Source organism: Sceloporus undulatus, chromosome 4 (genome assembly GCF_019175285.1).
Source record: "Sceloporus undulatus isolate JIND9_A2432 ecotype Alabama chromosome 4, SceUnd_v1.1, whole genome shotgun sequence".
Lineage (NCBI taxonomy): Eukaryota > Metazoa > Chordata > Lepidosauria > Squamata > Phrynosomatidae > Sceloporus > Sceloporus undulatus.
The window spans coordinates 250,588,332-250,727,900 of NC_056525.1; the positions used below are offsets into that span (position 1 = coordinate 250,588,332).

Sequence of the window (139,569 nt, forward strand, 5' to 3'; positions counted from 1 at the left end):
GGGTCTGGATCTGGGAAATTGCAATGAAGTTTAACTTTGTGCAAAATGTGTGAATGTGCAAATAAGAATCGCAAGAAGCAGCAACGGTCAAGAGAAGCCAATGAACCGATCTTAACAAGAATTTGGGACTGGATGAAATAAATGCAGGAAATCAAGCTTGACCCAAGTGAGCCTGGAATCTCTGTGCGCTGCGTCTCACTCTGCAATGAAGTCCATGAGCCTTGCTCCCTCCTCCTCCTCCTCTTCCTCCTCCAGAGGCGCCAGACTTTGGATCAAACGTTGATCAGAGTGGAGACTGCAGTCAGGAAACCAGAAGACTAGGAATGGGAGGGCAGCCATGAAAGAACTGGATAAGATCCTAAAATGTAAAGATATACAGCTGAAAACTAAAGTTACAGTCCTCCAAGGCATTGTGTTCCCAGTCGCCACGTTCGGATGCGGGAGCTGGACAGCGAGGAAAGCAGAGAGGAAGAAATCACCTCATTGGAGACAAGTTGATGCTATACCAATGGCATATATATATATGTCTGGATCTGGCTTCACTCCACCAAATGCAATCTGAGGAAGGAGACTGAAGTCTGTGAAAGCTCATGCTGCCCTTTTCTTGCTTTCGTTGAGTCTCAAAGGTGCTCCAAGATCTCTCTATGGATTCATTGGAGATGTGTTGCTGGAGAATAGTGCTCAGGATCCTATGGATGGCCAAAAAGACAAAACAAATGGGTCTTTGAACAGATCAAACCAGAAATACCACTAGAAGCCAAGATGATGGAACTGAGTCTGTCGTATTTCAGCCCCATCATGAGAAGGCAATAATGCTAGGAAAGGTGGAGGGAAGTCGAAAGAGAGGGAGGCCACAGGCCAGATGGAGGACAGACTCCGAGAAGGAGGTCACAGGTACGAATTTGCAAGACCTGAGCAGAGCAGTGGAGGACAGAGGACTTTGGCGACATCCTATTAGCTACAAACAGCAACAAACCTCCTGCTCCCATGTCTTCCCAACTTTAATTCTTCTCCAGCATTGAAAGCAGACACTCCCTTCCAAAATGCCACGCAGATGACATCCCTGCTGTGAACACTTCCAGAGCAGGCACAAAACATCTACTTTGCTAGTGCCGCACATGCGCAAACATGCACACACCTTCCTTTTGCCCATCTCAGCATCAGACAAATGACCTGTTCCAACAGTTGAATGTAGAGGAACTGTATTCCCCACATCTGTGTATGACACTGTCTGAAACGGGTGGATCACAGGCCCATGCTTCTCTGGCCTCTGCAGCCCCCCAAATTATTTTTCAACCCTCTAAAAGCATTTTTGTGAAGCAAAAGAGGAGGAACACAGACCTTTGACAGAAGAAGGCTCTGCTTCCTGCTCCACCCCGTTGTTTGGCAGTTGCACAACCCTTTGGGTGCAAAGGCCTTTTGTTGTTCTTGCAAAGCACCATGCACACTCATGGCACTAAGGAAACAAAGTGTTAATACTAGTGCACTATTTCTTTAAAGTGGACTTCCTTTTAGCAAACCTAAAGAGCATTTACTGGATAGAGTGTCCTGTGTTGGTTCGGCTTAATCCGCATTGCTCTTGCTACCGTTTGTCACTGTGTGTGTCAAATAATAAACCGGTTCCAGCTGTGAGGCTGCTTGATGGAGTCCATATGGGCAAGATGCTTCGTGGCCTGAAGTGACCGTTGACTCAAATCCAGAACTTCAGCGAGAGATTTATTGGGCTAGGAAGGACAAGGAAGGGGCTTCTGCTCCAAAGCTCACAGGACAGGACCCCTGAGATTCTGTAGCTTGCATCCATTGCTCCATTCTCTGGAGCAGCAGAAAACAAGCTTGCTCCCTCCTCCATGTGACTTCAAATATTTAAGCAAGGCGATCATATCACCTGTTAACCATCTCTTCTCCAGCCTAAACATCGCCAGCATCTCACTAAGTCCTTCCTCGTAAGGTTTCATGGTTTCCAGGGCCATCACTGTTTTGTTGGTCCTCCTTTTGCGGGGTTTTGCAGGGGGGTTTTCCCTGGGTTTTAAATCCCGTTTCTTCACGGGATTTGGGCAGTTTGCCTCTGTGTGATAAACTCCTATATCTTTGTATAGAATCCTAATAAATAAATAATAAAACTTTTATTTGTATCCCGCTTTTCTGTGACTAGATAATCAAAGCGGCTCAGAACCCATTAAAATATCCCCATTTACAACAATTGTGTCCCAAATTCCCCCCTTAAAACAGGATTAAACATGTTACAATTAAAATATCTATTAAAACAGAATTATATAAAACAAAGACAGAGCGGTGAGCTAATAATCCATGATGTGAAGGCAGTCATTTTCTGGCCGGGCGCTTTATTCAGGAAGGCCTGCCGGAAGAGATCCATCTTGATAGCGTCTTTAAAGCTGTCTAAGCTGGTGATTTGGCGGATCTCGTCCGTCCGTCCCATAGTCTGGGAGCCATTGCAGAGAAGGCCCTCTGGGAAGGAGCAGTTAGTCTGGTCTTTAAAGGCTGCCATAGATTCCTCCCAGAGGACCGGAGGGTGCAGCGGGGCAGATTATATGGGAGCAGGCGATCCCTCAAATAGGTTGGGCCCAAGCCATGGAGGGCTTTAAAGGTGATAACCAAAATCTTGTTCTGTGCCCGGAAACTAATAGGCAACCAGTGAAGAGATTTTAGGACGGGTGTTATTCGGTCACTCCTAGTTTTTCCGGTGACCAGCCTGGCTGCCATATTTTGCACTAGTTGAGGTTTCCAGACTAGGCACAAGGGTAGCCCCATGTAGAGCGCATTGCAGAAATCAAGTCGTGAAGTTACCAGCGAATGTACAAGTTTCTAGGTCCTTTACATCCAGGAAAAGGCGCAGCTGGCATATCAGCCAGAGCGGATAACAGGTGCTCGTGATCATCGCATTCACTTGGTTCGTCATGTGAAGAGATGGATCTAGGAGCACCCCCAGACTGCGAACACAGTCCTTTGTGGAGAGCGTGAGCCGATCTGGGACTGGAGGTTGCAATTCTATACCTGGTTTGGGGGCCCCTACTGTAAGTACCTCCGTTTGGTCTGGATTCAGCCTGAGTTTGTTTTTCCTCATCCAGCCCATTACCGCTTCAAGACACTGATGGAGAGGAGAAATGCCATCTGTTGTCATAGCTGCTGATCGGGACATGGAGAAATATATTTGGGTGTCATCAGTGACACTGTACCCCATGTCTGCGAATGATTTCCCCCAGTGGCTTCATATAAATGTTGATAGCATTGGGGACAGTACGGCGCCTTGAGGGACACCACATTTAAGCTCCGTTTTCGAGGAGCGACTGTCCCCGAGCATCACCTTCCGGAATCTACCCGAGAGGAAGGACTGGAACCACTGGAGTGCAGTGCCACCGGTTCCTAACTCTCCCAGGTGTTCCAAGAAGATGTCGTGATCTATTGTGTCGGAGGCCGCTGAGAGGCCTAGAAGCACCAACAGGGTCACGCTTCCTCTGTCAATGCCTAGACGAGGGTCTTCAGCCAGAGCAACCATGGCAGTCTCCATCCCAAATCCTGTCCTGAAGCCGGTTTGAAATGGGTCTAGATAATCGGTTTCATCCAAGATGACTTGGAGTTGAAGGGAGACAGCCCTCTTGATCATCTTTCTCAAAAAGGGTAGATGGGAGACAGGCCTGTAGTTCTTCATATCCAGGGGGTCCAGAGAAGGTTTTTTCAGGAGCGGTCTAACAACCGTCTCTTCCTAGAGTTGGAAGAGACCCCCAGGGGCCATCCAACCCAACCCTCTTCTTCTGCCATGCAGGAATTCACAATCAAAGCAGCCCTGACAGATGGCTATCTAGCCTCTGTTTAAAAACCTCAACCGCCATTCTTTGGTCCCTGCCCCATCTTTAGTATTTAATGGCTGTATACCTGCAAACAACTCTTCAGGGCAGATTAGAGCCAAGCCATGATGAAGTGGATGGGGAGGCAGGGAAGAAAAGGGGAGGGGGCCCAGACAGCAAAAAAACCCCATTGTCAAGGCTGGAATTAAGTTCTTTAGTGTCCCTTTGGAAAAATGAGAGCCGTTTCTTCAATTTCAGTTTTAATAATAATGCTTATTAATGAAACCTTTGCATTGAACAACACCTTTGAAAACAAGCTGCAAACAGGCAGAGGTGGATCCCAGCAAACCAGGATTAATAAGACGCTGACTGCTGATCCGGCACAAAAGGCTCCTCAAGAGGCAGCCCATCCACCAATGCAGGAGGCTGGAATCTCTCACAATAAAGTAGCTCAACAATACCCTCCAATAGTGCAAATTATATTGTTTTATAAAGCAAAACAAAAGTGCAGAAGCCTAGACTTGAAGGCAAGGTGGCTGCTGGACACACGGCTCAGGAGAGGAAGCTCCTAGTGCTCTAGAAAAGAGAAAGGTTTTGTTTTAAAGGGAGCGCAGAGAGTGTGGCAGGAAACAGAAGAGAAACGTCAGATCTACCAAAACCAACCACCCAGGAGGAATCGCTGCTGAATCCAGGGCTACATACAGCAAGCGATCTGTTCAAAGTGTATTATAGCTAAGCAGGGAAAAGCCGATTACTGGGAACCCATCTAATGGTCCGTAGCCAGTATCAAGGGGTTTAGTCCGCTTTCAGGATGTAAAAGCAAAAACCAGACAGAGGGAGAAGCAAAAGAGGACAGGACCATGTGCAGCTGCTTTCTGACACCACAAAATCTCAGGAAAATGTTTTGCTCCTTCTCTGAAAATGCCCTTCCTTCCTTCCACCAGAAGAGAGCAAGCTAAGGAGCTCTCCATCATGAGATACACAATCTGCTCTCCTGCTTCAGTTCTCACAGCCAAACAAGGACAAGGCAACCAGGACCAGCAAACTAGCAAGGGCTCAAGTCGTGCATTCTGCAAAAAGACCCACCTGTGGGTTTTGAGCAACTACTTCAAAACAACCCAGGCGGCACATGGCAGGGCCCAGAGCCATTCATTCCCACTTGTTAAGACTCTCAATCAGCAATATTGAGAGTTAGGTTGAAGGGAATCATTCACTCCTACTTTACAAAGTCCTGGGGAAAAGCAGCATTAAGAGCTCTCAATAAAACAGAGGAATTGCCTCAGAGAATGCCTTGGTCAAGAGGAGTCCTCAGGGCTGTCACAGAATTAGAACTGGAGATACCCGCAGGGACCTCCAGTCCAACCCGATTCTGCCATGCACAAAGACCCAGCCAAAGCAGATGGCCATCCAGCCATGTTGAAAAACCTTCAAAGAAGGAGACTTGGCCACACTCCCAGGCTCTCTCTCAAATGTGCCTCTGGCAGAAGAAGAGCCAGCCCCATGTCCCTGCCTTGCCAATATCACATTCTTCGTGGCGCAGGGTCAAGAGCAAAGCAAAAACTACACCTTCCCTGCTGCCGGGGCCAGTGTGCGGCAAAGAGGAAAGCAGGGCCTTGTAGCTTTCCCACAAATTACAATGGTCACTTCAGCCCAGGAAGGCCTGGGATGCAGAGGCAAAGTAAAGCTTAGCAAAGGCCTTTCCACTCAGCATGCAGAGTCCAAAAGCAAAGTCCTCCTGAAGGTTCCCTTCAAAAAAATTTGGAGGGGAGCACTGCATCTTTCCTACGCCAAGAAATGAGGCTCCACACGGACAGGTGCAGAAGCCAAAGGGAGATCTCAGTGGGTCATCCAGGAGTGATCAGGTGAACACATCTCTCTGCCCGAGTCCATCTTCTCAGACTTCATTCTCCGCTTCTCCTCCATGTTTGGATTTGAAGGCGATCCCCAAATTCCCTCTACAGCTCCAACACAGAGGACGCCTGTCATTTCTGGGAAGAGAAGAAGAACATCAGATTTACTACAGGTGGAATGCTGTGGGTGACCAGTGTGTGTAGTTATGCAAGCTGAGGTTACACAAGTGCATGTCTTTTTTGATATTCTGCAGAGGTATCTGGTGCCTTCCTGGTGCAATTTCCAAACATCCCCTTTCCCCATCGCTGCCAGAGCTGTTTTCTGCCTGGGCACAGGTGAGAGGAAAGAGGGAGCAAGCAGGCAGCAAACAGTACCAGTTCTGCAGCCCGAAGAGAGCTGGGAGAACCGAGGCTGTCCTCCCAGATCTCCAGACAGTCACCTCCTCTGTAATGGGCAGCACTAAGCACCAGGCCCTGACGATCTGGAAGGAAACTTCATTTCTTCTTCTGCAGGTGCAAAACTGCAGCCTGGTCACCTCCCCACTCTCTGCCTGGGGAGAGTCAAAGGCTGCCTCCTTGAACTGGAAACAGCATGGAGCTGTGTGCATGGAACATTATGCTCCATTTGCCTTGACGTGATAAGGTAGGCACCAAACTTTCAAGAGCCAAAGGCCTACCAAAGAACATCAGCAGCTTTTAACTCCTTGGAGCACATTCTCCTCAACCTGCTCCACCATCCCGCCCTCAGTCAGCTTGGCAAGGAAAAGGAGGATCACAAAGGTGGTGCTAAGCATGCCTCCTTCTCCAGGTAGCCTCCAGGCTGCTTCACGTACAAAGGCCCTTTGGATTAGCCAGTCTCAACCTCATGCTCAAGTACGGATTAGCATGCGGAGGATCAGGAATCCACCACACAACCACTTGGCTCTGCTTAAGTTAAAGGTGGGGAATGTACCCCTGGGACCCATGTGAGTCCCCCCCCCCCCCGCCATTTCTGTGGCTCTTGACCCTTCCAAATTGCCCTGTTGTTGGCCAAACTGCCTCTCCTGGAAGCCTCAGCAGCTCCTCACCTTTTAAACAGGTTGCTGCGGAGAAAGACTCTGCACTGCTTAACATTAAAAAATGCCAGCGTTGCCAGATGGACATGGACTACAAATTTTGGGGACATTTGGGAGGCAGGAAACTGGGCCTGGGATGTTCTCTTCTTTGGTGGAGCAGGGAGCTCCACCAAAGCCCAACCATTGCATTGTCCAAGAAGGAGCGACTGCCTACAAAAAGAAGGCTCTGAGAGAAGTGAGATCCTGTCTGGGAAGATTTCCAGGGAGCTCTACCTGGCTTCTCTTTTCTGTTTGTCATTCACATAATTGTTAAAAAAATCCTTATTGCAAATATCATTTGCTAAAGTAATGGAATTAGTGGTGAGCTGCTATAACTGATGTTCTCTCTTATTTAGGCTTCCCTTTTGTCTTCTTTTCTTTCTCACTACACATATGAGGAAGAGCCAGAAGCCAACAATCCAGCCGCCACATTAGGCTTGTCCCATCAATCTGCCTCTTTTGGCTGCTCTGTCCATCCCCACCACTCCAAGCCACCTTTTTGGGCAGCCAGAACTAATGGCACCTCTGTGCCGGTAGCCACTGGTCACCAGTCTGGCCTCTTCAAGAGGAATATTCAAGAGCCCACAATTGAAGAGGGATGTTGACAAGAGGAGTATAACCAAAATGGTGAAAGCTCTAGAAACCATGAAGCCCTCTGAGGAAAGACTTAGGGATCTGGGGATGTTTAGCCTGGAGAAGAGACAGTTAAGAGGTGCTATGAGAGCCCTGTTTAAGTCTTTGGAGTTATGAGGATGGAGCAAGCTTGTTTTGTGCTGCTCCAGAGAATAGGACACAAAGGAGCAATGGATGCTATTTGTGTTCTTTTTTGTTGCCTGTTTTACTGAACCATTTCCTGTATTGCTATGTATTTTATAAGTATTACCCTATTATTTCTTAGGCTGTACGCCAGAGCCAGGCTTACTCTTTTTCTCTTTTATATTTATTGTTTGTATGTACAGCGCTGTGCAAATCTACAGCGCTATAAATAAATAAATAAATAAATAAATAAATAAAGCGCCAGGAAAAGAGATTCCACCTAAACATGAGGAGAAACTTCCTGATAGTAAAAGCTGTTTGGCAGCGGAAGATACTGCTGCCTCAGAGAGCGGTGGAGTCTCCTTCTTTGGAGCTCTTTCAACAGCAGCAGAATGGCCACAGGAAGTGTTTTGACGGTGTCTTCCTGCCTGGCAAATGGGGTTCCAATGGTAAAATTCTATGTTTCTGTTCCAGGGCCTTCTGGTTGTGGGCTATGCAGACTTACTGACCACTAGACTGTCCCTTTCTTGTGTCCTTACCTGAAGACCCAGGAATGGCCAAACCTTCCACCTTCATGGCCACCTGAAAAAATATTAAGCAAGAAGCAGAAGACTGTTGAGTGATATCAAATGACGGACCGTTCCTGTCTTCCTTCCACTGTGACCCTAGCTGGCTCAAAACAAAGATTAATTTAGGCGGGGTACAGACTGTCCAAAAGGACGGCCTCCCTGCCAAACTGCGGCTTCCCGCTGGCAGAAAAAGAACCCGCCAAAAGTGGGTTCTTTTTGCATCACGCTTGTGACGCCCAAGTGCCTCAATGGCACACTCATGACATCATAAGCACGGTGTGGCGTGCGGTAGGTGTCCGTCAGGTCATAATTGCGGCACCCGTGTAGACAGGATACCACCATTTGGGTGCCGCCAGTACATACTAGGGTTAGGGAGCATGTACATGGTGCGCGCTCCCTAGCCCTACTGACAACGCCACCATGCCACATTTTGCCTGTCTGTATGGGGCCTATATTTAATTTGATCTATATCCCACCTTTCTCCAGCAAAGGACTCGTAGCAGCTTACAACAAAATAAAACCATATACATTTTTTTAAAAACCCCCACAGCAATCCTATTAAAACTCTTTGCCATGAACAGGGAGCTCTCTGCCCAGCTGCCTGGTCTAAGGGTGAAGAATGGCAAAGAGAGATGATTATTTGGTGGAGGAGTTTACACAACAGCTATCTTTGAACACCTGATGGGCTTCTGTCGTACGGAAAATGGAGCAAGCTTGTTTTTTTGCTATTCCAGAGAGTAGAACACATATATGTGAGTAACAAGAGAGAGAGTCCAGTTAACATCAGAGCTTCCGGACAATAAAAGTTGCCTTAGACTCCTCTATTGGCCTCCCCAGCTCCACAGTTCGATGATTTTAGGATTCCATAACAAACTGGGAAGGTGTGCTTCTATCCCTTTAAAGAAACTTTAACAGGTCAATGACACAATCCCATAGATGATGCCTCACCAAAGAGCACTGCAGGGCCCTCACAGGTATCCAATACTTACATGGGTCTGAGGCGGGCCTGGAATCACGCTTGCCTTCTGCCTGCAGTCCTCTGGGGCTGGCGCTTGGCTTGTAGTGGGCAGCAAAGGGGAGGTAAAGTCTTGGAAACTGGGTTCTGGTTTGACTTGTGTCATCCCACTGTAGCTGGACAAAGACAGGGAGAGATACAGCAGCTGCTGCAAGTGATCCATCCCCCGAAAAACAGCCATGCTCTGACTGCACCCCACTTTCTGCTCCCCTTTCAAATTCTGCCCTCAGCACCAGCCAGACCCCTCCTATCAGTCTCCTCCACTGAAATACTTCATAAACATGGAAGGAAGAGGCTTCAACTCTCCCTTTCTATATTAGGATTGGCATAGGACCCTGTGGTATAGTGGTTTGAGTGTTGGATTACGATTCTGGAGACCAGGATCTGATTCCCAGTTCAGCCATGAAACCCACTGGGTGACCTTGGGCAAGGCACACTCTCTCAGCCTTGGGAAGACAATGGCAAACCTCCTCTGAAGAAACCTTGCTAAGAAAGCCCCATGATAAGTTCGCTTTAGAGTCACCATAAGTTGGAAATGACTTGAAGGCACACAATAACCAATGAGAACCTGTCCAGGGCAAGTGCCAGGAGCACCTGATCTGTAGGCCATGCTTGCAGCTAGAGGAATGGATCTGATCATCGCCTGGATGCCAGGCCCAGGACCCCAGTGGGACAAATGCTGTCTTAGACAGAGAGGCACTGAATGGCCCAGGAACCATGGAACCAAAGGCAACCCACAGCCTCCATCACAAGCCACTGAGGGCAAGCAGCTGAGGAAGTGTCTTGTCTCGCTGTGGCTCCACTCTTTCCAGCAATGCATCTTCAAAGCACCCCTTGAGGAACGTTAGCAGGGCCAGCTCTGCATGAGGAAGAAAAAGCCAAAGGTCCCTCCGCTCACAGCAGCAGCAGGACTGGGAGGCAGGTCACCCCATTGCTCTGGTCCGCTTGACCCTGAGTCCTTGGGAAATGGCTACCAGCCACAGACTGACAGAAGTACTGCTGGCCAGGGAAGTGATCTTTTCTTCTCTGGCCAGCAGCAGCTTGACAGACCAGTGGGTCAGTGATCTAGCATAAGGGCAGCAGCATCTTGTTATCACCCCACACTCCCTTCCCATGATTTTTCAGAGGAGTGCAACAAGATGACTCCAAACCCTGGAGGGCCCTTCTTTCTATGATGTCTGCATTCAGAGGTGGAACTTGTCTCTTGCCCTTGCCAGGAGGAAGAATCCCCACCTTCCCCAAGTAAGACCCCTCCAGCTGCTGCCTGCCTGGGCCCAAAACGCTAGAGGAGTGACAGGGACTTACTGCAGCAAAGGCTGTCCGGTCAGGTCGCCTCCTTCCCCAGGGACTGTGCCTTGGCCCTTGTGCCTCTTCTCCAGCTCTGGCTGGGGAGTCTCTCCAGCCCTCTTTTTGCCTCCTGGGTGCAAAGGAACCGGAGGATGCTGAGGCTGCTGCTGTGTGGCAGCGGAGGCTTTGAGGAGGTGCAGAGAAGCAGGAAAGTTGGAAGCACTGCACACAGATGGCTGCAGGGAAAGAAAAATATTGACTTATTCTGTTCACTGGGAGACGGACTTCCAACAGCAAGGAAAACGTCCTGCAGGGCTTAAGGTGGAGAATGTGTTCCTAGCATCACAACTGAGCTTGACAGATCGGTCTGCACTGAAACACCCTCCCAACCTCCACTGTAAGGCTCAGGAATCCCCTCTGAGGAGAGACTTAGGGAGCTGGGTATCTTTTAGCCTAGAGAAGAGACACTTAAGAGGTGATATGATATCCCTGTTTAAATATTTGAAGGGATGTCATATTACGGAGGGAGCAAGCTTGTTTTCTGCTGCTGCAGAGAACAGGACACATTGGGTGCAAAGTACAGGAAAAGAGATTCCACCTAAACGTTAGGAGGAACCTCCCGACAGTGAGAGCTGTTCGACAGTGGAAGACACTGCATAGCAGAGGGATAGACTACATGGCCCTTGGGGTCCCTTCCAACTCTAACACCTATGGATGTTATGATCATCCGACATGGGATGAAGAGGCATCTTTCAAAAAGCTGTGCCTTCTTCTCCCTTTCCGCCATGACTCTTCTCCCCTCTCCCACCTCGTCTGAAGGTTACTTACTATACCTGGATGGCTGTAAGGTTGGGAAGAGTGGCTGATCCTGTGTAGATGTCCGCACTCATTGCCCCACAGTTCATGGGATCCTGTGCCTGCACCAGTTCCTCTTCCATGCCAGGGGATCTGTCCGCTGCCAGCACAGGGCAAGGGAGGATATAATCTACACAAGAGCGCCTGCAGAGTTTGTCCACTTTGGCACAGATGGTCATTAATTCTGGGGAGGAAGGGAAAATACACCCAAAAAGCCAGTGGGACTTCCTTCTTGAAAGGTTCCACAGAACAGGATGCTGCTCCTGTTGCTACTCAGACATGGTCATGCCAGCCTTGCCTCTGTCAAGCTTCCCTGGGCTTCCTCCAGATTTTCTTGTTATGGCCTTGCAAATAAGGGCTCCCCAGGACTAAGAAAAACACAGCTTCCAAGACAGGCTGAGTCTCCCTTATACAAAATGTTTGGGACCAGAAGTGTTTTGGATTTTGAAATACTTGTATTTAAAGATGCATAGATAACAAGATATCTCAGAGATGGGATCCAAGTCTAAACACAAAATTCATGTATGTTTCATGTATACCTTAGACACATAGCTTGAAGGTAATTTTATACACACAATCCACATGCTTACCATCCTCGGATTCGAGTATTATTATTATATTATTATTATTACCCCAGTTTCTCCCCAAAATTGGGATTCAAAGCAGCTTGCCGTCTAAAAGCACAATACAATTAAAAACTTACAAAAATGACAGTTAAAAGGGAATTAAACTACACTCATTCCTCCACATTTGTGGCTTTGATTATTCACAGATTTTATTAATATCATAATAATAATAATAATAATAATAATAATAATAATAATATTTATTTCAATACCGCTTTTCCGCAGTGATCAAAGTGGTGTACATAGTAAAATTATTAAAACAACATAAAATTAAAACCACATTACATTAATTACAATATACAAATAAATTCCAGTTCATCGGTGTATGTAAGTGAGAGGGAGAAAAGGGGATTGAACATAACTTCAGAGTACATGGGGGAATGCTTGGTTAAAGAGAAAGGTTTTAAGTCTCTTTTTAAACAGTTCAAGGGAGGTAATGAGACGGAGTTCCTCAGGAAGACTATTCCAACGCTTGGGGGCCGTTACTGAAAAGGTCCTCTGAGAAGTAGTAACATATCTTGAAGTAGGGACTTTGAGCAAGTTCTTCCCGGTTGTTCTGAGAGTGTGGGGCAGATTATATGTTCTCTCTAGGAATCTCTAGGTCCTCCAGTGCAACTCTATGGTCAACTTTAACCAAAAGTTGCACTGGAGAACCTAAAGATGCCTAGAAAGAACACTCTGCTAGGCATTTATAGCTCCTCCAGCGCAATTCTTGTCAGGATGTGCAAGTCAATACACACCCCAACAATTCTATGGTCAATGTCTGTCAGACGCTGACCACAGAGTTGCTTTGGAGGAGCTAGAGATTCCTAGAGAGGTGTTCTCTCAGGTAAAAGAAATAAGTATTTTCGTTATTTGAGGTTTTTCCAAACTCACGGGGGTCCTGCGCCCCTCATCCCAGCAAATGTGGTACTACAATAATATTGAGGTACTGCAATATTAAAACAGATCATTTGTTAAGAATACAATTAAAAAAGATAAAAGCACATATCTGTAGGCAGCAAATCCTGTTGTCCCAAATGGCGGAGTGTGCACATAGCTGAGCTAGCGCATTTTGCGCCACCATTAGGGCCAGTGGGACTTGAGGTCCTGCATGTTTTTATATCTGCAGTGGAGAGAGGTCCAGAACAGATTCCCCCACGGATCTGGAGGTCCAACTGGACTTTCAATAATTTTGTCCGCGAAACAAAGTTTGTGTACCATCAGAAAGCAAAGATGTTGCTGTGTCAGCCACCCAAGAGAAAAGCTTTGGGTTTTGGAATAGTTCAGATGTTGGACTTCTGGATAAGGGAGACTCAACCTGTAATATGCGCATGTGTTTTCAGGGTCAAGCAGAAGGTTATCCAGTAAGTGCCAGGCCTGTTGCACCAAGAGCTTTCAGATCCTTTTCATTCACAGAACATGACTGTATTCAGAACACACTGGATCCTCAAAAGATACCAGCTCTCACCCAAAACTCCCACTCGCCGCTCTCAGAAAAAAACAATCACGCACATGGCAGCTGGCTGCCAGACCCCAATCCTCTCTAGCTTTTTGCCCAACCATAGAGCTGCCCTCCCGCCTCTCCCCTTGGCATAGTGGGCACCAGCAGCCCACGTCTTGCAGGCAAAGGCTCCCTCCTCACCTGGAATGATCTTCCCATTCTTCTGGATAGGCTTCAGGATGGGCTCAAACTGCATCTTTAGGGACCTGGTCAGCTCCCGGACCAAGCTCTGGAATTTCTCTTGGATGCATTGCTAGAACAAAAGGTTGTTAAGGCGAGTGTGACTTTGCACTTTCCTTTTTTCCAGCTCTAGTGACCAGAGGAAGGGACTCAAGGGCCCCAAAAGACCATCAGGTGCAGAGAGAGCAACCCAGAGGGCCGGCTTCTCCCCTCAACTCCAGGGACTATGCATCAATTCAGCCACAGGCCACTCAAGCAATTCCTGCCCCACAGCCTCCTCCACTGAATGGACTTGCTCCCTTATGCCTGGATTTGCCATTTAGACTTCTCCCTCCCAATCCTTCTGTGCCACGTCTTGTGGACTGCGGTCCTGAGGAACTTGCTTATTTTGGGTACTTTTTTGCTGCTCTGGGAGCCCTTTGAAGTGAGGAGCAGGATAAAAAGGTAGTGATTAATAATAATAATAATAATAATAATAATATTTATTTGTATCTCGCCTCCCTGCATTGGATTGAGGCGGGTAACAGCAAACAAGAACAATAAAATCAAACATGACTATCAATAGATAAAAGCATAACAGGACATATTAGATCCTAGTCCCCCTATCTCCCTCCCACCCTAAAATACCATTAAAAACAATTCCCAATAGAATGGTTAATAAAACAGACCAAGATCAAAGTCCGGAGGATAGAGCTAAACAAATGGAGAGTGAAAATTCTGAGGAGATCAGTTTGGGAAGCCCTGCCAGAAGAGATCTGTTTTTATTGCCTTCTTAAAGGCCTCCAAAGATGTTAGATGGCGGATCAAATAAGCAAAGCCGTGCACTGAGCTGGTCCGCCTTTGTCCCAGGAGCAGTGGACCTCTCTCCCATCTCTCCCTCTCCAGCATCACAACTTGTGGCCTCGCAGCCCAGGCGCCTACAACCTACAAGCCCAAAAGAAAACTATATATGGGATGCTGAGTTGTTTTTCTGGACCTGTGCGTGAGCTCACCTGCAGCTGGCCAAGTTGTTCCAGCAGCTTCTCTACGGCAGAATCAAAGATGGCCTCCTTCTCTCGGTGGGTGTAGCTCTCCATCTTTTCCTTCATTAGCTGGAAGTAGCCACGGCCAGACATCTGGCTACAAGCTGCGGCATAATAGTATATGTCAGCCCATAGCGCTGGCACCTCCTGGCCCTGCTTCTCCGCTATGCACCAGCCATCCTTTCCAGGGGGAAAGGCTTCTTTGCCTAATCCAACTGGGTAGTTTCGCAAAGCCAAGTCTTGTCCTTTCACACTTTTCACACACAGACACACACGGCACCCCACAAGCTGAAAGCCAGTCTCGCAGCTTTTTCAGCAGGGTCTCAATGACCCAAACATAGCTGCCAACCGAAATGTTACCTTAGGATGAACTTTCACAGAAGACCCCATTTATTTATTGCTTTACTTTAAGTCCCACAAGGCCTCAGACTAAAAGCAGGACACAAATGGGAAAGATCCAGAGCAGATGCTGGAACTGAGGCCAAGCTCCTCTCTGCTTCCCTTGTACAGCAAAAACCCTTTGAAAATCAGGGATCCTCCTGGGGATCTTTTGAGGATTTTGCCAAATGCAATGATGGGAGCATGGGCATTTGCCACGATGACCCAAACATTGTTCTCTGCCTGTACTCAACTCAGCCTTACATAAGTACTACATCTTAGCAAACAAACAAACAAAGCAGTGTCCAAGAAATAAAAACAAAGGGCCATTCCCAGCCAACTTTGTGCCCCCTCCTTTTCCCAACTCATGGCCACCAAATTACAGACAGTCTGCTGGTCTGGTTCTGGGAGAATACATTTTTTAAAAGCCAGACTCCACTCCAACGCTGGGTCTAATCTCATCTTCACTGGCATCGCCAGGGCATTGATTTCAATGGCCAAAAAGAACGATGGAAAGGAAGGGAGAAGAGTCAATCAATAATGTGGAACTAAAACTTCCCCAGATGCCAAGTTCTGCCTCTGCCAACGGTGCCTAAGAAACAGGAACAGCATGTTTCCATACATCAGGGGTAGGCAACCTGTGGCCTGCGGGCCAGATGTGGCCCGGCGAGGCCTTGGGACCGGCCCCAGCCCAGTCCTGCCACCAATTGCCACTGGAGCCTTTGGCCTATCAGGAGGAGGCGGGGAAGGGGGGAAGCAAAGGGCAAGCGGGGGCAAAGGGGGGCAATTTTCTATAGAAGCCTCAGAAACATGCATTTATATTAACATTTTTTAAAAATCAGCAAATTTATTCGTGTGTACTTCATTTTTTTAAAAAGTGTCCTCCCTTTGAAAATTTTGTCCTACATTTGACCCGGTTTATTTATTTATATAATTTTTAAAATATATATTTAATATATTTTTTTGGCTTCGGCCCCCCAGTTGTCTGGGGGACAGCAACCCGGCCCCCGGCTCAAAAAGGTTGCCTACCCCTGCCATACATTAACACACTTGATGCTCCTAGACAGGTTACTTGTGGATTTTAATTCTGATATTTCTGGTTCTCAGCTGCTCAACATCTCCATGTAATAAAGCAATATGGCAACAAGCCTATGCAATAAGGCTGCTCTGGACATGACAGTTGTGGATTGTAATTCCAGGGTTTAAGGTCCTCAACTTCTTAACCTCTCCATGCATGATGGCCTACACAATAAGGCTGTTCCTGGGTTTGCAGACTTACACTACCCTGTTTTAAGCAATACCATAAATCCCACACAGAAGTAACTGGGGTCCATTTCTGCTTCTGAAAAACTGAACTGTTGGGTAGTTTTTCGGAAGGCAGGGGAAGGGTCCCTGTGACCTATTGAAAAGGTGAACTCTGCTCTTGGAGGCTTGCAGAAGAGGCAGCTCATCCTTTTTTTTGGCCAAAAGAAGAAGCAAGGAGTCTTGGGGGGGAGGGGGTTTGAAGGCCATGGAAACAACCTGGGGAGGGGGCACACTTTGCTTCGCCCTGTACAAAGGGATGCCAGGAAAGGAAGGATGCTGTGCCTTCCTTGCTCCAGTTCCACAGAGGACAAGACACAATGCACTGCTGCCCTTCAGGCAGTCATGAAAGCATCTGTGTATGGGCTCTTCCTCACCTGCATAGGCTGGTTCCATGCGACCCTTGATTTCTGGCACCAGGAGCCGGGAGATCTCACGCTGCCTGCGGGTGACGTAACCCATCAGATCCAGAGTGAAGTTGATTAACTATAAGGGGGGGGGGAGAGGAAGAGAGAGAGAGAGACATTGACTCATGGGGGGAGGATCATAGAATCCTCAAGTTGGAAGAGATCCCAAGAAGGCCCTGATCCAGTCCAACCCCTTTATTCTGCCATGCAGGAACTCTCAATCAAAGCATCCCTGACAGATAGATGGTCATCCAGCCTCTGCTTAAAGACCTCCAAAGAAGGAGACTTCACCACACTCCAAGGGTCAGCACAGGTGATCCCCCACCTGACGCACACCTTCTAAAAGGACAATGTCTAGGCAAAGTTCACAGTATCTCCCACAAGGGAACACAGAGGGCATGCCAGGCAGACATGAAACTGCCCTCCGAAGCCCACAAAGCCATCACTCCAGCCCAGGCTCACCTTCGCTCGAGTGGCTTCCATCTGTTGCCAGAAGATGCCATGCACTGCCTCCGCGATTCTGCTGTGCTCCTTCAGCCTCCCCTCAAGGTCTCTGAAGATGGACTGCATCACCGCCAAGACAGCTTCATTAAAGCACTTGACAGACTCCAACAGTTTCATGCTGCAAAATTGTTGTTGTTGTTATTATTATTATTATGTTCATTTATATCCCATCTTCCTCCCAGTACAGGGACCCAAGGTGGCTAACTAATTTAAAACAGTAAGTTAAAAGAGTGGAAAACATTACAAATACAAAGTTTAAGAAAATTAATTAATTTAAAACATTACATTATTTAAAATTTTAAAATTTCAAACTCTTTATAAAGCAAAACAGCATCTATGCCAATAGAAACCTTCTCTTCTCCAGGCTAAACAGACCCAGCATTTCCCTAATAAGTCTCTCCTCATGGGACTTTTGGGTTTCCAGACTTTGAGGTTGAATCTCTTTTCCTGGAGCTTGCCTCCATTGCTCCATTGTGCCCTATTCTCTGGAGCAGCAGAAATGCTCCATCTTCAATATGACATCCCTTCAAATACTTAAACAGGGCTCTCCTATCACCTCTTCAGCGTCTCTTCTCCAGACTCAACATACCCATCTCCCTAAGTCTCTCCTCACAAGACATGGTTTCCATACTATGCCCTATGAGGAGTGACTTAGGGATCTGAAGACGATGGGGCCAGCTTGCTTTCTGCTGTTCCAGAGACCAGAATGTGAGCCAATGGACTCAAATTACAAGAAAAGAGATGCTCCCTAAACTCTAGAAAGGCCTTTTTTTACTCTAAGAGTTGTTTGGCAGTGGAACACGATGCCTTGGAGGGTGATGCGCTCTCCTCCACTGGAGGTCTTTAAGGTGAGGCTGGCTCTTCCAGGAGTGCTGTAGTTGTGGGCTCCAGGGGTTGTAGTAGAGTCTATGAGTCTACATTACTATTGACAGACAGGGCCTCCTGTGCGCCTGGCCTTCCCAATCCCTGGGGGCCATCCAGCATGTCGCACTGGACCTTTTGAGTCCTGGCACTGCTGTAAAACAGGACCTACCTGAAGACCTCATTCCAAGTTACAGACACAGCCTCTTGGATTGGATGCGCAAGGTCTCTGTTGAAATCCACAGAACCGTACATTGGAGAGGTGTAGACACCGTGGCGACAGCACACTGCGTGGTATGTGGCATGTGGCAAGCCATTACACTGTGAGGGAGAAGAGAGATACAATCCGTCTTGAGACCGCTTGAACTGCCCTGGCTCAGTGCTAGGGAACCTGGGGGAATGTCACTTATTGCGGGCCCAGAGATCTCTCTGGCAGAGAAGGCAAAATGCCTCCCAAAACTACAGTTCCCAGGCTTCCCTAGCTTTGAGCCAGGACAGTTAAAGCAGCCTCAACCTGGATTATTTCTGCAGTGTGTTTGGGACCGTAGTCACTGAAAAATGCAGGCCAGATTATTATTATTATTATTATTATTATTATTATTATTATTATTTGTATCCTGCTTCTCCAAAAAGATTGAAGCAGCTAATAATCATAAAACATCCATAAAATAGAGTAATCACGCAATGTCTCATTGTATCCCAAACCCTCCCAGCCTCCCCACCCACAATAAAATGCAATTCAATGATTAACAATTCTTAAAACAATTAGGAGAAGCAGGGCAGAGGCAGCGGGCGGCTGCTAAAGAATTCGTTAAATTGACAGGGGGTTGTCAGAATGTTAAGCTGGAAAGCTAGAGTTGGGAGAGACCCCGAGAAGGGCCCTGATCCAGCCCCAGCCATGCAGGAACTCTCAGTCAAAGCATCCCCAACCGATGGACATCCAGCCTCTGCTTAAAGCCACCAAAGGAGACTCCATCACAATCTTTCACTATCAGCTCTTACTCTCAGGAAGTTATTCCTCATGATTACTGAATATACTCATGTATAAGTCTGGAAATTTGGATCAAAAATTGGCCCCAAAAACCTGAGTCGACATCCATGGGTCAATGTCTGTCAATACTGTGTCTTAACTCTTACTTAAGAGACGGAGCCATCCCTTGATGATAAGCAAGAGCACAGTCTGTCCTGGGAGCCCTGACCCCATTACTCTCTCATCCATCCAGCCTTAAGAATAAGCACAAAGGGTTATTAGGTCTGCTGGAATTTTGTGAGTTCTTTGACATTGTTTTGCTTTGCTCCATCCTTTAGCTCCTTTGCTATATGACCCGAAGTTTTACCCTTGACTTATCCACAAGTCTTAGCAAAATCCTTCATTTTGGTTCAAAACGTGCCCAAGATTTATATGTGAGGTTGACTTATAGTTGAGTATATACTGTAGGTTTAATCTCTTTTCCTGTAGCTTGCATCCATTGCTCCATTGTGTCCTATTCACTGGAGCAGCAGAATCATAGAGTTGGAAGAGACCCCAAGAAGGGCCCTGATCCAGTCCAGCCCCATTCTGCCATGCAGGAACTCTCAATCAAAGCGTCCCTGACAGGTGGCCAGAAAACAAGCTTGCTCCCTCCTCAACGTGACATCTCTTCAAATACTTAAACAGGGCTATCATCATGTCACCCCTTAACTGTCTCTTCTCAAGGCTAAACAGCCCCAGCTCCCTAAGTCTCTTCTCATAGGGTTTCCAACCTTCTGCCATTTTGGTCACCCTCCTCTGGACACGGTCCACATCCCTTTTGAACCGTGGAGCCCAGGACTGGAGACAGGATTATTCCAGGTGAGGTCTGACCAAAGCAGAACAGAGTGGGACTATTCCCTCCCTTGATCTTGAGCAGCTAAGAATCTGCAATTCAGGTGGAAGGGGCTTCTGCACCAACCCCATGGAAAAGAAGAGCAACGTACTGTCGTTCATATACACCAGGAGATACAATCAAATTCCTCCCTGTTTCCTCCTCGTGGTGGATTATGTCCTTTGTTAAACACGATGCTTTTTGAGACTGGGATTAAGGGAGCCAGAGTTTTCCTTTTCACCTTGCTTTTGCTATTTGTGTGGACTGCTGGAACATGAAAGGGGTTTGAATAGAGTAGACTGCCTTTTGAGGTCCCTTTCGTAGGTGAGGATTCCTATTCAGCTGTTAAACTTTAACACAATCAAAGGAACCATGACTGGATTTATTTTTCAAAGGGTCTAATTAATCCCAGTCTCAGAAACTGGGTCTAAGGTTTCAAAATATACAGGGTTTTATTTGTAAAGCTGAAGGTTTCATGGCCGGCATCCATCATTTTTTGTGGGTTTTTTGGGCTCTGTGGCCATGTTCTAGCAGAGTTTCTTTCTGACGTTTCGCCAGCATCTGTGCCAATTCACTATGGAAAAAGAAAAGGAAGGAACACTGCCATTTTTGGATGTCCTTGTCACCCGCAAACCGAACCAACGCTTGGGTCACACAGTATACCAAAAACCCACACATACAGACAGATACCTGCACAAGACTTCAACCATCACCCAGAACAAAAAAGAAGCACAATCCAAACACTGGTAGACCGGGCAAAACACATCTATGAACTGAAGCACTTGGACTGGGCTCTACAGGCCAATGGTTATTCCAGCTCAGACCTCAGAAGGACTGCCAGGCCCAGGAAAAGCCAGAGGAGGGAAGACAAGCAGCCCCCCAAAAGGAAGGTATTCTTACCACACATCAAAGGAGTCACAGACAGAACAGGCAAAGTGGTGAGGAAGCACAACCTGCAAATGGTTTACAAACCGACAAAGAAAATCCAGCAAATGCTTCACTCAGCCAAGGACCAGAGAGACTTTCTCACAGCCGCAGGAAGAGTTTAGCGCATGCCATGCAGCTGCGGACAAGTCTCCATAGGGACCCCCAAACGCAGTGTGCAAACAAGGATCAAGGAACACGAGAGACGCTGCAGACTGGGCCAGCCAGAAAAACCAGCCGTAGCAGAACATGCCACTAACCATCCTGGGCATAAAACATGTCAGGATGCACAGGGAAGCCATTGAGATCCACAAACACCTGGACAATTTCAACAGGAAAGAGGAAACCCTGAAAGTGAACAAGGTTTGGCTACTATCCCTGAGGAATAGCAAAATGAGGACCCAGCAAATGCAAATGGGAAACCACTCAGAGTCAGGGGCTTCCCAGCAGATCATGATCCCCAATTAGCAGACACTCCTCCTGCTTTGCATTAGCCTCCCAGCCTGAGGCCGGCCTTCAGCACAGAACAAGACACAGGCAAATCCCTCTGCATTCCCAGCCTCACACAGGATATATATAGACCCACTTTTTCCAGGCAAGCGTTCTCTGAAGATGCTGCTGTCGAAACGTCAGGAGGAAACTCTTCTAGAACATGCCACAGAGCCCCCCAAAAAACCCACAAAAAACTAGGGGTTTATTTATTTCATTTATATGCCACCTTTCTCCTGGAATGCGATCCAAAGTGGCTATAATTTATAATTTAAATAGTTTAAAATTTAACAATACTACTACTACTACTTGTTGTTGTTATTTCTTTCCCACCTCCCCTCAAGGTTCAAGGTGGGGTACAGCATGTTAAAAAAACAACCCATGGTTAAAAACACATAAATCCACAGTTAAAACACCACACTATAAAACCACCAGAATGCACCCATGAGCCCATATACATATTAACATTCACGATTTAAAATTATTTAATACATGCCATGAATGAAATGGCTGGAGCTTCAAGGACCCATAAGAAGGAAGCCTGCCTGCCCTTTGTGCCGCCCAGACCCTCAGGAAATTGCGTCTTCCATTGCTGGAGCCTCTGAGGCAGTGGTTCCCAAGCGGTGGGTTGCGGCCCCTTTGGGGGTTGAACGGCCCTTTCACAGGTCGCCTAGGACCACTGGAAAACACATATTTCTGATGGTCTTAGGAACCAAGACACTGCTCCTCTATCTGTTGGGGGGGGGGTCACCACAACATGAGGAACTGTATTAAAGGGTCGCAGCATTAGGAAGGTTGACAACCACTGTGTAGTGGTCTGCAAAAACTTACATACACCTTGAAATGATTCTAGACTTTTACTACCTTCTTGGGATCTGCTGGAACTTTTGTAGCTTCTGTTTGTAAGGTCATGTTGGAATTAAATTTTTCAGTATGAGAAGATAAGATCAACCATCTCAGAACTGTTCATCGCTCCTTGCCCTGGCAGCACCCTTTTGGAGGCTGTCATGGATCAGCACCCCAAAGCAGAGCTGGATGTCATGGAAGCTGCACTCCACAGGGATCCCTTAGAATCTAAGGGATCCCTTTTTCTGTGGGCTTTCCAGACTGGCTTTGAGGGTCTGGGCTACATGATCCTTGGGGATCCCGTCCAACTCTAGTATTTTACATTCCACTAAGAATGGCACACACGGGTCCGTCCCTCTTTCTTCAGAACTCCAAACACTACCGATCGGCAGGATTCCCATCTATTTGGACACTGCCCAATGCCAGTTAATTTCCTCCCTCCTAGTTTCCACCTCCTTCCATGCATTTCCTGTAGTGCAAAGGGAAACTGGGCAGCAGGCAGAAGGTAGGGCAGTGGGCATGAGAAACCTGTGTGGGCACACATAGATGAAGCGTCAGCCCACCTGCTTTTTGCCAAGAGAAAGAGAAAGCGCTTACAGGGGATCCCCAGCTCCTGACAATGGCCTGGCACCGCTCCTTGGCCCTGGCGGCACCCTTCTGGAGGCTGTTGCAGATCAACCCCCCAAAGCAGTGCTGGACATCACGGACGCTGCGCTCTACGGGGTCCTGGAGATGGAAAGGAACGTCCCGCAAGAACCTCTGCACAATCTCCTGGATCTGGGCCTGGTGAGAGTGGTCCTGGAGAGTGAAAAGGCAAGAGGACTTTAGAAACGGGGAGCCTTATCGCATTAAAAACAAACCCAGCAGGCGTTGATAACCCAGCATTTATCTTTGCGTCTCCACATGACATCAAAGTACTTTTGTTCTTCTCTATGGTAAATGTGTGGGAGATGGTTGCAAAAGTGTTCCTTTTCCCAAGCTGGAAAAATCTGTTTGGCAAACGGACTGTAGTCTTTTAATGAACTGTAATGTTTTCACTTTATAAACTGTTAAATGGCTTTTTAAATAACTCTTCAATTTATACTATTATTGATAATATTGTACAGTTTTTAATCTCTCTTGTTCACAGCCCTGAGTCAAATTCTTGGGAGAAAATAAATTAAATATAAATAAATAAATAAATAAAATACAATTGAACTCTCCACAGGATTATAACCATTTAAAGGAGCCCTATTAAAAAGACAGAAGTCAGGAAAACTGCACACGATTCAAAGCCTTGCAGTTTGTTCCTAACAGCTTCTTGGAATATCTCCTTCCTGCCGCCTCTCCTGGGACCTTTGCACTTATAGTCAGCCCTTGACATTTGCGGCTTTGTTTTTTTGTGGATCTGATTATTCACAGATTTGATTAATTTGTTCTCTCTAGGAATCTCTAGGCGCACCAGCCTGACTCTATGATCAACCTCTGCCAGAAGTTAACCACAAATGACCAAGGAATTCCTACTGAGCATGGTTTTCTAGGCATTTGTGAGCTCTCCCGCATGACTCTAAGGAGTTGTGCTGAAGGACCTAGAGATTCCTAGAGATGTGTTCTCTCAAGTTACAAAGATATTTCCCCATAACCCCAGTGAATGTGGCGGGCCGACAGTAAATTGTAGAGACAGGTAAGTGTGTGTCCTTGTCCCCACTCTGTCTCCTCCAACTCTCAACCCTCCACCATTAAATGTTCCCAAACAGACAGAGGGAAGGGACAGGTGGCTTACCTGTAACTAGTTCTTCGAGCGGTCATCTGTGGATTCACACAAGTGGGTTTATCGGCACAGACGCAGAACAACCCATTTGGGTGAATTCACAGAAACCACGACAATGAAGATTATAAATTCTACTGACTGCCAAATTTTAAACCACTGAACTACTGTCTGCTGTGATGGATCTGTTGGTCCCACCCTCTCTACTGACCTCCGCTCTTTGGCTGGTCAGATAATTGACCATCTGGCTCAGGACACGGGCCACGTCCCTGATGACCTTCTCCGTGGCTTCCATGCTGTGCTTCAAAGCTGTGTCAATGGCAAATTTCTTCAAAGCTGGGATTTCTGAATACAAAAGGAAACAGTCAGGGTTGGGTGGGGCGGAAATATATATTAGAGTATAATTCCACAGGGGATGCAGTGGCTCAGTGGTCAAGATGCTGACTCTGATGATCGCAAGGTTAGCAGTCCAAGGCCCGAGTGCCACAGGATGGAGTGACCTCCCATCTCGAGTCCCAGCTTCTGCCAGCCTAGCAGTTAGAAAGCATGTAAAAGTGCAAGTAGATAAATAGGGACCACTTCGGTGGGAAGGTAACAGTCTCCTGTGTAGTTATGTCAGTGATGGTGAACCTTTTAGAGGCTGAGTGCCCAAACTGCAACCCAAAACCCAGTTATTTATTGCAAAGTGCCATGTCCCTCTGGCTTTCTAGTAACAAACTCTGTCAAACTCTGTGCTGGGGCAACAGCACATGTGCCCACAGAGAGGGCTCTGAGTGCCACCTCTGACACGCATGCCATAGGTTCACCATCACTGAGTTATGTGGTTCAGCTGTCTACATCAATGGTTCTCAACCTCTGACCCTCCAAATATTTTGGATTTCAACTCCCAGAAGTCCCAGTTAGCACACCCGATAGCCAGGAATGATGGGAATTAAAGTCCAGCACATCTGGCAAGGCCAAAGGTGGAGAGGGCCACTGGTTTGCATGATCTGCACATACCTGTGTCCTTGGTGTCATGGAAGACTTGAGGCTGGCCATCTCGAAGCAGTTTCCCACAAAGTTTGAGATACTCCGTGGAGCTGACCGTGAAAACCTGAAGCTTCTTGGGCTGGGATTCTGCTTCTCCAAGGCCAGGTGAGTCTGAGCCGGCAGCATCTCCCTCCTCCATCTCTTCATCACTGTCCTCTTCACATTCTGGATCCAGTGCCTTCCTTGTCATCTCCTGAGAAAAGAAAACCAGCATCCAGAGTTCACTTCTTAAGAGTAAGTCACCATTTCCCAATGGCAAGGAAGAATCCCTGCTGGGCAGCAGGTTGCCTAAATTGACCATGTCACAGAGGTATATGCAGGCAGATGGGCTGACAAGTTCCATTTACTCTTCTGTAGAGCTGCTGCTGTTGGTCTGAACTCCACTGATTAGTCTCAATTACAATGGTTGAACGGTAAATAGGTCTACTCTGCCAAACAGTCCAAAGGGCTCTACTCTAACCCAGAAGACTGAAGCCAGTGGCTGTTTGCCCTCAAAGAAAGATATTGCTTTATTAGCTGCAGAAGGTTTCTTTTGAAGGGCAAGCTGAGTTGTCCGCAGCTGAAATGTTAACTAGGGACAGGGCTGCATAGCAGCTGCCAGGTGCTGCGGAGTAGCCAGGGGCAAGTCCGAAAAGCAATCCCTCTGCCCCTTGCTATCAGCTACCAATTCACATGGAAGCTCTGATTACCGATCATACCTAGAAGACCCATCCTCTCCTCCTCCTCCTCCATGAGGTTATCTGGTCTCCTTTGAAAGCAGCTTCCACTACTACAAACCTCTGCCAATATATTCTGCAATTCAACTATGCCTTCTCAAGGAGGACTCTTGTCTCGTTCCTCCCAATTTCACTGGTGCTAATATCCCAGAAGAAGGGGAAAGGTTTTTCTCTCTACTTACCTACCTACCTCTACCTTTTTTGCACCAGGCACAGTGGTACAAACATTTATTACCGTGTCCTCCATTGGTCATTTTCCTAATCTAAGCAGCACCAAGTGCTTTGGCCTTTCCTCAAAGGGAGAGATTCTGCCCCCAGATAACCTTGGTGGCCCTCCCCTGGACCTTTTGCAAACCCTGTGGACTACAGTGGGTTTAAGCATCCCCAAAGACCATCTCCAAACACACCTATGTGGAGCTCAAGCAGACAGAGCCTTGCTCCAATCTCTGGTTCCCTATTCTGAGAACACAAGGAGCATCACTGATGCCGTCAACACGAAAGGAAACAAGAAGAAAAAGGAGAGGTGTGGGTCATTGGATTGACTGAGACAAGAGAACATTCTTCACAATGATAAGCAGGAAGGCTTGAGAAGCAAAGCTCTTGGGGGAATTAACCTTACTGCAGCCATGGGCAAACTGTGGCCCCAAGGTGGTTTTTGAGACCTCAAGATCCCCCAGACTATCCTTTCTATGGCCCAAAAGTGGGGGGTGGAGAGGAGGGGTTGCCGCTTCTCAAAGCTTTCAAGAGGAGAAATTAATCTTTTAAAATGCAGTTTTTCAAATCTAGAAGTGGACTTCCGGCCATTTCTGGCAGCCTTTATGGGCCCCATTGGGAGCAGGAAAGTGGCTTCTAGACCTGATGCAGCAGTCAGCTCCTTCCGATGCCTAGGCCTTTCTCATGTGTGTGTCTGTGTGGAGACATAAGGGGAACTGAGGGGCCAGGGTCCTTTCTCCTTGCATATGGCACTACAAAGCTGTGGCTAATGCCACCTGCCAGGCGAGGCCTGTGCCAACAGGTAGCCCCTCCTTGCTCCAAAAGGTCAACTTGTGCAAGGCACACACGCTTACCTCCAGGCCAGCGTTGAAATCTGTCAAAATCTGCTGCTTGGAAAACTTATTTCGGGCCAGAACACAGATGAGACTAATGGCACGCAGCTTTGCCTCTTTCTGTCTCTGTAAGTCGCTGATCTAAGAAGGGGAAAAAGTCAGACACTTGAGAACTGAGGGGCAAAAGGCAGAAAACACAAGAACAAACTGGCACCCCAAGCGAGGTCCAACTAACAGAACAGGAAAAGAGAGAAGAGACTTACTCTGAATTCCTTCACCAAGATATCGTGTTCTCTCTGGAGCCAGGCTGAGTCTGCACCATCGCCTGGTTGTCTCTGCTCCTGTTCGGTGACACACACAACACCATAATTTCCAGCTTAGAGCAGCAAGGAAGCAGAAAAGCACCACTGCGCCCACAGAGGGGCTTCCTCCATGGAATCATAGAATCACAGAGTTGGAACAGACCGCAAGGGCCATCCAGTCCAACCTCATTCTGCCATGCAGGAAATCACAGTCAAAGCATCCCTGACAGATGCTTGTATTTTCTGCACAACACTGTCTCCCTGAGGCTCTGACCCCTTTGCCAACCAAAGAACTCGTGCCACAGAAAGCCAGTTTGTCTCTAGTTATTGTTCAACATGGAGGCTACCAGTTTGGGGGCAAAAGCACTAGGTCATCGGGCTTTTACCCCAACCTTGTTAGCATACCTTGCATACCCCCACATTATTTGGTGGTACAAATATTTTGACATATTTTGTTATAATAGCAGTTACAGAGAGAGGCCAAAAGCATGAATCTGCAAAGGTCATGATGCCTTTTAAGTGAACTTCTGATGACCGGTCCCATAGACCTCAAGGCATGTGGAAAGGACCCCTGTAACTTAATGGCTGTGAATATTGCTGCTTCCAAACCCCTGCCATGTGCATTTCCTCTTGGAGGTCACAGACAAAGAAGTCTTTCAGTCCAAAGAGGCTTGCAGGAGCGTGTTTAACCCAGCCTCTGCAAACCAGCCAATTTCTACTGGCAATTTTTGCCACATAATGCCACATACAGCCCAATTGAAGGACTGAAAAGTGGCCCAAACCTGACATAGAGTGCCAGCATGGTGCTGTGGTTTGAGCATTGGACTATGACTTTGGAGACCAGGGTTTGCATCCTGGCTCAGTCATATAATCCCACTGGGTGCCCTTGATCAAGTCATAGTCGCTCAGCCTCAGAGGATGGCCATGGCAAACCTCCTCTGAAGAAACTTGCCAAGAGAACCCCATGACAGGTCCCTGCCTTTCGGTTGCCATGTGGGAAAGCCACTTGAAGGCACACAACATCAAAAAACAAAACAACTGACCTAGAGTAATGGAATTTCTTACTCAAAACAAAAAACAAGTGAGGCCCAATTAAGATGCAACACATTCACCAGAAAGACAAAGCATGCATCCAAACAATATGGAGTAACTCCACTTTGCAGCCGGAGGGAAGAAGAATTCATGCTTGCGCTGAGTCTGTGGGAGGAGTACAGACCTCTCGCTGCAGATACTCATAAAGGCTCCTCTTCTCCGCCTCGGCTTGCATCCTCTGGTTTTCCAACTCTCTCAGCTCATCTTCTACACACTGAATCTCATCTTGTAACTTCAGGTCCCTGCAAGATTCAGGCCTCTTGAGTATTCTTAGTATATATATATGTTTCCATTGACAGACATTGACCAGAGAAATGCACTGGAGGAGCTACAAAGGCCTCGTAGAGTGTTCTCTCTAGGAATCTCTAGGTCATTCACTGAAACCTTTGGTTAAAGTTGACCATAGAGTTGCACTGGAATATGTAGATATTCCTAGAGAGAACATATTAATAAAACCCATGAATAATCAAATCCGCAAAAGTCAAAACCACAAACGTGGAGAGACGAGTGCACTGCTAATTTTTTACAAGAGAATCCCAGACTACCAAACAGGGTGTGTTTCTAAAGTCAGAAGGATGAACCCCTGGCGCTGGGGTCCAAAATCTCTCTGCTGGGAAGAATCCTGGAAGTCTGCACCAATTCATATTCAAAACAGACTCCAGGTCCACAGCTAAGTTTAAATTGTCAGTTGGCTTTTGGCCACTTTCAGATTCATTTGTCTGTTGAGGCATTTGTGGCAGTCTGCGCAGTCCTGGAGGGTTCCAGTGGCAGAAAAGCAGCCCCCAAACCAGCTGCAGTTGCCTCCTCCTTCTCTACTAGGCCAGTGGAAGCGAAAGGCTCAGCCCCACTCCATCAGACACTAGCCACAACCAACCTCCTTATTTTCCAAGCCAAAAGCCTCATCACATGAGAAAAGAATGTACTTGCTAAAAGCTGAAACAAAGGTGGACGGCAGCAGCTTTCTCCGTGTCTCTCTATATGCTGTTGTAGTAGTTCTGTTCTTTTCACAAAAGAGACGGTCGTAAAAGCGATCCGTAGGGAGAGGTGGAAATATAAATAAACCATTATAATGATTATTATCGAACGGATTTTGCAGTACAACAAAAAGCACGCTTTTATGACCATCTCCCTCAGGAAATATAGAAAGGAGGTGCTAAGACATCATGCAGAGAGGCTCAGAGAAAGCCGCTTCTCTCCTGCTCCATTTCTGCTTTCTTTTTTCATGTAATAAGGCTCCAAATGACCAGTGCTAGTCTCACGGCTGAGCTTTACATTGATGTGAGATCTTGTTACCAGCCTACATGTGCAATATGGAAACTGAGGGGAAGGTTCAAAGTCGCATTTATGATGGTTTTCACTTTTGCACGAACACCAGGTTTGCATTCGAGTTACCTGACAATATCTGTGATGTTAAAGCTGTCTGTCTTGGTGCAAACAAAAGCCAGGCTCCCGTACCGACCATCCATGAGGAGCTGCCTGCGCAGACTTGCACTCAGCATCTCCTTAGCTGTTTTGTCATCCACCGCCCGGGTGATGCTCGCCACAACCCAAACGGCGTTGCAGTCTTTCAGGTACTGGAAAAGAAAACTTGTGCTAAAGTGAAAACAGTTTTGTTGGCATAGAAAAACCATGTATAAAAATAAAAGGCCTATGACTAGGGAAAGCCTAAGTAGAGTGCAAATGGAAGCCCCAACCCAGCAACCAGAGAACCTGTCCCACCTCTTTGGCGGCTTCGTCCCTGGCAGCATTGGAGTCCCGGGTCCCTGGCAAATCCACCAGCACGGCCCCCGTTTTCAACACCTCCGAGTTGGCAACACGGATCTTAACGCATTTCACAATCGGCCAAAACTCTCCGCCTTTCATTTCACGCAGATTATCAGTTCGAGAATCAATGAATTTCTCAATGCTCGAGCGGAAGACTGTTGCCTAGAAGGTAGAAAAACAATCATCATCACCACCATCACTTCCAAGGTACAGTTTAACAATCTTACTGGGTATGTTTAGCCTGGAAAAGAGATGGTTAAGAGGTGATATGATAGCCCTGTAAGTATTTGAAGGAATGTCTTATTTCAAAAAGGACATTGAGAAACTGGAGCCATGCGTCCAAAGGAGGGAGACTAAAATGGTGAAGGGTCTGGAATCCACAAAGCCCTATGAGGAGAGACTTAGGGAGCTGAGGAAGTTTAGCCTGGAGAAGAGAAGGTTTTTATGATAGCCTTGTTTAAATACTTGAAGGGATGTCATATTGAGGAGGGAGCAACTTGTTTTCTGCTCCCCCAGAGAACAGGAACCAGAGGAATGGATTCAAGCTAGAGGAAAAGGGATTCCACCTCAACATTAGTAAGAACCTCTAGGTCTGGAAACCATGAATCCTTATCAGGAGGAGCTGGGATGTTTAGCCTGGAGATGAGAAGGTTAAGGGGTGATATGAGAGCCCTGTTGAAATACTTGAAGGGATGTCATATTGAGGAGGGAGCAAGCTTGTTTTCTGCTGCTCCAGAGAAAAGGACCCAATGGAGCAATGGATGCAAGCTGCAGGAAAAGAGATTCCAGCTCAACATTCGGAGGAACTTCCTGACAGTAAGGGCTGTTCGACAATGGAACAAACTCTTTCCTCTGAGATTTTGGTGCAGTCTCCTTCCTTGGAGGTCTTTAAACAGAGGCTGGATGGCCATCTGTCAATGGGGATGCTTTGATTGAGAGTTCCTGCATGGCAGAATGGGTTTGGGCTGGATCAGGGCCCTTGGGGACTCTTCCAACCCTATGGTTCTAAGTTTCTGGACCTAACACTCCATCAAGTGAATTATTTTCCATACTCCTGTAGAATGTCAACTTGTCAGGGCCAATGTCAAAGAATGGCAGTAACAGATGTCTTTTAAGGCCCCACAAACCAAGTGGGTGGTGGACAAAAGCAGGCACCACAGAATTGCCACCAAAAAACCTCTAAAATTATGTTTTATTGCACAGAGCTACGGAGGCTGCTACTGAAAAGGAGGAAATTAAGCTGACCTCATGCCAACTTCAAACATCCCTATTAGGCTGTGCTTCTAGAACAGCAATTTTTACAGAAAAATGCTAAACCAGCAGCCTATCAAGCTCCTTCTCCAGAATGCCAGTTCCACTTTAAGAGACAGATAATGGTCTTCACGGCTGCCCAGCCTCAGCCCCAGCCAGCTGCCAGGGGTCACTTGCCGTCTCTGCCGAGAGATGTTTCACGGTGCCCAGGTACTGAGTCACTTCCTGCATCTGCTCCAGCTTCTCCAGCTCCTCTATCCTTCCATAGACAGCCTTCACCCGGCAGTAGGCGGCCCCGGCTTCCGTCTTGCGGTCTGGGCACCGTCTCTTCAGGTTGCCCGACTTGTCCTTCATGTCCTCCAGCAGGGCCCTCAGCTCCTTGTACCATTCCTGAAGTGGGGAGGAAGCAATGCAGAGACCAGTTAGGGAGGTGGAGACCTATTAGATATTATATTATACATTGTTATGTATACAATACAATATAATACATAATATACAGCCATCCCTCCATTTGTGCTGAAGAGGGGCAACCAACCTCTCGAGAGAGGAATTCCACCTCAGCTTCGTAGGGGCTTCCCCCAGCGGCCCTGGAGACCTCCACCACCACCGCCGTGCAGGCCCTCATGTCCGAGGTGGGCAGCACAGCTTCTTCGTCCAGCAAAGCGTTCAGCAAGCAGCTCTTCCCGGCCCCCGTGTTCCCCACCACCGCAATGAAGGTCTGGGGCATTTTGGTGGCCTTCTGGAGAAGGGCGATCTGGTCCCTTGTGCAGGAGAGAGAGACAACAGAAAAAACAAAGTCAGACTGTAAAGTTAGGTGTTCAGCATCACTTACTTCCATTTCCTGAAAGGCCTGGCTTGATCAACCCATCAACTCGGAAGGGTGCCCCATTTCTGTGGCCAAAACACATGGCAGGAGCAGGCAACAGGAAGAAGACTTTGCACCAGGTTGCTGCCTCCTCTCCCCACCTCAGTATAGATAATCCCAAGGGCTCTGCAGAAAAGATGGGGGTCTGTGGATGCACTAAGACGCCTCCACTCCAGAGCCTTCTAAGAAACAAAACGTATTGTTAAAGTTTTTGTGGGGTTTTCGGGTTATGTGGCCATGTTCTAGAAGAGTTTGTTCCTGACGTTTCGCCAGTGTTTGTGGTTGGCACCTTCAGAGAATGCTGGCATGGAAGATGGCATGGAAGATCTCTGAAGATGCCAGCCATAGATGCTGTTGAAACGTCAGGAACAAACTCTTCTAGAATATGACCACATAACCCAAAAAACCCTCAAAACATTATGGATGCCAACCATGAATGCCCTCGACTTCACAAAATTTTGAACAGGGGTGTATCTGTGGCTGTGGCACCTCCATCGATGGAAAACTCTTCCAGTAGCCACACTGAGAACTTGAGAAGTTCATTGAGAACGTTTCGCTATTTGAATACGGACGTTGGCTCTGTTGGCAACGTTGGTAAGTTACTCTGACTTACACTTTGGCTGCTTTTCATCTCTCCTAACCTTCTTGCTCTACGATTTCGCTATATTTTGTATGCTGCCATGAAAACAGAAACATTGAAGAATGGAGTATGAATAATATCAATAATTTAAACAGTAATATCTGTATAAATAAATCATGAAGAGCCAAGTGTGGTGCAATGGTTTGAGTGGTGGACTATGACTCCGGAGACCAGGGTTTGATTCCCAGTTCAGCCTCAGAAACCCACTGGGCAAGTCACATTCTCTCAGCCTCAGAGGAAGGCCAGGGCAACCCACTTCTGAACAAATCTTGCCAAGAAAATCCCATGATAGGGTCCCCTTACAGTTTTCCTACATTAGAAACTACTTGAGGGAACACAACAATAATAAACAGTCGCCCCTCCATTTTCACAGACTTAGAACCCGCACCCCTCGCCCATTCGCAGGCGGCAAATGGAGGGAGACAAAATGGGGTGCGCAGTTGCAGTGTCATTCAAGCCAGTGGGGCTTGAATATTGGCAATTTTTTATTTTTGTGAGAGGGTCCAGAACGGATCCCCTGCGGAAATGGAGGAGCAACTGTAAATCCAAGCTGCTCTTTGTCAATTTGTCATCATATCGTGCCAAAACGGCTGGATGGATTTTAATCAGATTTAGAGAGTATGTTTGGGATGGCCTGACTTCAGAGGCTGGACAGCCATCTGTTGGGGATGCTTTGATGGAGGGTTCCTGCATGGCAGATTGGGGTTGGACTGCATAGCCCTTTGTGGTCTCTTCCAACTCTACTATTCTATATGATTCTATGACTTAAAATGCAGGCTACATAGCATACCTAAAATGCACTTTGTGAAGGTACTGGGGCACCCCAATTATTTTTCCTTTCATCCACAGCAGTGCATTTGGCAGCTGGTTGGAAGAGCCTACTCTTTGAAGACTAATGGAGGCTGATGTGCAATGTGGGGAAGTGTGTATAGCCAAGAGAGAGCTATACATCCTCAGAGTTGTTCAACTGAGTGATCATTAATGATGGTTAAGTACAGAATCACAGAATGATTCCCCTGAGCAAGCCCTGGGTACCATAGGTGCAGTAGAGACAGCTGAAAAACGGTGGCCTGCTGACGCCTGTTTTTACTCCAGAGGAATGGCGCAGCCCCCAAATCGCGTGCCGTCGCTCTGCAGTAAAAAACACTTGGAAAAACTAGGTTCTTTTTGCACCGGCATAGTTATGTTGCGAGTGCACCAATGGCGCACTCGTGACGTAACTGGCACAGCCAGTATACACGGAGCACTGCCATTATAGTGCCACCAGTACGTGCCAGGGTTAGGGACCGTGCAGTTGCCGCACAATTCCTAACCCTAGTTGCGCCGCCGCCACGCCACAAAGAGCCCATCTGTCCTGGGTCACAGTTATCTAGCACAATATTGTTGGTGGGTGAAAGACACAGGGCCATGGAGTTGATAGGCCAAAGCTTCAATTCCAGCTCCCCCATTTTTCTACTATCTTGACTCCTACCCCTTCATAAATGACAAATGAAAATTAGTAAAATACCAAATTATAATAAAATGGCAGCAAAAGGCATTTCATCATCACCACTCAGGCTGCTTAAATAAAATTGTTGTTGTATGCCTTTCAAGTCATTTCCAACTCATGGCAACCCTAAGGTGAACCTATCATAGAGTTTTCTTGGCAAGTTTCTTTGCCATCCTCTGAGGCTGAGAGAGTGTGACTTGGCCAAGGTCACCCATTGGGTTTCCATTGCCAAGCTGGGATTCGAACCCTGGCTCCCCAGGGTCTTGGTCCAACACTCAAACCATCCCACCACGCTGACCTTAGGTTGATGGAATATAAATTATATTTATTTGATTTTCCTCAATTCCTACAAAAGTAAATAGCAACAGATGATGAATTCAATATTCCAAGTTTTTATTTTGAAGCTGGAGTCAGGGTCAAGGCATTTCTACTGACTCCATACCTACCCAAATTTGGTTCTGACTTCACAGCCTTGGAAGCACAGCAGCCAAGCCACCAGAATGCAGACATGAGGCTGAAGGCCATAACCTGGGAGCCTCTTACATGGCTGCCATAATGAACAGCCCCTCCTTAGCCCTTTCCCCACAGGAGAGAAAGGTTTTACCTCCACTTCTCCAGGTGCGTGTCATCGATCCCTTCCACCCCGCTGAGGGACTTTGAGATCTCTGCCAGGACAGACTGGCACTCCTGCAGCTGGAACTGAATGTCTTGCTCAGAGGAGGCCCAGCCTTTGAAAGTGCTGCCCTCTGATCCATTTGCACCAAGCCAAGGATTGCTCTGGGCCTGAGTAATGGATGCAGCATGGGGGCAGCTACTTGATGTGGACGATTCTCCTTCCTCTGAGCCCAGAGACACTGGGCCAGCCTCACACTCATTGTCAGAGTTCACATGCTCAGACTCTAACTCAGGCTCTTCCAAATGATAGGGAAGTCTGTCTCCACTTCCTAAGTCCGCAGGACTTCCAGAACTTTCTGGCTGGCTGGCTGCTGAGGGATCAGGTATGTGGGGTTTAGGCAAGACTGAGATGACCGGAGAACAAGCCACAGGATACGGTGTGCCAGGGCCGGAGCTGGTGCGTTGGTCTTGGGGATCACACAGGTCCCTCTCTTCCTTGAAGACCTGAGAAGCAGAAGGGACAAGTGCCAGGTGCCCCTTCTTCAGAAGCGGCACACCTTCTTTAGATTGCATGGAGCTGCAAGAAAGCACCTGGTTGTCGAAGGCACCAATGCCTGGCAAGGTCCCCGTTTCCCCTGGAATTGCTTGAGAGGCACTCGCAGAGTCCATCTGTCCAGGTAATCTTGCCACTTTCCCATGTCTGGACACATCTTTTCCTAGGTGATCACCAATATCTCTTTCCTTCACATTTGGGGCAATGCCAAGAGGACTGCTGGCCTCAGAAGAGGGCAGAAGAGAGAAGGGAGACCTTCCATTCCTGCTCCATATTCTTCCACTTGCTCCATCAAAATTGTCATTGCTTCCATCAGCCTCCACAAATCCATCCCTCATGGCAGAGGAGCTGAGCAAACATGGTCCATTCTGCAAAAAGGTGAGCTTGGTTTGAGTCGAGACGGGGCAAATGACCGAAGAGCTCTCTGGCGGGGAAACCTCCTCCTTTATGCCAACCACAATGGGGCAGCTTTCTTGCTTAAAAGCAGCAGCAACAGGCACAATTTGAAAGAGAGATGGAGACTCCTGTCCACTGTCATTCTGGCAGCCATGATCTTCATTGGACGGCTCCCTCTTTAACGGCGCATGAGGACAGTCAAGAGGCATAGAGATGGACTCCCATGGAGAAGAGGCAGAAGGAGGTGGGTTGATGGCCGGCTCACACTCCCGATCTGCAGGGGAAATGTGGCATTATTAATATATTTGCTGAAATTTAAAAAAAATTCCCAACTAGAATTTTTTTAAGAAATTGGCAAAGGTTTTTTTCCTCCTAAACTGTTAAGGCGATGTCTCTTCCCCAACTGAGACTGGGCCCCCTTTTTGGCCCATGAACGAAGTGCAAAGTGCTGAGACATTTCTCCCAGCAACTACACAATCTCAGTTTATGAGTTGCTTTTTAAGAAAAGGATAATGGGTTGGTTGCAGAGGTGGAGCTATTCTTGGGAATGCGCCCGCTGCAATCAATAGGACTTAAGAAAGAGATGCCTGAAATGCAAATGCAGCAGCAAGACCCGGGTATTGCACAGACAATGCATAAAACTGGTCTTGAAGGGGCTGAAATGGCTCCAACTCACTTCCACTGCTGCCCTAAATGGCCCGGGACTTTCAATATGCAAAGGAGAGCCTGATAAAAAGGTGGGATGAAAATATTTCAGTAATATATCAATAAAATCTCATTGGCTTCAGTAGGCATACTCTGAAGAGGACTAAAGCTGGAAACCACCCTACGATTAAAGAAAACACTCCCAAGCCAAACTTCCTTCAGGGAAGAATTATCTCCCTCCACTTCTAAATCAGATGTGAATTCTTAATTTCTTCAAGACCAGGTGAACTGGGACAAGCAATTGATTCCTGGGAGCCAGCATGGCATATTGGTTTGAGTATTGGACTATGACTCTGGAGATCAGGGTTTGAATGTCCCCTGCTTATTCATGGAAACATACTGGGTCGCCTTGGCAAGCTGCACTCTCTCAGATTCAGGCAAAGGTACTCCCCACAAATAAATCTTGCCAAGAAAACCCTGTCATACGTTTGCCTTAGGAACGCCATTAAGTCGGAAAAGACTTGAAGGCGCACAACAAGAAGAGGAAGTTGATTTCTGTTTCTAAGGGTTGGCACGTTTCCTTAACGAAAACTAGCCTAATCTTCCTGGATTTTATTAGGACAGAAAAAGTGGATCTTTACCTGCGCAAGAGAAGTCCATGTGGCTTCTTTGGGAAAAGGAGACCTCTTCAGTTTGCATCCCACGAGGGCCACCAGCCTCTTCCTCTTGACCAGTTGTGGGACTTGCTGGTGGTGGTTCACTCCGTTCGAAGCCCCCTGTGCTGGAAGCCTCACCTCCGCCATCTGAATCAGACATGGCCTCTGCTTCCTGATGGCACAGAGCATCACTCTTCTCAGAGGCAACAGTGACATCAGGGTGGGTCCCTTCCTGGGATGATGCATCCGATGGTGTCCCTGGATCTTCATAATCCCAGTCTTCATTGGAGGTCTCACAGTAAAACTCAAACGCTGTGTTTATCTCAGCGGCTTCAACAGCCATGTCAGAAGCCCCTTCAGGGAATCTATCCTTTCTTACCCCAGAGGGACCCCTTCCATGTGGTTTGACTGAAGGCTTGCAGAGATCAGGCTCAACTGAAGTATTGGAGATGTCAGAGAAGAAAAAGTCCAAGTCCTTCTCACCAGGCACTGGTTCTGCATTATGGGACTGAACAGGAGACTCAGGAGAAGGATTATTTAACTGTGAACAAACCTGAAACTGGAAGTCTTCCTCTTCAGAGAAACAGGCTTCCCAAATGCTTTCTGAGTCCTGGTCCTCTTCTTGAACGGGGGAGCTTGACCCGCTGGACACGGTGCCAGAAGTCCCATTCTGGCTTTCAGGGGAAGAGGCCTGGGAGAGGATGCTCTTTGCCTGCTCCTCAGGTGACATGGGCTCATCATCTCTTCTGCTTTCCCCAGCCTCTAATACGAGGAGAGATCCACAGTCCATGTCTTTGGCAACTTCAGCTGACAGCTGAGACATTCCCTCATCCTCATTTTCAGTTGCTGGCTTCCAGGAGCTGTTTTTGAAGTAATTTCTCACAATCTGGGCAACACGGTCTCTGTTCCTCTTTCTCGCTTCTTCAGAATGCAGAGTTACGTGGCTGCTGTACTGGTCAAGAAACGTTGCTATAGTTTTACCCACCTGGTTGTGATGCCCCTCTTTACGTGGAGGAGAAAGTACTGCCATGGTTGGAAGAGGTTGATCCAGTCGGGGGCCCTGGATTAAAAGAGAAGCCAGAGGACACGGCCTCTTTTCAGAGAAGGAACCACCTTCTGACCCTGACCGCCCAAATGACTGCTCCTGGTCTTCTTCCAAGTGTCGTTTTCTGGAAGAACTGCCTTTTGACTCCTCTTCCTTCTGCAAAAATGTCCTCTGGTATTCCGAGCAACACAAGTTCTCACCAAACCCTACAGAGGAAACCAGGCTCTTGTCCAGCTGGCCTTTATGTCCATGACACAGGAGCGTTTTGGCTTCTCCATGCTGCTCTAGCAGTGTCTTGACTCCATTCTTCTGGGCACATTCCTCTTCTTGTGAACAGAGACTGGCTGAAACATCACTTCCCGAGTGTTCCTTAACTGTTTCTCCATCTTCAAGAGGTCCAGCTAAAATCTTCTCTTCTGGGTGGCTAGAAAGACAGTCATTGTGGTCAAGAACCAAACCAGCGTCTTCTGCCAGCCCAGCAGCACTATCCGGGGCTTGCTCCTCTGTGACAAGGTTGACATCATTTTCTGACAAGCAAGAAGGGTCTACAATGATACTAGATGGGTTTGCAGGCACAAGGTTCACTCTTTTGATATCCCAACCTTCCTGTTCTTCTCCCAGCAATTCATTTTTCACCAAAGGAAGCAATTTTCTACCCACATTATCTGGGTAACTGTTTGACTCACAGTGGAAACTGTTTTGCTGTTCCAAACCCACATGTGACACCTTTGCACCTTCCCAGGACCCAATGTTGGCTTTTTGGACAGCTGTATCAGATGAACCTAAATCAGGAGATCCAAAAATTAGTTTTTCACGTACTTCACTGTTCTTATGAGCAACACTGACTAAACCCACAGCAGGATTTGAAAGGAAATCTGCCCTTCCTGGCTGAAGACTGGCGGTAGCAGTGGCAATGGACACCTCGGCATCCTCATTCACTTCCTCTTCAGCGTCAAAGTCAGAGGAATGCACATGGAGTTCATCATCCCTGAACATCTCTGGGACCTTAGAAGAGCCAGAGTCACTTGGGACAAGCCCAGTCTCAGCATCTCCAGGCTTCTCAGTGTCAGTGCCAGGAGCATCTGATACAAGGAGACTGCCTTTTCCCTCGTTGCATGGAGACCTTTCAAGAGCTTGGCCAAATTCCTCCTCCACAGAAAGGGTGGTTTCTTTATCATCCCCTTCTGGCCCAAGGGGGGTTAAATGCCCAACAACCACATCTGGCTCCCAAGTGTTGTCTTCCATCAGAGAGTCCTCAGGTTTCCCAGCACTGCTTTCTTCACATGCCTTCACTGCCATTCCATGTTCCAAACCTTCAGCCCTGTGAGCATTTCCCTCCTGTGGGTCAGAAGAAACAGGAGACTCCTGCTGGTGCACCAGACTGGCGCAACTGTCAGAACATGTTCTAAGATGCATACGGCCATTGTTCAGTAGTTCCACCGCTTGTGTGTTATTCTGTTTACAATCCACCTTTGTTTGATCTATGGAAACACCTGCTAGGGTCCTTTCACAGGCACTGTGGCCTTTAACCTCCATCATGCTTTTGACATTAAGGCTTGTGGCCCTTTCATCCTCAGTGCCACCCTGACAGGGCAAACAGTAGTTGCTTTCAGGTGCCAGCCTCTCTCCTATTTTCTTTTTGTCTGCTTCTGAAGGCAATTCCAGGATCCCTTCCACTTCAATGTCAGGGAAAGGAGAATGCTCCCTTGGCTTCCTACCTGCTGAGTCTTCAGAGGGCTGTGGGGCATCCTCTTCTAGGCCTCTTGCAAGGGAACCTTCAGAAAGGGCAGAGCCAGCCCTCTCCTGGCAGCCATCCTCTGGCGCTTCCAGAGCTTTCTCCAGGCCACTTTCTTCTGCTGTTTCTTGCTGACTGTCCCCATCTTTGCCACCGGCTGCCAAGGTGCTGCTTATCCCTTTCTTTATTGCTGATCCCCCTTCCCCATAGTTATCTGGTTCCTCTTGACATTTCCACTCACTATCACTATCAGAACCGGGCTCTTCTCCTCTGGGCAATCCCTCTACCAATGCACAAGCTGTGCCCAGTAAAGGGCAGTCATTTCCACACACCTCTTTTTCATCTTCTTGCATGGGTTCAGCAATAAACTTCTGTAGGGATTTGCCAGCTTTGGCAGGCCTGGGGCTTGCTTCTTCCAGTTTTCTTTCGGCCAGTGCTGCTTCTTCCTCTTTTCTGTCAGAGGGAGTCTCGCTGCTTTGGGACAAGGATTCATCATAAAACTTTACATGTATTATTTTTTTTTCAGGAACTGGATCTTCAAGAGACTCTTCAGGAACTGTCTCTTTCAGCACAGCAGAGGCAGCTGGAGAAGATGCAGCTACAAGAGCTTCCTCCTCTTCAGAAGCTTCCAGTAGATCTTCTGGAATCACATTTTCTTGTGCTGCCCTCTCTCCTTCTCTAGAGGACTCACCACTGAGATGTCCATCAGCCAGGAAACCTATTGGTGAAGTGCTGAATGACGCCATGCTTGTCTTTAATTCATCATGGTCAAGAATACCTGGTGATCTGTTTGCATCCTCATCTTCTGTTGGCCCTGCAGTCATCATATCCATCTCTACTTCCTTGGCAAATCCCATTGGAGTCTCCACATTTGCACAGGAAGTTTCTGAAAAACTGACATCCATGGCCTCTGAGTTTGCAGTGCTAACCCCTGGCTCAGGGCAGCCAGCCTCTCCTGTCCCAAAATGGCCATTGTGCAGGGTTAACAAACTGGCATTTGTATGGGGTTGCGTTTCCATGTCCCTTCCACTATCAGTGCTCAGATCATGGTCATCACCACCACTTTGGAAACCACAGGGCAGACTCCTTGGAAGTGAAGCAGCACTTGCATCCTCTGGCTCCAATGCATCCTGTCCCACCAACTCTGTACAAGAGTCACTCTCTGGCTCTTTCCCTGAAGAAAAGTCACCAGAAGTTTTGTTTGCTGAATCAAGACAGTCATTTCCAGATTTAGCAAAAGGTGACACATGCATCCTCACAGAGAGATTGCTTCCCATGTTTCCTGCTCCATCTGTTTCTAGCAGGGAAGCTCCACGTAAGGATATCTCTGGGGAGTTCTCCTCTTCTTCCTCAACAAAGTCTTCCTCTTCCATTCGTTCAGCTGATCTCCTCTTAGCAGAACTCACAGCCTCTCGCTGTTCTTCTTTTACCTGCATCATGACCTGATGCCCACAATCAGCTATTTCTTCAGTGCTTTGACAAATACTCTGCTCCAGGGTTTCTTCCGCACGGTCAGAGCTATCAGTATCTAACACTTCTGTGTTGGAAACAGATCGACTGAAATCTGGACTGTCTCTGTCCTCTGCCTGAAAGAAGTGCAGAGCCGGTTGGATGTCCTTATCTGAGTTAACTGCTCTTTCACTTTGGAAATAGTCATGATCAGATGCTCTACTGCCTGAACAAGTAGGAGATAGTAGTGATGGTTGTGCAAAGGCAGGAATAGTTGCATCAAGGCAACATGGTCCCAGAGTGCTCTTGCCATTCGCATCCTGAAGTGGCTTGTTTGAATTTGGCTTGCATCCTGAAGCAGACTGACTCCTGTCACTCAGCAACTCAGAACCATCGGATTCTGAACTTCCCTGGAGTGAAAGATTATCTGTTACCTCCAGGGTTGTTTGAGGAGAAGAATCAGAAGAAACAAGGGAGCTCTCCCCAAGAACTGTGTAGTCTGGTGAAGTGGAACGCAGAAGGCGAGAAGCTGGCCTACAGACATCTTCTCGTGAGGAAAAGGTTGATGCAGGTGGCCCAATCTGACCGGGCTCTTTTGGTAAACCTGAAGTCATATTAAAAGAATTTGTGGGTGCTGAAGACACAGTTGCAACTGCAGACGTCAGTGGTGCAGTCAATGTAATGATGTCAGGATGCTGGGGACCATGGTGGGCCTCGGTGGCACAGCTGAGTGATATGTGTGCCACAAGTCCCAAACTCGTGTTGGCTGGGAGAGACGTCCCAACAGATGCCAATGCAGGACACTACAGGAAAGAAAATATCAAGCGTCAGTCAGCGCCTAATAACACTCAGCACCTTCTATGAAGCTAAACCTTGTCAATAGTGGCTAAAAACCAACTGTTCCCCGCCTTTCTGAATTTTGCAGAGGGAGGAATGGAATGATGCACTGACCAAAGTCCAGAGCAGAGGAAGCAATGTTTTCCAAACCCTGTCACTCTATCACAGAGGCTTTCCAGGCTGGGAAACACAGAAAACCCCCATCTTGAAGGAGCACAGATCCTGGCATGTCCCCTAAGACTGCTAGGCAGAGATGGGGAGCCCCTTCCCATTTCTGGAGAGGAAGAAGGTGTCTTAGGCCTCCAGAGTGGGCCTAGAAATACCCAAAGGTGCAAGAGGACACAAAAAATGGCCTCCTGTGGCCCTCCTTGTCTCCTGCAAGGATTAGGAAAAATCCATGATAGAAATGGGTTGTGGGCATTATTGAAGGCCTCCAGGAGAAGCAGTTTTAGCATTTGATCAGGCTGGGCAGTGTCCCAAGCCAAACTTCCTACACCATGGGAAAAAAGCAGAAGCAAATGTCTGTTGACTTCCAGCATTTGGTCTCCCTATTCTTTGGGTGGGGTTTTTGTATGGTTTGGTTTTTTTTACTGATCTGGGGCCTGGTCTAGCTCAGGAGGGAATCGGGGTAGAAATCCGATCACCAGCCCCACCGAAGTTGCTTCTCCGTACCTCATTTGGTAAAATCCTCTTGTTGTCACATAGGCATTGCATTTGACTAGCACTGCAATGGCAGCGCTCAAACTGGAAAAGAAACAGAGGGCATTCATGTTATGGCTTAATTTCTAGAGTGAAAAGATTTGCCTTGCTTGCAATTTTGCAATTTGCCTTGGTTTTCAATTTTAATATCACTCCAAAAGCGCATGGCCCAAGACTCAGCATTAAGCAGTGTTATGGCCACATGACACATTGACAGTCGTTCAGCCCAAACGCACATGCCAAGGAAGGAAAGAGTCTTACCAGGAAGTAGAAGGGAGAGTTTGGCTGTCGGACTCGGGCTCCCGCCTTTATCTTCCTCCCTTCTGGATGGCCAAAAGTAACAGTGTCCCCTTCTTGCAAGTCTATTCTGTCTGCACACAAACAAGAATTTAAAGACTCTTAGTAACTTCTATTGCTATACAAGTAATAGGGTCTGATTGTCACACCACAACCAACACTCTGGCAGCCACATTTTCGATCAGGTGCCATTTGCAAGCTGTCTTCATGACCCACAAACAGTGCATCACACTAGTCTAGCTTTGACTAAGAGACTAGATTCGACTGCAACTTCCAGCATCCCCCCGGCCAGGACAAATCATCCATCTTGTCAGGATTTACTCTTTAGGCTGACCTCGACAAGGGTATCTGAGAAGGTCCTACCTTTGTCTTTGGGGAATGGAAAATAAAAAATTGCAAGCGACAGAAGAGGAAACAGCTTTCAATCAAGTCGCCAATAAATGCCTTATCTACCAGCCACATCTGCTCCAAGCCCCTTGACCCATTCGGACTTCATCCCTTGGAGGGACAGTGGCCCCACTCACCGCAGATCCGGAGGTCATTGACATAGACCCCGGTCAGGCTGCTGTCCACCAGCACGAACTTGTCAGCATTTCGAATCACACGGGCGTGGATCCGGGAGATATATTGTCTTCCGCATGCGACTGTGGCGCTGAAGAAATAGTTCACGACGCCTCTGTCTCGGCCGATCAGCGTTACAGGATTACCAAAACTTGGAAAGAAGAAAAGATGTAGGTTCAGGGTTCAAAATGATATAATTAGAACTATAATGCCAACATTATAACATGTAGACTAAAAGAAGCAAATAGGACCTTACAGATCTGCTATACTTCAAAGCTCTTTTGCATGTTCTGCGCTTGTTGTTAACTGCCATCAAGGCAGGCAGGCAGTCCCTGCAAGGCCACCTCTGCCTCATTCGTGCCTCATTTGTTTGGCATTTAGGGTTTAGTTGGAGCTGGCCTCAATGGCTCTCCCTCCTGCATTCACTGAAGGACAGGAGGAGCTGCCTTCTGCATCTAGAGCCTCTGTCCATTCCTGGAGAGCATCTTCATCTGGAATTGCAGGTTCCTGTGACCCTTCCCTTCCTTCCTTCCTTCCTTCCTTCCTTCCTTCCTTCCTTTGTCTTTATTCATGTTTTCATTTAAAATTTATTAAAAAAACAACAATCACATAAATTTTAACATAATAGATCTCCATGGTATATTATAAATCCCCATCTCTGCCCCTCTCACCTACAATTCTTATATTAGTTTATATCATTGTATATCAACTTGAACATAATTAGATGGCTTCCTTTTGTCTTAAATGTAGATGTGTTTCCCTGCCTTATTGTATATATTTACACCTTGTATTGCGCCCGGAAACGAATAGGCAGCCAGTGCAGCTCTTTGAGCACTGGTGTTATGTGACTGGCCCTGGATGTATTAGTGACCAGTCGGGCTGCCATATTCTGCACTAATTGCAGTTTCCGGGTATGGTACAAGGGTTAATTACAGCGCTATAGAAATAAAGTTTAATAATAATAATAATAATAATACCTAGAAGGTCGGTTTGTTATTAATGCAGGTTCTCGCCTTTAGCTATCATTGACAACTCCATCTTTCTTGACAGAATTTCCCTTTCTTCCCTGCTGGAGTGAGAGCCTTCTATTGATCTTGTTATCCTATCCACTTCAATGGCTTCTAACCTTTTGATCAGCCAGTCTTCAATAGCTGGTATCACAGGAGATTTCCATCTTTGAGCTGAGATTTCCCTTTCCTCTTCCTCAAATGGGTCACCCAGGAGGTGAGGTAGGATGGCTTCCTGCTCTTAGTTAGATTCATTCAGAGTTATGGCACTTAAATTGGGAACTCTAGTGACCCTGGACACAAGACGATGGAAGACGCTTCCTCAGAGACTGCTGGATTAGGTTTTTTAACCGAGGCCGGATAGCCACCTCTCAGGAGTGCTTTGATTGTGAGTTCCTGCATGGCAGAATGGGGTTGGACTAGATGGCCATTCTTGGGGTCCCTTTTGAATCTAGGGTTCTATGATTCACAGTGAAATGGTTTCAGCTGGATTTTTCCAGGAGTTTGTTGTAGGCCTGCACCAGCTCCTGGAAAAGCACCTTCTGCGCATGACTGCGTTGCTTCCACTGCCAAGTGGAACTCCACCACCAGTGCCTCCCTCTTCGGCCATGAAGATGCCCTGCAGCACCACTGGCAGGAGCCGAGTGCCAGACTGCAACAGCAAGTACATTTCTATACCGCTTATTAGTGCCCTCAAGCACTCCCGAAGCAGTTTACAATGTGTGTAAGATAACTGCCCCCCCAAATCTGGGTATTCATTTTAGCCCCCGCCTCGGAAGGATGCAAGCCTGAGTCAAGCTTGAGTCCTTGGATGGTATTGAACTCGCAACCTTGTGGTTTGTGAGTGAGGGGCTCCAGGACAGGTATTTAACCACTGCGCCAGCAGGGATCCCATGATCTGGCAAAGGAGCGGAGGATATTGATGGAAGCAGGCTGCGTTCTCTGAGGCTCCCGCTAATTCAGTGCAGATACGCTTACTTGGTTTAACACACAAGATGAAAAGCCACTCCTGGCCATTTGGCCTTCGGGTCGCAGTGGGCATTTAAGGTTCACACTGAGATCTCTGCATGGGTTGGAGTGTGTTACTACTGAAGCGCCACACAGTGATGTTCTTCTACTCTGTGATTCTACAGCGTTATTCTGTCTCAGAGAGTGGTGGATTCTCTTTCTTTAGAGGTTTTATAGAATGACAGAATCCTAGAGTTGGAAGAGATCCCTAAGGGCCATCCAATCCAACTCCCTGCCATGCAGGAACTTACAGTCCAAGCATCCCCATTGACAGACAGCCATCCAGCTTCTTTTTAAAGACCTCCAAGGAAGGAGTGTGTTCCACTGTCCAATAACTCTTACAGTTGGGACGTCTTAAACAGAGGCTGCAGGGCCATCTGTAACAGGGAGAGCTTTAATGGTGTATCCCTGCATGGCAGAAGGGGCTTGGACTGGCTGGCCCCTGTGGGTCTCTTCCAACTTTACGCTTCTGGGATCCTGGGCCAGGAAACCCTTTTCAGCCCAATGCCAAATTTCAGTCTCGAAACTGGACAAGGCCAAAGCAAAGCAGGAAAGGTTGGTGCAATTCCTACTGATCTGGACATGTTCCCATCAACTAGAGACAAAGCTTTGCTAACTTCTGTGCATGAATATTCTGATGTAAGAGCCTTCCAGGTGGCAAACTAGAGCTCAACTCTACATATGTCTACTCAAGAGTAACCTCTAATGTTGAGGTCAGTATATCAGGTTCCAGCTGAGGAAGGAGTGTGTCCCACTGTCAACTCAATTCCCAGGTTTTAGACAGGCTCCTATCTCCTATCACTGATTAGAGATAAGAGACAAACAACCTGCAAATACAATGGAGGCAACTAGACAACCCAGAGTCCAGAGGTGGCCCATCTCTCCTCTAAGCCAGCCTCCTGAACAGTAGTTCATCTGCCTTTGGCACAGAATATATGCAAAGATGGGTAGGCCCCAGGAAGGAGGAAGCATGCTACTTACTGGATAAGATCGGTAACAGTGGGAAGTGGGGCACGGACGCCAATCCGGCGCAGGTGGCACAGGCTCTGGCCCTCCGCACATGTCCGACATGACGCTGCCATTTCAGGAATTTCCGGGTTTGCTTCTAGAAAGGAAAGAACCGGATACACGCTGTCAAGGAGATAAAACAAAAAAGCAGAGCTCCTTGCTCATGTGGAGGGGCTGCATCTGGAGAGAAAACAATCTGAAAGACAATGAAATGCAACGCCAGAAGTGTGCAAGCAACCGTATTCTCCATTGCCATGGATGGACGCAAGAGCCGGACCCTTAGGAATTCCCTGGAGAGCTGGTGCTGGAGAAGAGTGCTGAGGATCCCATGGAGAGCCAAAAGGACAAAGAAATGGATCCTAAGACCAGCCAGGTCTGAGATCTCCCCAGAAGTCAAGATGGAGGCTGCCGTACTTTGGCCGCGTCACAAGAAGGAATGACTCACTAGAAAAGGTGATCATGCTAGGAAAGGTGGAAGGAAGGAGAAAGAGAGGAAGGCCAGACGCTCCACGGATGGACTCCATTAAGGAGGCCTTGGGTATGAATCTGCAAGAACTGAGAAGAGCAGTGGGGTGCTTAGACTGAGAGTTCCTGCATGGCAGAACGGGGCTGGGCTGGATGGCCCTTTTGGGGTCTCTGCCAACTCTATTATCCATAGGATAAACCTTCTGTAGTTGTGAATAGATCAACACCTCCTCAAGGCTTATGGGGACTTAGTGCCTCCGCAGAATGAAAGCTTGGATCTTAAAATGTGCTGGACCTTTGCCCTTGCCATCAGCACACCGGGACTAATCCCCCCCCCCCCCCCCCCACCCCCCGAAGCACGCCTGGCCTCATTCCCACTGCTTTATAAACCAGTTTGCTAATCAGTTTGAAGTGGTTTAAGTGACCCTTGTTTGCACTTGAGCCAAATGGCTGAAGCGGTTTGGCGAGGGCCCCATTCGACACATGTGTCTTTTTGACGCTGCCAGTGTGAACAGGATGCAGAGTGGAACCTATTTAAGTCGGCCGGCCGGCAGAAGAGGGTTCATTCTGGATTGGTTCATTAGCCAATATGAAGGACCAGTGGGTTGCTTTAGAGCAAGAAAATGTGATTAGGGCCAATGTAGTGTGAACCACACTCCTCTGTATAACCTTTCCATCGATGCGGATTGCAAACCGATCTCTGTGGAAGTGGGAAGGAGGCCTCTGCGGAGGGAGGCACCTCGGGATTTGCTTGAGTCCTGGTTCTTTCCCTTTTATGAAGCTCTAGCACAATATTTGGTCTTCCCCCCCAAAGAAACGGCTGCTGCTTCTCCTGAAGGTAGAAGTCAAGAGGCACCCAGTTTCCCGGAGGCTGCAGCAGCGCATTCCAGGCACATCTGGGTCTGACTTGGGCTTCTCTTTCTTCACTTCATCTCTATGCCACTTCTCTCCCGGAACCCTTCAGGCCAAAGGGAGAAGCCATGGCCCTGCTGGCATCACTGGGAAGGGCGAAGGGCAAGCTCAAAGGCCTGGGCATGAGTTGGAATTGCAGCAGGGCTTTTGCCAGGCTGGCTGCCCCCCTCCTGCAAGTCTGCCTTGGATTGGGGCCTGGTTTCCAATCCTTTCCAAAGAGGCTGGCCAGGGCTCTCTCGGGGCCAGGGAGGAGGAGGAGGAGGAGGAGACAGCAGCAAGTGTGCTTTGGCCAAGAGGGCTCCACCAGAAGGGCAGAGGCCTGCCTGGGAGGAGGAGGAGAGCCTTTGGCGCCCGAGGGGCTGGTCATCCTTCGCATGGGCTCTAGTCTAGGGAGATCCAGGTCCGCCGGGGAGCGAGAGGGAGGGCTGCCAGGCGGAGCAGGAAAGAAAGAGCAAGGGCCCAAGGCAGCAAGGCATGCAAGCCAACGGCAGGAGGAGGAGGAGGACCCTCCGGGGAGATTACAGCCGAGTCTGTCTGGCGGAAGAAGGGCCTTGGCCCAGAGCCTCTGCTTCTGGGAGGCAGGCAGCTCCGCTCCAGAGCCAACAGAGAATGCCACGGCCTGGAGCCGGACTGTTTCTCCAGGGCAGACAGGGTTATGGAGTTACCTGAGGGGAACGATGCGGAGCCGCTTCCGCTCCCGATGTCGGTTTGCTTTAAGGAGAAACAAGGGCAAGTGCGCCGCTCGCGCCAGCCAGCCAAGCCATATCACCCGCCAGCAGCGACACAGCGCTCGGCCCCGCCCCTCCCAGGCCTCTCGACCAATCCCAGGCCGAAGGGGCGGGGCGGGGCGAAGGACGAGGAATCGAAAGCGAAGGCCGCCGGCGACGGTTTTGGCGGGAAAAGGGGCTGGCTCCGCCTCTGTCAAGGGAGGGGGAATGGCTCTCCTCCCGCCATAAAGCCACGCCCCCAGGCCGAGTGCGCCTGCGCGGGCTTTTGGCGGGCTTTTTTTCTGACCCGATGATGGCGTCTGAGGGGGGCTTCTCCTTGTTCTTCTTCCCTTCTGCAGCCTTTCTTTAGTGGCTGTTAGGTGTCGCTGACTGTTAACATGTTACATCCATTACTGTTCTTTAATATTTTATATATATATATATATATATATATATATATATATAATGTGTGTTATAATTGTATAGAATCACAGAATCACAACGTTGGAAGAGACCCCAAGAAGGGCCCTGATCCAGCCCCAGCCCCTTCTTCTGCTGTGCAGGAACTCTCCATCAAAGCAGCCCCATTTTGACAGATGGCTATCCAGCCTCTGCTTAAAGACAGCCTCCAAAGAAGGAGACTCCACTACTCTCCATTGAGGAAGGAGTGTGTCCCACTGTCAAACAGCCCTTACTCTCAGGAAGGTCCTCCTAATGTTCAGCTGGAATCTCTTTTCCTGGAGCTTTGTCTCCTGTTCTCTGGAGCAGCAGAAAACAAGCTTGCTCTTTCCTCCTCAACATGACATCCCTTCCAATACTTAGACAGGGCTATCATGTCTCCTCTTAACCTTCTCCAGGCTAAACATCCCCAGCAGTTCCCTCAGTCTCTCCTCACAGGGCTTCATGGTTTCCAGACCCTTCACCATTTTGGTTCCCCTCCTTTGGACTCATGGCTCCAGTTCCTCAACATCCTTTCTGAATTGTGGTGCCCAGAACTGGACACAATATTATTCCAGGTGGGGCCTGACCAGAGCAGAATAGAGTGGCTCTATGGCTTCCCTTGGTCTAGAGACTACTATTGATGCAGCCTAGAATGGCATTGGCCTTTTTAGCTGCCGCATGGCACTCTTGACTTGTGTTCAATTTGTGATCCTTTTCACATGGAAATGAAATTGCAGGTCCAGTTTTAAAGATGCCGTTACCTCACAGCTGTGCTAGAAAATACAGGGCGGTTTGAAAAGAAGGTTGCAAAAGCAAAGCTGCTGCCATCTGGTTTTGCACCATTCTTTTTGAAGCACCCTGTGCAAAGCGCCCTTTGGCCGTCGAAGGGGTCCCTGCTGCCAAGAGAACCAGGGTCCCTGTCAAGGGCAACGTCTGCCATTGGCCCATCACATTTTGAGGTCACCCTTCGAACAACAAACAGAGGCTGAGGCAACAGAGCTGTATGGCAATGTCCAGTGATTCCCTTTTATTTCTCTCTCAGCTTGTTCTGATTTCGTGTTCTGTGCAGACAGCATCTCCTCTGCCATTTTAGGAGAGACCGGCCTTGGACAGCCTCAGTCACGGAAGGGTCTCCCATCGTCTCCTATGGCATCAGGGGTCTTCCCTCTGGCCGCCGCGGCCCTCAAGGGTAGCTGTCAGCGTAGGAGAACTTGGGGATGAAATACTTGTGGACCATCTGCTGCATGGCGGTGAAGGTCCTTGGGGACGGTGGTCTCTGCGGAGCGGCCGAGAAGGGGTCCAGGGTGATCTTCGGCAGGGGAAGCTTCACGAAGGGCACAAAGCCCTTCATCAGATAACGGGGGAAGATGAAGGGGAAGTAGAAGCCTGTGGTTGGAGGCAAGAGAGGAAGGAAAGCAAAGTGAGGGACGCAGCTTGGAAGCGGAGGGAGGCTCTGACCTACCTTCTTCGGGAGAGTTTCTTCCGAGGCCGAGAGAGTGTGACTTGCCCTGGGTCTCCCAGTGGGCTTCCTTCCTTGGCTGAATGGGGAGCCAGGCTCTGCTCTCCCAAAGTCCTAGTCCTATTACAATCTGGATGTTACACCATGCTGGCTCTCAAGGCTTATTTGGAGGAAGGTTGCCGCCATGGCCTTCCTCCGAGTGCTGCTTTTAACAAGAGCTTGATGTACATGTAATGCTAGGGAGCCAGCATGGTGTTGTAGTTTGTGTGTTGGAGTAGGACCCCAAGAGCTCAGGGCCCAAATCCCCAATCGGCCATGGAAACCCACTGGGAGACCCAAGGGAAGTCACCCTCTCTTCCCCTCTTCGTCCTCAGCTCACTTCCATTGCTGCAGACCTAGGTCCCATGCACACTACGGAAATACACCATTGTGGAACCAGTTTGTTTCTGTGAAGTTCACACTTGCCCCAAGTGCAGTTTGTGGGGAGGGAGGGGAGACTGGAAAACCCACTTAGACCAGTGCATTTGGAACCGGACCCCTGAGTGGTTCTTTTTTAAAGAGCTGTAACAATCTGCATCTTTGGCAGTGTGACCACCCTACTGAATTAATTCAGATCGCGCTGCATTGTTCACGGAAGTGGGGCGCCTCCATTTTAAATCGATACGGTGGCAAATGCGAACGGCAACAGGGTTAGAATGGCACAGAGAGGTTTGGTAATAGTAAACACACTGGGAACACAGTACGGAATCGGTGCAGAGATGTGAATCTCTTTGTTCAAAACGTAAGTGTGAATGACCCCCGAGTTCAAGGTGCAAAGTAGTTTGCTCTCAATTAACCCAGCAGCCGGAAAAGGAGAAGAGGGTAAAGAATCCTGCCCTTCCCTGGAAGCGCAGGCAAAAGCAAACCACTGCGTCTTGTGCGTCTTTCCTCATTCATGAGGAACCTGGCCACACTCGGATGATGCTTGGCCACACATGTGCCAGTTTTCGCCTGTAAAATGTGGGAGGGTTTGTGCATGTGTGGGTCCCGGTCCAGTGTGTATACGGCCAGTGCTGCCCAAGAATATTAACTTCCAGAGGCAAAAAGGCGTTGCAGCTCCAGACACTTACGCTCAGGGATCCTTTTCCTCAGCATCGCATTGGTTTCTCCAAGCCGCAGGATGGCACGCTTCCTGTTGTAGGTAAGAACAGAAGGAGAGAGCCCTAGAGGCCCCTATAAGCCCTCATTCTGTTGCCCCCCCCCAAGTAGGACGCAGCCTTCGTCTTGCCCCCCACCCAGCAAGGGCAAATCTAGGCTGGCTTAAGCCAAAGCTCAGCTCAGTTTGTCCAGTGGTCCCCAAACGGTGTCCTTTAAGAGATTTTGGACTTCAGCTCCCAGAGGCCTCAGCCATGTTGGCCAATAGGCTGGGATTCTGGGAGCTGAAGTCCAAAGTCCCTTAAAGGGCACCGTTTGGGAACCGCTGCTTGACAGGTTTGTACCACTCTCAGCTCCTCGTTATCAAGTATTCAAAGGCATCTTGTAGCCCCTTTGAGACTAAATGAAAGAAAGAAGTTGGTAGCAGAGCTTTCCTGGACTTGAGTCTACTTCCTCAGATGCATTTGGTGGAGGGTCCAGGGACAGGCATCTAGATCTATTCCCTGAGGAAGCTGATGCAAGTCTATGAAAGCTCCTGCTACCAAATTCTTTCTTTCATAGTTAGTCTCAAAGGTGCTACAAGGTCTCTTTGCAGACTGAGTATTCCAGAGTAACATGGCTATGTCTTTGGATTCTACCATCTAGGCCAGGGGTAGGCAACCTGTGGCCCGCGGGCCGGATGCGGCCCGCCAAGGCCTTGGGACCGGCCCCCGGCCTGGTCCTGCCACCGATTGCCACCGGGGCCTTTGGGGGGCAATTGTCTATAGAAGCCTCAGAAACATGCATTTATATTAACATTTTTTTAAAAATCAGCAATTTTTTTCACATGTCCTCCATTTTTTTAAAAAAAGTATCTTCCATTTGAAAATTTTGTCCTACATTTGTCCTGGTTTATTTATATATTTTATTTTATTTTTTAATTATTTAATTATTTATTTTTTGGCTTCGGCCCCCCAGTTGTCTGAGGGACAGCAACCCGGCCCCCGGCTCAAAAAGGTTGCCTACCCCTGATCTAGGCGTATGGAAGATACACTCTGTCGGTGTTGAACAAGACCAGTGTCCAGCTGAGGGGTCAGTGGCAAGCCTTTTGTTAGAATCATAGAATCGTAGAGTTGGAAGAGACCCCAGGAAGGGCCCTGATCCAGTCCAACCCCCTTCTTCTGCCATGCAGGAAATCCAAATCAAAGCATCCCTGACAGATGGCCATCCAGCCTCTGTTTAAAGACCTCCAAGGAAGGAGACTCCATCACCCTCCGAGGAAGGAGTGCATTCCACTGTCGAACAGCCCTTACTCTCAGGAAGGTCCTCCTAATGTTCAAGTGGAATCTCTTTTCCTGCAGCTTGCATCCATTGTTCCATTGGGTCCTGTTCTCTGGAGCAGCAGAAAACAAGCTTGCTCCCTCTTCAACATGACAGGGCTATCATATCACCCCTTAACCTTCTCTTCTCCAGGCTAAACATCCCCAGCTCCCTGAGTGGTTCCTCATAGGGCTTCATGGTTTCCAGACCCTTCACCATTTTAGTCTCCCTCCTTTGGACACAGGGCTCCAGTTTCTCAATGTCCTTTTTTAATTGTTTTGCCCAGAACTGGACACAAGATTATTCCAGGTGGGGCCTGACCAAAGCAGAGTACAGTGTCCCTATTCCTTCCCTTGAGCTAGAGATTATAGGCGCTGTCTCCAGGATCACAGTCCAGCACTGAACCTGCTACATCACATTTGGCTCTCTAGCCTACTATTGACATGTGAAATTATCATTTAACTGATACCCCACCTTTCTCTTTACACAGGATCCAAGGTGGGAGGCTTTCATCCCTGCAAGCGGACACAGCAAGAAACCTGCTAGCCTTTAGGGCCCCATACGGCCTCTTGTTTGTTTCAGCCAGAGGAGACACGGCTGTGACGCAAGAAGCCCTTGGACCTCTGGGTTAATGCTCAACGCCCTGAAGAGTGTCCACTTACTTGCGGATGGGGGGCAAGGCCATGACGGTGTCCCTGGGGCTGATGGTGGCAGAAGAGACCAGGTGCTTCAGCTTCGCCAATTCTTTCTCCATCTGCTTTTCCATGAAGTAGTGGATGGCGTCAACAGGGCGCACAGACTGGACCCAAGGGTGGGCAGACCTTTTCTCCTGGAAAGAGGGACAGGGAGACAGGAAAGGATCCGTGACAAGGCAAAGAGGGAGCCACTGGCCAGCATGGCTTAATGGACTCCCTCGACCCTCAGTGGGGCCTACAGTCAATGGAGAAACCAGTCTGGGGTGCGGAAGTGTTACGGAAACACAAGGGACCAGTGCTTCTTCTTTGAGAGACTCATCTGCAGAGAGATGCATGACTGACCACTGACCGCGCACCTGACTTTTCACACCAGGCAAAGACCTTCTAGATTCCTTATTTTATTCTGAAGGTGACCGGTTGTGGCTCCACATTACGATTAATGACTGTTGTTCACATCAACATCAACAACATTCTGGAATCTTACTGTTAGTTGCTCTTGAAATAAATGTGTTAAGGGGAAGGCTATAGCAATGTAAAATAGATAAGGAATCCTATATGAAAAATAATGCGTTCCAGAGCGTGTGTCTCTATATGCATCACTGCCATAACTCTGAGACCATGGAAACTGGGGACATGAAATTTGGCATGAAAAGGAGAGGGGACTGGGAGGAGCATCTTGAGGACAGGCAGTTCCACTTGGAACTGGAGCAGAGGCCAAAGTGTCCAGGCTGACCATTTAGATGACCTGCTGCCCAAATCTGTTCTCTTAGGCCATGGGAAGCAAGAGGAGCCACCGCCTTGCTCCAAAGTGATAAAAGAAGGAGCCCTCTCATCCCCATCTCCCCCAAGTCAATTGCCTGGATTCTCAAAGGAGTTCCTATACATCAGGCCTCACCTTTTGTTTTCCCCTAAAGGAGCTTTTTTTCCTTGGCCGCTCCTTTTGGTCCGTGGCATCGCTCATCTGCCCCTGAGTAAAACAAGACAGGCATTCCAATGAGAGCCCAATACGTCACTCCTTTCCCAAGTAAGTGGGATCTGCAATCAGACCCTGCAGATTAGCACATAGATCATAGAATCCTAGGATCCTAGAGTTGGAAGAGAGCCCAAGGGCCCTGATCCAGTCCAATCCTGTTCTGCCATGCAGGAACTCTCAGTCAAAGCATCTCCTGGGATAGATGGCCATCCAGCCCCTGTTTAAAGAGCTCCAAAGAAAGAGACTCCTCCAAAATATCCAAGGAAGGAGTGTGTTCCATTGTTGAACAGCCCTTACTTTCAGGAAATTCCTCCTAATGTTGAGCTGGAATTTGTGGAGTGTTTTGGAGTCTCCTTCTTTGGAGGCTGTCTTTAAGCAGAGGTTGGATGGTCATCTGTCAATGGGGATGCTTTGATTGGGATTTCCTGCATGGCAGAAGAAGGGGCTTGGACTGGATCAGGGCCTTTCTTGGGGTCTTTTCCAGCTTTATGATTCTGTGATTCTATGAATTTCTCTTCCTGGAGCTTGCGTCCATTGTTCCAGGTCCTGTTCTCTGGAGCAGCAGAAAGCATGCTTACTCCCTCCTCAATATGACACCCCTTCAAATATTTAAACAGGGCTCTCATCATATCCCCTCTTAACCTCCTCTTCTCCAGGCTAAACATCCCCAGCAGTTCCCTAAGTCTCTCCTCAGAGGGCTTCATGGTTTCCAATTCCTTCACCATTTTGGTTGCCCTCCTTTGGACACATGGCTCCAGTTTTTCCACATCCTTTTTGAATTGTGGTTCCCAGAACTGGGCACAGGATTATTCCAGGTGAGGCTTGACCAAAACATGGTATGGTAACATCCAGGGATTTTGGCCCAAGACCCTCATGGAGGCAGGGCATTTATGAGGGAGGAAAGGAGAAGTGACTTTCCTCTCCCCACACCAGGCCTGCCCTGCCAGGGCATTCTTAGCAAACATCATTATCATGATTTCTATCATCTGGTTTCAATTGTTTATGTTTGCCGTCTTGCCCTTTGGTGGAAAGGGTGCTATAAATAACATCACTATTATTATTATTATTACTACATAGCCACCTATGTGCGAGACCCCCATCTGAAACCACAGGGTGCCACAGGGGATGGGGACTAGAAAAGACTCATGGTTAGCAACAAAAGCTCCAGAGCTCTGTTAGAGGCAGACCTGAATGCCAAGGGCTCTCTGGACCTCCAGCCTGAGCTGCGGGTCTCTCTCCAAAGAGGATTTCTCCAGGCCCATCTCTTCCTGCACCAAGAGCAGACAAAGACAGCAATGAGAGAACAAGACTGCAGAGAGTCACCGTCTTAATAAGGACCAGCTTTGTGATGGTGGACAACAGAAGGTTTAGGGGAAAGAAAGAAAACGTGTCTTCAAACAGCACAAATAAAAATATCACACTAACTCCCAGAAAAGATTGTGATCAGCACTGAGTTCGGGAGCTTTAAGGGGGATTATGTAAATCCGGAGGATGTCAGGGTGATTGTGTCTAGCATCTCCTCCAGTGTCAGAAGTCCTGTGCCTCTAAATACCAATCTGTAGGAAGGGGCAGTTGCCTCCCAGTCCTGCTTGCGGACTGGTCCCAGTGGGAAGCAGAACTGCTGGACTTGATAGGTCTCTGGGCCAGTAGAATGGCCCTTTTTAGGTGTAGTACTTTGACTTGTCTGTGTAGGACATTGCAAGTGATAACGATTGTAAGTTATAATCTACACATTCATGCTGTGTAGGTAAAGGAAGGGAGGAGGAAGAGATCACTGACTGTCACTGGTCAAATCTTTTGAAGGAAAGAAAGCAACCACTCCAAGCCATGACTGAGATTGATCTGTAGAGCTGACCTCTTCATAGCTTTCAGAGAATTCCTGCTCTGGCTCTGGCTCTGGCTCTGGCTCTCTCTCATAGACCTCCACTCCATCACTCTGCTCCTGGGTCAAAGAGACAACAGACCAGACAGGAGATATGAGATATCAGCTTTGAACTAATTTCCCATGTGAAACATTAGAAGCTAAGCTCCCTGGAACAGGGACTTGTCCTCTTGTATTATGCAAAGCAGCAGGCGTTCTGTTGGCACTGTTAATAGCAAAACAACAGAATTACATTCATCCCTCCATATTTGCAGCTTTGATATTTGTGGATTTGATTATTCACAGATTTTGTTAATATGTTCTCTCTAGGAATACCTAGGTCCTACAGCACAACTCCATGGTCAACTTTAACTAAAAGCTGCTCCAAAAGACCTAGAGATTATTCCTAGAGAGAAGACTCTACTAGGCCTTTGTAGCTCCTCTATTGCAGTTCTATGGTCAGTGTCTGTCGGACGTTGACCACAGAGTTGCCCTGGAGGACCTAGAGATTCCTAGAGAGGTGTCCTCTCAGTGTTTTATGAGATTAAACTGGATCAGTTTGAGCTTGTGAGTATTGATGACGTGGATAAGATCCTTGGAAAGGTAAAAAAGACAACATGCCCTCTTGACCCCTGCCCATCATGGCTGGCCGTCCGGGGGGTGAGGCATTGATGGCACTTCTCAGACGTATCATCAATGCTTCCCTTGGGGAGGGTCATATACCATCCACTTTGAAAGAAGCAATCGTTAGACCGCTCTTGAAAAAACCCTCCCTGGACCCCCTGGACATGGAAAATTATAGGCCTGTTTCTCATCTGCCATTTCTGAGCAAGGTGATCAAGAGGGCAGTTGCTCTTCAGCTCCAAGTGGTCTTGGATGAAGCCGATTTTCCTGATCCATTTCAAACGAGCTTCAGGACCGGGTCTGGAGTGGCGACTGCCATGGTGGCTTTAACTGATGACCTTCGTCTAGCCATCGACAGAGGGAGCGTGACCCTGTTGGTGTTGCTGGACCTCTCAGCGGCATTTGATACAGTAGATCACGATATCCTTCTGGAACGCCTGAGAGAGTTAGGAATTGGAGGCACTGCGTTGCAATGGTTCCGCTCCTTCCTCTCGGGGAGGTTCCAGAGGGTGATGCTCAGGGAGAGTCGCTCCTCAAAAACGGAGCTTAATTGTGGTGTCCCTCAAGGCACCATCCTGTCCCCGATGCTATTTAACAACTATATGAAGCCGCTGGGAGAAATCATCCGTGGATATGGGGCCGGATGTTATCAATATGCTGATGACACCCAAATATATTTCTCCATGTCCCGGTCATCAGCGACAACAACAGATGGCATCTCTCCCTCAACCAGTGTCTTCAGGCAGTAATGGCCTGGATGAGGGAAAACAAGCTCAAGTTGAATCCAGACAAAACGGAGGTACTCATGATAGGGGCCCCCAAACCAGGGATTGGGCTGCAACCTCCAGTCCTAGAGGGGCTCACGCTCCCCTCAAAGGACTGTGTTCGCAGTCTGGGGGTGCTTCTTGACCCGTCGCTTCAGATGAGGAATCAGGTGAATGCGACGGTCAAGAGTGCCTGCTATCAGCTTCAGCTGATATGCCAGCTGTGCCCTTTCCTGGAACAGGGTGACCTCGAAACTGAAGTACATGCGCTGGTAACCTCAAGACTTGATTTTTGCAATGCGCTCTACATGGGGCTACCCTTGTGCCTAGTCTGGAAACTCCAGTTGGTACAGAATATGGCAGCCAGGTTGGTCACAGGAACAGCGAGGAGTGACCATATAACACCAATACTGAAGTGACTCCACTGGCTGCCTATCAGTTTCTGGGCACAGTACAAGGTGCTGGTTATCACCTTTAAAGCCCTCCATGGCTTGGGCCCAACCTATCTGAGGGATCGTCTGCTTCCATATAATCCGCCCCATACACTCAGGTCCTCTGGGAGGAATTTATTACAGCCCTTAAAGACCAGGTTGACGGTGACCTTCCAGAGGACATTCTCTCCAGCTGCTCCCAATCTATGGAATGGCTGCCGGACGAGATCCGTCAAATGACCAACCTAGAGAGCTTTAAAAAGGCCATTAAGACGGATCTCTTCCGGCAAGCCTTCCCGGAATAAATGCTCGGCCACAAATAAGACTCCCATCCATCCAGTGAACTCTGCCCATGATGATTTTTGTTTAGCTTAGCCGGTTTTAATATGTAGTTTTTAATCTTACATTGTTTAATCTTGTTTTAAGGGGGGTATTATGTATATATGGATGTATTTTAACCTGTCGTACGCCGCTTTGATTGCCTGGCAAAAAGCGGGATAGAAATAGAAATGTTATTATTTATTTATTATGATTTATTTTTGTTATCTGAGGTTTTTCCATATTCACGTTGGGGGTCTTGTGCCCCTAACCCTAGCAAATGCGAAGGAACAAGTAGACTGACATGGACTAGACAATGAATTTCAAGAACATCAACTGTTTTGTCTCTTTAGGACAATTTAATTTGGGCTGGATTTGAAGCATCCCATTTCCCATCCCACTTTGCCTCATTAGGAAGCAAAGTGCCGAGGCATCTTTCTGCTTGGGGCAGGAACAAAATGGCTCCCCTTTTCCATTCCATGGAAGGTGACTGGACTGACACTTACATTCTAACCCTTGAGACAGGTTCTCTACCAAAGCTAAGGGCAGCAGGTCGCTTAAAGTGGGTTACAGGCCAAATGGTAGGGCTGGCCCTGCAAGGAACTTGCAAGAACATTAGGAAGAAAGCACTGGCAGTAAGACCTGTTCGACAGTAGGATATGAACTGCCTTCCTCCTTTGGAGGTCTTTAAACACAGGTTGGATGGCCATCTCTCATGGATGCTCTCGCTGTGGATTCCTGCAAGGCAGGGTTGGACCAATGGCCTTTGCAGTGCCTTCCAGTTCTATGATTCCAACCCATCCAGGAACTGACCAGACCTAGACCTCATTATGAGCTTCAGCAAGGAATGGTCTTCAGACTATAGTCCTGTATCCATTGCAGAGAACTACTGTAGCATATAAAGGCTGGTTTTATATAGATCATTGTAAAATGGTCAATACATGAGACAGAGGACCAAGGGATAGGTATTCCTACAGGCATTTAAGGGAGAGGTAGATCCCTGAAATGGAAGAAAGAGAAGCTGCAGGAACAGGAAGAGACACCGCATCCCTGGAAAGAAGGAGCCGCCTGCTTGAGGTATCCAGCCCTCGGGGTTGGCTTCTTGGGGCTCCTCTGCTGGCCCCTCACCTCTTCATAGCTCTCAAGGGAGGAGGTCCTCTCTGGCTGCTCCTGGAGGTCCATCTGGGTCAAAAAGAGTAAGATGCCACTTTGATGTTGTTAAATGCACTTCATGCCATTTACACATTGTGGCATCAATGGTGACGACTATGTACAAACTGTTATTCTATTTGTATTGTGTTAATTAGCTAGAGGTTTGGTCATTACGAAAGAGTATTGCATAAAGACATCTGGGTGATTTGGGGTCTGAGAAACACGGGGACCCCTTGGTGAAAAGGGCAGGTAAGCGGAATAGAGACAAAGGACCTTAGCACACAGGGATTTTTTGAGCGCGGAAGTAGGGTCAGTTCGCATTGGCCGATGCGTATTCGCGTTATATTACATTGGTGTTCCACACCTGTGAGCTGAGAATACGTATTGACCAATGCGATATAACGTGAATATGCTTTGGCCAATGCGTATTCACGGCTGGGTTCCGAACTGAAGGCAGCCGGCTCCTCCGTTTTCCGAGTGTGCAAAATTAGGGGATCGGCTGGATCCGCATTGATGGCCAGTGCGGAACCTCTGCTGCTTTGGCTGTGTGTACATCCAATCCGCTGGTTCTCCTGAAGACCACCGCTTACAAATCTCCCATGATGCTGTGCTGGAATTTCCCCCTTCTCCTTCCGGAGGCCCTTTCCCCTTTTAGCACAACCAACGGGGCTGGGAGCGTTATTTCCACTGAACGAGAGAAAGCAGAAACCTTTTGTGTGTGTGTGTGGGGTGAATGTATATGTATATGTGTGTGTATATGTATATGTATATACACACACACACTCACACACAAAGATGTGTGTGTGTAAGCATATACATGCAGCATTACATTTTCGGTTGCTCCACAGTTTGTGTGTGTGTGTGTGTGTGTGTGGGTGTATTAGAATTGTGTATATATGTATATGTATGTGTGTGTGGGTGTGTGTGTGTGTATATACACACACCACACACACAAAGATGTGTGTGTGTCGCTCTACATGCAGCATTACACTTCGGTTGTTCCACACAGTGTGTGTGTGTGGGTGTGTGTTGGTGTAATGTGTATGTATGGTATATGTATCGTTATATGTTGTGTGTTGTGTGTGTGTATATAATTATTAACACACACACACACACACACACAAAGATTGTGGTGTAAGCTATACATGCAGCATACATTTTCTCGGTTGCTCCACAGTTTGTGTGGTGTGTGTGTGGTGTGGTGTGTGTATGTATATGGTGTGTATATATGTATTATGTAGGTGTGTGGTGTGTGTGTGTATATATATATCACACACACACACACACAAGATGTGTGTGTAAGCAATACATGCAGCATTACACTTTCGGTTGTTCCACAGTTTGTGTGTGTGTGTGTGTGTAGGTTTATATGTGTGTATATATATGTCTATGTATGTGGTGTGTGTGTGTGTGTTAAATATCTATACACACCCACACACACCCACAAAGATGTGTGTGTCAGCATATCATGCAGCATTACATTTTCGGTTGCTCCACGTTTGGTGTGTGTGTGTGTGTGTGTGTGTATGTTATGTGTGTATATATGTATATGATGTTGTGGTGTGTGTGTGTATATATATATATACACCCACACACACACCAAGATGTGTGTAAGCATAACATGCACATTACACTTTGGTTGCTCCACAGTTGTGTGTGGTGTGTGGTGTGTGTGTGTGTGTTGGGTGAGTATATGTTTGTATAGTGTATATGTATGTTGTGTGTGTATATATATATATATATACACACACATACACACACACACACACAAGATGTGTGTGTGGAAGCATTACATGCAGCATACACTTGCTCGGCTGCTCTCACAGTTTGTGTTGTGGGTGTGCGGTGTGATACAACACACTAGCGAGCTGTGTTGCGTGTACACGATATAATACGGCACACACTTTTTGGCAGTACCACTGATGTGTATATGGTGTGTAATAAATCTGTGGGTGTGTGGTGGCGCGCTGCAACGCGGACACACACACACACACACACATGATCTATATGATGAACAACCCACACTCAAGCGCAGACAGCTGTGTTGGTGTTTACAAGTGTGTGCTGTGGCAAGAACAGTGTGTTTGGTATATATTGTGTATGTGGTTTGGGTGTCTTGTATATATATATGTCTATAGGGTGTGTTTTATGGTATATATGTGTGTTGTGTATAAAAAACCTATCGCATACAGAACAAATGTGTGTGTACCATATAGAAAAAAAGGCATCACCAGCTTTTGTGCTTGGTACCCACTATGTGTTATATATATGAAGTATGTATGGTTATTCTATGTGTGTGCATCTATACACACACACACACACACAACATACAGTACCACACATATGACAAGATGGTGCAATACACCCTTTCGTAAGTGGTAAAGGCAAAAGCAAATCTCGCGATATGACGCTGCTAAAACAGTGACCTCAATTCTTCAACCCACAGGCGAAGCCACACACAATTCAAAAAAGGACATTGCGGAAGAAAACCTGGGAGCCAGTGTGTCCAAAAGGAGGGCGACCAAAAACTGGTGTGATGAGGGTTGGAAACCAATGAAAGCCCTATGAGGAAGGACTGAGGGAGCTGGGGATTGTTTCGCCTGGAGAAGGAAGAGAAGGTTACGAGTGTGGATATGATAGCCCTGTTTAAAATATTTGAAGGGATGTCATATATGAGGAGGGGAGGAGCAAGCTTGTTTTTCTTGTTTTCTGCCTGCCAGAGAACAGGGACCCACTGAGACAATGGATGCATAGCTCCAGGAAAGAAGATTCCACTGAACATTAGGAGGAACTGCCTGAGAGTAAGGGCTGTTCGACAGTGGAATGCACTCCTTCCTCGGAGGGTGATAGAGTCTCCTTCCTTGGAGGTCTTTAAACAGAGGCTGGATGGCCATCTGTCAGGGATGCTTTGATTTGGATTTCCTGCATGGCAGAAGAAGGGGGTTGGACTGGATCAGGGCCCTGGTGGTCTCTTCCAACTCTACGATTCTATGATTCTATGATTCTAAGTTAAAAATGTTGCCCCCGTTCAGAGCCCCACAGAGCATGCACAAGGCTGCCGATGCGAATTGGCCAATACACATTGTATTGGGCTGGTGTGGTGATCCAATCTGCACTTGCCTCGCTTTGCCTGAATACGCATTGGCCGATTCGCAAAACCTCGACTCGAAAGGCCGCCCAGGTGAGGAAGAACAATGCGATATGACGCGAATACAAATCGGCAAAGCGTATTCGGAGAGCGCGGGTTTGAATGAACGATGCGATATAACGTGAATACGCATCGACCAATGCGAACTGACCCTACTTCTGTGCCCCGTGTGGTAAGGTCCAAAGAGATGTCCCTTACCAAGACCCCTGCTCCGACATCCAGCCCCTTTCCCATGGCCAACAGGCAACATCCACAGGCTGGACTCACCGTTTCTCTCCGTCTCCACCATGTCCGCTCCTGGAATTGCTCTGAAGGATATTTCCTTTCGGCTGGAACCTCCTGCTCCAAAAGGAGACTTCTGTGTTCCTGGGAAAAGGCAAAGTGCTGGTCAGAGCCAGGCCCACCGCAGCTGGCAAAACCAAGGCTCTGGTTGCAGCCATGGAAGGGTCAGGGTCAGCAGCGGGAGCTGTTTGGGTTTAGCCGGCTGAGTTTCATGACTGCTGTTTTCCCACACAGCCATCTCTGCTCTGCAGGCCAGAACCTATGGTCCAGATATGTCAGAAGCAAATGGAAACTGTGCTTTGAATGCCTCCATGATAACCCTGGGAATACTGGGAAGCCCAGGACTGTGTTAGTACAAGGGCCCCATACTGGAGAAGGGGGCAATGAAGAGACAATGGATTGTGTAATTTAGCCTCTTGCTTTCTTTCCTGGCAGGCATTTAGCCTGGGGCCTGAGGCTCGTCCTGCACCTGCTCCCACCCCAAACGCCTCCGGAGTCATGGGAAGATTGCATGAAAGAGGGACCTTGAGCTCCTGCATCCACTTCCCCAGCCACTGGCTGCTCATCCTCCGCGCCACGTCTTTGCCATCGTCCTCCTTCACAGGCCAGGACTCCAGTTCATTGTAGAAGTAGTTGTGGGGGTCTTGCACCCCTGCGTCCTGGATCAGGTCCTTCACAGCCACCCTGGAAGACAAGGAGGCAGGCTGGGAATGTGGGGATGCACAGGAGCAGAGGGAGGCCTGGCAGCACTCTTGGCGATGGGACGATGCGGGGCTTTGGCTGCAATGACAACTGCAGCCACCCTGAGGGAAGCATCCCAGGATGGTCTGGCATTTCTGTGAAAACCATCTCCTCTGGCTCCCCTTTTCACCTGAAGGTGCAATAGTGTGACCTGCTGCGGGTCTATGGAGGAGAAAGCTGGCCCTGGCGTCTGCCGCAGTTGCCCAGCTCAGCTTAGACAGCCTGGACCTCATCTTCTTACTTTCTCACAAATGAACCCCCCTCTCCCTGCCAACCAGCATCTTTTGGGGCTCCCGTCCGACAGCGGAAGTGCTGGGAAGGGAGCTCAGGACACGACCCAAGGCCAGCTGCTCCCACAAGGCCAAGAGCGGTGGCTGCCGTCCGCTTCTGAGCAGCCCCTGGGTGCCCCAGGGAGCAGCCGCCCCTCACCTGTATTCCGGGGGAGAGATCACATAGTAGGCCATCAGCTCCACCATCAGCTCCTCCTGGTCCTTGTCGACATGCAGCAGCATCCGCAGGGCAGACAGGATGAACTTCCTCTGGTTCTGATCCTAGAATTTAATTGAAACTAATTGTAAAATGGTTTAACACTGATTACACACCCTGAGTATACCACTCAGCCACCCCAGGATTTAAATTGCTTGTTAATGAGAGTTTCCTGCCTCACCCTTTTGGTGCAGGTGACTTTCTTTCCCCCTGAAAATGTCCCTGGGCTTCATCACCACCCAGGAGATCAAGCCCAGTGCGGACAAGAAGGCCAGTTCTCCTTCTGAGTGGTTGCTCAGTGAAGGGCACCAGAAGCTTCATAGAATCATACAGTCACAGACTTGGAAGAGACCCCACGAAGGGCCATATAGTCCAAGCCCGTTCTGCCATGCATTCCTGACAGATGGCCATCCAGCCTCTGTTTAAAGACCTCCAAGGCGGGAGACTTCACCATAATCTCCAAGGAAGAAGTGTGTTCCTCTCTTGAACAGCCCTTACTCTCAGCAAGTTCCTCCTAATGTTGAGCTGGAATCTCTTTTCTTGCAGTTTGCATCCATTGCTCCATTGTGTCCTATTCTCTGGAGCAGCAGAAAACAAGCTTGCTCCCTCCTCAATGTGATATCACTTCCAATATTTAAACAGGCCTATCATATCACCTCTTAACCTTTCCTTCTCCAGGTTAAACATCCCCAGCAGCTCCCTATGGTGTTCAACCCACACCTGGGAGACTCAAGACTGAGGCTGGCTTCTGTCCCTCTCCCACATGGATGGACACAAACACACATGGACACAGGTGGCCTGGCTGAAGGTTGCCTGGACCAGATTTGCAAGAAACAGGGCGCAGACACATGTGTACACATGCACCCCAAACCCCGAGAGAGTGGCCCTCACCATCATGGCGGGTGCGTCCTCCTTCCTGTTCAGAACATAAATGACGGTTTTGTAGAGGATGTCCTTCATCTGATCCTTCAGCTTCTCCTTCAGCATCACAATGGCCCCCACCAGCTCCGTCTTGGTGCCATAGTCTGCGATAGCCAAGTTGCCCAGGAGTATGGTCAAGAACTCATTGATGCTCATCTCAGGAGGGAAGCCCTGGGGAAGCAGGAGAGAACGGAGGTATGAAGGGGGCGAGGGGGATCTGGCAAAGGGCATGCAAAGGCCCCTTTCCAGGGACCATGGTTCTCCGCCACTGAAGAAGGCACCACTGCCACCCAAAAGTGGGGACTGTGAGATGGTCCTGTAGCGGGATATGAGCCGGCGTGGGGCAGACCTCTCTCAGGGACCTTTCCTCCTTGTCAGCCTGGGTCTAGAACTGATCAAACCCCTGGAGTGAGTCCAGTGGTGTTAAAGGAGCATCCTGGGGTGCCATCATGCATCAAGATGGTTTTCACAGCAAAGCTGCATACAAAGAGAGTGCAAAAATGCCAGCAGCTGACTTGGCCCAAGTTACCCCAGGCTAATTCCAGCAGCTTTCATTTTCCACCTCTGCTACTATGGAATCCTGGGATTGGCAGTTTTTGTGTGGGATTTGGAATTCTCCATCAAGTACAGACTACAAATGCCAGGATTCCCTAGGACACAGCCATGGCAATGAAATCTGTGGCATCAAAATGCTGTGATTCTGTAGAAGCAAGACCAAAAACAAACCAAACTAATAGGCCCCAGTTACCTGTGAATAATAGGCTGCTCCTACAATTACAGAGTCTGTGCAAATAGCTGTTGTTTGCAGTCATTCACAATTCATGCTTATTGCAGTTTTATACTTGGGGATGTGCTAGAATTTGATTTGATATCACTGTTAGGGTTTTAGAACAACAGCAAGAACGACGTGGTTAATTTGACCCCATTTGTGTAAGTAATGTCTTCTTTTGTTTCATTGTTTCTGAGAATAGAAACAGCAAAATGCAGGCCTAACATCTAACATCTTCAGGGGTTTTTTGCCTCCTGCATGGTTTTTAATACCTTGCCTGAAGAGGAAGAGGCCAGTGGAGCTTTGAAAGCGTGCAACAGGTATATTGTGCATTTTGGTTGGCCAATAAAGGGATTGCTGTTTGGTGGGTTTTTGATGTTATTAGACCTGTTGTTTTTGTCTGGAATGGTTTTAAACTGTTAACGTTGCTTGCGCTGCATGCTACCTTGAGATCTCATGATCTCAAGAAACACTGACTGTACAAACCCAATATCGGGTTTAAATGCACTCGAGAAGGAGTTGTTTATGGTTAGTGAAATAACCCTATTGTAGGGTGTATTCGACCCTGAGGTTTCTTTTAGCAAAGGATTCGTTTTTTAAAATTTGCTGTCACACAGACTTTTGTGGACTCTTGTCGTTGCGTTTCCCCCCATTCCTGGCCTCCTTTGCAGTGCCCTCCGGAGCCCAGTCCTCCTTGTTTTTCAGGCTGCTGCAGGGGGAAAGCCCAGGCTTCCTTCCTCTCACCTCCGGGAAAAGTGCCTTGAACCACTCCTTCTCCAGAAACGGCGAGATAAAGAATGGTGGCTCTTCTGGATATTGGGATTCGTCCAGCTGAGTCAGGAAAACCGCAGGCGGGCTCTGAAAGAAAAGCGAAGGGAAGGCATATGGGGATGACAGCGTAGGGGGACGATGACGAGGCCAAGGATGAAGGATGAGAAAGAGCTTGAGGGAGATTTTTACCAGGGCCCCTTATAGAATTATAGGGTTAGAAGGGACCCTCAGCGGCCATTGAGTCTAGAATGCAGGAATCCAAAGCCATGATCAAACATGGGTCTAAAAAGTCCCAACAGAGATGGGTTCGCCACCTTGGCAGACAATTTTTACGTTCAGGAGGTTCTTCCTAATGTTTAGAGGATTCTCCTTTCTTTACATCTAGGACCCATTAGTGCCCCTTTTACCCTCCAGAGCACCAGAAAACAAGCCCACATCACCTTCCACATGATGACAGCTCTTCAGATACTTAAAATCTGATTATCGTATCACTTCTCCATGTCTGTGGGACTAATCCATGCCTCCTCACAACAAGGCAGATTTTTATCAGACCCCATTTTTGGGCAAAGTCCAGGAGTGTTGGTGGCCTCTGGATGAAACGGATTATCTGGACCCATTTCAATCTGGCTTCAGGACTGCTTTTGGGACGGAGACAGCTTTGGTCACCTTGGTGGGTGACCTACGCAGGGAGCTGGACAGGGCAAGGGTGGCCTTGTTGGTCCTGCAGGGCCACTTGGTGGCTTTAGATACCACTGACCATGGTATCCCTCTAGGCCGCCTTGTTGGGATGGGACTTGAAGGCATTGTTTTACAGTGACTCCCTTCCTTCTCGGAAGGGTGAACCCAGAAGGTGGTGTTGGAGGCTTCCTGCTTGACCCCTGGCCGTTGGCCTGTGGAGTCCCACAGGGTTCAATTCTGTCCCCTATGCTATTTTAACACCTATATGAAACAGCTGGGAGAGGTTTGGGTTATGGGGCCATCAATTCGCGGATGACCTCCAATTCTCCTCCTCCTTCCCACTTCAACCCAAGGGGGCTGTCATGGTCCTAAACCAGTGTCTGTCATCAGTAATGGATTGGATGAGGGTAAAGAAATGGAAACTTAATTCAGACAAGACAGAGAGGCTCCTGGTCAGTCGGAGGACAGATCGGGGAATAGGGATCCAGCCAGTGTTAGATGGGGTCACACTCCCCCTGAAGACGCAGGTTTGCATTTTGGGGGTACTCTCGCACTCAGCTTTGAACCTGGAAGCCCAGGTTTCTGCAGTGACCAGGAGTGCTCTTGCACATTTAAAGCTTGTGTGCCAACTGTACCTATTCCTTGAGATGCCAGAGCTGGCCTCGGTGGTACATGCCTTGGTTACATCTCGTTTGGACTACTGTAACTTGTTCTACTTGGGGCTGCCTTTGAAGAGTGTTCAGAAACTTCAGCTGGTCCAAAGAGCTGCAGCAAGGCTGTTAACTGGGGTAGGTTATAGAGACCATGCAGCACACTGTTGAAACAGCTCCATTGGCTGCCAGTTTGTTTCTGGATACAATTCAAAATGCTGGTGATGACCTATAAAGCCCTCTATAGATCAGTTCCAGGCTATTTGGCAGACCCTATCTCCCTCTATGAGCCAGTCGGGGCCCCAAGACCCTCAGGAGAGGCCCTTCTTTCCATCCCACGGTCGGTGGGGATGCACGAGAAGAGGGCCTTTTCTGTGGGGCTGCCCCTGGGCTCTGGCCCTCCCTTAGCAGGGAATGGGCCAGAATGGCCTCCTCTTTGGGGTCCTTCAACCAGTTAAGACCTCTGTGTTCAGACAGGGCTTTTAAAACAGACATCTTTTAAAGAACATCCTGGGGGTGTTGTACTGTTTTAGTGTATGATTTTTAAGTGTGATATATATATATATATATATATATATTTAATTGCATTAGATTTTTAAACAAATGACCTGTTTTCATATGGTAATAGTTTAATTCTATTTTAATTGTCAGTTTTGTAAGTTTTTAATTCTACTGTGCTCTTAAACTGTAGCACTTTAGCACTTTAAATTTCTATATTGCTTCTTGGTGAAGTCAAGCAAGCAGTTCACAGCATTTTAGCCAATGGCCCCCAACAAGTTGGGGACTCATTTTACCGACCTGCGGAAGGATGGAAGGCTGAGTGGATCTTGGAGCCCTGCTTGGGATCGAACTCGCAACCTTCAGGCTGCAGGACTGGCATTTGGCCACTGAGCCACCGGGCTCTTTCCAGACTACAAACTGCTTTGAGTCCCATGTTTGGGGTTTTAATCAGAACTTGGGAGGGACAGTCTGAGCCTGTTTGGGGGAGAGGGTTTAGCACCCCGGGTGGCTCCTTTCAAGTTGAGATTTACACCCGAGAAGGTTGGCACCGAAGCCCCCTTGGCCCCAGGCCTTCCCTTTGGAGAGCCCCTTCCTCCGCCAACCAAGGGACAGTTGTGCAGTTACACACTGCCTTTTCATCCTTAGTGGGATTTCTTGCATGGAGCAACAGGGAACGGTACCTGTCAAATGGCAAACACCTTACCCCAAAGCGCCTCTTGTGAACCAGTCCATGATTCCATGGTGCCTAGAGATCTTAGAAGCAGTTCTCTTGGAAAGCCAGACGCATGGATCCCACATGCGACTCCTTGCCCCTGCCAGCGGCTGGCAAGAGAGGGACTGACCAACCCCTTCCCGCCTGCCCTGCAGTGTTGGCCCCTCACCTCTTTGGTGCTGATGGGCTTGGAGACACCCGCCGCTTCTGCTTCTCTCTGAGGCGACTTGTCCCGGGGAGGTGTGCCAACAGAGCTTCTACTCGAATGGCTCTCTGGATGCTCCTAGAAAACGCAGCCGGGAAGGGACAGTGCTTGCTCCTAACACAGCCCCTGCCTTCGGCCATTAACCCGCAGCCTCCACATGCCCCCAGTTTCCACCCATCTGTCCCCCCACTGCCACCGGTCGCCCAAGGCAAGACAACCGGGGACAACCCAAGGCATTTTGCTCTGGAAGAAGAGCTTCCAAAAACTAAGGCTGCCCCTTAGATCCAGACGCATAAGGATCTCAGGCAAAAAAGGGAGAAAAATGGAGATGACAAAGCAAAATCCTCCCCAAATATCTCCCTTTGCCCAGTTCTTTCAGAAATTACAAGAAGAATAAACAGAATAAGTATACAGTTGCTGCCTTTCCAGGGGATTGAAGAATCAGCTGCGTGAAGCGGCTGCCTCAGCCTGCTCTCTCTTCTGGAGCCTGGATTTCCACGGAGGTCACACGCACCAAAGGAGTTTGACCACTGGGTTAGGACACTGGGAAGCCAGGGTTTGAACCAGCACCACTCAGCCATGGAAACCCACTGGGCGGCCTTGGGCAAGGCACACTCTCTCAGCCTCAGAGGACCCCAATGGCAAAACCCCTCTGAACAAATCTCGCCAAGAAAACCCCATGATAGGTTCGCCTTGGGGTTGCCATAAGTCGGAAATGACTTGAGGGCACATAACAACAACAACACAAGCACACACTCACAACCTTTGGGAACCCCATGCCTGCCAAAGCTCTCACAGAGCTGCCCCATTGCTCTGACAGCTTTCAATCAGCCAAACCATCTATCAATCTATCAAAGCAAATCTTTAGTGTTCCCCACTAACAAGAGGGAAGATCCCACTTAGTTGGGGAGCGTCCCAGAGGCAGAGAACCCCTTTGCAAAGCAATAGTGATGCCTCCCAGGCACTGACTCATAACCCCAGTCCCTCTTGGCCGTCAGGAGCAGGAGAGGCCAGTCCTTGCCCCACGGCTGCTCTGCCTTACCTCCAGGGCCTCTGTGACTTTCACAATCGTCTCCTCCACCACTTCCTCCTTCCCCTCTTCTTCTTCCTTCTCCTTCACCTCCTCCACATCTTCCAGGCTGTGAAGCTGCTGGGAAACCACTGAATTTGGGATGAACCCTGAGGAGATCCTGGGCAGCGGCATACTGTGGTGGCTCTGTTGGGCGACAGAGAGGGGTCAGTGGACCGCGGCGCTCCTCTTGCCCCCCAGCTCCAGCCCCAGAGCAAAGGGGGAGGTCAGCTGCCAAGCCCTCTGGCCCTCTGGCTTCTTGCTAATTGAAGGACCCCCCACTCTCGGGAAAAAGAGGATGAGGAAAGCAGGCAGTTCATGGCGGGCCTCGTTCCCAGACTGGATGGCCCTTGGGCTCTCTTCCAACTCTATGATTCTACAATTCTACAAGTCTACTATACAGTGCACCCGCGTGCGCACCTGTAGCACATGCTGCCCCGAACGGATTCCCCATGTAAGGGGAGGGCCCACTGTACTAATCAATGCAGAGAAATAGAAGGCAACAACAAAAAAGGAAGAACAGGAGACCTCTTCCAGAAATCCAAAGGAAATTTAAACCAAGAATGGAGGTGCTCTACAAACCAGTAGAGAAGCACATTACATGACCAGTAGAAATAAAAAGGCACTGGAAACAGTACACAGAAGAACTATATAAAAGAGATGAAAGGCTGAACCTGGACCTGAACAGATTTATTCGAAGAAGAAGAACCATATGAAAGTCAACCTTCAATTTTAGAAAGTGAAGAGGAAGCTGCCCTCGGAGGAATAAATCACCAGGAATAGATGGCATACTAACAGCTGCTTCAAGCTTCAGAGACAGAACCTACTCCAGTTCTAACTAAAATCTGTAAACAAATATGGAAGCCAAAAGCAATGGCCAATGGATTAGAAATGCTCAATATATATTTCAGTCCCCAAGAAAGGGGTCACCAAGGATGCGATCATTACCAAATCATTCCATTAATTTCCCATGTAGGAAAATCGTGCTCAAAATTCTACAACGAAGACTTTTACCACAATCGGAGAGGGAAATACCAGACGTCTTCCATGAAAGGAAGAGGCACTAGGGATCATATTGCAAGCACATATTAGATAATAGAGCACATCGAAGAACTGCAAAAGAAAATCAGCCTGTGCTTTATAGATAATAGCAAACCCTTTGATTATATTGATCATGAAAAATTATGTATCTCTCTTAAAGAAACACCTTGCCAATAAAAAAAAAAAAGGTCCCCCTGCTACTCTTACCAAAAAAAAATCTCATAAAATGTGGGCTAGACCATGTGACCGTTAGGTGGATTTGTAATTGGCTGACTGACCGAACTCAAAGGGTGCTCAGCCATGGCTCCTCTTCTTCATCCTGGAGAGAAGTGGCCAGTGGGGACCCAGTTTGCTTGGATGAAGAAGTAGAGGGCCTGCTTACCTGGCCCATTCCCACCTCCCATAGCCCTGGGGAGGGAAGAGCGTCCCCGATGTGCCCCTGGCCCCATAGCATTGAACCCAAACCTTCACGCCTGACAGCTGGCTCCTCCTCTCCTGGCTGGAGCTCTGTATTTCTGGGAAAAACCCCTTGACGATCTCGGAGGAGTGGCTCTGGAGGCGCAAAGGGGAGCGGCTGCCACTGCTCACGGGGGACTCCCTGCTCCGGGTCAACGGGGTCCGGGATGGCTCCTTGAAGGCGATGCTCTAGGGACAGAGGCAATGTGGAGGCCATGGTTAGAACCCACACGCTTGGCTCTCTTGTGCTTCCTTCTAGCATCCCACCCAAGGCTCCAAAACGCCAGCTGGCCAAATATGCGCCCACGCCCCTCCAAAAGAGAGAGCCGGCCTATTCCCTGGCAGCCTCAGTTTGTTGCTGCTGTGGCTTCCTTTTCTGTGGCAGCTGCCACCAAACAGGACATTTTAATTTTAATGGCGACAGCCATGCTGGTCTGTTTCAGATTGGAAAAGAAAGCAGGGAAGTGGGAAGAATAAATCTAGCAGCAGCTTTGAAAGATACAAAGTCAAAGGCTTTCACAGCTGGCATCCATAGTTTTTTGTGGGTTTTTTGGGTTATGTGACCATGTTCTGGAAGAGTTTATTCCTGTCGTTTCGCAAGCAGCATCTGTGGCTGGCAGCTTCAGAGAACCAAGGCGTGGAAGAGAGTGGGGTGTCTATATACTGTGGGTTGAGAGGAAGCGGTTTACATATTGATCTGTGTATTGTTCTCTGAAGATGTCAAAGCCGCCGATGCAGGCAAAACATCAGGAATAAACTCTTCTAGAACATGACCCCAGAGCCTGAAAAACCCACAGAAACCTTGGAAATAGTTTTATTTAAAGAAATCGGCACCAAAGGCGCTACTAGACTTTGTATTCCAAACCAGGTTCATGTATTTTCCAACCCATTCCCTTCCTGGATTTTGAATTGATTTCTTTTTAATCATGGTTGTCAATTTATCCATTTCTCTTAGTTCCCACACCTTCTGTAACCATTTGCTGTGAGGAGTTTATCACACGAGAGGCTAAGTGCCTGAATCCCGTGCAAAAAGGGGATTTAAATCCAGGGGAAACCCCACAATAGCAGCAGGATCCTTTTCACACTCATGAGAGGCAAGGAGCGCAAACGTGAAAACAAGCCGCTCAGAAAGTGGACACAATCGGCCATTTTTTACTTTCCCGAAAGTAAAAAGCAGCTGATTTTGTACACTTTCTCTGCGGCTTATTTTCGCGTCCATGCTCCATGCCCACAATGTCATGTGAAAACGATCCTGCTTTTGTGGGATTTCCCTGTTTTAAATCCCGTTTCTGCATGGGAAAAACCCCGTGTGATAAACTTCTATGAAAGAGGCTTCATGTCGTGTGGAAACACCACCGAAGGAAGAATGGCTAATAACAATGGAAGAGGTGATGAATATGGACATACCAACAGCTTTAATTCAGGATAAACCAATAAGATCAGAGACTGTTAAATGGTTACCAGAAGCAAAAATCGGAAAGTTTAGTAAGTGTCAAAATACAAGATAAGATATTATATTCAGGAGCATCAAGTGAAAAGGTTAGAGAATAAACGTCATTAATAAACCAATATGAATAGAAGTCCCAAATATGCAGATGATAAAAGAGAGATCTCAAATGAAGGAACATGAAGCATGGTTAAAGCAGCCCTGAAGGAAGTAATGATAAGTACTTAGCATCAGGAACCCTTTGGTTTAAACAGGGTACAAAGAGGAACTGCTTAGATGGTGAGTTCCTGCATGGCACTTTGGGGCTGGGCTGGATCAGGGCCCTTGGGGTCTCTGCCAACTCTACGATTCTATGACTTATGTTTCATTTCCATTCTGATTCAACATGCTCTGTAACTGAAAAGTGAGATCTTTATAGATGTACGGTTCATGTTTTTTAAATGTCTTTTTTAAAAGAAAAAATGTTTAATAAAGATGACTTTAAAAAGAAAGAAAGAGGCTCCATGTTACAAACACAAAATCTGGGCAAGGCATCTTTGCTGGGGTGAGGAGATTTCCCCATAGGGACCCCATAGGGACCCTCTTCATCCGGCAAGGAAGGCCACCATCCTCCGGGTCCAGTGGAGAGTTGTGTGTGTGTGGCTGGCAGCGTTACCTTCCCACTCTTCGTGGCAGGAGTTGGGGCCAAGGATCCCTCCGAAACTGGAAGCGCCGTGTCCGACTCCTTGATTGCCAGCAAACTTTTTGTAAACTGGGGAGAACAAGGCAGAGAAACCGGAGTGAGGGACCGCTCTCAGGACTTTTCCACACAGAGACCTATGTGCTTCGATCCTGAAAATGGTTAAAAGTGTTGGCATCCCGGAAAAGCCAGCAAATTCGCTAATGATTATCACACACAGAGCACAACAAGGGGTTAAAATCACATGACTTAGACAAGAAAGTGGGTTGAAAGAGACTTTGGGTTTCAGACAGATGAGGACAAAACCCGTTGCTAGCTTGGAAATGACATTTTAGTGGCCTTTGGGCCTGATTCCCACTACCTTTTAAACTGGATCACAAATCACTTTGAATCGGTTCAAATGACCCTGGTTCCCACTTGAATCAATTCGCTGAAGCGATTCGGAGAGGGAGGCCAATGCGCTAGACCCATTTAACCTGTGTCTTTTTGATGCTGATGCTTTCCGTGTCTTTTTGGATAAATTGATTCTGCACAAGTGTGAACCAGAAGTGGATCAGAATCAGTTAAAATTTGCTCTTTGGTGGGCTGGAGCGGGTCCATTTTGAACCAATTCATTCGTGAATGTGAACCACAAGTGGATCATTTTATAGGGAAAAAATGCAATCAGGGCAAATGTAGTGTGAACCATGCTCTGCTGTCGGATCAATTTGGAATGCAAACCCCTTTTTTTGTAAGTGGGGATGAGGCCCAGGTTTTGTAAGTGGGATGAGGGCAGCTTTGGTTTCTGCCCCAGGCAATCGTTCTGGTCAGTAAAAAGGGGCTGGTTCTTCTTCAGTGCTGCTGGGTGCAAAGGGCTCTCAAATAAAATGTGGGGAGGGAGACAGCAGAATTTTAAAGCATTTGGGGCTGGGATCTATCTTAAAGGGCCTCATGGATGGAGCAGGGGCAGCTGGATGCTTTAAACAGATTGTCTACATTCATGCCATGGGCTGGGGCCACATGGAGCGTGCCCTTGACTTTTGGCTCAGCGCCTGTTGGTCCTGCCCCAGACTCTTCCAGGTATGGAGGGCACATCATACTGGCATGTGAGACTCCTCAGTACAGGACCTGAGGCATCGGGCCTGGCCTCCTGCATCTTTGTGGCAGCACAGAAAGGCAGAGCGGTGCCTGGGGTCCCAGAGAGTTGCCCCGACACCGTTCCCACACGCCCTGCAAAGTGTTACAGAGCTGCTGCCGGTCAGAGAAGACCAGCTGGGCTCGAGGAACCAAACCATACAGGGTCTTGGGTCGGAGCCTGGACTGCTTGGTCCCTCAAGCCCAGCTGTTCCCGGGATGAGGTGGGCCCAAGCTCTAGGCTGGAAGTGAGGAAAGTGTGGCCCACAAGCCACATCTGGCCCCGAAGGTCATCTTAGGGCCCCAGGACCTTCAACGGGGGGCAATGTAGCCCCTTAGCCCAAAGAACTATCTACCTGTTCTGTACAAATCTAATGGTTCATCTGAGAGGGGAGGGCATTTGCTTTCTGCTCAGGGGCCCCTTTCACCCAACAAAGCACTACCAACCCTCTTTCTCTTCTAGACCCCAGAATCTCACCTTCTCCCTGGGAGGCCTGTCCCTCCTTTCCTTGGTGTCCTTGGGAGCATGCAAGAGGCTTCGGGTAGCAGTGGCCAGCACCCCCAGGGACGTTTTCTGCACTTGAGAGGGCGATGGGATCTCCATGGGGGGACTCCGGGGCGGCAGCAAGATGGGTCTCTCTTTGTCAAACATTTCCTTTATCATGACGTCCACCTGGGGAAAACAACAGCCACTTTGTGAGTCTCCCCAGCTGCTCCCACAAGTGAACGCAATGGTCTCCTCCACCCCAGATCACCAGGGTGGGCATTTCCAGGCACTCACCAGGTCGATCTTTATCCCCTGGGCATCTCTGCTTTCGGAGACGGAGAGAGGTACGGTGGAAGACGGGGTTTGTGAGACACCCTCAGAGCTCTCATCCTGGAAGGGAGAAGATCTGGTGAAAGATCTCTTTGCAAGGCTGGCCAGAGGAGCTTGCAAGGCAAGATGGTGCCAGGAAGGCAGTGAGCAAAGGGAGTCATTTGGAAGCCAAACCCCAGGAGAAGCAGCATAAGGAGCTGGGTTTGTTTAATTCGGAGAAAATGGAAGGGTGACATGATAGCCATCTGGAAATATTGGAAGGGATGTCATGTAGACAAAAAAGTGGACTTGGTTTCTGCTGTTTCAGGTACCAGACCGTGAACCAACAGATTCAAATTGTAAGGAAAGAGCTGCCACCTAAACATTAGGAAGAAATTCTTGACCATTTGAACTGTGTGTCAGTGGAGCTCACAGCCTCAGAAGGTGGCAAACGCTCCGTCTTTGAGGGTCTTTAAACAGAGGTTGGAAGGACATCTTTCAGGAGTGCTTTAATTGTGGATTTCTGCAAGGTAGGGCTTGGACTTGGTGGCCTTTGGGATCCCTTCCAACTCTATGATTCAATGATTCTAGTCAGATGTCACCTTGACTTAGAAGTAGTAAGCAGAAGAGAAGGTTAAGAGGTGACATGATAGCCGTGTTTAAATATTTGAAGGGATGGCATATTGAGGATGGAGCAAGCTTGTTTTCTGCTGCTCCAGGACACAGAGCAATGGATGCAAACTAAAGAAAAAGATATTCCAATTTAAAACTTGGAAGACTGTATTTATTGCAAAAGCCGCACAATAGTGGAACAGACTGCCTTGGGGACGATGGATTCTCCTTCCTTGGAGAGTCTTAAACAGAGTCTGGATGGCCATCTGTCACAGGGAGGGCTTAGATTGGACCCAGTGGCCCTTGGGGTCTTGTCCAGTTCTAGTACATGTTGAAAGGACCTTGGGATTCTTGGTGATTATAAGTTGGAGATGACCTAGTAGGGACAAGCTCACCCTCCGCACTGTGGGGTTCAACCCCCCCACCACCACCCTGGGTTTCAGGTAGAAGCCATGATGCCTTCCTTGCCCAGAGGTATTGTGGGAGGCATGGAGGGCTGATGGGGGGCACAAGGAACCTCCCTGTGGCTTAGACCATGACACACAAGGTATGAAAAGGCCGCCAAGAGGCTTGTGGGATGGAGGTGGAATTTGGTGATACCTGGTCAGCTGCCTTCAGAACGGTGGGGCGGGTGAAGGCCCCCAGAAACGTGTTTGGCCTGTTGGCCCTGTAGAACTCAGCAATGGAGCCAGCGTGGCGCATGGCTTCCAGCACCTCATCGGCACTGAAGGTGTCTTCCGCAGGGATCTGTGGGGGAAGAAATCGGGGCCGGGGGGAAAGCGGGAAACACAAGAAAGGTTTTCTGTTACTGCAAGGTTCAGTCCCAGTTTTGCCACCCATGAAACCCCCTAGGTGACTCCTCAAACCCACAACAAGGTCCACCAAGGAGACCATTCTCCCAACCCTGGTTGTATTCCAAGGCTCCCATATTTCCCTGCCTGACTCGCCCTTCTTGAGATAGGGCTGGACACGCTGTTGTTCCATCACCTCCTGATATTGATGGGATTGTAAACCCTTCTGCTGATTTTCCGATTTTTCACCTGAAACCCAGCCAGAACAACCTGAAATTAGCGGCAAAGGCAGCGGTTTACTCTTCTTGTCCCCTTGACCCCACCTCCCACTAAAAAGCCCATCAAGATTGACGTAAAATGGCAGCCAGTGTGCCCAAAATATGATGATGTGGCCCATGGTGCAGCTGGGAGACAATAATAGGCCCTCGCTTTCTCGGCAGTTGCCCATCCCTGGCATTAAAGGCAAGTGTGGATCCTATCAGTGTCAGGAGATGATGAAACAAAGCAACAGAGACTTGGAAATATGGGAGCCCCCTAATAGGACCAGAGTTGGTCAGAATGACCTCTTAGGGTAGCCTCCTCCTTGGTGGATCCTGTTTTAGTTGGGGAGAGGGTGGTCACTGTCCTCCTCCCCACCCCCTGGAGGGACCCGTTCTATGGCTTGGTAAAGCAAAGGTGGTTCAGTGGCCCAGAAGGAAGCCTTGGTGGGAATAAATGCATGTGTTTCCCCAAAGGCCAAGGCAAAAACCAGAGACGCTTTCTGGAAGGTTGTTGTTCTTGTGTATGTGTGTGACAGCACTGACACTGGTCACCTTCTGCTTCGCCTTACCTCCACTTTAAGCGGCTCCTTGTGGAAGATGCACAGGTATTGCTCGAAGGCCTCCTCCTTCATCTCCTTGGTTAAGCGCACTTTCTTGGCCGAGCTCAACTTCCCGCTCTGGAGGAGCTGCAGGTCATGGTTCCTGGCGGCCACCAAGGAAGAGCCCTGCAGGGCGGTCCAGCATTCAGACCCCTCTGCCACCACCTTCTTCTCCACCCAAATGGCCCCACTTCCTCCTCCACATTGAGCAGCACTTACCCGCCTCCTGGACATGGTCTCCCTGACTACCTTTGGCTCTTGCAAGGCAGCCCGGTGAGCTCCCGGCAAGGGGGACCTGTGGGGACAGATACGGACATGGAACCATTGAATCATGGAGTTGGAAGAGACCCCAAGGGCCATCCAGTCCAACTCCCTTCTGCCATGCAGGAACCCTCCATCAAAGCATCCATGACAGATGGCCATCCAGGAAGGAGACTCAGCCAAAATCTCCAAGGAAGGAGTGTGTTCCACTGTTGAACAGCTCTTACTATCAGGAAGTTCTTCCTAATGTTGAGCTGGAATCTCTTTTCCTGGAGCTTGCATCCATTGCTCCATTGTGTCCTATTGACTGGAGCAGCAGAAAACAAGCTTGTTTCATCCTCTGCATGACATCCCTTCAAATACTTTAACAGGGCTATCGCATCACCTCTCTCTATGTTCGATTCTGTGATTCTATGGAGGGAGGTTCACAGCCTACACATAATGACTATGACCTTACTCAGACTCCTCCAGAGGCGGCTCCTGCATCAGCCGCCGGGCGTTCTCCTTCACAAGAGCCGTGAAGCAGGCATCGCTGAGGGGGAGAGGAGTGTTCTGGAGGGGCTCCAGGAACTTTGCGCACAGCAGCTGCAAGAGAAGGATTGGCCTGGATCCATAAGAGCTGACCACCAGACCCAACATTCATGTGTGCGCCCAGAGGAATGAACTCCCAGCGGCATGGGGCACCCCTCCCCAGTTCCCCAAACAGGTTGGGACCTTGCCTTTGGGTGGGCCATAACTGGCTATAGCAGTTGGACCCTTTGCACATTTGTTATGTGCCCCATCCCAAGTGCCAGCAGAAAACACACACACACAGAGTCCTACCTTCATCTTGTAGTAGTTGGGCAAGTACTTGCTGTGGTGGATGAGGTAGAGGTGCCGCTCAATGCCAACCAGCAAATCCCCCCAATGGTTGGCAAAGGCCAGACATTCTGGGATGGTGTTCAGCTTCAGGTGCCTGCAACAGGGAAGGACAGGGGGGCTCTGAAGTCCAGAGGACACAGGGAAGACCCTCGCAGACAAATGTCACACTAAAATGCATGCATAAACCACTTCAAACTGCATAAAACCCTTCCAGTTTTGATGAACAAATGAGCTACCATAGGTGAGCATGCTTTGGTAGCCTGAAAGAGGCGTGTAAATAGAAAGAGGGGTTTATAACACAAGGAAAGGTCGACACAGGCATGGTTCCCCACCCCTTTTTTGATACTGAGGGTCCTTGCCACTTGGCAGGTCATTCTGGGTTCTGTCTAGGGTCACCTCTTGGATCATCTTCTGGTCACCCAATTTATGATAGTGGTCAGTCCAGGTCAACACCAAGACTCCACCTTGGACCCCTTTCTGGGAGAAAGGCAGTATAACAATGAAATAATGAAATAATAAAACACAGTTGGCCCACCCCAACCGCAGGATTGCTATCCACAGATTGGAGCATCTGCAGATGGCCCTGTCCACTGTCCCGAGAGGTGGCCTGGGTGTGCAGTGCGCCGCCATTGAAATCAATGGAACCTAAGGTCCCACGGTTTCTGGCATATATGGGGGAGGTCTGGAATGGAAACCCAATGGGTACAAAGGGCCAACTGGTATTTCAAGTAGTGGTCCCAATGCAGGGTCATCCAGGGCATTAGGGACAACTTCGCAGCTGCTTTTCACATGACGCTGCACTCAATCAGGACAGACTCCAGATAGAAAGGGAGGTGAATCAGGAAATAAGCAAATTTGCAAAACTACCGTACTGTATTTACATTTCCATTTTCCTTGCAAATTCACTCTCACCTTCCAATTTTTCCCGTGAGAAAAAGTCCTTAGACCACTGGGGCCAAAATGGCAAAGCCTGCACCTGAGCATTGGCTGGTGAATTCTGGGTTGGGACTCAGTGCCAGAGAAACGCAAGTCTCCCCATGGAAAGAGAAAATGGGCTTCGCTCCAGGCTGGCTGGCTGTTTGGGGATCCCACAGTTGCTTCAGGGGCAAGTGTCTCATTTGCCAAGATGGAATAATCCTTGTGGCAAAAATGATGCTTTTACAATGCTCTCCCAGAACTAAAGTCATGTGGAGGAAGAAAAGAAAGTCTTTTTGTTTGCCTGCCGAGTTTGTTTAATAATGAGATAAGACTCATAGATTTCAACAATAACAACGAATGCCTGCAGGCCGCTTTCTCTGACGCCTTAGATCAAAGGACCTTATCACACTGAGGTTATTGGAGCTAAGATCAGAGGTGAAGTGCGCTGGTCGAATGCCCGAATTGATGTTATACGTGGCTTTTATCACACCTGGTTGCCCTTCATTGCCCTTCCGAATCGAGGGGGAATCGAATCCAAGGCAGTCCGTGATGCGGATTCAGGGAAAGCGGAGGGGTGCAAATTGTATTTCCACACCGGTGCATACCATGCGGATTCAACGATTCGAATTGGGACCTTGCGCATGCTCAGCGGGGTCCTGAAGGCATCCTGAACCTTTGCACTTCTGGGGAGAAGAAGGGAGCCTGGCTCCACTTTCACCGATGACAGCTGTACCTTTCTTCCTCCCTTCTATTTCCCATCCCTGGCAGCCAATTCAGGGTCCCTCTGTGTCAGAGCCCCTTCCATTTCAGCCACATCTAAATCTATTCTCCTGTCTTCTCCTCTCTACATCTCTCCTTCCCTTGTAGCAGTTGCCTTCTCTTAGGTTGCATCCACACTGGGGAAATAATCTAGTGTAACTCCGTTTAACTATTCTGGCTCCTCTTGGAATTCTGGGAACTGTCCTGAGAAATGAGTCTTCTCTGCCGAGGGCTCTGGTGCCTCAGCAAACTAATACTTAAATATTATTATTATATTTTATTAATGTTTTTGAAATAGATTTTAAGGAAATGAAACATGAGGCTGGAGGGAGATGGAACTCCCAGATTCCACAGCCTCGAGCCAAGGACCCCACAACAACTCCAACTCACATAGATAAAATTAATTTTTAAAATAAAATAATAATAATAATAATAATAATAATTTATGTTTTAGTTTGCTGAAGCCCCAGGCTCTCTGGCAGTGAAGGCTCAGGACACTGCAGTTCCCAGATTCCATGCACTGAGCCAGGATGTAAAAACTGCAGTTAAACTGGATTATCTCCCCAGTGTGGCGCAACAGAGAAGCAACTGCTACAAGGGACACACACAGCTGCACACATCACTACCACCACAACAAAGATTTGTAGTTTGGTGAGAAAACAGAGCGCTCTGTCAGGAGGACAGATGTGATGAGGATGAATGGTGGGGGCTCTGAGATGGAGGATCCCTTTGGGGATGTGTGTGTGTGTGGCGAGAAGAGAGAGGAGAGAGAGAGGAGAGAGAGATGGGCAGGCTGCTCCGCAAGAAGAAGTTGCAGCGAGGAAGGAGAGGGAGCAGAGACAGAGCTCCAATGGAGCCCCGGTTGCCCTGAAACTGGAAGGACATGGGGCAATTGCAGCAGGGCATCATGGGAGCTTGCAACCCAGGGGTCTTGCCATGGTGTTCAGGAGCACCGGCAGATTGGAATTCCACACCAGACACTCTGCAGTGAGTTCGAACTGACCATCATGCAAATCCCATCAATCCACTTATTTAGCGCACTGCCAAAATGAGGAGCCAGGACTAGTTCTGGCTCAAAAAACCCAGTGTGATAAGGTCCAAAGACAGGGAGAAATGTGCTCCCTGGGAACCATTTCCTTTTTTGGGAGGAGAGGGGATTTGTCCCCAGCGTCCCTCCAGAATTGGTCCCCGATGTCTGCTGCCCTGGCTCTTACCGCAGCAGCTGGTTTTTCATGTCCCAGACCTTCACGGATCCGTCCCGGCTGGCCGAGGCAAAGAGCTTCAGGTTGGGGCAGCAGCAGAGGCCTGTCAAAAGGAGCAGAGTCTCTTGGGTGCCCAGCAGCCCTTCTGCCCAGCCTCAGTCTGCCCCTTGGCACCGGGTGATGCTCAGGGGCCTGTCGTACCCTCCCCACATATACACACACTGCCCCAGAGCCCACCAGTGATGTCGTCCTGGGCATCATCTTCGGGACTGTGCTCGGAGCGGCTCTGCTCCATCAGGTTGTAGTAGACAATGCGGTAGGTGACGGTCTCCGGGTCCTGGAAGGCCACTGCCAGCGTTGGGCCCAGGGAGCACATGTGCCAGGCCGGAGCGATGCAGGAGAAGCTCAGGAGGGGCAGCAGGCACTCGTCCGCGTAGGGGAAGAGGCGCCACATCTTCACCGTCAGGTCGCCACCTGTCCGTGGGGCAAAGGCAGAAGTGTGGGTGGGGAATCAGCATCAAGCAGACGACACTGGGTCCAAATCTCACCCACCACTTCCCCTTGGCCATTCCACTCCATTTAGTGGCCCTTGGGGACATACACTTGCAAGTGCTGGTGGCACTGTTGTGTTGGCTCCTTTCTGCATACTGCTGGTGTGCAGTGACAAAAACAAACAAGGCCCAAACAGAGGGGCCAACGTTCAGCACTGTCAGAGATGCTTGACCTCAACAGTAGCTCACAAACAGCAGAGTGCAGAAGCACAACACAGTGTGCAGTATCTGGCAACCAGGCACTGACCCACCTGAAATAAGGCACAGACACGGTTGACTTCTTCCAAAGTCCTTGGAGGCTTTTATCTTCCAGTTGCAATATGTACAACAAAAGCTCAGGCATATACAGTTGGCCCTCCTTATCCACAGATTTTTTTATCCATGGATTCAAGCATCCACAGCTTGAAAACATTTTTAAAAAGTATAAATTCCAAATAGCAAACCTTCATTTTCCATTTTGTCTAAGGGACACCATTTTGTTCTGCCATTATATTTAACTGGACTTGAGCCTCCATGGATTTTGTTATCCACGGGGGATCCTGGAACCAAACCCCAGCGGATAACAAGGGCCCACTGTACTGTCTGTTATAATTACAATCCACACAATACCAAACCAACACACCAACTCCTTTCTCCAACCCACAGCTGCTCTGGGTCTCAGCGTCCTTATTTACATGACCAATTACAAAGGACTGGCACCTGGAGTTTCCCCCATTTACAGCCATAGCATTATTTTTATATTGGGACATTTAACGCAACATGTTGTTCTTCTGACTGAGTGAGATTCATTTTCCTCCTTGACTGCAGTATTTTGCAGAAGCACAGAGCTGGAAGGGGCCACAAGGACCATCTATTCTACCCCAAGATGTTCTACTAGATGGTTCATTAAGCCAGAATGGAAAGCAGCCATATCCAACTCTCACCAGCCACGTTTTAGTAACGTTTGTGTGTGAGTCCGTTCACAGCCACCCTTCCTTGGTTTTCTTGCATCAAGAGGCCCATTTGCCACCAGGTGCATGTCTCTCATCCATTCATTTGCTTCTGGTTCTGAATCTGTCCCTTGTCCCTGAGATGGACAGTGGAAGCAGCAGCATTGAGGCACATGGACAAGGGCCAGACTCAGCACCGCAAGCAAAGGAAAGGATGAGAGACACTCTGTGAGCGACAAATGGGGTCCCTTGTTGGGCCGAGGGATGGGGCAGCTGGGCCAAGACCAGGGCAAAATGGGAGGGGGGCTGGGTATACACTTGTCCCCTGGTGCCAACCCTGTTCAGGCAGGCAAAACAAGCCTGCCTGTCATCCCCAGGGCTACTGCTGGAGCACTTTCCCTTGAAAACTTTCCTAGGCTTTAAACAGCGACTTTTAAATTATTTTTTCTGACCTGAGATCAGGCAGAAGAATTGCCACAGCTTGGCATGGAAGGTGATAGAAGCTGTGGAGTGGGTTAGGGGTCGGCAGTTCCCCCCTCCACTGCCAGAGATGGAAAGAAGAAAAGCCCCCACCAGGGAAGACCCTCTTTGTAGCCCCACTGCCCCTTCCTTTCCCCGCCATGAGCCCCTGACCCTCCTCAGCCTCTGACCTCCCCTCAGCCCACCCCACTCCCCAGCCCCCTATTCTCTAAACCCTCCTTCTGTTTTGGGGGTGTAAAAGGGGAAAGCATCAAGGGAACGAGGGCATTTTGCTGCTTGAGAGTTTCCCTGTGTTCTCCAGAGGTGCCCTTTTCCCCTGCGTGAGGCCAGTCTTGCCAGCTGCCCCTTGGCCTCCAGGTGCCCAGGTAAGACTCACCACCCGAGATGACGCAGGTCTGCGCAGGGTATTCAGCCAGAGCTGTGACCGGTTTGGGGCTGTGAGCTTCCACCTGGTACTGGATTCGACCCGAAAACCATTCCACCACGCTGAGAAGTCCATCTTTGTGCCCCATGATGGGCAGGAACCTGGCAGAGAGAGTCAAGCCTATGAGAAAAAGTGGGTCACAGTAGGAAAACATCAGCAAGTGGGGAAAGGACTGAGACAGACAAGTGGGGCACGTTCAGCAATCCCACCACATCTGACCCAAAGTCTGGAGGAGCCACAAAGCCCTGATAATTATTAAATTATGAAATAAATAATTTGATCACTACTGAGATCCAACATTGAAGAGACAGAGCATAACTTTACACTCCCAGGGTCAAGTGGTGGCTGTGCAACGTTGCCTCATTTGGAAACTGTGACACTGCACAGGCAAACTATAGCCAAATGCATCTCAGGAAGTAGACTAAAGTCTATGAAAGCTCATGCTGATAATTTATTTCTTTCAACTAGTCTCAAAGATGCTACCTCTCTACATACTGAACATGCAGCTCAACCACAGCGCATCATTCAGCTGTTGTGACTGTCACTGTCACTAGCTGTTTGTGGACGATAGACAGTGAAGAGAATCAGCTCATTTGAAACATGGTGCTGGAGGCGAGGTCTACATATAGTATACTGTGGATTGCCAAAAAGACAAATAAATGGGTCCTAGAGCCAACCAAGCCTGAACTTCCACTGGAAGCGAAGACGACGAAATTGAGTCTGTCATACTTTGGACATAACATGAAATGACATGATGATGATGCTCAGTAAAGTAGAAGGCAGTAGAAGAAGAGAGACTGCAATGGAGATGGATAGAGAAGGAAGGCATGGTTGACATAGAATCAACTCATTTGAATGTTGATGCTGGAAGAGAATTCCACAAATATTCTGCATTCCTAAAAGGACAAATAATTGAGTCCAAGAGCAAATCAAGTCTGGACTCTCGCTAGAGGTCAAGATGACTAAACTGAGGCCATTGCACTTTGGGCATATCATGAGAAGACTCCCTAGAAAAGACATGCTTGGTGAGGTAGAGAGCATTAGGAAAAGGGGAAGGCTGCATTACAGGGGATGGTCTCCAGCTAGAGGCCATGGCGGCTGACCTGAGCCTAAAAGAACGGAGCGGGGCCTCTCAGGTTTGCCATAAAGTCAACTTAATGGCAAGCAGCAACAACAAAAAACTGTCATTGGATATCACTATAACTATAAAGCTAGATACAAGACCGTATGCAAGGAGGCCGCAGGAACAACAAGAGGTGGGCTGTTGGCTGCCCAGCTGGTGCCTTTTACCTGTTCTTGTCCTGACGGTGGAGGGGGAGCTTCTGCCACTGCTTGCGGTAGCTCTTGTCCTCCTTGACCTGAAGCCATGTGGCGTAGGCACCCTCAGGGTCCACGATGTGGCTGTAGAGCAGGAGGCAGCAGGGCTTTGGCCCCTGGCTGGCAATGTTCTTCCTCACGGCCACGGGGTCGGCGGCCACATTGAGGCGCATCAGGTTGCCCTGTTCCGTCAGCACAAAGAGGGTCTCCCGGGGCAAGCAGTAGGCAGCCTCCTGGACCCGGCTGGGCGGCTCCAAGGTGAAGGTGGAGAGGAGCAGGCCGCTCTGGACGTCCACCAAGCGCACGGAGGAGTCCCGGCAGACGCAGAGGGCGCGGACGGGGAAGTCCCCCACGGCCTCCAGGTTGACGCAGCTGAGGCGCTTGAGGGGGGACCCCAGCGGCGTGTAAAGAGAATAGAGCTGGTTGATCTTCCAGATGTTGAGGAGGGAGCCGGAGAGGGAGACGACCCGCGAGGCGGTCTTAGTTTCGAGGGCCTCCACAGGCTCCAGGGCATGGACCTGGTCCACCTGGTCGATGGTGTCCAGGTTCCAGGTGCGGATGGTTCCGTCTTGGGAGGCCGAAAAGATGAGGGGCCGCTCGGGGTAGATGGTCACGGCAATGACCGGAGCTGGTGATATGGCAAAGAGAGACGGATGGCATCAGGTCAAAGAAGAAGAAGAGCAAGTCATGGTCAAAAGGGTCAGGGAGAGCAGCGCACCAGCACCACTGCTGCCCCCAAGGACTCCCAGTTCCTCCCCAACATTTAGGGTGGGATGTGTTGGGGGCTGTTGTGGTGTCTCTGACTGTGATGCCAGATCTCCAGGCCTGATCTGCCTTCTTCTTCTTTGTCTTCCATTTTCAGGACAAAGGAAAGGAATTTCAGGGCAAGAAAACAAAAGGTGTGTGTCTCTATAACCCTCACTTCTAAGATTTGGTGTTTTTTATTTGAGCAGCAGATGAGAAGCATCACACTTAATGACATCTCCATGGGCTGCCCCTTTTCACATCATCCCCTGTGCCAGCCCCAGCCAGGCCCCACCGCATGTGACGCACAAAGGCTTTCCCTGGGTCTCTGGTTTTAAGGATATGTTTTTAATTTACGTTTTAATATTAATAATATATTTTTAAATTGTAATCAACGTTTTTACTTCCCTCTTTTTAAATTATTGCAACGCGCCTTGAATCCCATTTTAGGAGAAAGGCAGGGTATAAATCCTTGAACTAAATCCTCAGACTGTTTGCTCTCAGGGCTACTTTCCAGAACCCCATCGGGATTGGTCTTGTTTTCTCTTTTAATATTTTTATTGTTATGCTCCTATTCTAAACATGAATTACTATTCTCTTTCACACCCTAAACATATATCACTTACATAAAACATAACTCATAAAACAAGATATGCACAACTCTGAATATTTCTGATATCTCTCTTCCCCCCTTTTCCTGCCCTTTTCTTTTCTCTTTTCCTTTTTTACTTCTTCATTCTCGATAAACAACGTTCTTATTGAACAATAATATAACAAATAGCATTCTAGGGAATATTTTATTACTTCTCTTTTCTATAAATCCCTTTTCTTGACTCACTCTGTTATTTTTGAGTCCAACATTTTTCTTCCTGTACATTATTTCTTTTTATCTCCTCCTTGTGTTATTATTACTCAATGACCATCAATTTATTTTCCACCAGATGCTTTTCTCTCACTTGTTTTTTTATTCTGTCAGTCCTGTTTCTCTCCATCTTTGTGAGAGATACCCAGCTAGAGCTGACCATCTTCATTTGCTGAGGGGATTTCGGGGTGGCCATTAACTCTAAAAATGGGGCCTTCGCAAAGGACAAGCGGTGCAGTATCTCCCTTCAGGGCACTTGGAGGGGGTTTAATGGGTTAAGTGTCTTGGTGGCATCTAATTTGAAAGTCTTCAACAATGACGCAAGCCTGGAATCTAGCGTCTGTGTGTTTCTGTGTGTGAGAGCCTCCTTCGGAGAACCCATGAGACAAATCACCGCAGAATCACAGACTCCTAGAGCTGGAAGAGACCCCCCAAAGGGCCCTGATCCAGTCCAGCCCCTTTATTCTGCCATGCAGGAACTCACAATCAAAGCATCCCCATTTGATGGCCATCCAGCATCTACTTAAAAACCTCCAAAGAAGAAGACTCCACCAATCTCCATTGAGGCAGCTGAACAGCTCCTACCATCACAAAGGTCTTCCTAATGCTGAGGTGGAATCTTTTTTCCTCCCGTTTGCATCCATTGCCCCGTATCCTATTCTCTGGAGCAGCAGAAAACAAGCTTGCTCCCTCCTCAACCTGACAAGCCTTGAAATACTTAAACAGGGCTATCATCATATCACCCCTTAACCTTCTCTTCTCCAGGCTAAACATCCCCAGCTCCCCAAGTCTCTCCTGAGGGCTTCATGGTTTCCAGACCCTTCACCAGGTGGCCATCAGCCAGGGTGAAAGAAGGTGGAAACATCCTTATGCCTCAAATGGCCAGGAATTAAAGGCCAGCCAGTCGCTCAACAGGGACAGCATCCTCACTGGGGCTTTTTCATCCTGAGAGAAACCTAACTGCTCGTGCTTCTGCCCATCACATGGCTATTCTGTAGGGGGAAAGAGGGCTGTGGGGCCCCTGGCTGCAGCTTAAGGGCTCAGGGTACCCAGTTACATTTGGTCTTTTCCTGCTGGGAAGCAGGAGCATAGCAAAAGGCCCGAAAGGTGGGAAGTGGGGCGGGAAGAAGGGGTCCTCCTTGTTCTCTGTCTGCAGTCATCAATGCTCCAGGGCATTCTTTGTGGCCCTCCTCCCCTTCCTCCTCCTCCTCCTCTTCCTCACCAGTGTGGCCCACGAAGACTGTCTGGATGTGCCAGTTCTCATCCCAGACCTTGATGGTGGTGTCCCGGGAGGCGGTTACGACGCACCCGACCACGTCGCAGTAGGTGATATCTGTGATGGCCCTGGGGGAGAAGCAGAGAAGCCCTCAGAAGAGCCCAGTAGAAGCAAAGTAGAGATCTGTTTAATGTCAGAAAGGGAGCCAGTTCCCACGGATGGCAATGGTCTCTATTAATCTCCACAGAAATGGGAAGATTGCTGCTGCAGTAGCAAAAGAGGAAAGTAGCGCTTCAAATGGATTTATTCCATTAAAGAAGCCATGGCTGCTGCCCAGCGTTTCCAAGAGCCCAGCAGGACAACCGATGACCGGGGCTCTTCCAGGACTCTCACTCAGCAGCTCCCCAGGAGCTAAAGCTGATCTGAGCTGTTGGCACATAACACCAACAGGAAAGCAAATCAAGCCCAAACTCTCCCTAGAAGTCAGCATTATGAAACTGGGGCTGTTTTACTTTGGACGCATCGTAAGACAACATGACTCTAGAAAAGAAGATAATGCTGGTTAAGTGGAAGGCAGCAGGAAAAGAGGAAAACCACCTTACATCTGGCTGGACTTCATCATGGAAGACTTGAGAGCCGGGGTAGAAACTGTACCAGACTGTGCTGGACTGCAACTCCTAGCATCCTTATACCGGATAGCAACATCTGGATTCTTCCCACCCCTGTTTCAAGGGATTTTTACAGAATAATATGCACTTTCTCTGCCTCACAAGGGAAACAGGCCTTTGATGTTGTTGCATTTGTTATCTAAGTTGGCTTTGGTGCATGGCAGCCTTCTGGATGAGAGAATTCATCCATGCACCAAAGCCAACTTGATGCCATGTAACAAATACAACAATGAAGGCCGGTTTACCTTGAGTGGGAACCCATCATCCAGAGGTCCTGCAAAGCCAGGGCAGCAGTCCATCCACCTGTAACGGAGTCTCCCTCTTTTCCAACAGCCTCCGACTTTCCTCTGGGACTATTGTGGTTTCCAATGAGCCAGGAGGACCAGGCCTTGCTCTGTGTTGGAGAGGAATGAGGATGAGGCTTTGTTCCCCTGGAGCAGAGGGAGGCCAAATGGTCTTCTGCTCCTCACCTGCTGTGCAGCTCCCTTTTGAAGGACAGGAGTTGCCCCTTGGAGATGTCGAAAGCAGCCACCCCCGTGCCATAGCAAGCAAAACAGCGCGGGGCCTTCTTGCTGGTGCCATCCAAGGCCAGGCGGCTGACCACCTCGCTGGACCCCAGGGTCAAGGTGAGGCGGCATTGGAGGCTCCGGTAGCTGTAGCGGAAGTCCCAGAGGGTCAGATTCCCCTCGCCGGCTGTCACAATTCGATTCAGCTGCTCGCAGTAGAGGCCGCAACGGATGGGCCAGGTGGACTGTGCCTGCGAGAGCGGCTGGAACTGGGAGTCCAGGACCTGGAGGCTGCCTTCATCCCAGCCCACAAAACGGTCCACCTCTGTAGCGTAGAGGAGCCCCATCAAAGGGACAGGGGCCCTGGAGCAGCTCTTGTAAGAGCCATCTTCCCGCAAAAAGTGCAGCATGTTCTCTGTGTCGAGGGCCACAAAGAGCCTCTTGAGGGAATCGTGGGTCACATGGCGCACAGGGCTGCGCAGGGCAATGCGGCTGATGTGCTGCAGGCCGTGGCTGAGGAAGGCCACCTTCATCTCCTCGTTCTTCATCTAGAAAGTGGTTGGGGGAGAGAGGAAACACATTGTCAATATGCCACCACCATTTCCCTCCTGTTTCCCCTGGAGGTCTGAGTGTGGCTGGAATGGATGCGTGGCTTTGTGGGAAAAAGGCCTCCCACGGGGGTCACCATCTCCATGGGCACCTCTATTTTGCCATGCTGCAGTGCCAAACCGTGGGTGAGTAGGAGTCATGTGGCAAAAGGGCCATTGCATTCTTAAGTCTGCGCAAAGCAGATGCAGACGGAGGTCACTCTGCCCGCCTGACTGCTGTTTGGACTCCAAGCCCCAATAAGAACTGAATTGTCCAGTTCTTGTATAGTAGTCAATTTAGTACGACCCCATGAAGACAAAGGAGTGAAATGGGATGAGGAAAAAGAAACAGGGGCATTTCAAACATGGCTGGAAAAGTGGGACGATAATCAGAACTGTCCTCGCCAAATCAGGAGAGTTGGGGGGCATGGAATCACAGAATTGGAAGGGATCCCAAGAGAAGGGATCTGGGTCATCCTCATGCTGCTAATGCAGAAAATACACCACTGGAAAAGAAGAAAGAAGATTAGCAAGAAGTTCTAGAAGGAAGGAAGGAAGGAAGGAAGGAATTGGATGATGATGGTGATAAAGGAGAAAAGGTATAAGGGGGAAAGATAGCAAGAAATGGTTGGAGCATCAGTTTAGCTATGTAAATATCTATATGTCAAGATCATGGAATCATAGAGCTGGTTTGAGTTCAATTATTGTAGGTAAATTAGTATTTTGCTAGTAAGTAAACTGTCTGTGTTTATATGTTTATATGTGTGTTTGCATAAAGGCTGAATAACTATATTTCCTTTTAAAAACAGCAATACTGGAGCACCCCAAGAAAGTGTCCATCTGACTTCTGTTCCAAAGGCTCCAAAGAAGGCAAACCCATCACCTTCCAAGGTACTCTTCTGTTCCGCTTACTGTTAGGAGGCTCTTCCCAGTACTTGGAATCTCCTTCCTTGTACTTTGGATCCATGGGTCTCTTCTGCAGCAACAGCAGTAGCAAGAAAGTTTGCTCCTTTCCTCCTCAGAACCAAAGAATTGGGAGGGACCCCTTGGGCTGGCTATTCAACCTCCTCCGGCCGCCCAGGGAACCCCAGTTGAGAGATGCCCACCTAACCTCCCCTTAAAGACCTCCAGAGAAGGAGAATCCACCCAACTATGCCACTCTGAGGCAGACAATCTCATTGCTGAACATGTGCAGAGTGCCTTTCCCATGTGTAGGAGAACTGGCGCCTGCAGATCTATACCTGGGCCTTTTCACACTGGGATTTTTTGAGCCCAGAAATAGGATTGGTTCGCATTGGCCGATGCATATTCACGTTATATCGCGCTGTATTTTCACACCCTTGAGCTCAGAATACGCATTGGCCGATGCGTATTCACATTATATCGCACTGTATTGTGTTCTCTTTCCGCGGGGGTTTCGAAATGAAACCAGCTGGCTCCTCAGTTTGGCGAGTCTGCCAAATTAGTAGATTGACGGGATCCGCATTGATGGCCAGTGTGAAACCTCTGCTGTTTGGGCTGGTGTGTAAATCCAATCTGCTGGTCCTCCTGAAGACCAGCACAAGACCACCAGGTTACAAATTTCCCGTGATGCTGCGCTGGAATTTCCCCCCATTTCCTTCCGGTGGCCCTTTCCACTTTCAGGACAACCGCCGGGGCTGGGGAGCGAGTTTTCCATTGGCCGAGATAAGGCTGAAACCTTTTGTGGAGGGGGGGGATAAGCATTTCGTGTTTTTATTACGTTATTATTGTCGCGTTATAACTCTGGCACATGTATATATATGTATGCGCTCTTTTCTGTTGTTTGTGTGTGTGTGTGTATATGTGTATGCCTGCATGCGTGCGTGCATGTGTGTTTATGAGCCCTTGCACTTTGGTCTATTTCGCTCTATCTATCTATCTATCTATCTATCTATCTATCTATCTATCTATCTATACATGTAAACATATGCATGCACAGACATAAATACATGCTGACATATCCATATAAGTCCCCTTGCATATTCAAATGTGTTCATGTGTACATACATGTATATGTATACAAATATCTGCATATATATGCATATATATATTTAGATAGATAGATAGATAGATAGATAGATAGATGTATATGTATATATAAATATATATAGATAGATGTATCAGCCATTACGTCTTGGTCTTTACCAATGAATATTTTTTTATACATGGAAACACACAAGCATATGCTGGCATATCCTGATAAATCTCCTTGTTTGTATACATGTCAACATGTGTGTGTGTACATATATGTATACACTTAGGGCTATTGCAATGTGCATATATATATGTATATGTGTGTGTGTGTGTGTGTGTATACATGCACACGCACACAGATGTGCTGTCATATCATGACATGCTGAAATATCTTGACATGTCTCTTTGCATCTATACATGTGCATATGTGTGTGTGGGGGTTTGTGTATGTGTATATATATATATACATACACAAAGATGTGTGTGTACACATATACATGCAGCATTACACTTTGGGATGTACCACTACATGTATACATACAGACATAAACACTCATACAGACAGATGTGTGTGTACACATATAAATACGGCATCACACTTTTGGCTGTACCACTGTTTGTTTGTGTGTGTGTGTGTATATATATATATATATATATGTATGTAAGTATATACACATATATATATACTCATACAGACAGATGTGTGTGTACACATATAAATTCACCCCGGAAGTTTAAAAGGCCGTGACCCGTTCAGAGCCCCACAGAGCAAGTGCGAGGCTGCTGATTCGAATCGGTCAATACACATTGTATTGGGCTGGTGTGGTAATCCAATCTGCACTCGCCTCACTTTGCCTGAATACGCATCGCCCGATTCGAACCGAGTCCACAACCCCTCGATTTGGAAGGCCGCCCCTATTGCCAGGATGCCAGCTTCTCCCAGGAGACAGGTACCTTTTCCACCGCGTGCCGGAAGCCTTTCTGGAGCACGCGCCAGAGCTGCCGGGCCCTGGCCTTCCTCTCGGCCATTTGCGCCTCTGTCTCGTCCTGCTTCCCCTCTTTCTCCTCTTCGTCCTTCTTCTTCTTCTTCTCACTCAGCTGGGCCTGCGAGCGAAGCATCTTCCTTCTCCCCAAATGGGTCGCGGCTGGAAGAATGAAGGAGAAGGGTGGGAGAAGACCCCAAAAGATACCCTCACCATCATCCCCTCCTTCCTTGACCCTCTTTGGTGGAGATGCCCAAAGGTTTCTGCAGCCACAGAGAAACCCTTGAGCCCACTGTGCTTCAGAGAGTATTATCAGCACAAGGCAGGTAGCTAGGTATTGAGTATTTCCAGCCCCAAAAGGCCTCCAAGATGATGAACAGCAGCAACGAAAAGCAAGGAAAACAAAGCAAAAGGATATACAGAGAGGACTTTGACAAAGGAAAGGATGGCGCTAGAAATGGAATTAAAGCAAGGCCAAAGTAGATTCAACAAAGAAGGAAACCCCTCCCCCCCAACCCCCCCCCCCCAATTTTGTGTATTTTTGTATTTTTATTTTTTAATTTTTTTTTTTTTTTTTTAGGTTTAATCTCTTTTTAGGACTCGGTTGTGTTTTTATATCGGGGGAGGGTTGGGGATTTTGGAATTTTTAATGCATTTCTCTTACTGCTGTAATCCGCTTGGATCCTCTGAGATAAAGCGGAATATAAATTATTAATATCATTATCATTATCATTATTATTATTATTAAAAAGGAAGAAAAATCAAGTTTAATTTATGTGTGTGTGTGTGTATATATATATATATATATATATGTATACAACATTTGTTACTGTATTAATATCCTTGAGCGCTGTTTAATTTCATGTTGATTTGCAGAATGTAAACTTGTATAAACAATAATTTAAAATAATCAATTAAAGCAATACAAAGATTAAAACATTTAAAAAGAACACATTAAAATACTCTTGGGCTCTTTGACAGAGAAGGTGCAATAGCTCACAGAACTACAAATCCCAGATTTTCATAGCAGTTGAACCACGTCAGTTAAAGCGCTGCCAGACTGCATTAATTCTGCAATGCAGACGCAGCCTAGGTGTTCGAAGAAGGGGAGGGTGGCCTCAGGACTAGGGACGAAAGAAGCCAAGGGCTCTGAAGGACGCAGCGTGGACCAAAGAAAGATGGACGGGGGCGTTTCCTAGTCCCTGCCCCCCACTAATCTCTTTGGGCAAGCATTGAGGCCTTCCTCGGGGCAGCCCCACTGGCCCTACTCACAGCTGTGGTCCTGTACCTCCACTATCTTGGCAGGAGTGGCCCTTGACCCTCAAGACCAGCAGAATGGCCTCTCAGCCTCCTTCCAGGAGAGAAGGGGGCAATGCATCCACGCAAGGGGCAAAGGAGGGTCACCTTGGCACCGTCCTCAGATGCACGGCTTGGACCCTGTTCTCAAGGACTGCATTCGCCTCTGGAACCTGAAAAGGAAGCACACAGAAAGGGCATCTGTGCAAGCGCAGAGTGCTTGGCGTGCAAAGTCAGCCCCAGAATAGATGGCCACAGGGGCAGACGGGGCAACACTTGGGAAGGGTGCATACATACATGCACACACACACTTAGGATTGGAGCATTGTTGGAAGAGACCCTAAGGGCCATCCAGTCCAACCCCTCTTTGTGCCATGCAAGAATACATAGAACCCTAGATTTCAGAGGTACACCCAAGGGCCAATCCTTTCTGCCATGCAGGAATACATAGAATCCTAGAGTTTGAAGATCCTTCCAGGTGCTATCAAGTCCAACCCCTGCCAAAGCCCTCCCTGGGACATACGGCCAGCCAGTCTCTGTTTAAAAACCTCCAAAGAAGTGTGACATCGTGGGAAATCGTTACGCGCAATTATGCCAGTGTTCCCTGGGATATTCACGGGATGAACTCCTGGGGCTCTGCTTATTTCTTGCTCATTTGGGTTAGTATTTATGGGAATTCAGACCAAACTTTGTTCTTCTTCTTGTGCAATCCTAACTTGAGAGAGAGAATAGGGCTTGGGAACGTCCCTAAAAACCTCACAAGTGGCTCCTGATCCGCTCCCAAAGAGCCTGAAGATGTCCAGCCACACGCACCCCGATGTTTGGGCTGAGAGGTTTCTCTTGCAAACAGAAGGGCAGGCGACTAGGCTGCCCCCAGGGGTGGCCCAAGGGCAGGGTGGCCAGACGTCCAGACCGCAAGGGAGGTCAAAGAACCTTAAGAAAATGGAGGGCATGATCAAAGAAAAGCGAAACATACTTATGCAAATATAGATGCACGCTTCTTAGTCGTACTGGAAATGGAGGACAGTTTGGAATCCAAGGCTGAAATGTAGGATGTGTCTGGGAAAAGAAGGACCTTTGGTCACTCTGGGCACTGGGCACAAACCATCCTCTGCCACTGTGCTGTGGACTTCTGGGAAATTACAAAAACCGTTGTAGGCAACAGGCATAAATAGGATACCGGTCTCTGGCACATGATGGGGAGGAAACCAGTGGTCCCTCACACCAGACAGCTGAGGGCCAGTGGCCTGAAAAGTCAGACCAGGTATGGGGGGACTAATGGCCTGACCCAAGAGCCCCCCATAGTGTTCCTTTGCCTTTTCCCAAAGGGGTGATGTGTGCTTGTGTATTATGTGCCTTTAAATCGTTTCCAACACGGCGACCCTAAGGCCATGGGGTTTTCTTGGCAAGGTTTGCTCAGAGAGAGTTTGCCAATGCCTTCCTTTGAGGCTGAGAGAGCATGACTCACCCAAGGTCTCCCAGTGGGTTTACATGGCTGAGCAGAGAATCGAACCTTGGTCTACAGAGTCATAGTCCAATGCTCAAACCACTATGCCACACTGGCTTTATCAAAGGGGTGTGAAATCTTTACAACAACCTCGTAAAGTAGGCCACTGTTGTTACTCATCTCTTGCAAATGGAGGCTGAGGCAGAGAGACCGTTGAGGCTTGTAAAGCATGGATGGTTGCAGGAAATCCAGGCGTCCTGGGCTGGCACGCTTTTTCAGCCATGGCAAGATGCTGGCCCACAGAATTAGCCAAGGGAGGCTGTCCCACCTGCTTGCCCACCTTGCCGATCCCACTGCCAGGGTCCAGGGGCTTCTGTCTCAGCCCAGGGATGGCGCAGGCGCCTGGCCACTCAGGTTCCAGTGGCAACGTCTGCAGACAAAATGGCCTCCTGGATGGAAAACTGTAGCCTGGTCCCATGCCTTGAAGGGTGGCATTAGTCACTAAGTGCAAGGAATCATAGAGTTGGAATAGACCCCAGGGGCCACACAATCCAACCCCTATCTGCCATGCAGGAACTCTCAATCAAAGCCCTTCCTGGGACAGATGGCAATCCAGCCCCTGTTTAAAGACCTCCACCAAACTCCATTGAGGAAGTGTGTTCCCCTGGCAAACAGCCTTTACTCTCAGGAAGTTCCTCCTAATAGTAAGGTGGAACCTCTTTTCTTGTAGCTTGCATCCATTGTTCCTATTCTCTGGAGCAGCAGAAAACAAGTTTGCTCCCTCCTTAGTATGATACCCCTTAAAATACTTAAAGAGGGCTATCATATCACCTCTTAGGACTTTATAAAACAGGGGAAATTGGAAGGTTAACCAAAGGCCACCCTCCTCTGGACACATGGCTCCAGCCTCTCAGCATCCTTTTTTGAATTGTGAGGCCCAGAAGTGGACACAGGATTATTCTAGGAAGGTGAAGTCTGACCAAAGCAGAATACAGTGTCACTATGACTTCCCTTGATGAGACTATGCTTCAATTGGTGCAACCTAGAATTGCATTGGCCTTTTTAGCTGCCGCACCACACTGTTGGCTCACGTTGTTCAACTTGTGGTCCACTAGGACTCCTAGATCCCTTTCACATGTAGTCTTATCAAGCCCCATCCTCTATATCTACGCATTTCATTTTTCCACTCTAAGTGCCGGACCTTTCTCTGTGTTGAATTTCATGGAGAAATGTAAGGTGCTGCACTTAGGGCAGAACAATGAAACCCACAGCCAGAGACTGGCATGGCTACTGCTGCCAGGGAAAGCGCAGGAGCAGGGCAATAGGGTGGTGTTGGCAACCCCCGAGGCCCAGGCCTGGGAAGAGAGGCCTGCCCATGGCACAGTGGCGGCACCCCCTTCGACCTCCCTATTTCCCCACAGGGAGGTATTTGCGGCCTTTACCTGAGCAAGGAAGCCAGCCAGGCCCTTGTGAGAAAGGCCCCGTTGCCATGGGGACAGAGGGTTCTGTTGACAAGCAGGGCCCGGCCTAGTCCTCAGGAGGCCAGAAATGCAGCCTGGCCTTGAGTGAAGGCTGGCCAACCTGGCAACAATCTGGCTGTTGTTTGTTGTGCTCCTTCAAGTCGTTCCCTATCATGGGGTTTTCAGCTTATTCTTTCCTTTGGGGCTTTCTTTTCCTTCCCAGGCCATACAGTTTTTGGACCTTTAAGTAAACATTGTCTCACAGGGTTTTCCTGGCAAGGTTTCTTCAGAGGGGGGTTTGCCAGTGCCTTCCTCTGGGGCTGAGAGAGTGTGACTTGCCCAAGGTTGGTTGGTTTTACACAGCCGAGGAGGAAGGCAGCCATTGGGGCGGGAGGCAGACGTCGCTCTGTGTTGTGACTGGCGGTGGATCTGGGTGCAAATGATGGGAACCCAGTTCCTCCACCCCCCACCAGCCATTGTGCAGAAAACCATGGATGCTCCCTACTTTCCAAAAAGCATCCGTGGGCCACGTGGGCCCCAAAATCTCAAGAAAAGGAGGACAGGGTGCCCACAAAGGAGGACAAGGCACTGTAAAAATGTAGGCACTTGAGAAGAATGGAGGGCACGACCCAATAAAAGCTAAAAACATGTACATGTGGATTTGTCCTCAAACTAGAGGACATTTGGGAATTCCTCCTGGACAGAAGGTTGAAGTGTAGGACATGTCCTGGAAAAGGAGGACACCTGGTCGCTCTGGGGCAGAAACCGATGGCACTGAAAGTGGGACCAGGGCTCTGAGATTTGCATATCGTGGCCTAAGCAGCCCCCCACCCAAAATGGGGCTCGTTTCCTCTTGCAACTCTTCTATGGGTGGGGACCATTCTCCCTATTCTTCAGTCACATTAACTCAGGGGGTGTATCTGCACAGGACCGCACTGCAGAAATAATGCAGTTTGATGCCACTTCAAGAGCTGTCGCTCCACCCCATGGAATCCTGGGGTCTGTAGTTTGACGAGGCCTTTAGCCTTCTCTGCCAAAGAGGGCTGGTGCCTCACTAAACTACCAATCCCAGGTTTACGTGGTGTGACAGAACCGTGGCAACTAAAAGTGGTATAAAAGTGCATTATTCCTCCAGCGTAGATGCACCACCAGATGGTGGTCAGCTACAGCCAATGCATGGCCTACGGCTGGCACCCTGCCCAAACCCCGGAGCCCCTCAAACCCCTAAGGCATGGAGCAGAAAGGGTCTCGGCACCACTGCCCTCACAGGGACATTTGGTAGGAATAGGGTGAACAGGCATCATTGAAGAAAAACATAAGAGTATTACAAAATAAAAGCTAAAAACACTCATATACATTTAAATCCATGCTTCCAAGCCATGCTCAGAATGGAGAACATTTTGGAATTCCTCCTGGACAAAAGGTTGCCATGTAGGATATGTCCTGGAAAAGGAGGACCTCTGGTCACCCAGGCTGGGAAGGCAGTGGGCAGGGCCCTTTGGGTGGCTTTGGGACTCATTGCCCAGAGAGGATGGACAGACCCCCTCCATGACACCCTTCTGGTGGAAACATTTTTGTCTCAGCAGGACACATGGGGATGGACTGGATGGATGGCCCTTGGGGTCTCTTCCAACTCTATGATTCGAAATGCAAAGAAAAGAAACTTTTCTTCCCCAAAGCTTCTCAGATACAGCAGCAGATGGAAGCTTCCAAGGAGACACCTCCAGCAATGTCCTTCCCACCTAGTTTGCTCCAGAGATGCCTCTGGGGAGCAATACAAAGCAAAGGAACTTACAGCAGAGAACCTTCCTCTGGACTGTGTGAGTCTCAGCCAGAGTCTTGCAAAGGGGCCTGCTTGCAGGCTCTTCCAGCATGCAAGGTCCCCAGTGATACCTTGAGGTCTTCCCACCAATCTCCCCATGTCAGAGGTGGGACTGCCACTATCTAGGCTCAGCAAAAGCCCCAGTGTTACCAACAGCCTGAATCATAGAATTGGAAGAGACCACAAGGACCATCCAGTCCAACCCCATTCTGCCATGCAGGAAATCCAAATCAAATCATCCCCGACAGATGGCCATCTAGCCTCTGCTTGAAGACCTCCAAGGAAGGAGACTCCACTAAAATCTCCAAGGAAGGAGTATGTTCCACTGTCGAACAGCCCTTACTCTCAGGAAGTTCCTCCTAATGTTGAGCTGGAAGCTCTTTTCCTTCAGTTTGCATCCATTGCTCCATTGGGTCCTGTTCTCTGGAGCAGCAGCAAACAAGTCAGCTCCCTCCTCAGTATGGCATCCCTTCAAGTATTTCAACAGGGCTCTCATATCACCTCTTAACCTTCTCTTCCCCAGCTCCTTAAGTCATTCCTCATAGGACACGGTTTCTAGACCTTTCACCATTTTACTTGCCCTTCTTTGGACACGTTCCAGTTTCTCAACGTCCTTTTTGAATTGCTTTCCCCAGAACTGGACACAATATTATTCCAGGTGGGGCCTGAGCAGAGCAGAATATAATGGCACTATGACTTCCCTTGATCTAGACACTATACTTCTATTGATGCAGCCTAAAGATCCCTTTCACATGTACTTTCATTCAGCAATGTGTCTCCCATCCTATATCTGTCCGTTTCATTTTTCTGCCCTAAGTGCAGTACCTTACATTTCTCCATGTTGAAGTTCATTTTGTTAGCTTTGGCCCAGCTTTCAAGTCTGTTCAGGCATTGCATAATTGTCACTTGCTATTTGAGGTTCTTTTCTTGCCTGTTTTATTGAATTATTTCCTGTATTGCTATGTATTTTATATGTATTATCCTACTAGAGAGGCAGGCTAACTCCAACAGGCCTCCCTGGAAGAAGATTAACTAACCATCCATTAAGAAGCCAAGCCCTCCCTCCAGTCCATCTGCCTTGGTCCAGGCCTCGGAGGTAGAGAAGAACTGCTGGACCTGATCCCCTTCCCCACCACCTTTCCCTTCTCCTTTTGTGTCGTGTCTTTTTAGATTGGAAGCCCGAGGGCAGGGAACCGTCCAATTAAAAGATGTACAGCGCTGTGTAAATTTACAGCGCTTCATAAATAAAGGTGAATAATAATAATAATAATAATAACAATAATAAATTTTGTATCTTGATCCTGTCCTCTGGAGTATTAGCTATTCCTCCTAATTTGGTGCCATCTGCAAATTTGATAAGTATGCTTCCAATTCTGTCATCCAGGTCATTGATAAAGATGTTGAATAGCACTGGGCCCAGGACAGAGCCCCACTGGACACCCCACTGGTCACTTCTCTCCAGGAGGAAAAAGAACCATTGTTGAGCAGCCTTTGGGTTCGGCCGGTCAACCAATGTCAAATCCATGTAACACGTTGTCTAGCCCATATTCCACTAGTTTGCTTGCAAGAATGTCATGGGAAACCTTGTCAAAGGCCTTACTGAAATCAAGATCTACTACATCCACAGCATTCCCTTCATCTACCAAGCTAGTAATTTTATCAAAGAAGGAGATGGCATGACTTCTTTCTCTGAAACCCGTGTTGACTTTTTGTGATTATGGCATTGCCTTCTAGATGTTCACAGACTCTGTTTAATGATCTGCTCCAGAATCTTTCCTGGGATTGATGTCAGACTAACTGGGGGATAATTGTTGGGATCCTCTTTTTTCCCCTTTTTGAAGATGGGGACAACGTTTGCCCTCCTCCAGTCGGCTGGGACTTCTCCTGTTCTCCAGGAGTCCTCAAAGACTATTATTGCCAATGGCTCCGATATTACATTTGCCAGTTCTTTTAATATTATTGGATGTAGTTCATCTGGTCCCGGAGACTTATATTCATTTAGATTAACAAGGCGTTCCTCTACTATCTCTTTACTTATTCTGTACTGAAATGCCCCTATTCTGTCCTCTGCTCCATTATCCTCAGGTTGAGCCCCTTTTCCTTTTCTGAGAAGACGGAGGCAAAGAAGGTGTTGAGTAATTCTGCCTTTTCTCTGTCTTCTGTTAGCATTTTGCCATCTTCTCCACGAAGTGGCCCTACTGTTTCCTTCTTCTTCCTTTTGCTGCGGACAGATCCATAAAAGCCCTTTTTATTCTTTTTAATCTCTCTAGCAATCCTGAGTTCATTCTGCGCTTTAGCTTTCTTGACTTTATCCCTACATGTACTTGCTATTTCACTGAATTCCTTTTTTGTGATTTCCCCTTTTCCATTTCTTATACATGTTCCGTTTCAAACTTAGCTCAGTTGAAAGTTCCTTAGTCATCCATCCATCCATCCATCCAGGAAGCAACCTAGGACCAGCCCACGGCTGTTCATTTGCGGTTGTGGTGGCAAAGGAGCATCTCTAGGCTACGTCAGTAGCACTACTGGGGCAGTAAGAAGTAGCCATTTTGTTTTGCCATCACAGGAACAACAGCCAACAACAAGGGCAGAGGAACCTTGCTCAGACTACAGATTACAGAGGGAAGTGTATTTTGGCTTGTCATGGAGGAGGGTCTGGGGCCAGTTGATCACTCTGATCTATGCTGACAACTCACTGATGTGATCCAGGGGGAAGAACTGGGGGTGGGAGCAGGGGGAAGACAGAAAAGAGGGTCCCACAGCTGGGCAAATGCTTTTGAGGAGTTTTGCCCATACTTCCAGAGCCCCCCCCCCCCCAAGACCTGAGAGACACAGTCAAAATACCCCTTGGTACTACCGTAGTTCTCCAGGCATCAAAAACAGCAGGGGGGCGGCAGGAAGGACAAAACAGGCAATACTGGTTTTTGAAAACCTGTATGTGCCCCAGCAATACACAGTGAGTGAACTCCCAATGCACCAGGGCTCACAGAGCCCAGCCCTCTTCATTGGAACCCCCTTACCCTTCCTTTCCCGAATTCTCAGCCCACTAGACTCACCAAGTCAGAGAGAGAGAAGAAGAAAAAACAACTTTATAGCCACACCAACAAAACACTAGGCAACATAGTTAAACACAAGAGAAGGGAAGCCACTGAGTCTAACGCCAGGGGTGTGTGTGAGAGTCTGCCTGCCCCAGGGCCCTCGCTGCCTGGCACTGTGGGAGGGGCAGCAATGGAGAGAAGGGGCTGAGCAACAGAGGCAATGTTGGGGGAGCAGAGCCAGATTTTCTCTCAATGTGGCTTTTCCAGACCCGGCTATTCTCTTCTAGGAAGGAGCATCACACCCAAAGAAAAGGAGCAGCCCATCAGCCTGGCTGAGGGGCCACTGCAACGGAGGCCTTCAGCGTACTAATGGTGTGTGGATGCTGCACTTTGGTGCAGAGCCCCCCTCTCTCCCACTCCAGTCTTTGGTTGCCCTTCCACTCGACTCAGAACAGCCAAGGAAGAAGGATGCCCTGGGAAACTGTTCTGCTGCTTCTCAATGATGGGGGCTAGGGGGCTGGCCCTGCTTTGACAAACTCCCCCAAAAGAGGCAGGAGGTGTCAGCCAATGCATCTTCCTACCTGGGAGAACACTGATCTCAAGAGATCTCAAGAGAAGCATCGCCAAAATGGCTAGTTCTTGCGGGCTAGAGGCAGAGGCTGCAACGCACACACAATGGGCTGTGAGCAACAGTGGCAACAGGGCTTTCTTCACCATGCTTTTGGGTGGGCACATAGCCATTGCCCACCGGACTCTCTCGCCCCTCCAAAGATAGACAGACCAGGCAGGAGGGAATCTGAGTCAGTGCAAAAGAACTGGGAGGGAGGGAAGGGGAGTGCTTTTCCAGCAGCCCCACCTTCCAGGCCAGGCTGGAGAGAGGGAATGAGGCCTAGCCCATCAGAGCTGCCCTTGTCCTGTGCCAGCACCACTGCAGTCACGCAGAATGGGCAAGGGATTCTGTCCACTGAGCAAAGAAGCTGCCAGGCTGCCAGGGAGGAGAGGCTGGTAGGACAGGCTCACAGCGCATAAAACAACGAGGAAAGCAAGCCAGTGCAGGCAGCAAGGGACTGGGTGGCGGGGAGAATATCAATCAACACAGGCAGCTCTCAGATATGAATACAAAAATAGAACTCTAGGAGCCCTTGGGCAAAGCAAAGCAGCAGTGGCAGTAGCACCAAGACGCTCACAGCCCGACTCCTGGGAGTCCAGGGACTGCTCCCGCCACGGCAAGTGCCTTTTGTGGCTTAAAAAAAAAGAACCAGAGCAGTGGGGGCAGCGAAGGTTTCTTCTGAGAGTCTGCCTTGCCCCAATAAGTCCCCCTGCCACAGCTTCTGCCTGTGGTCCAGCTTCCACAACACTGCAGCATTATGAAATGTAAAAAGAGTTGCCAGGAGGAGCAGCCAACATCACTGAGGGGCAGCAAGAGTCCAGACAAATGCTTGAAACGAATGGACAATTCCCAGGGCTGGTCAGTCAGTCTGTTAATCCTGGGGATTAACAGCCCCAAGCTCAGGCAGAAGCAACAGGTGGCCCAAGGCCCCAGCAGAGTTTGCTGGGCCACCATTTGGATCAAAAAGTGCTTTGGAAGGGTCCTGTCCCAGGAGGAAAGGCGGGACAACGTCTCCCACACAGGCTGCCAACACCTCAATGTCCAGGCCCTTGAAGAAAGCGCAGACCAGCAAATGGGTTCTGGTCATCATCTGGGGCGTCCAGAGGCACCGATTCAACAGCATCCGCAGGGCAGGTGGGCAGGCAGAGCGACACGACGCTGGGATGAGCTGGGAAGGATGTTGGAGAAGCCATCCTTGGGGTGGAGGGAGCATGGACCATGGAGTCACATGCAGATCACTTGCGTCCTGCGGAAAGAAAGGTGGGGAAAAACCTAACAAAACTGGAGGTTTCATCTCTGGCTGCTGGGGAGCCAAAGTCCCCAACCTGCTGGGGGACTGCACAAAAAATGGAGCAGGTTTGTTTCCTGCTGCTCCAGAGGTCAGCAGGGTCTGAACTGCTTGGTGAATGAAAATTATAAGAGAGAATGTTCTGACTAAACTTTGAGGAAGAACACCCTGCTAGTAAGGACCATATGGCAGCAGGGCAGATCATAGAATCATAGAATCGTAGAGTTGGAAGAGACCACAAGAGCCATCCAGTCCAACCCCATTCTGCCATGCAGGAAATCCCAATCAAAGCATACTTGACAGATGGCCATCCAGCCTCTGCTTAAAGACCTTCTGACATGTCCTCAGAAAGTTGTGGACTTGCCTTCACTGGAAGGCTATCTTTCAGAGTGTTTCACCTTTGGCTTCCTGTAGAGGCGAGGGGCTGGACAAAATGACCACTTGGATCCCTTACACTTCTCTGACTCTGTGATTTAAGTCACCTCTCACCTTTGGAAGGAGCTACCATGCTGCAGGAGGAACCCCAGAACTCTAAAGAGGTGGAGACCTTTATAGTGACATGGCAGACTGCCTCACACACTCGTCAAAACCTGCCTACCTGGGTTCCACTGGTGTTTCCAGGCTTTCATACAAAGAGCCAAAGACTAAGAATCCTAATGCTGGAAGGGATCCCAAGGGCCATGCAGTCCAACCCGCTTCTGCCAAGCAGGAATACACAACCAAAGCACCCTTGAGAGAGGGCCAGTCCAGCTGAAGAAACCGGGAAGCTCAATGCGAAGGCCTTGCTCACTCACCTGTCCTCCTCAATGCTGCCACCATCCTGGTCACACGCTTCCACCGTCTCCTCTGCATCATCTTCACTCAGGTCCATGTTCAACTCATTTCCAGCCTCAGAATGTGGATATGTGGAGCCACTGAAAAAACAAAGGGACTATGTCAGCTTTTGGTTGTCTCTAATCCCTGTCTCCCATCCCCAGCTCCACTCCAGATCTGTCCTCTGGACTAGAAATGGAGTCAAGGAACATCAAGTGCCAGAATCCAGGGGTAGAAAATGCCAGACTGATCCCCGGTGCTGCCACTTGGATCAGGGCCCTGACCTGATGGAGCGACAGGTGAAAAAGACAATCCGTTTCAACCGCTTGTTGTAGAAGAAATAGTTGAAGGACCACAGGCTGCCTTCCTCTCCAAAGGGGTCTGAGTCCAGGTCCGGGTTGTAACTGTGGTGTCATAAGAGGATACTGTGAGGATCCCTGCCTGTTTGCTTCCCTGAGAGCCCTGCCCTTCCTCCTGTGAGCAGCCAGGCCGTGATCCTCCTCAAGAGAGCCCTTTCCTCCCTGATGCGCCTCCTGCCCAAAGCCCACCTGTAGATGTCACACTCAGAGAGGCAGATCTCCTGGTCCACCGCGTCCCACAAGTGTGGCTTCAGGGCATTGAAATCCTCCCGCACAGCAGAAAAGAGGCTGCAGTTCACGGCATTCACCACCTGAAAGAGAAACCAGGACTTTTATTGGGGCTGTCTGCTGCAGAAGGGGAGAGGTGGTGCAAGTGTGTGCATGGGTGCACACACAAACACACAGAGAGCTGCTCAAGCACATTGTCAGAGAAAGGAAAAGAAGGAGGGGCTGGCACAGGCCGCATTGCCAAGAGAAGGCCCAGCGATACCCTCTGACAGCAGACAAGTGGCTGCAAGCCCATTTTCAAAGAGTTGGCTACCAACCTGGAGAGAATGAGCTGAGAGGGGCAATTCCAGGTGGGCCCAGGCCGCCTAGCCACGCTGGCCAAGCTGCAGCTCACAAGGGGAATCCACTTACCCAGTTGAGACTGGGCTCTCGGCTGAACTCGTGGCTCTTGGCTGCACTGAAGTCATAGTCGGGGCGGAAGGACTCGTTGAGGGTAGCGATCAGGTAGAAGAGGGTCTTGCGGCTGCATTTGTCGCTGAGGGGCCCCTCCTCGTCCCCACTCTGGCTCTTGCTGAGCCTGGGACACACAACACACAGTTCAGTCTTGCAGACCTTCCCCGGGGCTCAACAAGGACTTTTGAAATGCAGCTGGAACCTGCTCAGCTATTGGGCAGAGCCCACCTCACCTTGGCACAAGAGCCTCCACTGGCTGAGAGAGGTGTCTGCCTTCTCCCAGAATGGCAGTGGCCTGTGGTACTCCACAAATCCTGACGAAGAGCCTGGGAGCAGGAGGTTCCGTGATCCCTCCTGGTCTCAGCCATTCCCCCACTCCTCCTGCCCAATGCCCTCTCTTTTCTGACTCCTCAGCCAGTCGGTTGGTGGTGTGCTACAGAGGAGGATCCTCTGCTCAGAGAAGACTTTCTTCTAGCCGACTGGCATTCTCCCTGTGAGGGCCATGCTAGGTGGTGGAGTGAAGCCCAGACAGGCACCTACCTGCTCGGACTGATCCCCGTGGTCTGGGGTGGCGAGAGCGCCTCGAGGACGTGCGGCTGGCCTTCCTGGCAGAACTGCTTGAAGAGGTGCTTGTCATCACCAGCCATCTTGCAAGAGTAACTCTCAATCCTGCAGGGAGATGTGGAACTTTGAAACTGAGGAGAACCGGCCAGCCCACCTCACAGAGACTTCTGGAAACAGGGAGCTTAAGCAGCCCCCCCAAAAGCAGAGCAAACTGGTGGACTGTAAATATGAGGCAGCCAAGTGCCCTACTTCTCCCAACATGTCAAATGCAGGTGCCCAGGAGGCTGCAGGAGGGTGGCACCTGGCAAAACTGCTTTGGCTCCCGAGTCTTCGGCACACATGGCAAAATGAGCTTCAAGTCCCCAGAACCCTTTAAGTCAGGAGCACCAGCCAAGTTGCTCTTCCATCCAAAAGTGGACCCCACGGCAGTTTACATAAAGTAAGCTCATAAGTAACAACTGGGTACCTCCCAAGTGTGCTTCTGTCAAGACTGACTTAGCTACCTGCCAACTGATGATAACACACCTATTGGCCTCTAGCCTGTGTTCATGGAATTTGTTTGGTCCTGCCGTTGTGTATGTGCTTTCAAGTCACCTGGTGACTTATGGCAAACCCATTAATTTCATGGGGTTTTCTTGGGCAAGGATGTGGTTTTGCCAGTCCCTTCCTGTGAAATAGAGCCTCCAGTTGCACCTGGTATTCCCTGGTAGCCTCCCACCCACCCACCCACTAACCAGAGCTGACCTTGCTTAGCTTCCTAGATCAGATGGCTCACAATTCTCCTAAAGCAAACAAGCCGCTCCTTCGTGGCAGTGCCATCAGGCAGGAGGCCAACACAAGGATGGCATCAATGGGTCTGGGACATCTGACAAGAGACAGGATTCAACTAGAGTTGTCATCAAATCCCCAGACAGTTTTCTACCATAAAGGAAACTCAGAAATTAATAACAAGACAGGGCTCATTCTTGAAGCACTGTGACACAACAAAAATGTTTGCCCAAGGCTATTAAACCTCTGTGCTCTGTTTCTGCATTACACTGTAGCATTTTCAAGGATTTCCCCCCACTTTCCACCCTTTGCCCAATCTCATACATTCTTCAACAAGAATTTTTTAAAACATGAGCCTCTCCTTTCTTTATTTGTTGCAAGACTTGATTTTGGTCGATTGCCTCTTGGCTGTTTCCTTGGCCCTGCCTTTTGCTATCAGGAGAGGAGGGCAGAAGCTTCAACACAATACACCAAGAGGAAATTCCCCAGGAAGGGAAAAAGATAGAACAAGGATAGAGAAGAGAACTGGCTCCATCACAGGGATTTTGGGACACAGAAAGAATTGGAAAGGGGCCACTCTGGATGCTCCTTTTTAAAAGCCATGACCCATCCCTTAGATCTGAAGGCATCCACAAGCTCCAAGGGAGGGTGGGATGTGTTCAGATGAAAAAGGGAGACCCCTTCCAATTTTTCTGTGCCCAAAATCCCTGTGATGACACCAAAGCACCCTCTTGCCCTTTACCTGCCAATAATGTGTGCATCTCCTGTCTCCACCGTCAGCTGGGAGTTTATGGCTTCAAATCGGGAATTTTCCAACAGCTTCATTGTCTTGTGTCTCCTGGTTCCAGAAGAGATCTCAGTGCTAGGGCTGCAAGGCTGAACTTCCTGGCAGAGAGGGAGAGAGGAGACCACCAGTTGAATATGCCACTGGGAACAGAGGACTCTGCCGCCCACCCATAGGTCTCCACACAGATTGGATCACAAAGCTGGCCAAACTTAGGCCTCCTGTGGCTTGGGAAAACCAGTAACACCTGGTTTTCTGGGATCAAGAACCATCTCTCCAAGTTCCTGGAAGTCACAGGATTCCAGGTCTAACGTTCTAAGCATTTATTTCCAAGATTCTTTCAAGCCATAGGATCTTCAGACTTCAGGTTCCGGAAAACGTACGCCATTAAGTACATGGACTTTATCTCTACTTTAAATGATTTTATTATTGAGTTGTGGACATTACCTAATTCACTTCTGATTGATCCCTTTATGATTTGTTAAGTCTTAGAGATGGGATGCCTTACGTTAAGGTTACTTCTTCATATTTTTACCATACGACCATTTTCAAGATAGCAATTTATGTAAACACATGCAATTTATGGTTTAATAGGTTTTTGCATTATTGGTAAATAAGTCTTCACAAGTACCAGACTTCCCTAGTTGGTCTTTTTTGTCATTCAGTTTAGAGACCTTCTCTGTGTCAGGGCCTATGTCCTGCATTTCCCTCTTGAGCTCCCAGTACTCCCATCCACTCAAGCACCCTGCCATTTCTTCCAGAGGCCCTTCCACTTCGCACACGCTCTTACACCTTCCTCTGAGAAGGAGCCAAAAGTGGGTCTGGAGTCCTGTCTCTGGAGCCCATGTCCTGGGGCCCGCAGGAAACAGGGTCACAGGATTATCAGGACATTTGAGCCTATCTGGCCAGGCAAAAGTTCTCAAAGTTCCTCTTTCAGGATTTTGGTTGCAAAGTGTAACTCAAGCCCCTGTAAACATGGAGAGGACGCCATGTTCCCTTCTCTTGAGTTCAGGGAGGGCCTCTTGTTGCAGATCTGCAGCTGCCTCTAGGCCAAGAGCATGAGGGAAGCTGAAGACTTCCAACACAGAGATGGAGGGAGACAGCATAGTAAGGACAAAAGCTTCCGCTGGCTATTCCTTGGTGCTTTTCCAGCGACACACTCTCTGGTGGGGAGGCACCCCCCAGAAAACCACAAACAGGGCAAATGGTGTAGGGACTCTACACCTGCAGGCCCCCTGCTTGAATGATGGAGGGCACTAGGACTCTAAGGGAACTGGTTAAAACTGGTGGGTCATGGAGAGGGGAATGAAGGCACTCGAGGAACCTATGAAAGCTGCTGGACTTCAGACTTTGCTCCCAGGAGAGAGCCAAGGAGGAGGCCAGCGTTCCCCCACTTCTCAAAGGGAGAACAGAGTGTGCAAAGTGTCTGGACTGGTTCCACTGGCAAAAAAGCAGCTGCCGCCGTATTCTGCCAGACACCGGCTGGAGACTGATGGGCTGCCAGGGGCCTGGCCTGGGAAAAGGAGGCCCATTTATGTGACGCTGGAGAAGGGGTAGTCGCACCCCACCAGCTGGGCAACTTTGCCTGGGGGTGCATTGCCCCACCGCTCATGAAGAATTCCCCCAAATCTGCCTTCACTCAGAGCATTCCCTATTTTGCTCTGCATTAAAGGTGAGAGGCAGGGCAGGATACACACCTTGCCAGGAGAAGTGGCTGCATGGCTCTGACTGGGACAAGAGACTGGAAGAGAAACGATTCAAGCAGCAGCACTTAAAAGGAACATAAAGTCAAAGGAGGACTTTCTGACTGGTGCATCCTAGGTTTTTGCAGGGAGCCAAAGGATTTGGGGACCAGAGGCGGCACACTCCCCTTGCAATAATCCAAGCTGAGGCCCAAAGAAGATCAGCTCCAATCTCCCGCCATGGAGGCACCTGGGTGTCTGTGTGTGTTCTGGGCTAAGCAGCCCCTTGGCACCAAGAGGGGAAGGCTCTTGTATTATGGTTCTGGGGCAGCTGTCCAAGGCTGGCAGCCACAGAGGGGCCATGACCCATTCTGCTGCTATAACGGGATGGAGAACTAACACTAGCCAAGGGACGCGGCAGCTCAACCCCTTTGGCATGAAGATATTCCCTCAACGATGCCCAAGTTCATTGTCTCTAATGTAGGTCAGTAACAAGGGAAAAAGCCCAGGGATGGTCAAAGCTCCAAGTCCCAGCAGTCCTAGCCAGCACAACCAGTGGCAAGGAATACTAGGAGTCTCCATCCAACCATACGGGGAGGGCAGAACATGTTTCTATGAACAAATACAAAGAGTCCTTTGCCTCCAGCAGAGGCCAAGCCAAAGCAACCTCTCTGCCTGGGACTGAAAGGAGGAAGCTGGGAGCCCAGCCAAGATTCCCAGTGGAGGAAGAAGCAAGAGGGCAGCCCTACTGTGGCCTTCACCAGCACCACTCCACCAGGATGTATGGTGAGGCAATGCAGGGAGGATGGCCGCCATGGGAAAGGGTGATATGATTGCCCTATTTATTTATTTCAAGGGGTGCCATGTTGAGGAGGGAGCAAGCTTGTTTTCTGCTGCTCCAGAGAATAGGACACAATGGAGGAATGGATGAAAGCTCCAGGAAAAGAGAGTCCACTTAAACATTAAGGGGAACTATTTGACAGTAAGAGCTGTTCACCAGAGAAATATGCTGCCTTGGAGAGTGATGGAGTCTCCTTGGAGGTCTTTAAACCCAGTCTGGGTGGCCCTTTGCTGGGGGAGCTTTGATTGAGAGCTCCTAGAATCCTAGAGCTGGAAGAGACCCCAAGAAGGGCCCTGATCCAGCCCAACTCCTTTATTCTGCCATGCAGGAACTCACAATCAAAGCATCCCCATTTTGAGAGACGGTCATCCAGCCTCTGCTTGAAGACCACTCTCCAAGGAAGCAGTCTCTTCCACCGTTGAACAGCCATAACTGTCAGGAAGTTCCTCCTCAGGTTAGCTGGAATCTCTTTTCCTGTAGTTTGAATCCATTGCTCCGTTGGGTCCTGTTCTCTGGAGCTGCAGAAAACAAGCTTGCTCCATCTTCAGTTGTGACATTCCCTTCAAGTATTTAAACAGGGCTCTCCTCTTCTCTTCTCCAGGCGAAACATCCCCAGCAATTCCTTCCTCATCAAGTCAAGGCCTCCTAAACAGAGCATGAGACAAGGAGAATCATACTAAATGACCCCTCTTTCCAGGGAAACATCTGAGCCTCAGAGGCTGACAAAGTGGTCTCAAACCAGATCACAGCCTTCTAAAGTGGAGATGCAGCCGGACAACCAAAAGACACACACTGCAGACAGAGTCCAGTTTGAGACCCCTTTAAAAGCCTCGGCAAAAGGCTAGAGAATCCTGGGAGCTGTAGTTCTGTGAGACATTTAGCCTTCTCTCTCGCAGAGAGCTCTGGTGCCACAATAAACTACAGTTCCCAGGATTCCCTAGCACTGAGCCAGGGCAGTTAAAGCGGTCTCAAACGGGATTATTTCTGCAGTGTGTTCTGAACCAAAGGCTGCATTCACACTGCAGAAATAATCCACTTTGAGATCGCTTTTTACTCTTTTCTGGCTCAAGGCTATGGAATTCTGGGAGTTGGGAGTATGTTGTGGGGCTCCGCTCCGCGCCCACAACCAACTCCAACCCCCAGAATTCCATAGCCTTGAGCCAGACATGAGTTAAAGCGGTGCCAAACCGGGTTATTTCTCCAGCGTGGATGCAGCCAGAGGCCCACCCGAGCGTCGCCTCTCCTCCCTCACATGACCAGAAACAGGCCCCCTACGTTTCCCGTGATGCCCCGCGCCGCAGAGCGAGCCCACCCCGCCCCTTCAGAGAGGGAAGGACTACATCTCCCGTGATGTCCCGCGCGGCGAAGACTACCGCTGGCCTGAGAGGCTCGCGCGGGGCACGCCGGGAAATGTAGTCCCCTGGGCCTGGCGGACCCTGAGGAGTTTGTCAACGGACCTCACGGGCTGAGCGACCAGCAGCGCGCGCTCCGGAGGGATCTCGAAGCGGGTCTCGTCGCCGTCGTGGTGGTTGCCGTCGTTCTCGTCGTCGTCGCCGCCGCGGCTGCCGCCCCCTCAGCTGCTGCTGCTGCTGCTGCCACCCAGGCCGCGGCCCACTTCCCCCGCCTCGACATGGCCCCGATTAATCGGGACGGCGCGGCGCCTCGTCGAACCCCCGCTTGGCTCCGTCCTTCGGTCGGTCCTCCCCAGGCGAGAGCAGCTACCGACGCGACTCCCTTCGCTCGGCCGCGGACGACAACAAGAGCGCCAGGCCCCGCCCCCCCTCAAGCGGCGATTGGGGAGCTGTCCCTCTTCCCGATTGCCAATTGGCGGAGAAGGATGTCGATTAAAGCCAAGGTGGACGCCACTGGCTGCTCCCGACGTCCGTTAAATCATCCGCCCCGCCCTCAGCGGAGAGCCGGACTCTGATTGGATGCGGTCTCAAGGGCGCTGGTCTTCGGCCTACAAGGGAACAAAGACTGCGGGGCGTGGCCGCTGTCACTCGGCCTCGAGTAGTGACCACGCCCCCACGGTGGGCGGGGCTTCTGCTGAGTGACAGGCGAAGCAGCTGTAGTCTTCTTAGTCTCTGTTTCGCCAGGGCCTTTGTTCTGCAGAAAGGGATGGCGATGAGTTAGTTCCCTTTTACAGAAGAGGAAGCAGCTCTTTCCATCGCCTCCCAGATGCAAAATTAAGAATCATATTTATTTCCTCCCTTGTTGCATCCAAACATACACTAGACCTAGATATGGAATGCTGGGATTTGTAGTGTTGTGGACATTTAGCCTTCTCTGTCAGAGATGGCCCTGGTGCACCGCAGCAAACTACAAACCCCAGGATTCCATGGCTCTCTTTCTGCAGTGTGGCTTCCTTGGCTCACTCCTATGGAATGCTGGGATTTGTAGTTTGCTGTGGTGCACCAGCGCTCTCTGACAAGAGTCTCACAAAACGATGTGGATTTTGGGAAATGAGGTTGATGCGCAGGGCTGAGGCCTATAGCCCTCTGCACATACCTGACTTGTTCCAGCTGGAGGCACATTGAAGGCCCCTGACCCCCTGAGGCTTTTCCAGAGGCCTCCCAAGCCAAGGTTCCAGGATGGTTGTCAGCCATGTTTTCCCCACAGAAATCATGGGACCCTAGAATTGGAAGAGACCCCAAGAAGGGCCCTGATCCAGTCCAGCTCCCTCCTGCCATGCAGGAACTCTCCCCCGAAGCATCCCCATTGACAGATGGCCATCCAGCCTCTGTTCAAAGTCTCCCAAAGATGCTGATTCCACCACCGCTGTCTTTCTAAATAAAGTAAAATAAAAATAAACTGTTCCTTTTTAAAAAATAAATATATGTCTTATTTGTGCTTTAAAATTTGTACATGTTTTAATTACTGTAATGTGTTTTAATGTATGTTGTGTATTCCCTGCCTTGCTCCACAGCCAGGGAGAGATGGGTGAGAAATAAAGATGATGAATATGATGATGATGATGATGATATATGTCCCTTTCAAATCGTAGATCAATTCAAAGTTCTGTAGCCATCTATCCTGGTTTCTTTAGACACCTCCCATTTTTTTTCCTCCTAATTCAAATTGTTTTAAATTGGACCTTCTGTATTTAAGTCCTAATAGACCACAAGTCAAACATGAGCCAACAAAATATACATAAGTTCCAAAAGGCAAACCTTGATTTTTCCATTTGCTATAAGGGACACCATTTTACTACACCAGTCTATGTAATGGGACTTGAGCATCCAGGATTTCAGTATCCATGGGGGATCCTGAATCCAAACCCCAGCAGATACCAAGGGCCCATTGCAATAATAATGATATAATTAATATAACGGGATAAGAGTATCCACAGATTTTGGTATTCATGGAGGGACTTTGGAACCAAACCCCAGCAGACGCCAAGGGCCCATTGTATCGTTGGGCCTCCATAAAACCATGGATTCTACCAACCATGGCTTGGAAATATTTAAAAGTATATGTAAATTCCAAAAAGCAAACCTCGATTTTGCCATTTTATATAGTGGACACTGTTTTACTACACCATTGTATATAATAGGACTTGAGCATCCATAGATTTGGGTATCCATGGGGGGGGGGGTGTCCTTGGAACCAAAGTTCAGCAGATGCCAAGGGCCCACTGTAATATTAATACTGCATCCACTGTTTTGTGTCCTATTCTCTGGAGCATCAGAAAACAAGCTTGCTCAATCCTCTGTGTGACATCCCTTTAAATGCTTAAACAGGGCTATCATCATATCACCTCTTAACCTCCTCTTCTCCAGGCTAAACATAGCCAGCTTCCTAAGTCTCTCTTCATAGGGATTCCTGGTTTCCAGGCCCTTCTTCACCATTTCAGTTGCCCTCCTTTGGACACATGGCTCCAGTTTCTCAACATCCTTTTTGAATTGCGGTACAGTACTCAGAACTGGAGACAAGATTATTCCAGGTGAGGCCCAGAGTGGCTCAATGGCTTCCCTTGATCTAGACACCAGACTTCTATTGGTTTCTTTCTTTCAGTTAGTCTCAAAGGTGCTACAAGATCCTTTTGCGGACTGATTCTACAGACTAACACAGCTATATACTATTATTCCAAGATACAGTTGTGTTAGTCTGTAGGATCAGTATGCAGAGAGATCTTGTAGCATTAACTGTCCTGGCCTAAGGCTATGGAATTCTGGGAGTTGGAGTTTGTTCTGGGCCCAGAACAGAGCAGAACTGAACCCCACAACATACTCCAGCTCCCAGAATTCCATAGCCTTGAGCCAGGATGCTGAAAAGTGGTGCCAAACTGGGTTATTCCTCCAGTGTGGATGCAGCCTTATAATTACGAGTTGACCCAAGGAAGCTTTATTTGGGCCTGTCTGCACGGGCCCAAACTTAGGTCCAAAACACGCTGGAGAAATAATCCAGGGGCTCAAGGCTAGGGAATTCTGGGATACTGTCATTATCGTAGGCGGGGTATAATAAATAAAGGTTTTTAAAAAGATTATTATTTTGTGAGACATTGAGCTTCTCTGGCGCCAGAACGAACTACAGTTCCCAGGATTCCCTAGCACTGAGTCGGGGCAGTTAAAGCCTCTCGAACGGGAGTTTTGGGCCTGAAAGGAAGATCATGATGATGATGATGATTACTTATTTCGTAGACTTAACTCCGAGGAAGTCGCCTGAAGTCTGCCATCATCATCATCATCATCATCATCATGATTTTGAAAGCACTAAATAAGCCACTCTTCCCGGAACCCAAGGGGCGGGGCCGCGGTTTCCGGGGGGAAGGGAATCGGTGCCGGACGCGCCACCGGAAGTAAGGCCGCAAGGGCACCAGGAAGAGCGGCGGCCGCTTCCGGTGGGAGTCGTCGGCGAATGCGATGGCGGCTCCTTCTCCAGTGGCTCCGTCGTCGGTTCTGGCCTCCGCCCGGGCCTGGCTCCCTCGCCCGCCGCCTTCGTCTCCGTCTCTCCCCGAGGCCTCCGCTTCTTCCCCTTCTCTTCCTCCTTCCGGCCGGGAATCATGGCAGCCTCTCCCTCGGCGGCGTCTCCTGCGGCTGCAGCTCAGCGCGGCGCCCGGCCCGGAGCGCTTCCGGCTCGGACTGAGGGCAGGGCCCGAGTCGGGGCCGGAGCCGGAGCCGGTGAGCCACGGGGTCCGAGTAAGGGCACCCGGCCCAGGGATCGGAAGGCCCTGCGGGAATACAGAGGAGTCTCGGCGCGGAAGGGACCCTGGAGGGCCAGCCAGGCCAGGCATTCTTCTGCCAGGAAGGAAGGCATGGGGCCCTCCAAGGGCCCTCCTTCCCAAGCTCCCTTCTGCCCCAGAAGAGTCGGAAGGGACCCCCAGCCCAAGCCCCTTCTTGCCCTTCTTCCCTTGAGCGGCTGAAGCCTTTGTCTTCCCCCAGGCCTTTCAAGGGGAGGCCTTGTTTGAACCCGCCTTGGGTCCCATGGTCAGGAAAAGGCAGGATATAGAACCTTGGGGTAAATAAACAACGATTAACCGAACTTGAGTCAAGAGTGCCATGCGGCAGCTAACAAGGCCAATGCCATTCTAGGCAGCATCAATAGAATTCTAGTCTCTAGATCAAGGGAAGGAATAGAGCAACTATATTCTGCTTTGGATATAGTGGCACTATTTCAAGGAGTACTGTGTCCAGTTCTGGGCCCCACAATTCCAAAAGGAGATTGAGAAACTGGAGCCATGAGTCCAAAGGAGGGGAACCAAAATGGTGAAGGGCCTGGAAACCATCAAGACCTCTGAGGAACGACTCAGGGAGCTGGATTTGTTTAGCTTGAGGAAGAGACAGTTCAGAGGAGATATGAGAGCCCTGTTTAAATACTTGAAGGGATGCCATATTGAGGAGGGAGCAAGCTTGTTTTATGCTGCTCCAGAGAATGGGACACAATGGAGCAATGGATGCAAGCTCCAGGAAAAGAGATTCCAGCTCAACATTAGGAAGACCTTCCTGAGAGTAAGGGCTGTTTGGCAGAGGAACAGACTCCTTCCTCGATGGAGATTGTGGTGGAGTCTCCTTCTTTGGAGGCTGTCTCTAAGCAGAGGCTGGATGGCCATCTGTCAATGGGGATGCTTTGAGGGAGAGTTCCTGCAGGGCAGAAGAAGGGGTTGGCCTGGGTGGCCTTTTTAGGGTCTCTGCCAACTCTAGCATTCTTTGGAGATGATCAATATGAAAATGACACTGAACTATTTTTAAAAATTGAAACTAGTTCAGTGTAACTGAAAACACGGATTCAACCAGCTGAGAAAAATGGATGGAGAGATTCCATCCAAAGCTGGGGGCACTGGGGGATTCCCAACCCTTTCTCCTCACTCTCCTTCTGGGCAACTGTAAAGCTCAGGGCAGTGTTTTGTAAGCTGTTTCGGGGCCTTTGGGGTTGACAGGCGGGGCATAACTGCTTGCAACACGCCAAGAGGGATTAGCTACAAACACTTGGCATTCCAGGCCAGGGAAGTAGCTACAAAAGCTAGCTAGGCTGGGAAGAGGGAGGTGGGGAAGGAATTGGCAGCTTTTGAGCTGCCTCTTGGGCCTTCTCTTCTTCTTCATGTGTGTGTGTGTGTGAGGGGAGAGTCCCTCCTTGCTTCCCTTTTCCTGTAAGCATCCTTATACTCAGCAATTTTACCTTGTAATGCTGTGGACAAAGACTGAGAAGGCAGACCAGGGGAAGATATATGCCGGGTTCTGCTTCTTCCTGCAGTCAGAGTTCCAGGAAAGGGCTGCCTTCCTTCTCCATAAGTACAGGTAGATCCCTCCCGGCTGCAGTGAGCCTGCTAGGGCACCCAGCTTGTATGGGAGATTTGCTGTCCTAAACCTTGGAAGGAACTGTCATCATGCTGACACTGCCAAGAGATTCTTTGAGGGAAATGGAGTGGATGCTTTGGCTTTTGCATGCTTTGCTGGCATGTTGCAGAGTGTGAGGAGTGGCTTCATGAAAGAAGGGAGACCATTTGGCTTTGCACTGTCCTAATGACCCTTTTGTGCCTCCAGAGCATTGTCGAGTACAGCCTCAAAGAGATTTCCTATGAGGTGAAGACGGCCACATGTCATGAGCTGAAGGTCTTAACCCGCCCAGATGACCCCTTGGTCTTTCACTTTGAGGACGAGCAGGAGGCACAGAAATGGTGGTCGGTCATCAGCAGTTCCATCTGGGAGGTTCAAAAAGGTCAGCCGCTGCCTGGGAAGGCGTTATTAAGCGACAGGTGCTGGTTGGTGAGCTCTAGTGGCAAGAGTAGACAGGATGTGGGCAAGAGGATAGAAACTTGTGCCCTCTAAGCTGCAAGGGGTGAAAAGTGGTCTGTCTTGAACAGAACTTTGAGGGCTGCAGAATGAGAAGCACAGCATTACAACATCCTGCCTTTCCCCTTCACTCTAGCTGCCAGGCTTAGTGGGAGTTCCTGGCTGAAGACTTGGGCAATAGCATCAGATCCTCACTTCCAGGATTGCTAGGACTCTTGAGCCCAAGAGGTGATAGAGGCTTTTAGCTGGAGCACTGCAACACAAGGGCATTTGCTGGTAGAGGGATATGCTGGCTGAGAGCCCCCAGCATCTTGACCTGGGCAGGGTGACTGGATGTGGTTTGGTGCTTCCCACTCTCCAAGGGAGCACACTTGTGTCGAGAGTGAAGTTTCCCTCCGTAGTCAGCTCTTTCTCTCTTGCTCTGCTGGGCAGGTCTGCCCTTGCAGATAAGGATGCTTGTCTCTCTGAGATTTGTAAATGTAAGTTCTGCTCTGTGTAGTTGCCATGGTGGGCAGTTTGGTGTGGGCTTATTAAATAACAGCACTGAGCATTGCCAGCTGTGCCCTGGTTTGCTCTTCAGTTGATGTAACACTTTAATGGGTGTCCATCTGTTTGTTCCCTTGCCTTCCACTTTAGCCATGTTCATCTTTTGCCTTGGGTTTCCTCTTATGCAGAATGTGAGACATAGTTGTCTGCTTCCTGTGCCAATAGGTTTGGGTTCTGAACTGCCCACTGGCTAATCAGCCTCCACCCATAAATTTCTCTCTCTCTCTTTCTCTCCCACAGCTGCTGAGAACACCAACATACTCACCGGACGGCTCCTTCCCCATCCCTCTGCTGCTATGAACTCTCTGCCTGTGTCAGAACCGGACGCCTCTCTGACCTTACAGCTTGCAGGCAAAGGTTGGTGGCAGACAGACACAGGTCACTTTGCAATTGGCAATCTGGAGGCCAAAGGAGGCTACCTCTTTTTCCACCCAAACCTCCAGCTTGCCAACTGAGGGCTAGCAGATCACTTTGGAGAATAAAGACTATTTCTAGAAGAGGGTGCTGCTTATGCAAGGGAAGTAAAACACAAGTTTTCATTACTTGGAAAGCTAGCTCTGTATGTACAAAGAAAATCCAGTTGTTGCCTGAGAACTTTCTCAGTCTTAAATTCTGCTTTGTTTTCAAGAAGTGTGGTATTTTGCTTGTTGCTTTTGTTTGTAAAAATGTTTAAGAGGGCAGCTGTGAAGCACAGTTGGAAAGAAGAGGTGGGAAGAATCACATAGATATTCTTGCTAAAGAAGGAAAAGTTATGTTTACGCATCCTGAATAAATTGCCCTGTGGAAGTCTGTGCTGCAAGGAAAAGTTCCCAGCAAATGCTTGCTTGATGAGGAGCTGGGGAGCATGGATTGGTTGGAGACACAAGACTCCCCAGATGCTTTCGTGAAAGTGGATGGCATTAGGATACTTACTTAAAAAAAATAAGTAGTTTTACAATTTGAAAACTTTGTACTAAACAATCTGACTCTTTTTAAAATACGCCAGTGGCTTATTGTTTAGCACAAGGTTTTCAGATTGGCAACAGACCGTGAGAAGAAATGACAGCAGTAACATGTATTGTGAGCCTTTGTTCAGCAGCAATTATTAACTTCCAGGAGGGCAGAGGTTTTTTTATCTGAGGTCTGAATGAGAGAAGGCTTCTGCTTCCACATCCAGGCAGAGTGGCGCAGCACTTGATCTAGCCAGCTCATGTCAGATTCTGCCTCCTGGACCAGACGTGGTCCAGAAAAGTGGCATATATGGCTTTTAACAATAAAACCAACAAGTCTCTTGCGCCACCTCTCCCCAGAAGAGCTGGCGCTCCGTCTATCTGCAGCTGTTGAGGTTGGTGACGAGGTGGAGGCCGTGCGATGGGCCACGGCGCTCGCTCAACAGCGCATCCCCCTGCGTGTCCTGCTGAAGGAGTCCTGCTACCCCACCAGTGAGATCAGGTGTGGGCACGGTGGGTGAGTGGGTGTTCTGGAGACCTTGGGGCAGGTGGGGGCCTGTGGGCTGGAAAACCCATGCCCCCCTTCCTACCTTTGTGGGCTGTTTACCATGGCATGTCCATCTTATCTGGGTTGGCTATGATTCTATGATTCTATGGTTCCTTCCCCTTCTAGTATGAAGGTACAAGTGGAAGACGCTGAGTGCTCAGCTAACATCACCATCCGTGTCCACACTTACACCACGATTGCAGCACTCAGGCAGCAGGTATGGGCCAGAGTCTCTGTGGCGTAGGCACCTGGGTGCCTTGTCGTCTGCTGGGGAGAGTCATGCATACATGATCAACAGTTGGGGAGAAGCTGGAGAAGCAACCAAATCAGGAGGGGGGCATCACACATCTTACTTAACCCCATTTCTTCTTCCTGCCCCACTTTCTCTCTCTGCCCCCTCCCCCCAGGTCTTTCAGCATTATGGGTTCCACCCCACCGTCCAGTGCTGGATTATTGGGCAGTGCCTCTGTGTAGATGACCGAACAGTCGGCTCTTATGGAATCCGGAAGGATGGAGACACTGCCTTTCTCTATCTCCTCTCGGCCAAGGGCGCTAACCTCTCAGAGCAGCGCTACAAGGAGGATAAGGACTGGGTGGTCCTGCAGGTGGCTCCCTCCCCACTAGCCGATACCTCTGATGTCCGGCGCAAGTACAGCACATTGCCTAACCCCCCGCCAAAGAAAGGTCAGTGGGTGGCTGGCTTTCCAAAAAGGCCACACCCTCCAAAGAAGGGGCTAGGGGCTCGCTAGAAGGGGCCTTTGTGTCCCAGCCCTTGATCTCCAGCTTCTTCTTGGAAAGAAGTAACATCTTCCCCCATCCCCATGTCTCCTCTGCCAGCAGGTATGAAAGATGGCAAGAAGAAGATGGATATTGGGGAGATCAGTCAGTTCCTGGGATCTCTGCAGCTTGGCAATCTTCTTCCTGGCCATGCCCAGGCCCCTCAGCCCTCCATGGCTGCTCCACCGTCTCCTGCACCGGTAGGCACTCCTTCCTCTAAATGCTACCCAAAGAGGGAGTTTCTCCCTCCCTCCATCCTTCCCTCCTTCCTTATTCGCAGCAGAACCACCCTATGCTTTCCTTTCCCTTGGTGTTCCTGGTGTGACTCTCTCCTGATCTACAGCTCATTATTGAGAAGGGCCAGAGTATCCTCCTGCTTTGCATATTTTCTCCTCTTGGCACAGGCTAAAAATGGGGCATGCTTCAGAATGCTGGTTGTGACTTATGAGGCCTTGTGCAGCTCAGGTCCTGGCTATCTGAAGGACTCTTCTGCCTGAATCTGCCCAGGCCCAGAGAGGCCCTCCTCTCAGTCCTACCACCTTCATAGTCATGGTTGGTGGGGACACAGCAGTGGCTGCTTCCAGACTCTGGAACTCCCTTCTTGCTGGCTTTGCATCAGCAGGCAAAGATCTTTTTTAAAATTATTATTGTTGTTGTTGTTGTTGTTATTGATTATTAATTCTAGCAGACTTTTGAGAACTAAAGGTTTTAAAGGAAGGGATGGGGGGTGTTATATTGTTTTAATTATCCTGTCTTTAACTGGTTTTTAAAATCTTCTGAGGAATTCTTAATGTTGTTGATAGTTTTGATTCTAACATTGAATATATTCTATAATATGCTTTAATTATTGGTTCTCTGAAAAGGTGGGCTGGAAGTAAAGTGCATGAGTAGTACTGATGATGAGAGGGTAGGGGTGGGATGGGGGCAGTCCTGGGGTGCCCAGCTGCAGCCAGACCACCTGCCCAGTCTTTGGGGGGAGGAGCAGATCAATAGCCCCCTGGCCCCATTGTCCCTACAGGATGGCTGGTCCTGTCCCACCTGCACATTCATCAACAAGCCCACTCGCCCCGGCTGTGAGATGTGCAGCACTGACCGCCCTGCCAGCTACGTGGTTCCCGGGAGCTACCAACCAGACGAGACAGAGCTGTGGCGGATGCAGCAGGAGAAGGAGGGGATCTTGCAGTACCAGAAGGTGAGCAGGTCTCTTAATGCTCTTCTCAGAGGGGAAAGCCCCTCTGTCTTTCTTGCAGCTTCTACTGGTGTGTTGTATTATGTGCATCCACCTCTTTTTATGTAAGGAGGGTCCCTGTGAAGGAGGCTGCCACAGATCGTAGGAGAGCACTTGCTGTGTAGCTGTTCTAAATTTACTAAGGAAAGCCTTGGCCCCAGGAAGGTAGGCAATGGTGTTAAGGCACTGAGAATAGTGTAATTGGGGGAGCAGAGGCTTGGTGCTTCCCATCCAGCAGCAAACAGCCTTGTGTGGAAGGATGAGAACTGGGAAGGAACCCATTTGCAGCAGTAAAGAAGAAATTGTGCTCTTGAGCCCTGCATGTTTCCAGGATAAACCCTCTTTCAGGGGCACCATGGAAAACGCCACCCCACCTGCATCACTGATAGTGGCATGAATGAAGGAGCAGTGTGTGGTTGTGTTATCTTCCTTTATTGTTTTTGTAAAATCAGAATGTGAAATATAATTCCCCTGTATATACTGTGTGTTTGTTATTTTTTAAGCCAGTGATGTTTTTGAGTTTTATTTATGTCATTTCACATATAATACACACACACACACAGTGGGCCCATGTTGTCCACTTGGGTTTGGTTCCTGGGAGCACTGTGGATACCAAAATCAGTGCATGCTCAGGTCCCACAGAATATAGTGGTGTTATGAAATGGCATCCCTTGTGTAAGATGCAAAATCAAGTTTTGATTTTTGGAAGTGATATATTTTTAAAAATATTTTCAAGCTGTGGGTGCTTGAATCCATGGATAAAGAACCTGTGGATATGGAAGGCTGACTGTACAGTGGTGCCCTGGGAGAATCATTTACGTTTGAAATGCGTTGGGTTGCGTTAACCCTCCAGTGGTGCTGAGAGTCTTCCAGGGTGCATACCTGTGCTCCTGTTTTGCTCTCCTGGGAGGCTGTGCAGAGTTGGGGTGTGGTCAAGGGGGTCAGCAAAGCCTCGTGTGAGGAAGGGGGCTCCCAGTGCCCCCCTCCCTGGCACGTGATGACTCTCTTCTCTTCTTTCTTCTCTTACGGCAGGAAAAGGGAAGGAGAGAAGACGGTTCAGCTGGCCCCTGTGCTAACAACCTTGCCTCCCTGGATGACTTCATCCATCTTTCCTCGGAGTTCTCATAGCTGTAAATCTCAGGGCAACGCCCCTCCTTCCACTCCTGGCCTTCCTCCTCCTTCATCCCCTGCTCCTGCCATGCATTGATTTGGGCAGCCGGACCCTCCTTGGAGAAGGACTTGGTGCCAGTGGCTGGGGGACAGCCAGGCAGTGACCGAGCCTCAGGCGCTGGGATGGCAAGAGGGATCTGGAGGCGCTTTCTTCCTCATTGGATGGCTGAGAAGATCGGGGGGGGGGGGGGGTTGTGCCTTGTTCAGCTTTGTGGACCAGTCAGCTTTTGAAAGAGTTGGGAGCAGGAAGAAGCCACGCTGTAGGACAAAGTGAAAGTCTCAGGGATCTCCTGCATTAACAGAAGTGGTCTGTGGCAGGAGCCGCACACAGGGCAATGGAGATCTGGTCTCGCTGGAGGGCTCACTTGGCAGCCCCTCCTTCGTCCCTTCTATGTTTTAGGACTGAGATGATCTTTCTGGTTCTGTGGGAAAGACGAGAAAGCCTCCCCCCGTGGAAGGGTCCAGAAGGCAGAGGGGGGTGAGCCAAGGTGGCCTTGTGTCGTGGGGGGCCTTTGGCCATGTCCCAGCTTGGACCCTTCCTCTAGCCCCCTTACCTCTTTCAACAGGGTGTTGCTTCCCGAGTTGTGCTCTCCATCCCCTGAAAAAATTTATAGGAGTGTTTGGGATGCTGGGAAGGGGGAGAGTAGCCTAGTGGGGGCTGGGAAGGGGGGGACTCATATAGTGGAAGCTGTGGCCTGCCCAGACAGTTGCCACCCTCCAGCCTGTGACCTCTTCACCCCACCCCACCCCAGTGGTCTTTGCTGCCCCCAGGACAGGGTCTGCCCAGCCAACAGGCGCATGTCGTAGGGTGTGTTTTGTCCTTGAGTCTGTCCATCACTGGAGCCTCTAGAGCTTCCTCCCTTCTGACCATCCGCAGTGCCTTACTTGAGTGGCATTCTGGTCTTTTCTGTGCCCTGCCTCTCTTGCGCTTTTGTGGAGCCAAGGGGACAGATGCTGTTGCTGCCTGCCAGAAGTTGTCACAGCTGCCAGAGGTGATTTTGGACCACTCTTCCCTCTTCTCCCTTTGCATGGGTTTTTGGAACTTATTGGGCAGTAGAGCCTCTGTGCTGCCTCTGAGACAGTCAGACAAAGTCACCTCAAAAGCCAGGGGCTGAGTGAATGGTGAGGCCTCTCTGCCTTGGAGACTCCCCTGTTGAAGGCCCAGTGAAAGCAAATGGTCCTCTGCCTTGAGCAAAGCTGCTCCTGTCCCCCGTCCCTCTGCCTTAAGTGCACTTTGCAAGAAAAATGGCACCCAGGTCCTGTCCTTTCGTTCTTTTTGCACTTGGTAAGCAGTCTGGCCGGCTGCTTGCCCCAGTCAGACAGTGGGTCTTGAAACAGGCCTTGCTTCTTACCTGGCCCCGTGTTCCCGGCTTTGGTCTACCCAGAAAGGGGTGCCAGTGGGGAGCAGCCTGCGGGTTGGGACAGAGAGGTCCTTCTCTCTCCATTTTACTGTGATGGAAGTAGTGGGTGATGTTCAGAGACAGGTTAATGTCTGCAAAGCATGATTGTATAATGGATATTCTGACATGAATTGGAGAGAGTCTCTCCCTTGTTGTATTAAATGATGCCTTTGGGCTAGACTCACCTGCTTCCTCTGCTCTCTCTATAGCAACCTGGGGTGGGGGGGATGCAGAAAGGCTGGCGTCCATGTTTGCGTTTATCCTCCCTTTTGTAAAGCATTACTAATGAAGCACCTGTTGGGAAGCTGTTACACAAAGTAGTAACAAGTTTAGTACCATGAAAGCAATAGCAGACTAATGACCTTTCAGAGCTGTTCTGATGGATAATGCCTGAGGGGGCTTGACGCCATCGGGATTGTAGTGGTTCACTTTTGCCCAGTCATTTCAGGGGACTTGAGCGTCCACCCCCTTCTCACCCGTCCCACCCCACATGCCCATTCCAGGGCCCTGCTGTTGGGATACTTATTCCCAAGCAAACCTGGATGAGACCCTTTCCCCTGCTAGGGGCTGTTTTGGCTGCATCCACTGCATTGTCTAAGGCTGCATCCACACTGGAGAAATAACCCTGCTTGGCACTGCTTTAACTGCCTTGGCTCAAGGCTATGGAATTCTGGGAGTTGGTGTTTGTTGTGGGGCTTTTCTTAAGCTCTGCTCTGCTCTGGGCCCACAACAAACTCCAGCTCCCAGAATTCCATAACCTTGAGCCAGAAAGAGTTAAAGCGGTGCCAAACCGGGTTATTTCTCCAGTGTGGATGCAGCCTAAGAAATCTGACGCTCTCCCATCCTGGTTGCTGACCAACCTCCTTGGAGCATTTAGCCTTGGCGCAGCTGGCTTCCCAACCTCCTGAGCAGCTGCGGAGAGAAAGCTCTGGCTGACCTTTAAGGCAGGGGAACACTTTGCAAGGCCCCATAGAATCATTCGGGTCCAGGAAGGGCCTGGGGGAGTTATAGCTCATCCGAGGAAGGAGAAGGGCTTTTACCTTGGCAGGAAGGCCAGCTGGAATCATCATCCGGTTTGGTCACTTCCACATCAATGCCACAAAAGCACAGCTCAGTTCTGGGCAGGTCTGCTTAGGAGCGAGCCCCTTCCCGTTGTGTGGGATGAAGTGTGGCTATGGAGATGGCATTGGCCTGCCATTCTGCTTCTGCCTCATCCCAAAGAGGGGCAGCTGTGTGTCTGTCTGTGTGGGAGCTGTAAACAGGAGCATTAAGTGGTCTCTGCTCACCATTGGTCTTAAACCAACAGCTGATCCTAAGAAAGAATCAAGGAATCAGAAGGTTGGAAGAGTCTTCAAGGGCCATCCATACCAACCCCATTCTTCCGTGCAAGAACTCCCAATCAAAGTGTCCCTGACAAGCGGCCACCCAGCCTCTGTTAAAAGACGTCCAAAGAAGAAGACTTCACCAAAGTCTCCAAGGCAGCATCTTCCATTGTGGAACAGCTCTTGCTGTCAGGAAGTTCTTCCTAATGTTGAGCTGGAATCTCTTTTCCTGGAGCTTGCATCCATTGCTCCATTGTGTCCTATTCTCTGGAGCAGCAGAAAACAAGTTCGCTCCCTCCTCAATATATCAAATACTTAAACAGGGCTCTCATATCACCTCTTAAGCTTCTCCAGGCTAAACATCCCCAGCTCCGTAAGTCCTCATAGGGCTTGGTTGTTTCCAGATTCTTCACCATTTTGGTTGCCCTCCTCAAAATGCTCCAGATAGTGATGCGGTCGTCTGTTGGACTGACTTTGGCTCAGAAAGCCAAACTTCCATGCAGAACGGAAGGCTTTATTCAGAAACCAAAGCAGTTCATGGTGTGGCCTAGGAGACTAGGGTTCGAATGCCCACTCAGCCATGGAAACCGGCTGGGTAACCTTGGGTAAGTCAGATGCTTAGCCTCAGAGGAATGCAGTGGCAACCCTCTGAAGGTATCGTGCCAAGGAAACCCTAAGAGGGGGGTCGCCATGTGTCAGTTTTACCCAGCTGGCATGATGTGGCTTTGGGTGTTGGAGGAGGACTCTGGGGACCAGGGTTGGAATCGCTGCAGACTCTCTGTAAAGACATCTGGCCAGAAGACCTTAGGCTAGGCTTGCCATCAGTTGGAGCCAGGTTTAAGTGTTGGGCTAGGACTCTGGGAGATCAGGGTTCACATCCTTGCTGAGTCACAGAGGCCCACTTGGGTCAATGCCTTCTCATTTTAAGAGGAAGCCATTGGCAAGCCTGCTTAAAGTAAGTCTGTTGGGGCGACAGTGTAGTTTGAATTCTTGGCCCAGGAGACCAGGGTTTGCATATCTTCATCTGCTGGCTAACTCCCTTGGTTGGGTCACAGGCACCTCTGAATGGCTCCTGCACACCCCCTTCCCAGGAAAATAGAAGCATGCTTTATACTGGAAACACACTCTGGGACTCAAAGTATACAAGGCCACATTGTCGGAGCAAGTGGGGACTCAGCTGTGAGTAAAAGGCAGGCCTTTGTTTGCCCTGGGAATGGCCAGGCTTGGCAGTTTGTCCCTCAGTGCCACTGTTAAAACTTGTCATCTCCTCACCAGAACCACACATTTTGCATTTCCATTGCCATTCATTTGTAGTTGTGTTTCCTACTTATGGCAACCCTACGGCCAACCTATTGCGGGGTTTTCTTGGCAAATTTCTTTAGAGGGGTTTGCCAAGCCTTCCTCTGAGGCTGAGAGAGTGTAACTTCTTGCCCAGGGTCACCCAGTGGTTTTCCATGGCCAAGCTGGGATCCGAACCCTGGGCTCCGGAGTCCTAGTCCAGCACTCAGACCACCATGCCCTGCCAACTCTTCATATGGTTTTAATGGCTTTATATTTTTAAATGGTTATAATGATATGATGTTTGTAATTCTTTTTTTAATTGTACCTTTTAATTGTTGTTTTTAGCATCTTTTGTGAGCCATGTTGGCTGTCAGGTATTCATACAGTCTAGTTATGAAAGTCCTTCCTGAGCAGCATTCCACTCCTTGCATCTGAGGAAGCAGACAGAGTTTAGGAAAGTTTCTGCTACAGCTTCGTTTAAACAGTTAGTCTCAAAGGTGCTACAAGATCCCAGCCACACAAGATTAGTTTGTGTATTGCACACACAAGTACTGACCTAAACTCTTATTCTTTGGGGCTTCAGTGATCTCTGCTGTGATGGGAGAGGGACAGGCAATTTGATTTAATTTAGAAGGAAAAGGCAGCCCCTGACAGACTTTGCACTGATGCTGTTGAAACTAAAGACCAACTGCTGGGGCTTTAGGTTCTCCAGCAGAGCTTCATGTGCAGCTAGGCATGAATGTGGACTTGCTTTTCATCTATGGCCTCCTTGGGTCCCACATGGGGAGGTAAATTCAATGCATATATAGGTGGAGGATATATGTATATTTGTGTGTGTGTGTGTGTGTGTGTGTCCCCGTCCGACAGACCCTTGTTATCCGCTGGGGTTTGGTTCCACGATCCCCCATCCGTGGATAACAAAATCCATGTACTGTATGCTCAAATCCCATTAAATATAATGACAAAATGCAAAATGGTGTCCCTTATAAAAAATGGAAAACCAAGGTTTGATATTTGAAATGTATACTTTTTTTGGAACATTTTTCAAACTGCGGATGCTTGAATCTGTGTATAAAAAAGCTGTGTATAAGAAGGGCTGACTGTATAATGTGCAGCTCTTCAGATCCTGTTGGACAGCAACTCCCATCATTCCTGCCTGTTGGCTGTCCCCAAATGAGGTACAATCACTTAAACAAGACAGCAAATTCTAAATAGAACCCACAGTCCAATAGGCCAAAAAAAGCAAGCCCTTGACTACTCAAAGATATAGCCCTGTTAGTCTGTAGAATCAGTACATAGACAGATCTTCTTGTACCTTTGAGACTAACTGAAAGAACTTTCCTAGACTTCAGTCTGCTTCTACGAAACCTCCTCCTGCCAACTTTGCTCTTTCAGTTAATCTTAAAGGTGCTGCAAGATCTCTCAAATATCTGAAAAGAAAATGCGTTTTAACTTGGTGCCAGAACGAAACCAACGGCAGGTGAAACCCAAGAGGAGCGCCCCAGACATGAGAAGGCCTCTCTTTCTCCAGTGGTGGGACACCAAGGAGATATGAATGCCACACATGAGGGAGGCATGGCCTCTTGTGCCAGGGCTAGTTGGCTGCTCCAGCGGCCACTTTCATGCACTGGTAGCCACATGGGCTAAGAAATAAAAGAAGAACTCTTAGGCCCACACCTGGTTCTCAAAAATAGCGACAGCAATAGCATTTACATTTCTGTACCACTTCATAGTGAAGAAAACACCCTCAAAGTGGTTTACAATGTGTTTTTAGCCAATGGCCCCCAACAAACTGGACCCGGAGCCCTGCCTGGGATCGAACCCACAGCCTTAGGGCAGCAGGACTGGCATTTGGCCCCTGAGCCGCCGGGGCTCCTTGAGTCATTTAAGTAAAAGAAACCATTTCAAAAGAATTAAGCAGAATGGGGTGGCCGTGGGGCTTAGCTATCAAGTGATCCGCTCTCCCAGGAGGAGGCTTCCAAGAGGAGCAGGGGTTCGCCTTCTCGGGGGGTTTTGGTCAGAGAAAGGTCAGTCTGGGGATGCTGGAAGTGTTGGGGGCCACAAAAACATCCCTCTCTCTGGGGCATGGGTGAGGAAATAGTGCCCTCAAGATGTTGTTGGACTGCAGCACCCAGCATCCCTGGCTTTCGGCTATGCCAAATGCAAGGAGGTAGCATTTGAGACTACTCCCTCCTTGCATTTCGCTGGCAAGCAAAACATTTTTATTTAAGCAGCCTCTTTAACTTATAATCAGGACAGCGCGGTTTTTATAGGGATATATGTGTTTTTAGTATGTTTTTGTATTGATTTTGTACTATTTTAACTAGATGATTTTAATTGTGTTTTTCTTTAAAAATTTATTGTGATGCTTTAATAATGTTTTATTTTGTGAGCTGCCTTAGGTCCCTTTTGGGGGGAGAAAGGCGGCACAGAAGTGAAATGAAACAAACAAATGCCAGGTGGTACAGATGGGAGTTGCAGCCCCAGAGAGCCACCCCTGCATTTCCCCACCATCCTTTGGATTTATGTTCCCCCTTTTCTGACACTAAAGAGGGTCTCTGAGTGGACTCAGTCGCCAGTACTACCAGGCAGGTCTTCTGTGCCCGGTGCCCATGGAGAGCGATGCCCTGTGCCCCTTGCGAGCCCATTTGCAGCGGCAGCCTCCCTCCCATGCCAGGCATGCTCTCTCTCTCTCTCTCTGTGTCTTTCTCTGCTGGCAACCCCCTCCCTTTTCTCCTGGACCCCCAGGTGCTGGAGCAGGAACGGCTGCAGAACTTCCAGCAGCTCCGTCAGTTGGACGAAGAGGCCCTGGTGCCCAACCAGGAGGAGATCGAGTGCCGCATCTGCTACCTGGAGGTGGAGCCGGGTGAAGGGGTGCTGCTCCGCGAGTGTCTGCACAGCTTCTGCAGGTCAGTGGGGCACCCTGGGCTGTTCTGGGGCCAGGTCATCTGAAAGCACACCTCCTCATCTCTCTCTCCCTCCCTTCCTTCCTTCTTTCCAGGGACTGCCTGCGCCAGCTGATCAACTGCACCGAGGAGCCGCAGGTGCCTTGCCCCTTCCGGGACGACGCCTACGCCTGCAACAGCCACCTCCAGGACAGGGAGATCAAGGCGGTGAGTCAGGACGCCATACCAAAACCCAGCTCACACATCCCTGCTATGGGGTGGGATTTGTTGGTGAGAAATGGATGCAGCAGCAGTAGAGGAAAGTGTCACATCCCTGGTGGCACAGTGGTTAAATCCCCACATTCCAGCCACTCACTCAGAAACCACAAGGCTGTGAGTTCAGTCCCAGCCAGGGGCTCAGGGTCGACTCAGCCTTGCATCCTTCCAGAGGTTGCTATACTGAGGACCCAGCTTGATGGGGGCAATTAGTTTACACGTTGAAAATGGTTTGGGGAGTGCTTAAGTGCGCTGATAAGCAGTATAGAAATGTACAGTGGGTCCTCGCCTTACGCAGGGATCCGTTCCGGATCCCTCCGCGTAAGGCGATTTCCGCCTATGCTCAAGCCCCATTGGAAACAATGGGGCTTGTGCACGGCGGTGCAGCGGTGTGTGGGGTGCAATGGGCGCACGCGCCCATTCAATTGAATGGGACGTGCCACCCCTTCTGCCCTGCACGCGCCCGCGTATGACGCGGGTGCACTGTACTTGCTATTGCTATTGCTTTATGGGTGACAGCCAGCATCTGCTACCAGCAAGTGGTAGAATCGGGTCCCTAAGCAACTGATTCTGCCAGGCCATCCCAGGGCCAATATCTAGATCCTGGTGGCTGGATAATGGCTTCCCTGGGTGGGCTATGTAAGGAAACAAACTGTGCAAGCATTAACATATCCTCACAGCTGCCTTGGATCCTGTGCAAAGGGAAAGGTAGGATATAATTTAAATGATAAATTAACAGGTAAATGGCAGGCTAGAGAGTCAGTGTGGTGCAGTGGCTTCAGTGCTGGACTGTGATCCTGGAGACCAGGGTTCAGGTCCCTGCTTAGTTACTGAAACCCACTGAGTGATCTTGGAAGAGTTTTGCTTTCTCAGAGGAAGGCAAAAGCAAATCCACTCTGATCACATCTTGCCAAGAAAACCCCATGTCATAATGTGGAAACAACTTGAAGACATGCAACAACAGGCAAGTTGCAACCAGGAAGGCTTTACTCCCGCCAGAGGATCCTCATTACAGCAGCCACAGCCTTATGGCTGAGCTCCTCCTTTGAATGTGGGCCTGAGAAGTGATGCTTTTTAATAGGCTACTTTGGCTGCCATGCTAGAAAGTGAAAGCTTTGCAGTCTTTCCCCCTCCCCTTAAAATAATGGAGTTGGAAGGGACTGCAAAGACTATCGATTCCAACATCCTGCCATTGAGGAATACACACCTGAAGCCCCCCTGAAAGGCAGCCAGCCCACCTCTATTCAGAGACCTCCACTGTCCCTTGAGGCGCTCCATTCTCCTTTTGAACTGCATTTGCCACCAGGAAGTTCTTAATGTTTAGTTGGTGTTGCTTTTCTTGTAATTTGAACCCATTGGTTCAAGTTCATGCCTCCTAGAGTAGCAGGAAACCATTTACTCCATCACCCGACAGTCCATGGCTCCTGTGCCTCTTCTCCTTCTTCTCTCCTCCAAGCTATTAGGAAGAACCTCCTGAGGGTAAATGCCGTTTGACAGTAGAAGATGCTGCTTCTATGGAGGGTGGTGGAGTCTCCTTCTTTGAAGGTTTTTAAACAGAAGCTGGATGGCCATCTGTCACAGGGAGTGCTTTCTTTGTGTATTCCTGCATGGCAGAATGGGGGTCCTTGAGGTCTCTTCCAACTCTATGATTCTATGTTGAAGATGGAGCAAGCTTGTTTTCTGCTGCTGCAGGGACATGGTGCAATGGACTCAAGCAACAGAAAGAGCAATTCCACCTAAACAGCCATGCTTCCCATCTCCCTTGTTTTGTCCCACCTGTGGGCATCCCTGAGCTGGCTCCTCTGTCCTCTTCTCCGCAGCTGGTGTCTCAGGACGAGTATGACCGGTTCCTGAAGCGGCGCCTGGCGGTGGCGGAGAGCCGGGCCCAGAACAGCTACCACTGCCAGACGGCCGACTGCCTGGGCTGGTGCATCTATGAGGACGACGTCAACGAGTTCCGCTGCCCCATCTGCTGGGCGCTGAACTGCCTCGTTTGCAAGGTAGGTCCGTGTGGCGGCGCTGGGCACCCCTTTGAGAACACAGCAGGCTGTGCTGTCACCCAGTGCCAGGAAAGAGCAGTATCACAAGGCCTGGCTAAGCTGGGCCTTGCACACTCGCCCTGCATGATTCACAAATCATTGGAGACAGACCTAAGAGCAGGGGCAGAAGAGCATAGGGCCCTGCCTCCTGAACCCCAGAAGCATGCATAGACCCCCACACAGGCTCCTCTTCGCCACCTCCCTGAGCAGTCCCTGTTTTCAAGTGTCCTCTCACCATTATGCCTTTCTTTAACACTCTGCCTATGCAACAGAAGCTGTGCCTGGCTGGACCAGGAGTTCCCTTGCCTTGGCGAGTGTGAAGGCAGAGGAGGCCGTCCCAAGGCAGGCCAGAGAAGCTTGCAGGCCCAGGGGCCATCCTCTGCAGGCCTTGGGTCTCCATTGGCTGAAGGACAAAGAGAGGGCAGAGTACTGCTACAGGAGTCAGGACAGCACTGCTGTAGGCAAAGCCCTTGCCTCCTTTCCATCTCTTGTGGCAGTTTCCTATACACCAAGCCCTTTAGGAAAGGAGAGCCTCTGGAAGGGACGTGGCTCACCTGCCCTTTGCACATGAACTGCGCAGGGCCAAGGAGCCTCCATCCCCATGGGAGGTTTGTGCACAGGGGTCCTTGCCACAGCTACAGAAGACAGGCACCCAGCATGAGCCAGGCCTGGCAGAGAGAAAGGAGCCCACAAGCCTGGAGCCTCTGCTGGGTTAGCCCCTCTCCCCAGGACTGCCTGAGTCTGACCTCCTGCTCTTGTTTTTGCTTGCAGACTATTCATGAGGGCATGAACTGCAAGCAGTACCAGGACGAGCTGCAGTTCCAGGCCCAAAGTGATGCCGCTGCCCGGGAAACCAGCAATATGCTCAAGGTGAGGAGTCAGCGCAGGGGCCAGAGCTGATAAGCCCCCTGGGGCTGGTTATCAGCGGGGGGTGCTTTTGTAGCAAGGTCCTTGCCTGCCCCATGGAAATCTCTGCCAAGTCCCTCGCCCTCACAGTCCTGGCCTCCAGGGCTCACCAACTATTTCTCATCTTGACAGCCAGCTTGCTGCAGGGCTTTGCGGAGGAGAGCCAAGAGGGGTGAGGAGGCAGAAGAGGGGTCACCAAAAGAGCAGAACAGGCGCCTCCCTAAGCCCAGCCCGTGTGGGCAGCTATCTGAGATGATTTTCTTCTCCGTCTTCCTTGCCAGGCGCTGGTGCAGCTGGGCAAGGCCATGCACTGCCCCGTGTGTCGCATTGTGGTCCAGAAGAAGGGCGGCTGCGACTGGCTCCGTTGCCCTGTCTGCCAGACAGAGATCTGCTGGGTGACCAAAGGGCCACGCTGGGGTCCTGGGGTAAGGGACCGAGAGCACTGGACTGGAGAGGGAGCCAGTGGGTCTTTGGGGAGCCTGTACCAAAACAAGCTAGGATTATCCTGCAACAAGGGAGGGTCTTGTAAATGGCTGGGATGCTCCATTTACCACCTTTCCAGTCACAGCATTGTAGAGGCGCAGAGAGTGCTTTAGGAGGGGAGACCACAGGGTTGTGAGGGACCATGAGGGGCCTCTAGTCCAGCCATCTTCCCTGGTGGACAATGCACTGCCATTGAAAGAGAAGGAGAGTCCAAGATGGTCCATGCCGTGTTCTCACAGTAAAGATGTTTTTCCTAATGTTTAATCAGAATCTCTTCTTGCAGTTTGAACCCATTGCAATATAGGATGGGTGACACGTGGCTGAATGAAAGTACATGTGAAAGGGATCTAGGAGTCCAAGTAGACCACAAGTTGAACATGAGTGAACAGTGTGATGCGGCAGCTAAAAAGGCCAATGCAATTTTAGGCTGCATCAATAAAAGTATAGTGTCTAGATCAAGAGAGGTAATAGGGCCACTGTATTCTGCTTTGGTCAGGCCTCACCTGGAATAACCTTGTGTCCAGTTCTGGGCCCACAATTCAAAAAGGACATTGAGAAACTGGAGCCATGTGTCCAAAGGAGGGCGACAAAAATGGTGAAGGGTCTGGAAACCATGAAGCCCTATGAGGAAGGACTCAGGGAGCTGGGGATGTTTAGCCTGGAGAAGAGAAGGTTAAGGGGTGATATGATAGCCCTGTCATGTTGAAGAGGGAGCAAGCTTGTTTTCTGCTGCTCCAGAGAACAGGACCCAATGGAACAATGGATGCCAAGCTACAGGAAAAGAGATTCCACCTGAACATTAGGAGGACCTTCGTGAGAGTAAGGGCTGTTCGACAGTGGAATGCACTCCTTCCTCGGAGGGTGATGGAGTCTCCTTCCTTGGAGGTCTTTAAACAGAGGCTGGATGGCCATCTGTCAGGGATGCTTTGATTTGGATTTCCTGCATGGCAGAAGGGGGTTGGACTGGATCAGGGCCCTTGCGGTCTCTTCCAACTCTACGATTCTATGATTCTATGCTTTGTGTCCCAGCCTCTAATTTCCCTCTCTAGTGGCTACTAACTATGGTGTCTGGATGTCACCTTGGGCATCAAAGGCAGTTTGTAGCTTAGTGGCTGGCTAATGCAAGATGGAAGGCGCAGTTGCCATCATGTTCTCCTGGTGCGTTTCCTGTAGGCAATTGGTCATCTGCTCTGTGAACGGAACGTTAAACTGGAAAGGCCTACTTTGGTCTGGTCCAACATGGCTGTTTCCAACCTTAACAGCTGTTCAAAAGGCCTTTCATCTGTTTATACCCCAAGGGCTGGATGGAGACGGAGGGGCAATGGCACGGCCCTGGCATAGTACCGGTGGTCGTTAGTCTCTTTCCAGCCACTTCCACAAGAACTGCCCTTCTTGGAGGAGCCTTGATGTCTGGAATGTATTTCCCAGTTGCTCTCGGAGAGGACAGGAAGCCGGCAAAGAGGACAGCTGGGAAAAATAGAGCACAATAGATAGCTGGGAGGGATGAGTGAAAATGGCAATAAAAGGAAGCGCTCAGAAAAAGGCTAGATCTGTACAGAACGTATCATCCCTCACAATCCATCTCCGTTATCCCCATTGTGCAGGGAGGGCAGAACGGGGCATCAAGAGGCCTTAGTCAACCTCTTGGATACACATCTTCGGACAACACATGGCTGGGGGAAAAAGACAAGTCACTCAGGACTGGTGGGTCTCTGCATATCCAGAATGTGTGGGCACAAATGGTCTGTTTCTCAAGACCCATTTTTGCTTTTTGAAAGCAGCGAGTAGGCAGTCCTCATGGCTTCTGATTGCTGGAAAGGTCTGGGGCAACAGCTGGAGACTCTGGGTAGGTACAGGAGTCAAGCCTTCTGTTAATCATGGCAGAGATTCCCCCCACGCTCACATGATGCTCTTCTCTTTTGCCTCTAATGCCAAGGGCGGGCGCTGAAAAAAGGACACTGCCTGAGCCGCCTTCTCACTCTGACCTCTTCTTCCGCCTTGCTTTCCTGCAGGGCCCCGGAGACACCAGCGGAGGCTGCCAGTGCAACACGGACGGGGAGAGGTGCCACCCGAATTGCCAGAACTGCCACTGAGGGCCTGGCTGAAGAAGAGACAGTAGGTTGGACAAGATGGGGCAAGCCCCCCAGGAGGATTCAAGAGGCTTTTGCTGAGCGGAGGGCCTGCTGCCCTGAAGATCTCCGGTGCCAGCCAGGAATGGAGTTTATTTTGGGGAGGGGGTGCAGGGAGAGGCCTCAGCGTGGCAAGTTGCTGCCCCAGGTAACTCCCACCCTTGCTTTTTATTCCCCACGCAAGACTTTTAACTATTCAGTGGAAGAAAGCATACTTCCTCCCAAAGTTTTATGGCCGAGGCGGCTTGTCCTCCTGCCTTTTCCCTATGATTTGCTGACAGACTCCTGCATCTACCTCAGAGGGCTGATAGGAACACTCTCGCACCTGAAGGAAGGCACTGTGCCTTAACCCCGCCAGCAGGCTGAGAGTGAGAGGGCGAGTGCCCAAGGTCTTCTTCCGCACCTTTCCCTACCCTCTGTGCCTTTGAACACTGTCCCTGTGCATCGTCCACTCCCACCCCTCACCTCTGTTGCCAAAAACTGCAACGTCCCTCAGCCCACTACTTGCTGGGGGGGGTGTCACCTTTAACTGACCATCCGGGGCTGGGCAGCAGGAGGCGGCCGGTGGGGCTTGGAGGGAGTGAGGTCAGCACCAGGGAGGAGCTCTGGAGACGTGTGACTGCGCAGGATAGGAGCGTGACCCTCCCTCAATAAAAGGAGGAGTAACCACTAGAAATGCATAAGGATTCATTTCAGGGACACGGGAAGAAAGCAGCTCCCGCTCAAAACAACACAATCCATACCACAACATACACACACACTGCTGGACGTCAGCACAGACCACAGGGGTCCATATTTTCTGGTTGAAGAAATGCGTTTATTGGGTGACCTCCACCCCGCATCCCAGGGTCCTCTTCCCAAGGCTTGGCGGGTGAGTGGATCGATGGATACACATTAAACAACAGCAGAAGCACCAGAGGGCAGCGCCCGCCCACCTGCCTGGCTGTACATACATTCCTGGGGCAGAGGATGGGGAGCCCCCGCTCCGGCATCAGAGAGACGTCCACGCTGCCTGTGAAGGTCATTTGGGAGGACGGTAGGCAATTTTCCTGCTCTTGAGGACTGACCACTTGTGCCGTTTCAAGTAGTAGGTGAGAGGCACCAGGAGGGACCCGATCAGTAGCACCTGGAGGAGCAAAGGGAGGAGAGAGGTGCAATGGGGACGCTGCCCTCTAGGCTGGGGAAGGGACCGCTGGGCCTCCCTGGCGCTGGGTGGAGAGCTACTCTCTCCCAAGGGCCCCATTTCCTCCTCTGCCCCACTCCCCCATTATTTATGATACAGGCGCAAGGTCAATGGAAGCAGGGGGAGACTGACCTTCAGGCCCATCCGCTTGCGGTGGTCATGCTCTGGCTCTGCTGCCCATCGCAAGAAGGTGCAGACGTCCTTGGCAATCTGCGACATGGTGGCAGGGGTGCCTGCGGAGAAGATGGCAGGGAGCCATAGTTGGGGGTGGGGTGATCCTCTTCCCACACAGAACCCCCCTCCCTCCCATTTGTTGGTTGTTGTTGCTGTTGTTAACTGACTTAGAGTCAAGTGACCCTGTGAACAAGACAGCTCAAAGAGAACCCCAGTCCTGAACAGCTCTGCTCAGTTCCTGCAGACTCAGGGCAGCTATGGCCGCCTTGATCACAGAGTCATAGAGTTGGAAGAGAACCAAAAGGCTAGCCAGTCTAACCCTTTTCTGCCATGCAGGAACACACAATCCAATCCACTCCCTGTTTAAAAACAGCCTCCAAAGGAGAAGACTCCATCAAAGTCCAAGGGAGGAGTGTTCCACTGTCAGGCTGTTCTTCCTAATATTGAGGCAGTAACTCTTTTCCTGCTGTTTGCATCCATTGTTCTGGGTTTTATTCTCTGGAGCATCAGAACATAAGCTTGCTCCACATTCAATATGACCTCCCTTTAAATATTTAAACAGGGCTATCATAGCACCCCTCAACCTTCTCTTTTCCAGGCTAAACATACCCAGCTCTCTAAGCTGCTTCTCTAAGTGTATCCACCTGGTACATAGAATCATAGAGTTGGAAGAGACCACTAGGGCCCTGATCCAGTCCAACCCCATTCTGCCATGCAGGAAATCCAAATCAAAGCATCCCTGACAGATGGCCATCTAGCCTCTGTTTAAAGGCCTCCAAGGAAGGAGACTCTATCACCCTCCGAGGAAGGAGTGCATTCCACTGTCGAACAGCCCTTACTCTCAGGAAGTTCCTCCTAATGTTCAAGTGGAATCTCTTTTCCTGTAGCTTGCATCCATTGTTCCGGGTCCTGTTCTCTGGAGCAGCAGAAAACAAGCTTGCTCCCTCCTCAATATGACATCCCTTCAAATATTTAAACAGGGCTCTCATATCACCTCTTAACCTTCTCTTCTCCAGGCTAAACATCCCCAGCTCCCTCAGTCCTTCCTCATAGGGCTTCATGGTTTCCAGACCCTTCACCATTTTTGTCGCCCTCCTTTGGACACATGGCTCCAGTTTCTCAATGTCCTTTTTGAATTGTGGTGCCCAGAACTGGACACAATATTCTAGGTGGGGCCTGACCAGAGCAGAATACAGTGGCACTATCACTTCTCTTGATCTAGACACTATACTTCTATTGATGCAGCCTAAAATAGCATTGGCCTTTTTAGCTGCCGCATCACACAGTTCACTCATGTTCAATTTGTGGTCCACTTGGACTCCTAGATCCCTTTCACACGTAGTTTCATTCAGCCAGGTGTCACCCATCCTATATCTGTGCATTTTATTTTTCATGCCCTTTCTCTCTTCTGACCGCCTTCTACCTTTCCTGGCATTGTTGCCTTTTCTAGTAAGTCAAGTCTTCTCACACTTACCATCGTCAAATTCCAAAATCTCATTATAGATGGGGGGTGCCATGCCAATCGCTTCCCCGGGGAAGTAGGGGTTGTAGTAGAGGCCTTCTCGCAAGCTCACGCCAGTGGGAGGGTCACAGTATCCTGTGAGGAGGGAGAACACATAGTCCTCACCTCCGTGCCTAGAATGGGAGCAAAGGAAAAGCGATGAAGCCCAGCTCAAGACCGCCAAGCAGCCTAGCCCTGCCCAGTCCAAGGGGGTTCCTGGGGCTCTTCCCAGCCACAAAACTGCCGCTGGCAGACCAATGCAGCAGAGGCATCCCCTCCCCCCCTGCATCCCTTCCAGCCCCATTACCTGGCATTGACAATGTAGCTGAGGTCTGGGGG

At 49.2% G+C, this 139,569-nt stretch overlaps 5 protein-coding genes across 10 annotated transcripts in view; 1 reads left to right on the top strand and 4 right to left on the bottom strand.

Moving 5' to 3' along the window:
- Positions 1-4,050: 4,050 nt before the first annotated feature.
- Positions 4,051-48,792, bottom strand: NUGGC (nuclear GTPase, germinal center associated). The gene is made up of 27 exons (XM_042463427.1): positions 48,590-48,792; positions 46,521-46,670; positions 43,488-43,675; positions 42,928-43,037; positions 42,640-42,711; positions 36,887-41,933; positions 34,641-35,874; positions 31,578-31,803; positions 31,220-31,432; positions 29,747-29,953; positions 29,420-29,601; positions 28,152-28,269; positions 26,897-26,974; positions 26,655-26,774; positions 24,842-25,064; positions 24,054-24,187; positions 22,693-22,893; positions 18,165-18,313; positions 17,090-17,249; positions 16,598-16,706; positions 14,511-14,644; positions 13,480-13,591; positions 11,208-11,413; positions 10,393-10,610; positions 9,062-9,203; positions 8,043-8,085; positions 4,051-5,791 (listed from the first exon to the last, which is right to left on the bottom strand). The coding sequence occupies exons 2-27, from the start codon at positions 46,619-46,621 to the stop codon at positions 5,640-5,642; spliced, it is 9,879 nt and encodes a 3,292-aa protein (XP_042319361.1). The 5' UTR covers positions 46,622-46,670; positions 48,590-48,792; the 3' UTR covers positions 4,051-5,639.
- Positions 48,793-49,846: 1,054 nt separating this feature from the next.
- WDR97 (WD repeat domain 97) lies at positions 49,847-95,423 on the bottom strand. Its single transcript, XM_042464494.1, has 31 exons — positions 95,061-95,423; positions 93,744-93,934; positions 90,172-90,755; positions 89,040-89,161; positions 86,185-86,839; positions 84,847-84,995; positions 82,748-82,984; positions 82,523-82,613; positions 79,593-79,725; positions 79,228-79,355; positions 78,729-78,804; positions 78,480-78,635; positions 77,460-77,606; positions 76,233-76,328; positions 75,930-76,124; positions 74,315-74,410; positions 72,222-72,401; positions 70,689-70,862; positions 69,611-69,724; positions 66,874-66,987; positions 65,331-65,531; positions 64,383-64,504; positions 63,737-63,896; positions 63,198-63,296; positions 59,759-59,812; positions 56,488-56,574; positions 55,820-55,900; positions 54,555-54,626; positions 53,627-53,793; positions 51,641-51,702; positions 49,847-50,458 (listed from the first exon to the last, which is right to left on the bottom strand). Exons 2-31 carry the CDS (start codon positions 93,906-93,908, stop codon positions 50,256-50,258), a joined length of 4,920 nt encoding a protein of 1,639 aa, XP_042320428.1. The 5' UTR covers positions 93,909-93,934; positions 95,061-95,423; the 3' UTR covers positions 49,847-50,255.
- A 7,441-nt stretch (positions 95,424-102,864) lies between these two features.
- Positions 102,865-113,000, bottom strand: MAF1 (MAF1 homolog, negative regulator of RNA polymerase III). 2 transcript variants are annotated; one of them, XM_042464522.1, is made up of 8 exons: positions 112,683-113,000; positions 108,661-108,803; positions 107,127-107,255; positions 106,545-106,710; positions 106,095-106,216; positions 105,831-105,950; positions 105,528-105,647; positions 102,865-104,691 (listed from the first exon to the last, which is right to left on the bottom strand). In XM_042464522.1, the coding sequence occupies exons 2-8, from the start codon at positions 108,741-108,743 to the stop codon at positions 104,670-104,672; spliced, it is 762 nt and encodes a 253-aa protein (XP_042320456.1). In that variant the 5' UTR covers positions 108,744-108,803; positions 112,683-113,000; the 3' UTR covers positions 102,865-104,669. The 2 variants fall into 2 exon arrangements, with proteins under 2 accessions (XP_042320456.1, XP_042320457.1); XM_042464523.1 differs by lacking the exon at positions 112,683-113,000 and adding an exon at positions 110,400-111,205.
- A 3,040-nt stretch (positions 113,001-116,040) lies between these two features.
- Positions 116,041-137,042, top strand: SHARPIN (SHANK associated RH domain interactor). Of its 4 annotated transcripts, none has more exons than XM_042462255.1 (14): positions 116,041-116,345; positions 118,206-118,380; positions 119,241-119,357; positions 120,290-120,446; positions 120,603-120,693; positions 120,884-121,160; positions 121,314-121,453; positions 122,272-122,445; positions 130,403-130,563; positions 130,656-130,767; positions 132,636-132,815; positions 133,626-133,724; positions 134,042-134,185; positions 136,256-137,042. In XM_042462255.1, the coding sequence occupies exons 1-14, from the start codon at positions 116,088-116,090 to the stop codon at positions 136,334-136,336; spliced, it is 2,166 nt and encodes a 721-aa protein (XP_042318189.1). In that variant the 5' UTR covers positions 116,041-116,087; the 3' UTR covers positions 136,337-137,042. The 4 variants fall into 4 exon arrangements, with proteins under 4 accessions (XP_042318189.1, XP_042318190.1, XP_042318192.1 ...); XM_042462256.1 differs by having other exon boundaries at positions 121,317-121,453; XM_042462258.1 differs by having other exon boundaries at positions 120,290-120,431.
- A 125-nt stretch (positions 137,043-137,167) lies between these two features.
- LOC121928056 (cytochrome c1, heme protein, mitochondrial) overlaps positions 137,168-139,569 on the bottom strand; it is an 8,847-nt gene continuing 6,445 nt past the window's right edge. For both annotated transcript variants that reach the window (XM_042462259.1, XM_042462260.1), the window contains 4 exons: positions 139,538-139,569; positions 139,204-139,364; positions 137,688-137,788; positions 137,168-137,498 (listed from right to left, as the gene is read on the bottom strand). The exon at positions 139,538-139,569 is cut by the window's right edge and continues 126 nt beyond it. In XM_042462259.1, the coding sequence (XP_042318193.1) occupies positions 137,394-137,498; positions 137,688-137,788; positions 139,204-139,364; positions 139,538-139,569 (399 nt within the window). In that variant the 3' untranslated portion in view covers positions 137,168-137,393. The remainder of the gene's footprint in view (positions 137,499-137,687; positions 137,789-139,203; positions 139,365-139,537) is intronic.

What these genes read in the sequence shown, in the direction of transcription:
- WDR97 (XM_042464494.1), bottom strand. Translation starts at nt 93,908, where the DNA reads ATGCTTCGCTCGCAGGCCCAGCTGAGTGAGAAGAAGAAGAAGAAGGAC. An exon ending in ATCTCTCCCCCGGAATACAG is followed by an intron (nt 63,897 to 64,382) that starts GTGAGGGGCGGC and finishes CTTGTCTTCCAG; the next exon opens with GGTGGCTGTGAAGGACCTGA. An exon ending in AGAGAGCCCTTGGCATTCAG is followed by an intron (nt 54,627 to 55,819) that starts GTCTGCCTCTAA and finishes TGTTTTACTCAG; the next exon opens with GGGCAGATGAGCGATGCCAC.
- SHARPIN (XM_042462255.1), top strand. Translation starts at nt 116,088, where the DNA reads ATGGCGGCTCCTTCTCCAGTGGCTCCGTCGTCGGTTCTGGCCTCCGCC. An exon ending in ATCAGGTGTGGGCACGGTGG is followed by an intron (nt 120,447 to 120,602) that starts GTGAGTGGGTGT and finishes TTCCCCTTCTAG; the next exon opens with TATGAAGGTACAAGTGGAAG. An exon ending in TGAACTGCCTCGTTTGCAAG is followed by an intron (nt 132,816 to 133,625) that starts GTAGGTCCGTGT and finishes TTTTGCTTGCAG; the next exon opens with ACTATTCATGAGGGCATGAA.
- MAF1 (XM_042464522.1), bottom strand. Translation starts at nt 108,743, where the DNA reads ATGAAGCTGTTGGAAAATTCCCGATTTGAAGCCATAAACTCCCAGCTG. An exon ending in GATGCACACATTATTGGCAG is followed by an intron (nt 107,256 to 108,660) that starts GTAAAGGGCAAG and finishes ATCTCCCTGCAG; the next exon opens with GATTGAGAGTTACTCTTGCA. An exon ending in TCTGAGTGTGACATCTACAG is followed by an intron (nt 105,951 to 106,094) that starts GTGGGCTTTGGG and finishes ATGACACCACAG; the next exon opens with TTACAACCCGGACCTGGACT.
- NUGGC (XM_042463427.1), bottom strand. Translation starts at nt 46,621, where the DNA reads ATGGCAGCGTCATGTCGGACATGTGCGGAGGGCCAGAGCCTGTGCCAC. An exon ending in TCTTGGTGAAGGAATTCAGA is followed by an intron (nt 26,775 to 26,896) that starts GTAAGTCTCTTC and finishes TCCCCTTCTTAG; the next exon opens with ATCAGCGACTTACAGAGACA. An exon ending in CCATGACACCAAGGACACAG is followed by an intron (nt 24,188 to 24,841) that starts GTATGTGCAGAT and finishes TTTTGTATTCAG; the next exon opens with AAATCCCAGCTTTGAAGAAA.